Genomic DNA, 144,179 nt, shown 5'->3' with positions numbered 1-144,179 from the left:
GTTCTTCGTGTGTTCTTCGTGTTCTTGATGTGTTCTTCGTCTTTGAAGGTTTGTGGTGGAAGTTCTTCGGGGCTTTAGAGGCTTGAATCCGTAGAGCTTCGCTGATTTGTGGTTTGTGATGTTTCTGGAGGCTTTTGAGCTTGATTCCAGTGAACTTTGAGATTTAGGAATATGATTTGGATGATTCCTCTTCGAATGTTCTTTGTATTCGAAGGTTTGTGGTGGAAGTTCTTCGGGGCTTTAGAGGCTTGATCCGTAGAGCTTCACTGATTTGTGATTTGTTGATGTTTCTGGAGGCTTTTGAGCTTGATTCCAGTAAACTTTTGGATCTAGGCGGATGATTTGGATGATTTTCCTTCGAATGTTCTTCGTATTCGAAGTTGAAGTTCTTGAAGTTCTTGGAGGCTTTAGAGCTTGGTTCCGGCAGAGCTTCTGGACTTCTGAGTGCTTCCAATGGCCTGGTCCTCTCCAGATCTCTTGATCTCCTCCTCCTCAGATCCCTCTGATCTCCTGATCTCCTTTAAATGCCTTAGGAAGGCTTCTATTTATAGGAGTTTAGGAGTAGGTAAGTGACACGTGGCGGAGTTTGATTGGTGACACGTGGCAGAGCTTGATTGGTCCGCTTATGTCATCGCCTGCACGTGCTGGAATGATTGTGTCATCGCTTACACGTGCGAAGCTGATTATGTCATCGCTTACACGTGCGATGATGTGTGATTGGTTTTTGCATGACACTTGGCAAATTTCTGTTGGTTTCTGAATAATGATAGCAAAACCTAGCAGCAATATGTGGCGCTTTGTAATTGGCTGTATTTTGTGGACTTGGTAGTGTGACGTGTCAGCTTGTGATAGGTCGGGAATTTTCCCTGTCTACAAATGCCCCCTCGAGACTCGTTCACACACACAGTTTCAGAGCGTGGTGTGGGAATGAGTTTCGAAAACAGACTTTTACTCCTGGCTCTTCAAATGAAGTGATTGAAGGTGGCAGAGCTTTTAGCAAGATGAGATAATTTCCGAGGAGTAGACCCACCCATATGAAAGGCTTTAATGAGACCGAAAAGGGGTCTGCCTGTATTTGAATGTATTTGCATGACCGAGCCTTCTTAGTAGAGGTTAAGTTGAAGTAACTTCAGAAGTGTGTTTCTGGATCGTTGGCGGCGATCACATGGTGTAGAAGATGGGGAAGACGTGAGGATGATGGATGGGTACAGCACGTAGAGTCATGGGGCTAGCCTCGTGTTTTTAAGAACCGCTGGTAAAGTTATATCAGAAGAGTATACTTCGGATTACGGCGAGGCCATGTGGGAAAGTGATTGAGTGCGCATGCGTCATCGTTTTACTCGGATTGAAGTAATTTCAGAAGCTTATAGATTCTGAAGTGACAGTGGTGGTGGTAAAGAAGACGGGGATGAAGCAAAGCGAATGTATGAAACATACGCCACCATGGTACTGGTCCTGTATGTTGGGGACCCTCTGGTGTAGGTGTTTCTGGGAGATACACCTTCGAATATGGTACTGACTGTATGTTGCATGTGGTCTGACAGTAAGTCGTAGAATGTGCATGCGTGATTGGACCATACTGACAGACGTTAAGTTGAAGTAATTTCAGAAAAGTGCATTCTGAAATACTTCAAGTTGAATTTAAGTTGGAGTAATTCCAGAAAGTGTGTTTTGAGGTACCAGCAACGATGACCTCTGGATCCCACGCTGATGGGAACATGGAATATGGTTTTGGCAACCATTTACCAGCCCCAAAGGTTGAACTCTGATGAGCTGGTGCCCCGGAGGTCGTTTCAAGTGTTGGATGAAAGACAATTTGTAGGATACCCCAACACTTTTTACCATCTTCACCTATTGACACTTGTTGGGAAAGCACAACAAAGTGGAAGATGGAGCTAACTTGTGATTCTGGTCTTAAAAACCAGCCAAGTTGCTGTTTGTTTCGAACCGCTGCTTCTGCTGGAAGGCCAAACAATTGGAAAGAGACTACGGGAGACCTGAGATTAGGAACCGGTGTCTCTGCTGGACTTGGATGTCCTGGCCAACCAAATCTACGGAAGCATGGAAGGTCGATGCAGGCCTTGTTATGAATAACTTTATGGACAAAGGTGGTTGTTAGGTGGAGAAACAAAATCTGTTTGGATCTCAAAACTACAATGATGCTGTGAAGAGGGTTTCTGCCGAACCATGGGAGGGTTGATTTCAAACTGATTATGAAGCAATTTTGGTTGCTAAGTGTTGAGAATGATGAAGCCATAGTGAGAAATGGCTGTGAGAAGGAGGACTTGAAAATTTGAAAGAAGCAAATCTTCATTTCATGACTCAGTGTTTTTCTGGATGAGTTTTTGTTGAATCCGGCCCTTCTATTTATAGCAGAGAGATGAAGAATGATAGATGGAGTAGTCAAGAATGGCGGATGGAAATTTTCGGTGAGAATGGTAGATTCTTGACTGGTAGATGTCGAATGGTAGGTGGGAATGTTTGGCACCGAAAGGGGAATGGTAGGTTGGACGGGTGACCCGATGTGATTTTAAGTTCAAGACACACTTGTGAGAGTTTATTTGTACTTTTGAAAGAGAAGCCTTGATGAAGTCTGGAGAATAACCTTAAGGGGATCCAAACTAAATGGATGAATCTCGAATCTTGATCTTGGGAGCTTAAGTTTTGGGCATTGTCTGTACTTTGGAGATGTGGGTTAGATTGGTGACTTCCAAGTCGTGAAAAACTACGCAAGACAAGTCTGGCTCGAAAATCTTGACTTTGGGTTGAATTCAATCACAAAAAATCAACTAGCTTGGAATTGAGGTATTTGTGCAATTTTCGAGTTTCAAATGATGGAACGGACTCCAAAATTGGAATGTACGCGAAAAATTGAGCAAGATAGGTCCATCTTAAAAATTTTGACTTTCGGTCAACATTTACGCAAAAGTCAACTTTTTAGAAACTGCTCATTTGCACAATTTTCGAGCTTCGAATGAAGAAACGGATTCCAAAATCGGAATGTACTTGAAAAACTGAGTGGGATAGGCCCGTCTTGAAAATTTTGACTTTTTGGTCAAACTCAAAGGTCTAACTTGGTTTTTTTTTTTTTTTTTTTTTTTTACGGTTCGGACCGGGTCGGATTTTCGGGTCGGTCCGGGTCAAACGGGTCAGACCGGGTAGTGGAGGATGACATCATCCATGACGTCATAGAGGCGCGTGTAAGCGCGTGTGGGACTGCCAGCGTGTGAGAGCGCGTGAATAGTGAGGGAGGCGCGTGGGAGCGCGTGCACTTGATGCTGGGATCTCCGAAGAAGCTGGTGGCGCGTGGAGGCGCGTGGCTGGGCTTCTGGAGTTGATTTTCTTGGGTTTTGTAGATCTAGGGCCGCTGGATCTAGTGTAGTTTCTGTTTTCTAAATTGGTGGCCCAATTTTCACAGAAGTGAAAGAGGAGGCCACGATCTTCGAAGCCTACGGTGGCGCGTGGAGGCGCGTGGCTGGGCTTTTGGGCCTGAATGTTTCAGGTTTTGTAGATCGGAGGCCGCTGGACGTAGTGATGATGCCACTTTAACGAAATGAAGTCTGGATTTTTTTTTTTTGTGAATTGGAGGAAGTAGGCTGCGATCCTCAAAGATTGTGGTGGCGCGTGGCAGCGCGTGGTAGTTCCGTTATTGATGGCCTTTCTGGGTTTTGGAGATTGAAGTCCGTTTGAGATGCTTGTGGGGTCAGTTTTGTGAAATGAGATTTGGATTTTCCGCAAATCTGAAGGAGAAGTCTACTAGCATTGTTGGACTCATAGCCTTTGGTCTACTTTGACGGTGGCCGCTCTGACAAGATGATGCCAAGATTTAGACTTGTGAGATAGTGAGCCATCATCTTCTGTCTCTATGGCTAAATATCCTCTTTCATTTCAAAATTTGGTGTAGACTTCCCTTACTTTTAGTGCATTTGAGTCAGCTATCTCAGAAGTTTTCTATATAAAGGCATGTTATTTGCCTTCCTTCATCACTGAGGCACATGCTCAACCTTCAGTTTTCTTCTCCAGCTTTCAAGATTTGATTTTTTTTTTTTTTTTTTTTTTTTGTGCTATGAAACCTTTTCCTGACAAATTTTTTTGTTGCTTGTTTTTGTTTTGCAGCACAGTTTTCTTTGGCAATTAAGCCGCACCAACACTTGTCTTTTCAACGCAGCCATCTCATGAGTTTTTGCAACAATGTTTCTGTGAGGATATTCAGCCAGGCAACAATGCTATCACCAATACTTGTCTTTGAAGTCGTATCGCCTCTGATGTTGGCAATGAAGCAATACTAGTACTGGTCGTTAATGAAACTATGCTAGCACTTATTTTTGCATGAACGTGTTCCACACTTGTCTTTTGTCATGAAGCTGGGCCAACTCTTGCATTTGCATTGAAGCATCACCATTACTTGTCTACTGAAGCAATATTTGCACTCGTCTTTTTTAATGAAGCCTTTTCAACATGAAGCCACGTCAACACTTCACTTGCACCGCAGCCATGCCAATATTTGTCTTTGCCATGACATCTCGTCAACACTTCATCTGCACTGAAGTCGCACCAATATTGGCCTTTGAAGTTGCATTAGCGCCAATTTTTAAAGGCGACAAAGTTCAAACATCAAGGGTACATAGTATTATCGCCAGACAACAAGATTTTAGAGATGTCATCAAGATTTTGAAGATGCAAGGAGCTCATTAAGACTTTGAAGATGCCAACGAACCCTTGAAGTTTCAAGAAGATTGCCACCAAAACTTTGAAGATGAAAGGAGCTCTCATTAAGATTTTGAAGATGCAAGGAGATGCCAATAAAACCTTTAAGTTTCAAGAAGCTCCTACCAAGACTTTGAAGATGCAAAGATGATGCCAACAAAATCTTGAAGTTTCAAGAAGCTCCCATCAAGACTTTGAGGATGCAAAGAGATGCCAATAAAACCTTGAAGATGTGAGAAGAATGCCGCCAAGACTTTGATATTGCACGAACATGCCTTTAGAGGAGAGATGACGCAACACCAACTTCAACACCAACTTTAGATGCTGGAGGAAGGTGACGTTGTCCAAATTTCAGAGACATGATGTGAAACGGCACCACTCAGAAGGGAGATGATGTGGTTCAAATTTCGGAGTTGTGAAGTGGCACAACCTAGAAGAGAGACGATGTAGCTTAGACTTGCAAGGTACAAGAAGATGCCCCCAGAAGATAAGTGATGTAAAACATACTTTAGAGACATGAGAGGATGTCCACAGAAGAGGGGCAATGCCATGAAGACTTCATTCTTTGCAAAAGAGGTTGAAGATTTTATTTTACTCCACAACCAAGAACTAACTTATGTTTATCATTAGTTCAAGGAAAGCCGAGTAACACCAATTCTTTGCAGCTGTCTTTTTCTACCACAATGATCTTTGAGTATCATGTAGTAAGAAATTGACTGATCCTAAGCAACGCCTGCCAATTAAAAGGATCTCAAAAGCATATTGACGACCTTTGAAAAATTCCTTAAGCTAGACTGGCAATCCTTCTTCTTTTTCATGTGACTGAACTTAGTAAATGATACCAAGTTGCCTACGTACCCCGGAAAGGGATCAAGTCATTACGTAGTTCAAATGGGTTTTTTTTTTTTGTTGTTTGTTGTTGTTGGTTTTTTTTTTTTTGCAAAAAGGGGGGCTCAGTGTGTAATAGTGGGTATCACCACTAATCGAACCCGAGACCTCTCAAGGGCGAATTGGGCATCCAACCACTACGCCACACTAGCAATTGGTGACATAGAGTGGGATTAATTTCTCTTTATTGGTATGCTTTCAAAGGTAATGGGAAGACATCATGTACCCTTGCAGCATTACAGTGGGCAGTTTAAGCTCTTGCCAAGGAGCAATCCTCGATGTTCAAGCATAGAAGTGTTTAAGGAACTTCCCATTGATGGGGCCGATCCTTGCATCATCATTGTTGATCAACTTGTAAGTTTCGTTGGTGTTTGCCCCCTGCTTGAGAGTTGGAAGTACATCACAAGCAACGGTCACATGGTTTGACCCGACAACTTCATCAAAGTCTAGATCAATCTTGTTTTCTTTGGCAAGCTTCATGATTTGTTCTTTGAAGACGAAGCATTTTTGGATTGGGTGGCCAATGATGCGATGATATTTGCAGTAGTTAGGGTCATCAACTTTCCCTATGTCTTGTGGTCGCCTGCATTCTGGCAATTCAATCAGCTTCAATTGCAATAATTGTTCTAAGATGTTTGGCACATCTTCATCGGGGAACGGATATGCTTTTTGCTCACGTTCCTTAAAAGTCAGGCGACGCACTTCGTTCTTTTGCCATCCTTCAAGCTGTTTTTCATTTGCCTTCGCTCCTCTTCTTGGAACCTTGACTTCGATAGTGTTAACAACCATTGAGTCTTTGAGGCTGACTTTTGCATTCCTATCATTCCTCCTTACTTCCCTTTTGCTTTCCTCAGGTATGGGAGGGTTTGTACTTCCATGGCTAGCAATACTCAACTCCATGTCGTGTGCACGAGTTGCTAACTCTTCAAATGTTCGAGGCTTTATCCCTTGAAGGATGTAAAGAAGTCCCCAATGCATGCCTTGGATGCACATCTCTATAGCAGAAATTTCAGAAAGTCTATCCTTGCAATCTAGACTCAAAGAACGCCATCGATTGATATAATCGACCACCGGCTCATCTTCCCATTGCTTGGTATTAGTAAGCTCCATCATGCTCACCGTGCGACGTGTGCTATAGAATCGGTCAAGAAATTCTCTTTCGAGTTGTTGCCAACTGTCGATTGACTCGGGTTCTAAGTCTGTATACCAATCAAAGGCATTTCCTTTGAGCGAACGAACAAATTGCTTTACAAGGAGGCCTCCTTGAGTCCCTGCGTTCTCACAAGTTTCTACAAAGTGAGCAATGTGTTGCTTAGGATTTCCGTGGCCATCAAACTGCAAGAACTTGGGGGGTTGATACCCATTTGGCATCCTCATGTTGTCGATGCGCTTTGTGTAGGGTTTTGAATATGTGAGAGAACTTGTAGAAGAACCTCCATATTGTGCTCGGATGGTATTTGTTATCATGTCTTGTAATTGTTGGACTGACAACGAAGCAACCGAAGTAGATTGTTCTCGTCGGGGAGTGTTTTCAATTTCTCTCCCTTCGTCATCCTTTGCAGATGCGAATTTATGACCATGGCTTGATTCACCAAGATCTTGTACTTCGAGTTTGTTCATTAAAGTTGCAATTTGGAGGTCCTTATCTTCAAGTGCTTTTGTGAGAAGGACGACCCTTTGTTCCATTTCAACCATCTTTTCTTCCATTGTAGAGGTGTTAGTCATCATGACTGACACAACTTCCCAAGATGATGGAGAAGGAAGTGAATTGAAGTGAGCACATGAAATCTCATTTTTTGGGTTCCCTTTGATGGGAGAAAGATCGTGTGACCAACTTCTTGTGAAGGAAGAAGGGGATTTGCCCCCATACTTGAGGTGTTCCAAGGTGGAGACGTCCTTGTTGATGACCTTGTTTCTTGCAAGAGGGTCTAAGGAGATGATTGTCTGGACCTTGGCTTCCTTGGTTGATTGAGATTGAAGTTGATTATTTGCTTTGGGTTGGCTACAATTGATTACACCAATGTAGTTGTTGGTGGTAGCCGTACCAAGTTTAGTTGAAGTAGCTGTTGAAGCTTGGATGTTCTTGCTAGAGGCCATTTGAGCTGGTAGCAAGATGATGAAGATTTCTTTCTTTGAAGGAGAATGAGATGAGAGGCAGAGATGTCCCACCGGGCGTGCCAGAATATGTGGACGACTAAATTTCTCGGTTCGAAATAAGTCAAACAAGTAAAATAGTGTCACAAATGCGAATTTGTATTGAATATATGTGTGGTACAATTCTCTGTAATTACAAAAGAGTGATCCTCTGATTCGATCTCCTTGAAAGATTTGTTAATTGGATTTGTGGTAATGTGATTTTCACTTGAACACAAAGTATCCTTCAATTTGGTTGAAGGATGGATCGAAGATTGTTGAAACGGAATTACAATGAATCTCTGGCTATGAGCTTGTTAGAAATCCTTTGTTCTTCACGTTCTTCGTGTTCTTCGTGTGTTCTTCGTGTTCTTGGTGCGTTCTTCGTCTTCGAAGGTTTGTGGTGGAAGTTCTTCGGGGCTTTAGAGGCTTGATCCGTAGAGCTTCGCTGATTTATGATTTGTTGAGGTTTCTGGAGGCTTTTGAGCTTGATTCCAGTGAACTTTGAGATTTAGGAATATGATTTGGATGATTCCTCTTTGAATGTTCTTCGTACTTGAAGGTTTGTGGTGGAAGTTCTTCGGGGCTTTAGAGGCTTGAATCCGTAGAGCTTCGCTAATTTGTGGTTTGTGATGTTTCTGGAGGCTTTTGAGCTTGATTCCAGTGAACTTTGAGATCTAGGAATACGATTTGGATGATTCCTCTTCGAATGTTCTTTGTATTCGAAGGTTTGTGATGGAAGTTCTTCGGGGCTTTAGAGGCTTGAATCCGTAGAGCTTCGCTGATTTGTGGTTTATGATGTTTCTGGAGGCTTTTGAGCTTGATTCCAGTGAACTTTGAGATCTAGGAATATGATTTGAATGATTTCTCTTCGAATGTTCTTTGTATTCGAAGGTTTGTGGTGGAAGTTCTTCGGGGCTTTAGAGGCTTGATCCGTAGAGCTTCACTGATTTGTGATTTGTTGATGTTTCTGGAGGCTTTTGAGCTTGATTCCAGTAAACTTTTGGATCTAGGCAGGTAGTTTGGATAATTTCTCTTCGAATGTTCTTTGTATTTGAAGTTGAAGTTCTTGAAGTTCTTGGAGGCTTTAGAGCTTGGTTCCGGCAGAGCTTCTGGACTTCTGAGTGCACCCAATGGCCTGGTCCTCTCCAAATCTCCTGATCTCCTTGGATCTCTTTCTCAGATCTTCCTCTCAGATCTCTTCGAAATGCCTTAGGAAGGCTTCTATTTATAGGAGTTTAGGGGTAGGTAAGTGACACGTGGCGGAACTTGATTGGTGACACGTGGCAGCGCTTGATTGGTGACACGTGGCAGAGCTTGATTGGTCCGCTTATGTCATCGCCTGCACATGCTGGACTGATTGTGTCATCGCTCACACGTGCGAAGCTGATTATGTCATCGCTTACACGTGCGATGATGTGTGATTGGTTTTTGCATAACACTTGGCAAATTTCTGTTGGTTTCTGAGTAATGATAGCAAAACCTAGCAGCAATACGCGACGCTTTGTAATTGGCTGTATTTTGTGGACTTGGTAGTGTGACGTGTCAGCTTGTGATAGGTCGGGAATTTTCCCTGTCTACATTTTCCCCATGTACTTTCTTACTAAAGGAATACATGACTGTGACTGCTTGGTTGTAGCATTGACTCATGTTGACTTTGAATCTCCCCATTTTGGGTTGATGGAATGGAAGAGTGTGGATTGCTGTTTGGATGGTGATTATTGATGAAAATTTTGTCTTCTTTGGGTTGAATTTTTATGATTTTGGTGTGATTTTTTTTCTTTTCGAAGTTGATTAATTAGAGGAAGCTACTTTGTGGGGTATTGATTGGTGAATGTTTTGTTTGAAGAAGATGAGACACATTATAAGCAATTGGGATGATAACCAACTATGGGATTTTAAATACTATATTTAAACATTTAGAAATGGGCTCCTCCTAATTTAATTATTTGAGGGCGATGCATAATGGTGTAGCCCTAGGCTATTAGCTCCCTTTATTATTATTGTTATTATTGAATAATGGTGATGGATTTCTGGTTTTTGCATTTTGTTCTGCTTTGTTTGTGGTGTGTTTTGTTTCTCTGTCTCATGGGGTTATCTTGATAAGCGTTGCCACTAGTCTTGCAGTTCGTTCAATACTTTGATCTCTAGATTGCGTTTGCATTTGACCTTCGAAGCAACATGTAAGTACACTTGAAACTTCAGGATAAAATAAAATCGTTTTGTTTCTATGATCTTTCTGTCTGAATATAGAATGACTACTATTGTTTATGGTTTATTATAATATCTTATCCTTTCTTTTAAAAAAATTGTTGTTGAAAAGATACACATGTTCTCTAACCTTTTTGATTTTTTCTTTAACGCAGGTGACAATTTTCTTTTAATTTTACTTGAGTATTTGTTTTTCTGGTTCATTTTAAAAGGATGTTTTTTAATGGATTTGTTACTCTATTTGCTTGGCAAGAAAAACCGGCAAAAGTAAAAGGAAAATAAGAAATTAAGTACTTGGAAGATTCATTAGTATCACTTGTTCCCTCTCTCTTTTTCTCTTTAAAAAAAATTGGTTAATTCAGTTTGAATTTTAGATAATTTTTTATGAAAATAGATTGTGCTTAAAATTGCAGAATCTATAGCAATGCTTAGATCCTTTGAAGTTGGATATGCAACTATTATGTACCTCTCTGCAAGGTAATATATAGACTTCATCTAAATTTTACATGATTATTAATGTTTTTTTAATGGATTGTGCATCATGGTTGAGATTTCTATGCGAACTATAGATGGAGTAAATGCTAAGAGAAAGCTAGAGATAATGGATGCAACCAAAGTATTTGGTTTTGTGTTTGTAAAACAAGGAAAAAAGAAACACGATTATTAATGGCATAGTACATGGAGTTAGCTGAACAATAGAAACCTCAGTGCAAGTATATATAATATGTTAGTCATTCATTTGTGCTTCTGGGTTTGTTTCTGTTTCAGTTTCTAGAAATTGGGTTGTGGTGATTTGGTGGATTGTTTTTGTGTTTTTGTGTTTTGGGGGAGTAATGGTGTGAATAGGTAGCTGATGTTTTTTTGGGCTGAAATGCGTTTGTGGATTTGGTTGTGTGAATTTAAGGTAATGGGTTGTTGTTGGTAGTGGCCGTGGTTGAGGCCTTACCCTCCATGGATGTGTTTTTTATTGTGTTTCTGTCATTCTATGAATTGCTGTTGTATTTTAGTAATTAATGTTATTGCCTGAATATTTATAATGGGTTTAATAGCATCACCATCATTGGAAGTATCTCAAATCTTTATAAGATGAGGAGAGGAGTATTGACATATACATTTCAACGAAACCTCGAAAATATTTCTAGAAATCCATCTGGGTTTCACCCTTTTTTTTGTAGATAAGCTTTGGTTTTGGGGAAATTTTTGTCTTTTAATATAGTTGCCCAACCTGGTAAGTGCTATGCTTATATGTCTTTTGGAGATTAATATACGCCTTTTGGGGATATTTAGATTTGCTTAGGAATTCTAAGTCATGGGAACTATTTGCCTATGTCATAACATTCCACCAATTAATTAATTCACAAATTTAGAAGAATAATACTTTATTCACAATGATGTGATCTTTTGTCCTTCTTAGTTAAATAAGTGATTGTGTTCTAATTCTTAACCAAATTATTTAATCCCATGAAAATTAAGGCTATTTTAGTTCTCTGTGTTTTAGATCTACATGAAGCTGAGAAAGTTGACTTCAAAGACATTATATGGCAAGGCATTGCATCTTCGACGTTTATTTATATGGTCTTTTGCATGTTTCAATTTTCTTTGATTGATATAGATTAAAATTCAGATTGAAACTGCTTTAAATAGAACAGCCCCTCAAAGTTGAGTTTTTTTTTTTTTTTTTTTTAATATTTGTTTCATTGTTTGGCTGCTGAGAAAGTGTGAGTTAAAGAAGAGAAATAGACTGTTTTGCTTGTTTTTGTTTCTTTTGTTCTATTTTAAATTGAGTTCATTGTTGTTTTATATGTGATTTTGTTAGAATTGGGATTTTAAACTCAAATATACCTTTCCCCAAATTTATATAGCAATATTTGGAGAATACGGAATGAATTAATTAGCCTTAGCTGGTAACCAAGGTCATTGCTGTGGCAGAGATCATTTGGACCGCTAGGATTTGTGCCTCCTAAAAGCATGCTCAAAAAATTACTCATGCGTAGTTAGTTTGCTTTGCACTTGTGGTAGTGTCAAGTGTGTATGTATATTCATAGTTTTCAGAACTGGACCGGATCGGGAGGTCGGACCGTGAAAACCAAGAACCGGAATGAAAACTGGATTTTTAAGCTTAAAGAACCGTATTTTTAGTTAATTCCGTGAACCCCTAAAACCGGAGTTGGACCACGCGAATCGGGCAAGAACCAGGCAGTCCAATTCCTTAGCAAATTTTTTTTTATTTTTTATTTATAAAAACAACTTAACACATTTTTATTTCACTTAATTGAATCATCAATCTCTTACAAGGAATAAAAAAAATTATAATTAAAATATTTCAAAGATATTCAACTTTACTTTAAAAATTAATCATAAATTTTAATGTTTTCATGGTTATTATTTTATTTTATTAACTTTCTTATTTAATTATTAAATATATGCTTGAAAATCATTAAATTTCCCTCACATATATAGATATATTAGTCAATTTTGCTAGTTTTATAAATTTAATATCTATATTTAGGTTTTAATTAATTATTAAATTAATTATGACGTCATCACGATTCGACCTCAGTTCAACCTCGGTTCGATCTCAAAAACCTTGAACCTCTCTCTTTTATGGTTCAATGAATGGTCCGAGTCTGAAAACCTTGTGTATATTGCATTTTTAGTTTCCTTTGCCCTTATGGTTGTGCATATATATTGCACATTTTTATATGAAATTATTGCTACTTTGCAATCAGCTTTGATTCAAAAATTGTGTATATTTTGGTGAGCCTCTATTGAGTAAATTAAGAATTTTATGAAATGCAAAAGGTACCTATGAACATATCGCTTTGACGCCAATGGCAATGGAAAACTCTCATTCCAATAGTTTGAATCCTCCCCAATCATGTACAGACAGAGTTATATAATCTTGTGCATCGCATAGCTTAGTGATTAGTTTATTTAAAACACTTATATAATCTTGTGCATCGCACGAATTAGCAACTAATTTATTTAAAAAGCGAAGCCGATAAGTCCAGTCAAATAACATAATGAGTCCAAGGGTGGAACCAAGCTTGAAATGAATGGGCATGCGTAGGCTTAATAGTGAACGCAGACCACTCCAACTATTATGTCTTGATATAAAATTTTTGAAGAATATTAATTTAATAACTTTACCTATAATAAAGAGAATATTAATTTGATAAATTGGATTTAAATAATATTTCTAAATTGACTTGATGAAAAACACCATATACGGAGTGATGTAAAGAATAGTCTGATTTTTTTTTTTTTTTTGATTAGATAACATATATCAAAGCATATTACAAACAATATATATATATATAATTTTTTTTTGAATTTAAAAACTTTTAATATATTTAAACTGACAAAGCTTTGCACGGTCAAAACTTCTCTCTCTGGCTCTTCGTGGTCTCAGAGAGTAGAAGCTCTTAACTCACTATTTCTGTGAGATTTAAACCTCTCTTTTCTGATCGTCCTTCAGAATTTTGTAGAGGTCCTTTCTTTCTTCCCTTTTCTTTCTTTTCATTTTGTTTTTTTTCCTATATTGATCCTATCCTACTTTCCTTATTCTGCACTTCGTCCTTTTACTCTTTTCTTTTCCTTACTATGGATGCCTCTTTTGAGGAACTGTGGAAGCATTTCAAATTATCTGATGAGGAGAAAGGGGTTATGACTGTTGAGTCTCATGTGGTTGCGGCGTCCAAAACACAAGCCCAGTTTAGCATTTTATTCAAATTGCAAACAAATAGAGATTTCAACAAGGAAGCGTTCAAAGCTACGTGTGGAAATCTTTGGCGTGGTTCTCAAGGGGTAACCATCAAAGAAGTTGGACAGAATTTATTTTTGGCCATTTTTGGATCGGAGGAGCAGTTGGAAGTCATTTTGAATAAAAGGCCGTGGACGTTTGAAAAGAAACTGATTTTGATGAAACGATTTTCTGGGGATATCAATCCAGCTTTGGTCACTTTTCATTCATCTCCTTTCTGGATTCGTGTTTTTAATATTCCTATTAAAAGCATGACTAAAGAAGTTGGGGCTCGGATAGCTAATGAAGTGGGGGAACTTATTACAGTTGATGCTCCGAAGAGTGGCCTTGCTTGGGGCCCTTTTCTTCGAATTAGAGTGAATATTGACATCACTAAACCCCTTATGCGGGGTAAGATGATACAGATTGAAGGCTTGGAAGCAGGTTGGGTGTATTTTAAATATGAGCGGCTTCCCATGTTTTGTTATCGATGTGGTATTCTTGGCCATCAGGATCGTGAATGTCATCTTTTAAAAACTGGATGTTTTTCGTTGGATGAGGGTGAGCTTCAATTCGGGCCTTGGCTTCGTTCTTTGGCTCCAAGGGTAGTTCACAAAAAAGATGAAGAGCGGTCTAGGAAGGATGTAAGATATGAGGATGGAGCTGATGATATCCAGTCTCTGGCAGAGGAAGCGTTAGAATTTCCAGACCACCACAATCCAGCAGGGCCACCGTCTGCGGTGGTGGATACCTCCATTCAGCCTGTTACGGATCAGAGGGAGAATTCAAAATTATTGGAGCGGGAAACGGAGTTAGAGCATTATCCTAATCCTATTTCAATTTCCCTTAAAGATAAGGTTGTTGCTTTGCCGGGTTCCATAATCCGCTCAAACTCATCAGAGGTTACTCTGGACCAGAACACCATAATGTCTCCGTCCAATTCTGATGTTAACAGGGTAGTTACTATACCAGATTTGACTTTTGAACGAAGAGATAAAGATGAACTTTGCAGTGCGCTGAAACATGGAGTTGAACTGTATCCTGATAAGGTAATGCTATTAGATTCCTACTCAAACTCAACTTCTTCTAGAGTTATCCGGGAATCAGCTGAACAACAATTTGAAATTTGGGAGGATAGGGAGATGGAATTATCGGAGGATAAGTCAGTGGAGAATATAGATTTGGAAAAATCCTCCCTACGTACTTGGAAACGAATAATGCGTAACAAGAAAATTTCTAATTCTGAGAATGTATCTAATCGCAAACTACTTTCATCCAAAAGATTTGCTGTGACCCGTGACCCTAATACTTGCACTGAACTGCACCCTCATCAGAAAAAATTGGCCATTGAGTCTACTATTGATCCTTTTCCTTTGCCCATTACTAGGGGTGGTTCTCTGCCGCCCCTTCATAGTCCATGAAAATCCTCAGTTTCAACTATCGAGGGCTTGGGATCCCTGAGGCAGTTCTGGAACTTTGCTGTCTAACAGTTGAAGAAGGTCCCCAAGTTTTATTTCTCTGTGAAACGAAACTTGTACTGATAGTCTTCCCCTTTGTACCAAGCTTTTTGATCGACATCTCTCTAGTTCCTTCTCTTGCGTAATGTGTTCTGATGCAGCGGAATCTAGCAGTCATCTTTTTTGGGAGTGTTCCTTTGCTCAAGCCGTTCGGCTTCAAGCTCCTTGTTGGAACTCTTTCAATTTTCCCTTACAGATTTAGTTTATGGATATCATAGATGCTGCCATCCACAAGTTGATTTCTCCTGAATTTGATGTTGTCATGCGCAAGGCTCTATTGTTCTGTCAAAGCATTTGCTTCTTCAAGGTCATCGTTGAAAGCAACTTTGCTGAATTGATGGATTTCATTAACTCGAATAGGATCTGCTCTCTAGAAGTGGCTTGGATTTTGGAGGATATTATGCTTATATGTGATCAATTTGTTAGTATATCCATTGTTTTTGTTCCTTTAAAATATAATCGTGTTGCTCTAGCTCTTGCTAGTGCTGCAAAAGGGAATGAGGAGGCTATTGTTTGGCTAGAAGAATGCCCCTATTTTCTCTTTCCCATTGTATAGCATGATATTGATTAAATAAAGCTTACTATCGTTTCATATCAAAAAAAACTTGGTCCTGGAATTAATTTTTAGCTCCATTACATTGCCTATATGAATTTGCGTATATGGGTTCAATCATTTGGGTTTTAATTCTCATACATTTACTATTTTACTTCTTCTTTTTTTTTTTTTTACATTTATTTTTATGTATGTGTTAAAATATTGACATTTTTAAGATATAGACATTTCCATATCAATTGTAAATGTGTAAAAAATAATAGATATGAACTAGTGTAGCATTGTGCCAGTTTGTGCATCATATTTGTCTATAAAACTTAAAAAACTAGCGTCATTATTGCATATCAGGATTTGAGTGACAAACTGACATTATATTGATCACGTAGAGCCTCATCCATGCCATTGGTTTTGCTGATGAATCTGTATATACGGTACAATGACGGCCATTACTGTTGCTTAATTTCCACTAAGCATGCTCTGATTTTTTTTTTTTTTTTGATTAGATAACATATATCAAAGCATATTACAAACAATATATATATATATAATTTTTTTTTGAATTTAAAAACTTTTAATATATTTAAACTGACAAAGCTTTGCACGGTCAAAACTTCTCTCTCTGGCTCTTCGTGGTCTCAGAGAGTAGAAGCTCTTAACTCACTATTTCTGTGAGATTTAAACCTCTCTTTTCTGATCGTCCTTCAGAATTTTGTAGAGGTCCTTTCTTTCTTCCCTTTTCTTTCTTTTCATTTTGTTTTTTTTCCTATATTGATCCTATCCTACTTTCCTTATTCTGCACTTCGTCCTTTTACTCTTTTCTTTTCCTTACTATGGATGCCTCTTTTGAGGAACTGTGGAAGCATTTCAAATTATCTGATGAGGAGAAAGGGGTTATGACTGTTGAGTCTCATGTGGTTGCGGCGTCCAAAACACAAGCCCAGTTTAGCATTTTATTCAAATTGCAAACAAATAGAGATTTCAACAAGGAAGCGTTCAAAGCTACGTGTGGAAATCTTTGGCGTGGTTCTCAAGGGGTAACCATCAAAGAAGTTGGACAGAATTTATTTTTGGCCATTTTTGGATCGGAGGAGCAGTTGGAAGTCATTTTGAATAAAAGGCCGTGGACGTTTGAAAAGAAACTGATTTTGATGAAACGATTTTCTGGGGATATCAATCCAGCTTTGGTCACTTTTCATTCATCTCCTTTCTGGATTCGTGTTTTTAATATTCCTATTAAAAGCATGACTAAAGAAGTTGGGGCTCGGATAGCTAATGAAGTGGGGGAACTTATTACAGTTGATGCTCCGAAGAGTGGCCTTGCTTGGGGCCCTTTTCTTCGAATTAGAGTGAATATTGACATCACTAAACCCCTTATGCGGGGTAAGATGATACAGATTGAAGGCTTGGAAGCAGGTTGGGTGTATTTTAAATATGAGCGGCTTCCCATGTTTTGTTATCGATGTGGTATTCTTGGCCATCAGGATCGTGAATGTCATCTTTTAAAAACTGGATGTTTTTCGTTGGATGAGGGTGAGCTTCAATTCGGGCCTTGGCTTCGTTCTTTGGCTCCAAGGGTAGTTCACAAAAAAGATGAAGAGCGGTCTAGGAAGGATGTAAGATATGAGGATGGAGCTGATGATATCCAGTCTCTGGCAGAGGAAGCGTTAGAATTTCCAGACCACCACAATCCAGCAGGGCCACCGTCTGCGGTGGTGGATACCTCCATTCAGCCTGTTACGGATCAGAGGGAGAATTCAAAATTATTGGAGCGGGAAACGGAGTTAGAGCATTATCCTAATCCTATTTCAATTTCCCTTAAAGATAAGGTTGTTGCTTTGCCGGGTTCCATAATCCGCTCAAACTCATCAGAGGTTACTCTGGACCAGAACACCATAATGTCTCCGTCCAATTCTGATGTTAACAGGGTAGTTACTATACCAGATTTGACTTTTGAACGAAGAGATAAAGATGAACTTTGCAGTGCGCTGAAACATGGAGTTGAACTGTATCCTGATAAGGTAATGCTATTAGATTCCTACTCAAACTCAACTTCTTCTAGAGTTATCCGGGAATCAGCTGAACAACAATTTGAAATTTGGGAGGATAGGGAGATGGAATTATCGGAGGATAAGTCAGTGGAGAATATAGATTTGGAAAAATCCTCCCTACGTACTTGGAAACGAATAATGCGTAACAAGAAAATTTCTAATTCTGAGAATGTATCTAATCCCAAACTACTTTCATCCAAAAGATTTGCTGTGACCCGTGACCCTAATACTTGCACTGAACTGCACCCTCATCAGAAAAAATTGGCCATTGAGTCTACTATTGATCCTTTTCCTTTGCCCATTACTAGGGGTGGTTCTCTGCCGCCCCTTCATAGTCCATGAAAATCCTCAGTTTCAACTATCGAGGGCTTGGGATCCCTGAGGCAGTTCTGGAACTTTGCTGTCTAACAGTTGAAGAAGGTCCCCAAGTTTTATTTCTCTGTGAAACGAAACTTGTACTGATAGTCTTCCCCTTTGTACCAAGCTTTTTGATCGACATCTCTCTAGTTCCTTCTCTTGCGTAATGTGTTCTGATGCAGCGGAATCTAGCAGTCATCTTTTTTGGGAGTGTTCCTTTGCTCAAGCCGTTCGGCTTCAAGCTCCTTGTTGGAACTCTTTCAATTTTCCCTTACAGATTTAGTTTATGGATATCATAGATGCTGCCATCCACAAGTTGATTTCTCCTGAATTTGATGTTGTCATGCGCAAGGCTCTATTGTTCTGTCAAAGCATTTGCTTCTTCAAGGTCATCGTTGAAAGCAACTTTGCTGAATTGATGGATTTCATTAACTCGAATAGGATCTGCTCTCTAGAAGTGGCTTGGATTTTGGAGGATATTATGCTTATATGTGATCAATTTGTTAGTATATCCATTGTTTTTGTTCCTTTAAAATATAATCGTGTTGCTCTAGCTCTTGCTAGTGCTGCAAAAGGGAATGAGGAGGCTATTGTTTGGCTAGAAGAATGCCCCTATTTTCTCTTTCCCATTGTATAGCATGATATTGATTAAATAAAGCTTACTATCGTTTCATATCAAAAAAAACTTGGTCCTGGAATTAATTTTTAGCTCCATTACATTGCCTATATGAATTTGCGTATATGGGTTCAATCATTTGGGTTTTAATTCTCATACATTTACTATTTTACTTCTTCTTTTTTTTTTTTTTACATTTATTTTTATGTATGTGTTAAAATATTGACATTTTTAAGATATAGACATTTCCATATCAATTGTAAATGTGTAAAAAATAATAGATATGAACTAGTGTAGCATTGTGCCAGTTTGTGCATCATATTTGTCTATAAAACTTAAAAAACTAGCGTCATTATTGCATATCAGGATTTGAGTGACAAACTGACATTATATTGATCACGTAGAGCCTCATCCATGCCATTGGTTTTGCTGATGAATCTGTATATACGGTACAATGACGGCCATTACTGTTGCTTAATTTCCACTAAGCATGCTCTGATGTAAAGTATTGCCAGATATTGTTTAGATCTGAAAACATTAATTAGATGCACCCTTTTATAAAGGATTTTGCATTGTCATAAAGAGTATGAGAGCAAAGGACACCCAAAAGCTCCTAAGCCCTGATCGAGGATGATCAAAGGCCCGTACATGTGTTAACTCAAGTTTGGCACGTGAGCCTGGACCGAGGATAGAGGGCATCAAGATCATGTGGAACTGGGCTAAAATTTAAGGTAAGAGGCCTAAAGGAAAAAGATTGGATGACCTGTCGTCTTAGAAGCTCGAGGAGCAAGCGCACCTCGGGAGAACCTTATTTGGTTCCCTGCACTAGAAAATAAAGCACTATAGAAGACATTAGAATCATGCAAGCAACGGAAAAAAGAAATATTTGGGAAGGTGACCATCACCTTCACATTTAATGCTCTGTACCAACTAAGCTTGCCGCATTTATGAGGAAAAGACACCTGAACAGTAACTCAACAGTTCACAAATCTCTCAACTACCTCCAGGATGGTCTTGATGGAACAAGCATCCAAACCATCCTCCTTGAAATGTACAGATGGAGGGCTGAGATGCAATGGGACCAACTATATAAAGAAAAAAAAAATCAGTATAATTAACTTTTAGTGAACAAAAGTTAATGAGAGGGGAAGCACATTCAACACACACAGAGGGGAAAAAAAATAGTATTAAATTTTAGTGAACAACTCCTCCTTGGACTCGCCTGAGGAAGATTTTTATGCTAAATTTGTGTCTCTTGCACTTATAATAATCGCACCAACCCAATTATCTCAAGTTTGGAATTGCACTGCATTGTAGTTGGCTCATAGAACTCATTCTCTTACAAATCTACTGTTTTGGTCTTGTTGTATTGGGTCACATTGCTCTAAGTGGGCCTGGGCCACAATCGTAGTCCTTACAAAGAGCATAAGGTTGATTAGAGATAGATAAGATTACACTTTTTATCCATAGAGTTTGGAATATTTTTTCATTTTAGTCTCTTAAAGATTTTTTTGACTTGTTTTATTAAATTTGATTTTATTTTCAAATGGATAGAGTTTGGTTCCAGCCCACCAATGAAAAGATGACATTTGTACTCAACATGTTGCACATGACCAATTTAACCCAATTAACCAAGTGAGTTATATGTATTGTAAGAGAACACATGTCATCTTTCTATTAGTGGTTGGAGCCAAACATTTTTCCTTTTCAAATGCTCTTTCAATGATTCCTTCTATATCTATGACTAATATGACTGTTAAGAAAGAGGAAAAATAACTAAATGAGATTATGATATTGTTTTGTTGACACTTAATGGCTAGATTAGTCAAGCTGGAGATAGATAAAAGATTCATTTTGAAAACAGAATCAAACTTGGTAGATCAAAATGAAAATTCTTGAACTTAAGAGACCAAAATATAGATTAACCTCAAATAAAAAACACAATTTGGCTATAACTCTTACTAAAAATTAACACGATAACATATTTTGAATATCTGACTGTTAAATTGCATGTTTTTATGTTCTTAACACACATGTCAGATTTCGTGTTAATCAAATGTTATTTACTATTCAATCTGCGAACTAATTTTTTTATGCATAATTTTAGACTACAAAAGCTTTAAATTTAAACAAATATTTGATTGATAATATAGTTATTTATTTTAATTTTCTGGAAATTTTGCAAGTATAAAAGATATAAGAATAAAATGTAATTCAAAGATGAATTGTCAAAATTCACATTCAATAAAAATATATTAAGTAGAGTTTTAGCCATTTGGCTACAAACTATTTTGTAGCCAAACTTTTTGTAGAATTTTTCAAATGGACAGAGTTTCCTGTGTCTTAGCAAGATTGGACACAATGAAAATATAGTTTATACATTTCAATAAGACAAGACAATAAATTATTACTACAAAGCAGAAATTCCAACAAGTGGCTGTTTGCCATCACTACAGAAATATGAGGATTTTTTTTTATCAAGTCACTTGCATCTAATCATTTGTCTTATTACATGTCCTAGCTTTTGAGAAAGGAACTAAATCCTAAAGATTTTTTATTACATCCTTTAGAGAAAAGTATGTGCCTATAACCCCAATCGAAACGGCATTAATCATGATTACCACAATAATCAAAACTTCAAAACCCCACTTTTGATAACCTCCAGAAATCCTCAAGTAACATAAGCATGGAAGAATAATGGAAACGGTGATATTAAGAATTGCCCCAACAAGTGCCATTAGTATCCCAAAAAAGGGAAAAACCAGAGCAACAATGATTGTGCTAACCAGTAACAGTGTTCTTAAGAAGATGCAAATGAGCTTGCTATTGTAGTATCGAGGTAATCGACTTTCAATAGCATTTGCAATAGGCATAACTATTAGAGCATACTTGGCAATTGGACCAACTAAAGTCGTGTATATTGCTATCTTTGAACTCACTTGGCTTGTGGGTAGGTTTAATGTCACTTGAGGCTGTACATCCTGGCCAAACATTAAGTAACCAAGGACTGCCATTAATATGTAGCTGAGAGTACTTAGACTGAAGCTGACGAACAAGACCTATATAATGAATTCAACCATTAGTTACATTTGGTTTGAATTGTAATTGACTAATCAAACTTTTTGTATTTGAAAATTGTAAAGATTTTTATACTCATGTACATGAATTACCTTAGAAAATTGGCTTTTATCTTTCATAGAAGAGTATAAAATGGAAACGGTGATATTAAGAATTGCCCCAACAAGTGCCATTAGTATCCCAAAAAAGGGAAAAACCAGAGCAACAATGATTGTGCTAACCAGTAACAGTGTTCTTAAGAAGATGCAAATGAGCTTGCTATTGTAGTATCGAGGTAATCGACTTTCAATAGCATTTGCAATAGGCATAACTATTAGAGCATACTTGGCAATTGGACCAACTAAAGTCGTGTATATTGCTATCTTTGAACTCACTTGGCTTGTGGGTAGGTTTAATGTCACTTGAGGCTGTACATCCTGGCCAAACATTAAGTAACCAAGGACTGCCATTAATATGTAGCTGAGAGTACTTAGACTGAAGCTGACGAACAAGACCTATATAATGAATTCAACCATTAGTTACATTTGGTTTGAATTGTAATTGACTAATCAAACTTTTTGTATTTGAAAATTGTAAAGATTTTTATACTCATGTACATGAATTACCTTAGAAAATTGGCTTTTATCTTTCATAGAAGAGTATAAGGTTGGGAACACTGGATGAGCACCATAGCAAAAGGCATACAAGCTCATAGCAGTTGGAATTCCAGCCAATTCAAATAGCTTTCCTTTGCTAGAGAACCCAACTCCATCAACAGCCCCAACCCACAAAATGGAGGTGATGACAATAACACACGACAAGATACCACCCGCTGATATAAATGAAAGCAACCGCAAGTCTTTTAACCACATTGTAGGTAAAATCATAAGCCCTGAACCTATTACAAAAATTTCTTTTCCTCCAATGTAAATTCCTGCTACTTCCATGCTAACATTTGGAAATAACTTGAACAAATGATCGCCTTCTAGTATTAAAATTCCTGTTGGGACTAGATAGAGCTCTAGATACGTGAAAATTGAAACAATAATTCTTCCTTTACGTCCAAAAGCATGATAGCCTATGTCAGGGTAGGTTTTAATTGATGGATTTGACTCCAAGCATCGTTGAAGTAGTAAGCCAGTATAGCACGTAGTAAATGCCATTGCAAGAAGAAGGCAGAGGCCTAACCATCCGGCTTGTGAAAGTGTATAAGGAATTGTTATTAGGCCAATCCCTGGAAATTTGAAACCATGTGAGTTATGTTGGAAAAAACTGATTTTGTATCTCATACAAAACCCACAGCAGAAACAACACAAGAATCTACTTCATTCATGATAAATAATATGTAACCTTGAATTCTAGAACAAAAAAAAGAAAGCGTACCTTGTTGTAATAAAATTGAATAAAAAGACTTGAGAATACCTTCAATCTTCATCCCAATTCTCTTGGTGCCCAAGATGAGTGGTCTTTTAATCAGTTCTTACGTACGTTATTTTCCTTTTTGGAAAAGTGTATTTCTAAGATTCTACAAAGAAAAACTATTTTCTCTTTCTTTTAATCATACGTATGTTTTAACTGTCTTGGCAGTTACTTTATTTAATAACTCTTATTAAATAAATAACTGATTATCTAATTGGGTTAGTTTTTTGGGCCAACCCAATTGAATTTAAGTGTGTAGCTTGAGATGTGACCAAATTGACTAATAAGGCTCTAACTCCAATGGGCCTTAGACTTATCTGTTAACTCTTGACAAGTCCAAAGTTACCATTAATTATATAACAAGTATTACTATGGATATATAATTGCACTCTAGGCCTTTTTAATAAATTATATCCCAAAACTCTAATATGATATCATTTGACCCCCTCCATGAAATATCCATAGTAAACAAAGTCATAATAAACTATCATTTTATAAATAACTATTTTATTCTTTGAGCATCCAGTTTAATCTTTTAGTTATTCATATTTATGAAATCTAATTTCATAAATATAAACTTTAGTAACTCTTTACTAAAATGGCTAGCCTTGAATAACCAATTCCCATTAAACTTATCTCAATGGGATATTTCGTGTTTCTATAGAAAGAGATTATAGATTTCATCTTGAGAATATATGTTCCCTCAACACTACGTGTGGTTACCCAACATACTGAGGTTTTAACTGTTAAACTATATCTTACTCCCGATATATCAAAGTATCCTACATTTCATGATCAGATTCACTATCCTCTCAGGATTGAGAGTCAATGAAATTAGAAGTCATGAGATTAATTATTCAAGTGACAGTTGTTAATTGAATAATTAATCTCACAGTGATCTAGTTCAATATGTCTTACACACTTAAGACATATCAACACATCAACTAGAAGTCTCCACTTCCATGATCAAGACAAACCATCTTAGTTGATGAGTTATAGTCTTCATAGATAAAACACCTAATTTCATCACCGACTACAAACTATATTTTGAGTTTACAAGGAACTTGTGATTTATATTTTCTGTACAATGCATCTCAAGGACTATGATAATGTCACATTAGTTCATTTATAAATAGTCTCATATAATTAAAAAATCTAATTATTTATAACATGCCAATAAATTGGATTTTAAGACACAAACCCTAACAAGTTATAAATATGTGTTGTGCATCAACAAGAAAATAGCTTTAGCCCTAAGAAAGAAAGAGAAAATAACAAGAACCTGTCAAAGCATTGATTCCGTTGAAGCAACTTCTTAGGAAGCTTGTTCCTCCAGCATTGATGGGTGCAAGTTCCACATGCTCTGCCATGATTTGCTAGGTGGCCCTTATGTTGCACCTGATAGTATGTGGTAAAAACTTAAAAACTATATCAGCACCCTTTTGGGCCTTGTAAGAGTCTTACGAAAAAGTCTACTGAAAAAACTAAGGTCATAATAAAGCTTTGGCTTTGCTGGCTATACAATACAACTGCCTCCGATCCACACTTCTATAGAAAAATGTAAGGATTAATTTGTGACAACCCATTGTGTACTAGGGGATATTCATAGTATACACACAGAACTACACCTGATTTTACAGCATATAGTTATAATCAAATCAAAATATAGATATTCAAATCCAATTGGCAACCCAATCCTGCCTAAAGTTTACCCATTTAATCACTGAAAACAAAGAAAAGGGTGTTTTAAAGTAAAGCATAAAAGCCAATATAATAGCACTACTAACGTTTATTTTAACACAATGCATGAAATGGTGGAGATCCACCTCTTTTTCCACCAAAGAACAAAGAAACTTTTCTAGATATCGTTTAACAATTTTGAGGAATCAAAATTATAGTGGGATTTCCGAAAATCTAGGCTTCATTTTTAAAAGCTTTCTTTACCTAAAGGATTGCCCCACCTTAGTTATCGGTCTTTTAAGTGCTAAGAAAAGAAGAAAGAAAGTTGTCAATTATTTAGGTCAATCATGCACGAAGAAGCTTTTTGAATGGGAGTGCAGGGAAAGACCACACCTAAACGAGTAAAGTGATATATAGATTAGACAATGAATGAATTGCTCCAAGATGACAATTGGACCATAATGGTACACAATCTTAAATCATGAATTAATCTCTTTGATGATAACATTGCAGCCTCAATTTGTAGGCAATGTGAAATGTACAAAGATTTCTACAAAAACTAATTACTAAGAGAATATACACCACGTCACAAGTAACATATACAATCCCACCCCCCACCCCCCACACACAAACACAATTGGCAAGTGAAAAGCCATTAGCGACGTATCAGGTATAACAATTTGTTAAAGAATGATAGATGTAATTCACAAAAAAGAAGAGAAAACAAAAAATAAAAAAGATTGATGTGGGATTATCACGTAGGCTGTGAGGACCCAAATTTTAAAAGACACCAGAATTTTGTGAAATTGGTGTGTATATATAATCCGATACCACAAGGAAAAGAGATTTGAATCCTTGACAATTATATTACAAGAACTAAGAGGTATCAGTTGTGGTACAAAACTCTTGATACTACTAAACAGCCACTATTAATCAATTTCAATTAGTCAAAAATATAAAATATTTTGGAAGCGATTTGCCGAAACGCTCTTTTATCTAAATTCTAAACTAGTACATTTTAATAGGGATGAATACTCTGCTTTGGGTGACCAATGTGATATTTGTCAATTGTACCGACTACTAAATTCATAACTTTGAAATTATGTATGTGTGATGCATGCGGTTTAATAAAAATAAATATAAAGTTTTTTTTTTGATAAGTAAAAGCAATATATCATACATTAAAAAATAAATGTAATTGAAACATAAAATAAATAGTAATAATAATAGAATAAAAGTGATTTTGACTTATGTGTCAAAGCATACTGTATAAAATAGAGTTTTCATAGAAAAAAAAATTCAAATTAAATTTTGAAATGATTTTAAATAAATAATGAAACATATTTTAACTTTAGCATAATTTAAAATAAATTTACAGAATTTTGAAGTTTTATTTTAAACTTCCTTAAAACTTGGTAATAGAGCTTTACTTGGAGCAAATTATGTTAATGCTTTTAATGTAAGTATGACAAAGGAATAGTATTTAGCAACAAAAAATAATAATAATAATAATAATAGAATAAGAAAAAAAAAAAGATCGAGTTAATGTGAATGAGGGGGGTGTCAAACTTGCGACATATTAGAGGAAGACTTTATTATTAAACACCTAACCACTATGATACTTAAAGTGATTGAGTTAAATTATGCTTACTAAATATATATTTTGCTAGTAACCTAATAATTTTGATTATTCTTTTTGTTAAAAAAAAAAACAGTTTGGAAATTTTTTTATTAATAAAAGATAGAAAAAGAAAAAAAATTAAAACTTCAATAAAAAAATATTAAATAGACTTAGATTAGTCCAAAAACTTTTTGAATTCTTTTATGATTGCTCCATAACAGTTGTATATAATTCATTAATTTGATAGTTAGTCAATGGTTTTTTTTTTAATTATAGTTAATAGTTAATTTTGATAATTTGTGTTTTATGATATAATACAATTATAAATTTTTATAAATTTTATAAGTTCATTGAATGCCTGTTAAGCCTAACCTAGTAGCACAGCCTAATAAAGATATAATGCGCGTTTTCCATGAGTTAGGGTTTTTCCTTCCAATCTAGCCCAACACACAAAAAATTAGGGGGGGAGGGGGGGGCACCAAGCTAAATATGCCAATAATTTTTAAATACGCATGTAATTTATGTTTAAAAGACGTTTTTAACTTACGTAAGCTTTGTTCAAGAAGGTAGCCGCATAGTTGAAAGGGCAGAAGTTCTAGAAGAGCAAGGAATCACAGTTTTGGTGGAGCAACAATAGTTCCCAAGTAGTAGCGATTTTGGCTAGAATAGTAGTGTATCTTTGTATTAGAACTTCATTTCCTCCTTTTTGTGTGTGTATGTGTGTTTATTTAAAAAGAAAAAGAAAAAAGTAGTACTATAATTATCATAACATGTTATTGAAGAACGATATCTCTAATCCAGAGAGTTTGAGCCTTTGGCTGATATGTCACAGCACTAGGTTCTTGGAATGCAAAGTTGGCTTAAGTCACCGTAGACCCATGCAAGGGGTTATGGACATGTCAAGAAATTTATATTTTATAGAACTATAATAAACACACACACACACACATATATATATATATATAGAGAGAGAGAGAGAGAGAGAATTTTCTTGTACACATGTCACACTGTTGTTCTTTTGTTCCTTTCTTTTGTCCTATAGTATACCCGACTTTAAAACTCTATTTAAGGAGGAGGATGGAAAAATTTTGGAGGATAGAAAGTGAGAAAAATAGAAGAAAAAAAAAAGTTTTCCACCATCTGTGTTTAGTGTAGATAATGGGAAATGTATATATATTTTCTTTATTTGGTTGGGGACAAAAATGAAATAATGGAAAGATAGTTTTTTTGGATTTATTTTATTGTCCATAATACATTTAAAAAAAAATGGTCAAATGGTTTTCAAATGGCAAAATAGTAAATGCATTTCTTGTCCACATTTTCATTATACTTTTATCTCCAATTTGGGGGGATTGAAGTTTGTGAGTCTAGTTAGGAAATCACTCACCCATTTTCTTTCTTCTTTTTTTCTCCTCAACCAAAAGAATGGAAACTCATATTTTCCCTCCCAATTTCTTTACCCTTTTCCTTTTTCTCTCTTTTCACCCCAACCAAACACAATGTAAAACTTGGTTTGGCTTATTCGGTTGGTTCCTGACAGACTCAATGGTAATCTTTCCATTTTTTTTTTTTTTTCACTTTTGGGTTGGGCTCAATTTCCTTTGCGCTTGAAACGGCATGAGTAGCTTATTTCTTGGGTAGGCCATTTAATTCTTTGAGTGGCCCATTTTTGAATGAGCTCTCGGTTTAATAACGTGAAACTATTAGTTTTTTTTTTTTCTTTCGGACCCTTCGGCTCCAATTGAGTGCGGCAAGAACATTTGGGCTTTTATGCCCATCCATATCGTGACAAGTTTTGGGTTGTCGAGTCCAACTCTTGTGGTGATCTGGAAACAATGTTGTGGAAAATGGATAAATTTTTCTTGGATAAGGGCCGAACCTGTGTAGGCTTTAAAGTTCTTTTTGGGCCTATAACATATTAGGCCTATGATTCTGCACTTTTATTATGGGATAAAACTTGGATAAAGTAAATTACTTGCACACTTGAAACTAGATTAAATTTATCAATTAAATTCAACATTTGGTTTTCTCAAAAAAAAAAAAAAAATCAACATTTGGTTACATTGACAATAAAATCTAAACACTGTTGTCTTTTCTAATGATAATTTAAATTTAATCCACCCAGGTGTTTGTATTTAATTAGAAAATCTAATATACTACACTCAAGGTATTGTATTTTTTTTTTTATATATAAACTAAGGTATTATTGTATCTAAGTAAAGAAAAAATAATTTATTTAAATGTATAACAAAACTACATATTATATTTGAAGAAAATGTTAACTATGTAATCTTAATATTAAATCATGTCTTTGAGTAGGGTTTAATAATGTCATAATTTCAATTGCTCGCGTGTGTGTAAAGGTGTGTGCATTAAACAAGTTTTTGTCATTATCTTTTACATTTTTGTCTGAGAAAGTACTATTGCTATGTGTAGAGCAAACGCCATGAATGATCACATGGGTTAGGGACGTTATGAAAGAATGGTTAATGTTAATTAACAACTGGATTAAATGTTCTAATTAAGTGGAAAAATTAATATAAATTCCCGAACTAAGAAGGAATAGCATGAGTTAGCAAGTGGATGATGCATAATGCAGTGTTACATAGTTGAATGAGATCGTGATTCTTCTTTGTCAATGGGGACACTTCACCTTTCTTCTCTGCAAATCCTTCCTCACATGTTGTCGCTGCTTCCACAACCAAGCTCAACCACAACTTAGCATTGATATAATGCTCAGACAAAAAGGCTCCAACGGAGTCCACAATAGTCAAGACCGCACCCAAATATAGTTCCATGCAATCCTCTAAGCAGGCGAAGGCAAAAGAATCAAAAGACGTTGTGTTAGTCAACAACTCTTTTATGCTTGATACCGTGTTGGATGCATTTTGTAGAGCTAACTCCATTGCAACTAATGCTAGTCCTTGAAGATTCGTGGCATGGCTGACCGGAACAGTTTGGAGTGAGTTTAAGCAAAAGTTGTAGTTAAAAGATGCAGATTCATCTGCACATGTTTTGCAGGTTTGGTTGATTATATCAACACATACTGCACTAATGCTGGAGCTTTTTCCATGAGGGATGACAAGAAAATAGAAGAGGCAGAAAGAGAGGAAGAAAGAAAGATGCCTCATTTTTCACGTAATTGTTTGTTAATTATCTAGTGGAGTGGCATGAAAAGCTATATGATGCATAATACCTTGTGAGTTGGGAGGTATTTATGAATTATAGGAAGCTTCCTAGATAGCTATAACTTTTTTTTTAACCATAATTTGATAATTAGGGAAGAAATAATTTAACTTTTAATATCTCTATTAGAAATATCAAGATTTTTTTTTTTTTTTTTTACAAGATAGAAATTTTACTCTAGCCTAATCTAAGTATATATGTGTGTGAAGCTCCCTCTCGAAGACTTGAACCCCGACCCTTACCCCCCACACCCCACAAGCACTTATACATGTAAAGTGACCATCGCATCAAAGGTGTGAGGTGGTAACAAATGTGTTAAACTACAAGACATTTAGCTATTACTTATAGGTTCTTTAAATACCAAAAAAACCTTTTCTTTTAAAATGTAATAATAAAAACAAGGTTTAGTGCGCGTTTGGCATTAGCTTAAAAAGCAATTTTTTGTACTATTCAGCTTATTTTTGGTACTATTCATTAGTCATATTACACTTTTTGATACTATTCGCGAATCTCATTGTATTATTTTAACCACTTTTTAATTTTATCTATAGTACTTTCAGCAAAAAAATTTCAGTTTTAACTAATTAAGTTGTTCTCAGACTCTAAGTGCTACTTTGCAGATATTGTTAAGACTCACCACAAATATAAAAAAATAATAATAAAAAGATAAATAGAAGAGGAGAACCATTGCCCGGATAGCCATAATTAAAGGAAAATGCCACTATTTCTTCCTTTTATGGATATTTTGTTGATAGAAAATTATAATTTCCGAATCAAATCCTTCGCTCGGGAACAGGAAGGTGTACTGCGCGATGGTTAGGTAGAAATGGCCTCATGCGCTGTACACGAAAATAGATATATTTTTCCCCTACTTTACAAGAATTCATGCACTACAATTCTGGTCATATTAGGATATTACAAATAACAAATACAGGGGTTTTGACGTTTTGTACTGGATATGTACGTATAAATAGCTAGGTCTTGTAAATGGAAATGAAGCTTCCTAGAAAGTCACCTTCGAGGTGTCAAAAAAACAACAACAAAAATAAAAATATTATTAATAATAATTAGTTAAGAGTTGAAGCCGTTCTCCTCATAAGTCATAATTTTGCGTAGTATATTGGACTTTTCCATTAACAATGTTCAATTATTTATATATATTATATATGCTGATGCAAATAGTGGAAAACATAGAAAATCCTTTGGTTATGGCAGTGGCATGGACTTTGCTAGAATGCTTTATCCTGTTTTGCCAAAAAAAAAACTTGAAAGTGAAAATTTAATATTTAGATTTTGATGTATTATATCTTGAGATAAAAATGAAGAGAAAAATTGAAAGCCATGGCAGTGCTTCCAGCTCTGGTTCAGGTGTTCAAGACCAGAAGATTCAAATCATGAAGAAGAAGTTCCAACGGCTACTTATAATTCCAAACAATGTCATGTATAAGACTGGGAAAACATAAAAGCAAAGTTGAAACAAAACGCCACTGTTTCTCATTAAAGTAAACGGTGTTGTTTTGAGTGTGTTGTAGCCGTTTCTCATTAAAGAAAATGGTACCGTTTTGTGTGTGTTGTAATTTTATTAACTGTGAGTCTGTTGTCCTGGTAGTGCACGTGTGTGAGTTTGTTAGAGCATGTGTGAGGCAGTTATCACTCTCTCCCTCGTGATCTCTCTTACTATGTATGTATATATAGATTGGTACATCCATTGTATCTATATTGAGACAGTTTTCAGTGTATAATACTTGAAGCATTTTTTTTCACTCTCTCTCTCTCTCTCTCTCTCTCTCTCTCACAAAGCTTCTGCTATAGAATTTGTGGTTTTGAGAGAATTTTTCATGGTATCAGAGCTCTGATCCATTTCAATGGCTTCTACTCACTCTGGTTCGTCTTCTTCATCATATGCTTCAACTTCTCTACCTGCTATGGCTACTGCGAGTTTACCAGTGAATTCTTCACTGCTATTGTTGTCAAATATGTCATCCATGATGACTGTGAAGCTCGATTATGGAAATTACATAGTTTGGAAACATTAAATCGAGGTAATTCTTGATACCTATTCAATGATTGATGTTCTTGATGATTCAATCACTGCTCCAGATAGATTTCTTAAGGATTCATCTAATAATTTCACTGCTGAAATTAATCCAGCTTTCATAGCCTGGAAGAATCGTGAACAAGCTATGTTCACCTTCTTGAATTCAACACTTTCCCCTACAATTCTTGCTCTTACAGTTGGGCAGAAATCTGCTAGAGGAGTTTGGAGAGTGTTAGAGGAGATTTGCATCTGTCTCAAGATCTCATATTATGAGTTTGCGTAATGAATTGAATGCAATTAAGAAGGGTGTTGATTCAATTGATGGCTATTTTCAAAAAATTAAGCAAGCTAGAGATAGATTGGCTACTGTTTCTGTGTTTTTAGATGATAAGGAGCTTCTCCATATCATTCTTGATGGTCTTCCCTCTGAATATGATTCTTTTAGTTCAGCAATTAGGACTAGAAGTGATGTATTATTAGTGGAGGAGTTGAATGCTCTGCTCAATGCTAAAGAGAGAGTTATCAAAAAGAGGTCTAATATTGTTGATTCAGCCTATATGGCTATGGCTACAAACTTTCATTCTCAAGGTTTTCAACGAGGAAGAGGAGGTAGAAATCATAATCAGAGAGGAAGAGGTCGTGGTAATAATCATAATTCTGGAGGTTCTCACTATGGTGGTAGTGGTTATTCCAGTCCTAATCAGTTTCAGAATTTTAATCCAAGCGATTTTAGTTCAAGCAATTCAGGGATTTCTCCACATTTTCAAACCTTCAATCAAGCTAAGCAATCATCTAATCAGAATCCAGGTCAATCAAGAAGGCCTACCTGTCAAATCTATGGCAAGAGTGGTCACTCAACTCTTGATTGTTATCATCGTACGGATTCCACATATTAAGGGAGGCATCCAGTTGCCAAGCTTGCCTCTATGGTGGCTAATGCTACTCAAGTTCAAGCTTCTAATGCTTGGCTCACTGACACAAGTTGCTCAGACCATGTGACTCATAACCTATCATAAGTCTCTCTTCCGTAGCAACCAGTTCAAGGATCTGAGACTATCACAGTTGGCAATGGTCAAGAACTACCAGTTACTCACATTGGCAATGGTGAGCTTCGAACCCTAACTCATAACTTTAGACTTGATAACATATTAAGAGTGCCTGACCTTGCTTCAAATCTTTTATCTGTTCATAAACTTTGTCTCCAAAATAATGCTTTTTGTTATTTTGATGCACATAAGTTCTTAATTCAGGATTTACCCACGAGGAAGATCCTCTATGCAGGGTTAAGTAAAGATGAAGTTTATCCTATTCCATCTAACTCTAATCTATCTTCAACCTCTTGCTTCAATCCTGTCCAGACTCCTGTCTTTGTCACTGTCAAACCAAATAACATTCTACTATAGCGTCACAGACTTGGGCATCCAAGTTCTAAAATCTTACTTTTTGCTTTAAAGCCTGTATTTTCTTCTCTTTCTTTGTCTCAAATTGATGAAGTTTGTTCATCTTGTGAATACTATATAAGTGCTAAAATGCACAAATTTCATTTGAATAAAACTCCTCTTATTTCTACTTCACTTCTTGAACTTGTGCAGTGATGTTTGGAGTCCTTCTCCACTTACTTCTTTACTTGGTTTTAATTACTATGTGATTTTTGTTGATGATTACTCTCGTTTCACTTGGTTATTTCTCCTCAAACATAAAAATGAAGTTCTTTCTGTTTTCAAGCACTTCAAATCCATGGTTGAAACACAGTTCAATTCTAAACTTAAGGTTCTAAGGACTGATAATGGATCCGAATACATTAATATTGAGTTTAAGTCTTTTTTTTCTACTTCTAGCATTCTCCACCAATCTTCATGTCCTCATACTCCTGAACAGAATGGTGTTTCAAAGAGAAAACACAGGCATATAATTGAAACTGGTCTTGCTCTTCCGTACCAATCTCATCTTCCTCTCAATTATTGGTCCTTTGCTTTTTCTAGTACCACTTACCTTATCAATAGAATGCCCTCTTCAATCTTAGGTTTTCACTCACCTTGGTAGAAAGTTTATTCCAAACCCCCTTCTCATGCTCTTAAAGCTTTTGGCTGTGCATGCTATCCATATCTTAGGCCTTTTAACCAAAACAAACTTCAGCCTAGATTTAAACCTTGTGTGTTTCTTGGCTATCCTCCCCTTTCTAAAGGATATATATGCCTTGATCCTACTTCCAACAGAATTTACATTTCCTATCATGTTTTATTCAATGAGTCTCTTTTTCCCTTTGCTCATGATTCTAGCTTTACTGATCCTCATATTCCCTTCTCCTCATCTATCTCTACTTGGTTTTCTCAGCCTAAGTCTTCCTTTGATGAGTCTGTTCGTACTTCATCTACAGAGTCTGTCATTGCTACCTCACATCTTCTCTTCTTCCTTCTTTTCTTTCTCCATCACTTCCCATTCCTGTTGTTCCTCCTCCTTTGGATGTTCCTTCATCAGTTTCTAGTCCCTCTTCTACTTCCTTACCTGTTTCTGCTCCTGTCAATCCTCCATCTTCCTCACAGACTGCTCTTATTGTATCTGATTCTACTGCCATTGTTCCTACTTCTATTAATTCTCATCCTACTCTCACAAGGTCAAAGCATGGTATCTATAAGCCTAAGGTTATGCAGGTTCATTCTGATTACATTGTGACAATGGATAGCAATGGGGCAAAGTGGGGCCGAAGGATGGGGTCTTTGTCCTCACCCCGCGTGGTTTTGTCTTACCCCATTCCCATCCCGCCCCGCATGAGGGAAAAACTTTCTCACCCCATCCCCGCCCTTTGGGGCCCTGCGAAGCCCCGCTCTACCCCGTAAAACTCTCCTTTTTGTTAATTTGTCCTACAACTAATACAATTTCTTTAATGAAACCTATTTCATTAATAAAAATATACTTGAAATTACAAATAATTTAATCCCATAAAATCAAGACAATATGCTAATATCCTATAAATTTAACAAGATAATCATATTAAAAAAAAAAAAAAAACTCATAGTATAACGCATAACAAAATAAAGGTAACAAACCACATTGGGTAAAATAAAATAAGTTAATATTGACATATTTGTTTAAATAGTAAGGTTTTAGGGTATGAAAAATTTTCAATTATAACCCTTAGCAACGCGAGGTAGGGCAGGGACAGGGAGGGGCGGGGTGAGGCAGGTCTAAAAAGTTTAAACCCATCCCCACCCCCGCCCCGTGGTGCAGGGCTAAAATCTTGCCCCATCCCCACCCCACCACCTTTGTGGGGTGGGCAAAACCTGCGCAGGGTGAAACAGAAAGGGGCAGGTTAAGCGAAGTGGGGAAAAATTACCATCCCTAACTGTGACAGAACCACCTTCTTTCGCTATTGCCTTTAAACATCCTCAATGGGTGGCTGCTATGGATGTTGAATTCCAGTTATTATAGAAGCAACATACCTGGTCTCTAGTTCCTCTTCCTCCTCATAAAAATGTTGTCACTTGCAAATGGGTTTATAAGTTGAAGAGGCATAGTGATGGCTCTATAGCAAGATATAAAGCCAGGTTAGTTGCAAGGGGTTATCTTCAGCAATATGGCATGGATTATGATGAGACTTTTAGTCACGTGGTTAAGCTTGCTACTGTTAGGATTCTTCTTGCTTTAGCTGTGAAGTTTTGTTGGGAATTAAGGCAGTTAAATGTCAGTAATGCATTTTTGCATGGTGTTCTTAAAGAGGAATTTTATATGGCTCAACCTCAAGGCTATATTGATCCTGCCTTCCCTAAGCATGTCTGTCTTTTTCACAAGGCTCTTTATGGTCTCAAACAAGCACCTCGGGCTTGGTTTGAGAGGTTCACTTCTCAATTGCTTCACATTGGTTTTTGTGCTTCTGCTGCAGATGCCAACCTCTTCATTTTGAGGCATGGTTCTTATATTCTCTTTCTGTTGCTATATGTGGATGATATAATCATCACAAGCAACAAGTCTAGTTTTGTCTCTTCTATTATCAAGCTGTTGGGGGTGGATTTTGATCTCAAGGATCTTCGGTTGCTTCATTACTTTCTTGGACTGCAAATTGATTACACTTCTTTTGGGTTATATGTTCATCAAACTAAGTATGCATCTGATCTTTTTAAGAAGTTTGGTATGACTGACTGTAAACCATGTAAAAGCCCTTCCTTTCCTAACTATCATCTTCTTCCTAATGATAGTCCTTTGCTATCTGATCTTACATCCTATAGGAGTTTGGTTGGTGCCTTATAGTATCTGACATTTACAAGGCCAAATCTCTCATTTGCAGTTCAACAAGCTTGTCAATATATGAGTACCCCTACTCAGAATCATCTTCAGGCAGCCAAACGTAGTCTTAGACATCTTCAAGGCACATTGCATTTTGGTATTGCCTTCACTCCTAGTCCTATTTCTTTATTTGCTTATAGTGATTCTGATTGGGCTGGGGATCCTGTGGATATGCATTCCCTTACTAGTATGGTGCTCTTTTTTGGCAATTGCCCTATCTCCTAATCTGCCAAGAAGCAAGGCACTGTTTCTCGTTCATCCACTAAGGCTGAGTATCATGCTTTGGCTTCAACTACTGCTGAGTTGTATTGGATTAGGATGTTTCTTCGTGATCTTGGTCTTTTCTTTCCTCATCCTCCTCTTCTCTGGTGTGATAATGTTAGTGCTCTAGCTATTGCCACCAACCCTATGTTTTATGCTCGCATCAAACACATTGAGGTTGACTATCATTTCGTTCGTGAGAAAGTGCTTAGGCGTGATTTGTTGATTAAGTTCATTTCTACTCGTGACCAATTAGCTGATCTGTTTACTAAAGGTCTTCCTTCTCCTCGATTAATTGGCTTACCTCCAAACTCATATGGAAATCCCCCATTCGTTTAAGGGGGGATGAAAGCCATGGCAACACTTCCAGCTTTGGTTCAGGTGTTTCAGGACCAGAAGATTCAAATCATGAAGAAGAAGTTCTACTTATAATTCCAAAACGCTGTCGTGTATAAGACTAGGAAAACATAAAGCAAAGTTGAAACAAAGCACCACTATTTCTCATTAAAGTAAACAATGTCATTTTGAGTGTGTTGTAACCGTTTCTCATTAAAGAAAATGGCACCATTTTGCGTGTGTTGTAATTTTATTAACTGTGAGTCTGGTATTCCTGGTAATGCACGTGTGTGAGTTTGTTAGAGCATGTGTGTGGCAGTTATCACTCTCTCCCTCGTGCTCTCTTTTACTCTGTATGTATATATAGATTGGTACATTCATTGTATCTGTATTGAGACAGTTTTCAATATATAATACTTGAAGCTTTTTTTTCAGTCTCTCTCTCTCTCTCTCTCTCTCTCTCTCTCAAAGCTTCTGCTATAGAATTTGTGGTTTTGAGAAAATTTTTCAAAATTGAGTTTCAGTTAGTTCGACTGATAAAGTTTTTTTTTTTTTATTATTATAGTTGAATTAAATATTTAAAATTTGAACTCTATTTAAATTATAAATTGACGGTAGTGATATGCGGCATGTGCCTCTGTACAAGACCTCACGGTTCAACTAATTCCAGTCTATAAGTGACAACTGACAAGGCTTAATAGCCCAAAAAACTTGTGCCATAAATAATACCTATATTTTGTTGGTATAGGACCATATATAACTGTAGTATAGATGGATTCATCTAGACTTTCGCGTTTGTAACTGGAGGAAGCTACCTAGAAGTTTACCATTGGAAGTATTCATTGATTAAAGCAGCACTGCAGAGGAAATCATTGATGGATCACAATAAGGCAGGTAGCAATTATCATAGTTGGATCTATCTACAAAGTTCCGCTGTATTGTAATTTTCCCACTATGCTCATGGTCGGCAACGGGTAGGACCAGTCAAGCCCATTTATACTCAGCCCATGGTCATAACCTATTCATAAGTCAACCAGTTGAGTCAACGAAGATAATGTACATTTTGCCTTTAACAAGTTGGGCTTAATAAGCTATTTATGAGAGCTTGCTTCTTTTTCTTTTTCTTTTTTTTTTGGTAATAGGGAATATATAACAGAAGCAGAACCATTGTTATGAATACCGTTTCGGTGCCTGTTTCGGTTTGTCTATTGGAACGGAATATTTTGGTACCGACCTATTTCGGCGTACTGTTTTAGACCGTTTCGGAATTACCAATTATATATATATATATATATATTAGTAATTAATCAAAAAATGTTATTACTCATTGTTATTCTTAAGCCAAATTTTGTAAATGTAATATCATATTTAATGAATGTAATATAGTGTTTTAAAATAAATATTACTATAATAATAAAGTGATTAAATTGGTTATTTTAAAATTTAAATTTGGGTATTTTTGTAAATAAGCATGAAAGGAAACTCCTAGGAAGCCACTTTTCACCTTTTCACCTAATCCCATTCCATCACCCACGTGCATTTCTTACACCTTCTCCTCCACTCTTTCTTCTTCATTTCTTATTTCCATCTGACTTACACTTACAGAAGTAGTTCTTGGAAAGTTTGAGAGACCCAGACCAAAAGTTTAAGTTCTGGACTAAAGAAGAAAGTTTCCAACGCAGCAAAAATTTGAGCTTCCTCCACAACTGCTCTAAATTTCTATTCTCTTCTTCTTCCTTTGTTTTTTTTTTTTTTTTTTTTTTTTTCCAAATCATTTGGTAGCTTTGTAGTGGATTTGATTTGAAGTTTTGAACTTCTTTAGGCGATCAGTGCTAGGTGGAAAGATGTCGTGTTGATGGGTTTGTGAGCTTAAGTTTTTTTTCTTTTTTCTTTTTTCTTTTTTGGCTAAAAACTGGTACCGGCCGAAATTTACATTTCGGCCGAAATTGACCGGAATCAACCGGAATGGCCGGAATGACCCGAAACTGGCCGGAATTGGACCCGAGGTGAAACGGGTGGTATTACCGTTCCGGATTGCATCCCGGTACGAAATATTCCGGCCATTCCGGCCGGAACGGAACGAATTTAATAACACTGAGCAAAACTACACAGACCAAGGGCCTGAATCAGTATATAGTCTATTACATCTAAGACTAGTAAGAGCCTCCACAGCAATGAAGTTAAAATTTTAGCTATTTAGCTCCACTAAAAGTTACTCTATTTATTTTACCTACACACATGCTGTAGCAGTGGATCTATTTTAGCTTTTTGCACAATAAAATAATATAAACATCACAATAAAATAATATATCTACTACAATAAAATAATCCATCTCACTACAATAAAAACACCACAAACTGATCCACCACCATGGCCAACTAAGAACAACCGCCCACAGCCAACGGAGCTTGGCTCAGCTGGCAAAGTTCGGACGCTTCATGCAACACACCTAGGTTCGAATCCCGCTACCAGCAGGAGTCCGTTGGTGAGCATCCTTAGTGGGGTAACCCCTCACACGGGTGTGTAAAGGGCCGACCGGCTATGAAAGGGCCCACTAACCCAGCTGCCACCTGGCGCCCTACCTAGGGGAATAATATAACTATAAAATCCCCCATTTTAGATTCTCAAAAAAAAAAAAAAAGAACAACTGCCCACAACCACCCAACAACAACTAGCAAGCCAAGAACAACCACTGCCAAAAATCCAAATTAGCCAAAAACCACCACACAAATCACCACCAACACAGCCACACCACCACTGACCCACGAAACTCAGCCACCATGAAACCCAGCCAAACCGGCATCACAAAACCCAGAGAAACCCACGAAAGCCAATCACAGCCACGAAATCCGCAGCGCTCTTAAGTTCAATGAAGGAGGTGCCGGTGGAGCTTGGATTGACAATGAAGCTTAGGTCGGCAATGGAGCTTGGATCGGCAGTGAGATGGAGGACTAGGCAAGATGGGTCAGCAGCGTGGGACAGCGATGAAGATGAAGATCAGCGATGAAGATGAACCCAGAACAAATCGGCGAAGCAGAGAGTAGATGAGGGAGAGAAAAAAAAAATGAGAAGGAAAAAGGAAGAAAGAAAGAAGCCGGAGAGAGAAAAAAGAAAGAAAGAAAATATTTTTTAAATGAAAGAAGAGAGAGAAATTTAATAATTTTTTTTTTTTTAGCTCTCTGCTACAGTGCACATCTATCTATAGATGTGCACTGTAGCAATGAAACTAAAAAAAAAAAAAAAAACAGCTATAGCTCCACTACTGGATGGTGATTTATTGTGTTTTGGTAGAGCTAAAATAGTTATATAGCTATTTAGCTCCACTGCTGCAAGTGCTCTAAGGTCATATAATAAAAGTAAGGACAACTCTACAGGTAGAGTGTCTAAAATAACAAAAGTCTGCTGGAGATAAACTGTCATTCTTGCAAGCTAATCGGCACAGGCATTTACTTCTCTAAAGTAATGCTTCAGCTTCCACCTGGGAAGCTGGTTCATTAAGTTCTTGTAGTCATCAACCGAAGGGGGCATAAACAGCAAGAGAGGCAATGTTGCTGTTCAGGAGTTCCACCACTGATTTAGCATCAAGTTCTATCTAAGAGAGCTTTCAGTACTTATAAAATTTAATAAAAAATTATAATTATATTATATCCTAGAACACAAATTGTCAAACTAAAGTATATTAACTAGAAAAAACCCATTGATTAACTATCAAATTATTTTTAACCGTTGTGGAGCCAACAGTAAAAGAATTCAAAAGGTTTTTCGACCGGTCATAGTCTATTTATTTATTTTTATTAAAGTTTTAATGGTTTATTATTTTTTTTAATAATAAAAAATGTCCAACGTTTTTTTTTAAAAAAAAATTAAAATTATCAGGCTACCAGCAAAATATATATTTAGTAATAATAATTTAACACAACCGTCAACACCTCATTGCCGATTGAATGGAGGACCTTCAACACCACATACTCGAGGGCTTTGGACGATCTCGGGGAAATGCATGTGGTTTGGTTGTGTGGCTTCATTTACTGTATGTTTGGGTGTGACTTCATTTGTTGTGATCTGGATTGCATTTTCTAATTATTTAATTTTATTCTAATTGGGGCCTGAGAAACCGAAGGAAAGTCAAAATTTTGTTACTTACCTTTGCAATTTGGGATTGCTATGTTTGGTTTGATTTTACATTTTATGTGGGCATTTCTTTGATTTTATGATTTTTTTTTTTTTCTTCTTCTTGTGGATGGTGCTTTATTGATGGAGCTTGGATTAGTGTTTTCTTATAGAATTTTAGATTCTATTTTTGTTTAAGTGCAAAATACAGTTAACATCCTTAAGATTTGAGTTAATGACAATCAGGTCTATTACTTGTCAAACTAACAAACTTAGTCCCTAATCACTATGAGAGAAATGAGAAACATGAGTAACGTTTTAGGGTCCAAGTTGGGTTTAAAGATTAAGTTGGTCAATTTTGAAAAGTCTTGAACTTAGTTTGCATTAGTAAAAACCTCAAGAGGTTTTATTATATTTTACCCTTTGTTTAAAATAAAATTTAATAATTTTTGGTATTAAAAAAAATTGGCAACAAATGTGAAATTTATGGACCAAAATGATGAAAATAAAACTTAGAGGACAAAAATGACAATTTACTAAACTTAAAGGGTGTAATTTATATTTTTACATAAAATGAATTATTGTGATACCCAAAAGTTTGTATATTGAATTGGATTGGTGGAAGCTTAGGTTGAGTGACTCATCTGAGTCTCACATTGAATGATTATGAGGTCAAACTATGCTATATTAGATTATAAGAAACCCTACTTGTAACTTTGGCAAATTTTTTTAGTGTATAATGTAAATGTGGTCAACGTTTATAATAAGCCCAAATGCCTAGGATATTCTAATAGAAACATTTCTTACATTTCAGTCATTCACTTGCTGAAATAAATGGTGACCATGCCAAAAAATTCTAGCTCCACAACCCACCAAGCCCACCAATTAAATGAATTTCTCTTATTATCTTGTTATGAACAATATCGTGAAAATTTTCATCAATTTTTACATTTAGTTTTTTTAATTTATTTACTTATGTACACCTTTTAAATCTAGCATGCCACAGACCAAATAAAGCAAGTGATGAGGAATTGAAGATTGACCCACCTCTATCACATCTCTATAAAGACCCATTAGCGGACGCATAAAGTCCATCCTCATCCCAAATAAAGAAGGGAGCCCAAGAACCCTATATAATCACAAGCATTTTGTTGAATATGTCATGAGAAAAGTATGGAAATAGGGGTTTTTTTTTTTTTTTTTTGAGAAGATAGTGTGGAAATAGTTGGAGGTTCATTTATAATTTTATACACACGGTCTTCTATATCCAAAAGATAAACCCTTGTATAGCACGTCTATATGTATATACAGGTTCAAAAGTTGTTTCTGTACACAGTCCCTTGACAAGCCAACAAAAAAAATCAGCTCTTCCGTACCCTTGAAGAGTAACACATGGATCACTTGCAAATTTATTACTATCTGAAACAAAGGAAAAACTTTTAGAAATACATTTCTAATTCATCTTTTACTAAAGCATAAAGACTAAAAATTATAAATTAAATCAATATTGACCGAACTGCAAGTGATTGTACCAAAATAATACATAGTCAGACATGCCTTAATTACCAGGACTGGGCTATCTTTTGCTCATAACGAAGTTCTGTCCTAGACTTCTAGCAACAAATTCATCCAGTATTTTTTTTTTTTTTTTTTTGAGAAGCCGAACTTGTCGGCCAATTTATTAACTAACTGAAATCAGAACATACAAAACGATAAATGTCTTGTGGAACATCCTCCATCCAGACTAGTACAGGAAAGGAAAACTTTGCTCTCTGAGCTAAGGCATGGGCAACTGAGTTACCCTGCCTCCTTACAAAAGAGAAAGACTTGGTTTGTAGCAAATCAGACATAGACCAAATGTCTTTAATAATGTGTCCAACACTAGCTAAAGAAAAATCTTCGGCATTGAGGGCTTTGATTATAACCTCCGAGTCACCTTCAAACATAGATTGATTAAAGCCCAACTCCATGGTAAAACTGACCGCTCTCATTCTTAATATATGGTTTTCTTAGTAAAATTATAAGATATAGAACCTCCTTGAAGGTCTCCCAATCAATTGTAGTGCATTTACTACCGGTCAAGAATTAAACAATGTTATAGAAGTATCATTGACTTGTTCTTCTTCTTGATAGGAAAAACATGCATACTTACGCTTTTGTTAACAGTTTATCCAAAACAGTTTCAAGAATGCGTAAGCAAATAGATCGTATGCTATGAAATGGTTTTATTTGACTTTTTGTAGATTTTTACTTTTGCTGTCACATAAATTTTTAGAATCCATTATTATTATTACTACTACTACTACTATGCCTGTCACTTAAAAAGTTAAAACTATTTCAATAGAACTCATTATTTATATTAGAATATATATAAATAAAAACACTCATCATTAAACAAATTCATATTAAATTACTTTTTATCTTTTTATAATTTATTGCATCTTTTCTTTATAATTATATAGTTTTTTTTTTTTTTTTTGGGGTTGTTGTTGTTGTTGTTGTTGTCAAATTGCATCTTTTCTTTATAATTATATAGTTTTTTTTTTTTTTTTTGGGGTTGTTGTTGTTGTTGTTGTTGTCACACGCTAGTCAAAACCAATTAGGAATTTAGAACTCGTTGTTTTTATTAGAAACTCATCACTAAAAATAAATTATGGTTAAATTACATTTGATTTTGCATATAATTTAAGTTTTTTTTTTTTTTTAATCAGAACTCAGTATTTATAAGAATAAAACAACTCATTACTAAACAAATTCATTGTCACACCACCTGTGTCTTCTACAACGTAGTAATGTTTGTTTGTAATAGCATCGCAAGGGTGGGCAGTTCTAGTCTATAGGGTATCTAGAGGGCGTCCTGAGAACTAAATTCAGAGGATTCAAACTCAAGACATTATCCTCATTCAAACCACATTGGAGTAAGTCTTTGTCACTGAAGTCTGGACCACTCACCTCATTAATCATACCTTGCATCTTTTATACAAGGAGGCCCATGAATCTCTTTTTTACACACACACATGTATATATAAATATTTTTTGATCAAAGTACATATTAGCGACTAGTATATTCTACAACTGCTGGTATAATTTAGTATTCCAGGGTTGATTGATATGTTGAGAAGGAGACTAAAAGTTATGATTTGCTCCCTTGGTAACTGTATTCTGAAAAATGAATGAAAGAACTTGTAATGGTAATTATCAAAGGAATGGTACATTAAGAAACCAAACCTCTCATATCCATTTGTGAGAAACAGCCCAATGATTTCACTTGAGAACCCTGCAAAAAGATCATAATACAAGTGAGCCACATAGTTGACAAGCCAGAAGAAAAAAAAAATCTAGTAAACTGAGTTTGATCAACCACATACGCATCGTGAACAACCATAAGATGGCCATGGTCAAGAAGGATTTCATGTAAAATGGGCATAAACTGAGGCAAGTATCCATTAAGTTCTTCCTCGACTTCTTTTGCAGTTAATTTCTTACTCCCTGGCTATCGCACCAATGAAAAGATTCTTAAAATAAAATAAAAAAAAGTTTAATTCTTTTGCTGAATTTTGTTCGTAAAAGTGTTTGTGAACTTACATCTCGATTAAAATTATTGTCCTTAAGGTGCACCACAACATTTCTGCAAAACCTCATATAAGATATGGCAGACTGCTTATATTGAAAAACTTTCCTCTGTTTGCTGGACAAATTTCGCAGGGTCTTATAACGATTAAGCACCATATGAAATGTCTTGACATTGTGCTTCCATTTACATTTACCAAGCTTTTTATTTAGTGCCAACACAAAGGACTTTTTGGACTTCCCAAAATACAAGATCGTATGAGCAATCACCCTGTAGCTCAATCTTTGTAAAGGGGATAGAAAAATTGGATGATTTTCGATATTAAGCAACCTGGACCAGAATAACAAGAAGTATAAGTGAGATATTTTAAAGTCTGTGTGTGTGTGTGTGTAAAGTTTACTTGCATACCGGCTGGGCTTTTCTGTTGAAATGTAGGTAACAAACAAACTCAAGTTCTGTTGGAATGGCAAGTTGCTTTGTTCCAAAGGATCTTCTAATAATGGTGGCCAAGTGCAAATGATCTGAATAATCATCTAGACTAGTCTTAGAAATATCATTTACCATTCCCGTAACCTTCGCCCGACCATTCACGATCACAATATTTGTCTCACTTAAATTGCTATGACATCTCTTTTTTACATGATGAAGATAACTAATGCCCCTTAAAATATCCCTATCACATAGCCAAGAAACAAGTGACAATCTGAGTTTTGATGAAGATAAAGGAATTAAATATATATTACCTAAGAATTTGAAGAAAATCTGGATTCAGATTTTTGCCTTGTTGATCAGAGAGTGCATTCTCTTGTAACCATTGTTTGAAATTTTGTTCATAGTGCTCCATTACAAAGCAAACTTGGTTACAGTTCTGATTGAAGCAACAAATATTCTTCAACACAAACTCATTAGAGCATGCAACTGCCAAATTGTACGATTCTCTACTTAATGCATCACCTCTGGATGCAACATTATATGTGACATGGCCTATGTTCTCTACATTGACTTGATACACCTCATCATTGATTCTTTTTACCAAATCACGTTTCCGCTTTGGAGGAACCAATAATCCTTTGATGCCAGAATTCTGAATTGTGAATTATGGGGTAAGTAACGAAACAGTTATAAAAGAGCTACTATACCTTTATACTGTAATGATGGATTAGAATTCTAATATCCATCAATGGATTGATGAAGAAAGTGTTAAATGTTAGGCTTAAACTACTACCTTCTCGAATCCTTGATCAATTACGGTTTGTTCCAAAAGTTTAAGTAGCTAAGAATAGTGAATTTAATCATTTAACCATTATTCTAACAAAATCAAAACTATATATATAATTGGATTATGTAGTATCCACATAGGAGAGTTCTCATTAGTGAACTAAGCCTAGCTCACCCAGTTGATACGGGACTGTCATGACAGAACATAATATTCACAGAAATTCGAATCACCTGTATTAAAACCATCAATTAAGCAATCAAGTAAGAATCATAGTTAATATTATAAATTATTTGAGTTGGTTAAATCCTCTATGGGAAATCAAGAAGAAACATGTCATCACAACATAAAATTATTCAATTTACATCATTAACTCGCTACAATTTATTACCATTTAAGGGGAATCGTCAGTCGTCAGTAATAGAAACATTGGGTGAGAAAAAGATTCAAAATATGAATGGCCAATCAAAAGTTAGATAACATAATGTATATGAAGTCTGATTATGTTAGTACTAGTAAGTACTTATCGTATTGCTCAAATAATCTGAAAGATTATAGTGTACTCACAATTCTATGACAAAATTCACGGCTTAAATCCCGAAAAACATCCATTCGTGACTGGAGAACATCCTTCAGAAGCACACTTGCAAGAGCAACCGCACACCAACATAGAATCTTATGGAGCATCTCATTTAGAACCTACAGAGTTCATCATTACATAAGCATTACAAAAAATGCAAGCAGGGCCATTCACATGTACACACTCACAGAGAAAAGATAAAGACACAATACATCAATATCAGAGTAAACATAAACGAAAGTGCAGATCAGTGTCAGAGACACCAGAACATTTACTGCCCCTGCCTCCCTGTCACCCCGCATTCTCTCTGATCAGCCTCTTTTCTTTTAATGTCAAGTCCGAGAAAAGCCTCTCAGCTTCAAGAAAAAAACTCTGCAAGCTTAACCCAAATGGTCAAGAGAAGTAGTTTTCTCTCATTTGCTGTGCGTCTAGGGAAAGTAGTCCAACTCTGAGCTTGGTTCTTAGTGTCAGTGGGGGAGGTGCTGTTGGCTTTGTACCTTATTTTGTTTATTAAAGCAGAATATTTTGTCCTCTCACATACTCAAATATTCAATGAAGTCCATTGGGCATTGAATCCTTTGAGCCACCGCTTAGGTCCACACTCACCTACCTTACATGAGAACATGAGCATGAAATATATTCATTAAAAGATGACTAGTGGGCCAACATCATCATCTTCGTTGTCACTTAATTGACTCACCACCATGCAAGGTTGTACCAAATAATTGTAGCACCCATGATGTTAGAGCTAAAAGGAACGAAGGAAAAGGAAAAAAGCCCCCTCGGATTCCATATTTTTAAGTCATGAAATAACAATAATACAAACCTAATAAATTTTTAAGACTTTTTTCATAACATTTTGGATAACATATTAGAATTAGCTTAATATAAATTGTGAAAATTGATGTCATTCTCATTTATGTTATTATTTATTGATGGAATAATAGCATCATTCTTGTTTATGTTATTATTTTTTTGTTTTTTTTTTTGGGGGGGGGGGGGCGCTAAATGGTATATATTATATATTGTGTGAACATTGTTTGAAACAGTTCAGATTCAAGAATGTGAAATTACTGTTGTCAATTCCATTTTTGTTCCGCTCAAAATTGTCAAAAAATTTCATTTCAATTAATTAATTGATATGAATCACCCCTATTCCATTTCAGCCTTTTTGTTCCGCTCAAAATTGTAAAAAAATTCCATTTCAATTAGTTAATCGATATGAATCACCCCTATTCCATTTCAGCTGGAATGTGAACAAAATGTTTTTTCCCCCTCAACCCATCTTGTCATTTGTTTGGGCTTTAAGCCCATCTTCTTCTTTTTTTGCTTGTGCCTTGTCCTTTGTCTAAGCCTTAGGCCTAACTTGTCCTTCATTGTGGCCTTAGGTTCACCTTTATTTTGTCTAGGGGCCTTAGGCCCACCTTGTCCTTTGTCTAGGCCTTAGACTCATCTCGTTGTTCATATGGACTTTGGGCCTATCATGCCATTTGATTGGGCCTTAGGCACATCTGGTCCTCTATATGGGCCTTGAGGTCATCTCGTCCTTTGCCTAAGCCTTAGGCTTATCTCATTCTGCCTTAAGGACTTAAGCCTTTTTTCCCCTATTCAAGGCATTACTTCTATCTCATTCTTTGAATAGGTCTTTGATTCATTTTAATTTTGTCATATCATGTCTAAGGGCACTTGACCCATTTTGTCGTTTCCTTTAAGCTAAGGTTTTGGGCCCATTTCATCCTTTGTTTGAGCATCGTGCCCACTCTTGTTTCATATAGAGGCTTTGAGTTTTTTATTTTTGGGCCTAATCAAGCCCATAGTCATCTTTCCTTGGACTTTAGGTCCATTCTTTCTAAAAGCATCATGTGTTTATCTCTTTTGGGCCCTTGCACCTATTAACACTTTCCCCTTCATTAGGGCTTTAGGCTTATTGGCGTACCTACTTGTAGTATCTTTAAGTTTTATCCTTTTGGATCTTATCTTTCTTGGACACTTTGTGTTAAGTTCTTATTTTAGGGGAATGGTTAAATGGAAGTCAATGTGAATTTATTATCAATAATCTTCATTAAATGCTTCCCAAAAGGATCAATCTCTCTTGTATTCGTTCCATTGGGCCAATTCTTGGGCCTTGTAAATAGTTTCTAGCAATGAAGAAATTTAATTGTATTGTGATACATCCCACCCACTACAACTGTGACCTACGCAACTGCAACATCATATCACAAGCCATTTACCTCTCCAGAAATATATAAATCATGAGAAGAGGAAGTGGCTGATCCTTGCCAACACCATCTAGTGTAGAAATAGCTGAAAGTTCATTTATACACACAGTCTATATCCAAAAGCAAAACCCTTGAAAGCACGTCTATATATTATATACTAAATGCAGGTTCAAAAGTTGTTGTTGTACAGAGTCCCTTAACGAGCCAGCAGAAAATCAGCTCTCCATACTCTTGAAGAGTAACACAATGATCATTTGCAAATTTACTACCATCTGAAACAAAGGGAAAACTATTAGAAATACATTTCTAATTCATCTTTTACTAAAGCATAAAGATTGTAAATTATAAATTAAATCAATATTGGGCGAATTGCAACAATGTTATAGGACTGGGCTATCTTTTAACGAAGGTCTATCCCAGACTTCTGACAACAAATTCCAGTTCATTCTTATATATGGTTTTCTTAGGAAAATTATAAAATATAGAACCTCCTTGAAGGTCTCCCAATCATTTGTAGTGCATATCATTTACTACAGGTCAATAATTAAAAAATGTTATAGAAGTATCCATGGCTTGTTCTTCTTCTTGATAGGAAAAACATGCATACTTACGCGTTGGTTAACAATTTATCAAGAACAGTTTCAATAATGTGTTAACAAATAGGTCATATGCTATAAGACTAAACTTCTCCACAGTAATTGCTTTGAACATCAAAGGATTAGTACCTATATATATATATATATATGAAATGGTACCATTTGACTTTTTGGTTGATTCTTGCTTTTGCTGTCACATAAATTTATTGAAGCCTACATTTTCTCACATTATATTATTATTATTATTGGTTACATGTCACTTAAAACTCTTTGAAGTAGAACTCATTATTTATATTAGATTTTTTTTTATATTAAAAAAATCATCATTAGACATTGCATCTATTTTTTAAAAAGCATCATTAGAATTATGCAATAAACATTAAATTACATTAGATCTTCTTCAAAATTTAATTACATTGCATCTTTTCTCTATAGATATATAAATTGCTTTGTTACATGCTAGTCAAAACCAATAAGAATTCATTGTTTTTATTAAAATAAAACAGCTCAACACTAAAAATAAATTATGGTTAAATTACAATTGATTTTTTTATAATTTAATTACGTTGCTTCTTGTCTTTAATTTTTATTAGAAATCAGTATTTTTATAAGAATAAAACAACTCCCTACCAAACAAATTCTATTGGGTCTTTGGAGGGCATCTTGTGAGCTAAAATTAGAGGATTCAAACTCAAGACATTAACCTCATTCAAACCATATTGGAGAATATATATCATTTATAAATATTTTTTTGATCAAAGCACATGTTATATTCTACATTTGCTTTGTGATAGAGGTAAAAACAAAAATTCCCCAATGGTTGATTGATATGTCAAGATTTGCATTCCCCAGTAACCGTATTCTGAAAAATAAATGAAAGAACTTGTAATGGTAATAATCAAAGGTATAGTACATAAAAATATCTAACCTGTATCATATCCATTTGTGAGAAACAGCCAAATGGTTTCACTTGAGAACCCTGCAAAAGAATCATGAATACAAGTTAGCCACATAGTTGACAAGACACAAGAAAAAATAATTATTTAGTGAACTGAGTTTGACCAGCCACATACGCATCGTGTGTAACCATAAGATGGCCATGTTCATGATAGATTTGATGTAATTTGGGCATGAAGTCAGGCCAGTATCCATTAAGCTCTTCCTCAACTTCTTCTGCAGTCAATTTTTTACTCACTGCTGACTGTGTCACCAAAGAAAAAATTCTTTAAATATATATATATATATATTTATATATAATTCTTTCAATGAATTTTGTTTGTGAAAGTGTTTAAGAACTTACATCTCGTTTATAATTGTTGTCCTTAAGGTGCACCACAACATTTCTGCAAAACCTTATAAAACCTATGGCAGACTGTTCATATTGAAAGATTTTCCTTTGTTTACTGGACAAATTTTGCAGGTACTTATAACGATTAAGTACCATATCAAATGTACTGACATTGCGCTTCCATTTATATTTACCAATCTTTTTATTTAGTGCCAACGCAAAGGGCTTGTCTGACTGTCCAAAATACAAGAACGTATGAGCAATCACCCTGTAGCTAAATCTTTGTAAAGGGGATAGAAAAATTGGATGATTTTCAATATTGAGCAACCTGGACCAAAATAACAAGAAGTTTTAGCGAGATATATTAAAGTACATGTGTGTGTGTAAAGTTTACTTGCATACCGGCTGGGTTTTGTAACTTTTGTTGTGTAGGTAAGAAACAAATTAAGTTCTGTTGGAATGGCATGTTGCTTGGTTAAAAAGGATCTTCTGATAATGGACTCCAAGTGCAAATAATCATCTCTTTTAGTCTTTGAAATATCATTTACCATTCCTGTAATCTTGGCCCGACCATTCAAGACCACAACATTTGTCTCACTTTACTTGCCATGACATCTCTTTTTCACACGATGGAGATAACCAATGCCCCTTATAACATCCCTGTCACATAGCCAAGAAAAAAAAGTGACAATCTAATAAAAACTGGTTTTGATGAAGACAAATAAATCAAATATATATTACCTAAGAATTTGAAGAAATTCTGGATTCAAATTTTTGCCTTGTTGATCAGAGAGAGCATTCTCTTGCAACCATTGTTTGAAATTTTGTTCGTAGAGCTCCATTACATAGCAAACTTGGTTACAGTCTGGATTGAAACAACAAATATTCTTCAACACAAACTCATTAGAGCATGCTACTGCCAAATTGTACGATTCTCTACTTAATGAATCAACTCCTGGTGCAACATTATAGATGACATGGCCTATGTTTTCTACATTGACTTGGTACACCCCATCATCCATTTTTTTTATCAAATCATGTTTCAGTTTTTGAACCATGAAACCATCAGTTCCTTCCCTTATGATATGACAATGACAAGAAGTCTTCTTGGGCCCAATAATCCACTGATGCCGGAATTCTCAACCTGTGGTGTGAATTGTGAATTATGGGGTAAGTAACTAAACAATTAAAATAGATAGATACCTTTATACAGTAATAATGGCCGTTATTTACTTGATGGATGAACAAAGCTTCGCATGTGATTTACTTAATTATTTAACCATTATTTTAACAAAATCGAAGCTATATATACAAAAAAAAAAATGGAGATACGCAAAAGAGGGTTCTCATTTGAGAACTAAGTCAGCCCTCTTCCCATTTGATACTTGATATGGGACTGTCATAGAACATAATATTCACAAAGAAATTCAAATCACTTGTGTTGACACCAACAATTAAGCAATCAAGTAAAAGTCATAGGTTTTTTTTTTTTTGATAATATAATAGTTGGGGAGGAAATATTTGAATCCTAATGTTTCATTGAATTTAAAATTATATTACTCAAATACTAAAGCTTAGCGTACTCACAATTCAATGAAAAAATTCACGGCTTAAATCACGAAAAACATCCATCTCTGACTGGAGAACAACGATCAGAAGCACAAATACAACAGCAACCGCACGCCAACTTAGAATATTGTGGAGTATCCCATTTAGAACCTACAGATCATCAGTCCATAAGCATTAGAAAAAATGCATGCACACACATTCACATATACATATGTACACACTCAGAGAGAGATAAAGAGACAGTACATTAATATCAAAGTAAACATAAACGAAAGCGCAGATCAGTGTCAGAGACACCAGAATATTTACTGCCTCCCTATCTCCCCGCATTCTTTCAGCTCTTTTTTTTCAGCTTCACGTCCAAGAAAATCCTCTTAGCTGCAAGAAAATTTCTGCAGCATAACCTTAATGGTTGAGAAAAGTGGTTTTCTCTCATTTGCTGTGCGTCGAATGAAAGCACGCCATCTGATTCTCACTCTCAGCTTGGTTCTATATGTTTTAGTATGAGGGGTCATCTCGGCTTTTTACCTATTGTTTATGTAATTAAGCAGTATACTTATTTGTCACAGCTATCAAATGAAGTCCATTGGGCACTAAATCCTTTTAGCCGCCACTTGGGTCCACACTCACTGACCTAACATGAGAACATAAAAGAGAAATTCTATAGAAAAAAAAATGATAATAAGTTTGACACTACTGATAATAAATTTGGCATTAGTTTTTTATTTTTTATTTTTTATTTTTATATACAACTGTGGGTGCTCGAAAACCAAGAATGAAGTTAAAGAGTTGCAGTATAAGTGTGGGGATGCCGCGGCCCACAGGCCCGAGAAGGGAAGGAGAGGAAGGGATGAGTCAAAAGATTCTGAGGCGTTCTAGGTGGAAAGAATAATATGAAAAGAGAGAATCAATGATCATAGGAGAAGTTTCTAATTTGGAGTAGCATGTTGCCTTCGCATTAAATGGTGGGCAACAGTTTTATCATTGATGAGGAAGTGACCTGAACAATGTAAGTCACAGCTAAACAAACTCCTTCTGCCACTTTCTTCAGATGTAGAAAGAGACAAGTGTCATGAGATGAGATTTGTTAGATAAAGATAGATGGTTGAGATATAAGGAAATGAGAAGTATATAAGAAAATGAGGGTTTACAGAAAGAAGGATCCAGACACAAGTACCAAGATATAGAGAAGAAACAAGAAGAACACTAAGTTGTTTGTTTTTCTCTCTTATATATTCATTGTTTTGGGCCATGGTTGGACTAATCCAGCCACTATTTTAAGTGGATTTGGGCTACCAGTTTTTCTGGTCCCTACAGAAACTTTTTAAAATTTCACTTTTTAAAAAAAAAAAAATTAAAATTTTTAAAGGTACAAGTATACTTTAGCATACTTTTGACCAAAAAAAAAAAAAGTCCATAAGCATTAGAAAAAATGCATGCACACACATTCACATATACATATGTACACACTCAGAGAGAGATAAAGAGACAGTACATTAATATCAAAGTAAACATAAACGAAAGCGCAGATCAGTGTCAGAGACACCAGAATATTTACTGCCTCCCTATCTCCCCGCATTCTTTCAGCTCTTTTTTTTCAGCTTCACGTCCAAGAAAATCCTCTTAGCTGCAAGAAAATTTCTGCAGCATAACCTTAATGGTTGAGAAAAGTGGTTTTCTCTCATTTGCTGTGCGTCGAATGAAAGCACGCCATCTGATTCTCACTCTCAGCTTGGTTCTATATGTTTTAGTATGAGGGGTCATCTCGGCTTTTTACCTATTGTTTATGTAATTAAGCAGTATACTTATTTGTCACAGCTATCAAATGAAGTCCATTGGGCACTAAATCCTTTTAGCCGCCACTTGGGTCCACACTCACTGACCTAACATGAGAACATAAAAGAGAAATTCTATAGAAAAAAAAATGATAATAAGTTTGACACTACTGATAATAAATTTGGCATTAGTTTTTTATTTTTTATTTTTTATTTTTATATACAACTGTGGGTGCTCGAAAACCAAGAATGAAGTTAAAGAGTTGCAGTATAAGTGTGGGGATGCCGCGGCCCACAGGCCCGAGAAGGGAAGGAGAGGAAGGGATGAGTCAAAAGATTCTGAGGCGTTCTAGGTGGAAAGAATAATATGAAAAGAGAGAATCAATGATCATAGGAGAAGTTTCTAATTTGGAGTAGCATGTTGCCTTCGCATTAAATGGTGGGCAACAGTTTTATCATTGATGAGGAAGTGACCTGAACAATGTAAGTCACAGCTAAACAAACTCCTTCTGCCACTTTCTTCAGATGTAGAAAGAGACAAGTGTCATGAGATGAGATTTGTTAGATAAAGATAGATGGTTGAGATATAAGGAAATGAGAAGTATATAAGAAAATGAGGGTTTACAGAAAGAAGGATCCAGACACAAGTACCAAGATATAGAGAAGAAACAAGAAGAACACTGAGAGAAAAGAGAGTGAACAATAAAATTTCTTATGTAAATGTGGCCTCCTCGGGCCAACTTGTATGGAGAAAGTGGTTCATCCATTTAATAATTTCTATCTTTTCTTCCTTATTTTCCTCCTCAAGCGGAACCCCCCTTTAGTTGTTTGTTTCTCTCTCTTATATATTCATTGTTTTGGGCCATGGTTGGACTAATCCAGCCACTATTTTAAGTGGGTTTGGGCTACCAGTTTTTCTGGTCCCTACAGAAACTTTTTAAAATTTCACTTTTTAAAAAATAAAAATAAAATTTTTAAAGGTACAAGTATACTTTAGCATACTTTTGACCAAAAAAAAAAAATCAACAAAAATATAAATAAACTATTCCCTAATAAAAAGTAGGACCTAAATAAAAATCAATACAAGCGTACCATATTGTAAAAAATAATAAATTATTGTCAAAAAGATAGCATGGCCAACTCCATCATCTTTGTTGTCACTTATTTGACTCACCACCATGTAAGATTATTCTAAACACTTGTAGCACCGAAGATGCTATCTAAAAAGAATGAAGGAAAAGAGTTTAAATTTGGTCAAGCTATGGCGTAAAACACTGGTTTTACGCCAACCAATAGAACACAACCACGTCATCTTCTTTTAAGTGATAACTTAAATTCCTCTCCAAACACAGAACGAAATAAGAAAACCCATAGAAACCCACAGCCCTGCTTCCTCCCTTTTCCATCTTTGCTTGCCCAAACCTCCACCACACCACACAATTCAATCATCGAAAACAGAGTACTTCCACAGGTCTCGAATGTTTAGGGTGGCTTTGACCTTGTGAACGCCATGGGAGGTGGTGATTTTGATATATGAGGGGTTGAAGGAGAGAGGTATCCCCAACTCAGTGGTTCGGTTGAAGATTCTAACACTGCTAGAGAAAAATGCGAATTAGAAGCTGAGGAAATCGTTGGAGTGGGAGATAGGGACATTGCCAAAAGATAAAGGCTACTTGAGAATGACATCATTGCAATGCTGGGAGTACGAGATTTTGGGTTTCCAAAATGGGTTTCGGAAAAGCTGTTGTGGTGGGGAAGTGGGTTTCGGAAAAGCTGTTGTGGTGGGGAAGTTGAGGAATAAAAATAAGAAGCAAAGGAGAAGACTAAGTGTGAATTTCAATTTCTTAGGATTTGGAGAAGAAGAACAACAACAACATGAATTTGAGCCCATTGATGTGAATTAAAGATTACAAGAATGAAAGAATTACTCTCTGATAAGATTAACAACATGAATTTAAGCCCATTGATGTGAATTAAAGATTACAAGAAAGAAAGAATTACTCTCTGATAAGATTGAATATTACTCTAATGGAAGAGGGAGGAAGCAAGGCTGTGGGTTTCTGTGGGTTTTTTATTTTGTTCTGTGTTTGGAGAGGAATTTAACATATCACTTAAAAGAATATGACATGGCTGTGTTCTATTGGCTGGTGTAAAACTAGTATTTTACGCCACAACCTGACCGAATTTAAACTCAAAAGAAAAACCCTCGGATTCCATACTTTGTGGTTAAGAAATTACATCAATACTACATAGTACATACATGGTTGATTTAACGTTAATTTTTTAACATTTTTTTAATTGATTAAAATATTACTAAATAAATAACTCACCCATCATCCATTTTTTTTTATCAAATCATTTTGCCATGCACTAAGCATGGGCCTTAGGCCTAAGCTCGTTTTGCCTAAGGCTTTAGGCTCATCTTTTCTTTTCTTTTTTGGGTCCAGAGGCATTGCTCCTATCTCATTCTTTGTTTGAGTTTTTATCCATCTTAGTTTGGTCTAGGGGTATTAGAATCGTGTCATCTTTGAGGGTATCTAGCCCACTTTGTTCTTGGTTAAGGTTTTGGGCCCATTTCATCCTTTGTTTGGGCCTAGGGTCCGCTCTTATTTCATATAGAGGCTTTAAGTTCCTCCATCTTTGGGCCTTGTAGGCCCATAGTCCTATTTCCTTAGACATTAGGTCCATTCTTTCTAGAAGCATCATGTACTTCTCTTTTTTGGGCCCTTAAGCCTATTATCATTTCCCCTCTATTAGGGCTTTACGCTTCTAGGCATCTTTACTTGTTGTGTCTTTAAGTTTTACCGTCATGGACCGTAGATTTCGTAGGCGTTATCTACTAGTTAAGTTTTCCTTTTTTTTTTCTTTTTTTTTTTTTGGAAATAGAGTTAAGTTTTCATTTTAGGGGCATGGTTAAATAGGAGTCAAATGTGAATCTATTATTGATAATCTTTATTAAATGACCCTTAAAAGGATCAATCTCTCTTGTAGGCAACCCTCCATAACACCTAAAAAGGATCTTTAATGACATAATTGGTTTTAAACCCAATGGCAGCTCCAGAATTTTTTTTCTAGAGGAGTCAATAAGAAAATGTATCTTAAGTAGGAGATATATCTTGCGGTCTACATGGTTTTTTTATTCAAATTTGTACATAGTACTAGTAAGAGAATAAAAGATAAACTATAAGTTCTTTAGGCATATTGTTTCTTTCTTTTTTCTTCTTTTTTTGAGAGAGAGTTTCAACCTATAATGTCTGCTCTTGATGATAGCTCTTTATTATCAGACCAAGACACCAATAAGCTTTTGGTGTATGTAGGGATTAAACCCCAGATCTCTTATACAACTATCAGAGATTTTACTAGTTGAGCTAATTGGAACTCACTAGGCATATTGTTTCTTAATACAATGAACGTACTAATTATTGCTTCTAAGATTAAATATTGGAAATCATTTATTGTTTCTAAATACAATAGACATGTTAAGTTTTGTTGTCAAGTAAATTTTAATTATTAAAGCTTAGAATTTTTTGTTTATTAGTTTATGTCCTCTATACTCTTACAATTATTTTATATAACAATTCAACTTCACTTTGATAACCATTGGTCTTTGTAATTGTATTAAGAAAATTTTTGTTGTGTTAACATTTGCTTATATTTTCACCCAATCAATCTCCTACCCCACATCCCTAGTCTAATTTATTTATTTAACTTTTTTTTTTTTTAAGAATCACCATCTATGTAATTGTTTGATTCTTTTTTAGTGTTAACATTTGTTACCCACTAAGGCACTAGATTGACCCACACCCCTAGTCCCCACTCAAGAAATAACAAATTAAAAGTACGTTCAAATTCAGCCACTCTAGTCACATATTTGGTCAAAAGTATAAATTACTTGAGAATTGTTATGTCCACAACATTTTCATAATAAATCCTAAGTGCTAAGTTGTTACCGATTATGATTTGAAACCACAACTGAAATTACTTTTTTACCCAATAGTAATAATCAGTAATAACTTGCTACTTAAATTTTTTTGTAAAAGTGCTGTGAAAATATTGTAAATATAGAATTTCTAAAATTAATTGTAATATTATTTGCAAGAATAGATTGTTAATAGGGTCATCTTCAAGCTTATATCAGTTGAGCCTAAAAAAAATTAGAGTCAAGGTGTTCAAAATTTTATTTTAGGAAGTGAAAAGTCACTCAAAACAAAAAAAAAATTAAAATTAAAAAAATTAAAAAAAATTATATAAAAAAAAATGTGGCCATCTTAGGGAAAAGTTGAACCCTCTTTTGTTGACCCAATGGCCTCTAGTGATCAAGATATTCCGAGGGATACCTAGGAGATAGTCGCAAATATTAAAAGAAAAATGAAAGATATTGATTATTGGATTCTTTTTTATGTATTTCTTACGCATAGGATTCAACTGTAAGGTTTTAAATGTATGATTAAGGTGATTAATGTCAAGAATCTCATATTTTAGGCTCTTGCATATGCTATGTTTAATTTGTGTTAATTGTCCCTTTAATAATGTTTTTTCCTACTTTGAAATTTGAATCTTTCCCAAATGTGGCATGATTGGCTTTTACGTTGATTGTTTTCCTAACATTCACAAATGTTTATACATCAAGTGGTGCAACTTTTGGTGATAAAAATTGTAGAAACTGCTATTCTACATATTCTCACTTAGCACTCGCTCGAATTTCAATCGAACGAACTTCAAACATAGAGCTACAGAGAGTCTAACCTCTCTCTCACCTCTCATCTTAGTCAATCTGACTCTCACCTAATCTCTCACCTAATATTCTCACTTTTGTTTTTTTCTACTTGTTTACTATTGTTCGTTCATTATATCTCTACTAAAGAGATAATAACACTTTTTCCACTTCCAAATTGGAATTAAACAACATCCTTCCATTACAAATGTGTGATCAAACCCATATTACAACCTACTTGGATATACAAAACATCCAACAAAACTTTCCATAAATGTGTTCCAATAACTTGAGTGAAGGCCAATCATAAGATTGGGCAGGCTTATAAGGAGCCTAACACTCTCCTAAACCTTTATCCTATAACTCCAAGCTCTATTTAGGCTAGCTAGTCCTTCACAAATGTGGTCAAGGTGGTTCTTGACTTATTTAAAACCTAGAGGGGACTACTTCCCGCTCTAGCCCATAAGACCAGCAAAGTACTCCTAAGCCTATATGCACAATGGCCCCGCACTACTGGACAAGCCGACTTGTTTCACCAGTTTCACCACAATTCATTTAGAGGCCTTATAAAGCCCTGATCAAGATGCTCACAATTATTATTATTATTATATTATTATTATTATTGGTTTACATTGTAAACTTAAACAAATTGTACATAATTGTACACGTTTGCATGAATAATGTACAATGTTGTACACTGTTCATGCAATGTACACATTTGTTTAAGTTTACAATGCAAGTCTTACCTTAAATGTAAACTAATAATTTTCCTATTATTATTATTATTATTATGATTTGAAAGAACTTTGGTGTAGTCATGCTGTATGGACCAGACATCACAAGGGGGAAAGCAATAAACAAAACTGACCATTTTAGATCTTGTAACCACGAAAATAATGTAACACTCAACACTGCATAAGTAACAAGCATGTATGTAACCAAACAAAATACTAGCATGTCATCCATCAATGACATATGTTGATGAAAGCAAGAGAAATTGCACTTAATTGGAAGAAAATGTTGTTGTCCTTTGTCAAAGGAGACACTATTCGTTTCACTTTCATTTCCTTGAACCCATCTTCACATGTACCCGATGCATCCATTGCAGAGCTCACCTCTATATCAGCTGTGTCAAAATTTTTATTTTTTCATGTTCTTGATCTGTTACTGTGTTTGTGTTGATTGTGTTACCGTTTGAGAGGGACACAGATGAACAAAGAAGAGAGGAGGAAAGAGAAAGAATTTTTTTTTATTCAGCCGGATATTTTTTTAGGATAAAATAATGGTTTGAAGTTGCTACAGTGTTCTCTAAATTAAGAGAATTACTGTAGCAACTTCAAAAAATAATTTAGAGAACCTGTGCGTATGGAGAAGCTGCTGGAGAGATGAACAGTGTCATTTGGTGGTCCAAATTTGGCTTTACCGAAACTACTGGAGATGCTCTTAGGGCTTTACGCTTCTAGGCATCTTTACTTGTTGTGTCTTTAAGTTTTACCGTCATGGACCTTAGATTTCGTAGGCGTTATCTACTAGTTAAGTTTTCCTTTTTTTTTCTTTTTTTCTTTTTTTGGAAATAGAGTTAAGTTTTCATTTTAGGGGCATGGTTAAATAGGAGTCAAATGTGAATCTATTATTGATAATCTTTATTAAATGACCCTCAAAAGGATCAATCTCTCTTGTAGGCAACCCTCCATAACACCTAAAAAGGATCTTTAATGACATAATTGGTTTTAAACCCAATGGCGGCTCCATAATTTTTTTTCTAGAGGAGTCAATAAGAAAATGTATCTTAGGTAGGAGATATATCTTGCGGTCTATATGGTTTTTTTATTCAAATTTGTACATAGTACTAGTAAGAGAATAAAAGATAAACTATAAGTTCTTTAGGCATATTGTTTCTTTTTTTTTCTTTTTTTTTTTAGAGAGAGTTTCAACCTATAATGTCTGCTCATGATGATAGCTCTTTATTATCAGACCAAGACACTAATAAGTTTTTGGTGTATGTAGGGATTAAACCCCAGATCTCTTATACAACTATCAGAGATTTTACTAGTTGAACTAATTGGAACTCACTAGGCATATTGTTTCTTAATACAATGAACGTAATAATTATTGCTTCTAAGATTAAATATTGGAAATCATTTATTGTTTCTAAATACAATAGACATGTTAAGTTTTGTTGTCAAGTGAATTTTAATTATTAAAGCTTAGAATTTTTTGTTTATAAGTTTATGTCCTCTGTACTCTTACAATTATTTTATATAACAATTCAACTTCACTTTGATAACCATTGGTCTTTGTAATTGTATTAAGAAAATTTTTGTTGTGTTAACATTTGCTTATATTTTCACCCAATCAATCTCCTACCCCACATCCCTAGTCTAATTTATTTATTTAACCTTTTTTTTTTTTTTTAAGAATCACCATCTATGTAATTGTTTGATTCTTTTTTAGTGTTAACATTTGTTACCCACTAAGGCACTAGATTGACCCACGCCCCTAGTCCCCACTCAAGAAATAACAAATTAAAAGTACATTCAAATTCAGCCACTCTAGTCACATATTTGGTCAAAAGTATAAATTACTTGAGAATTGTTATGTCCACGACATTTTCATAATAAATCCTAAGTGCTAAGTTGTTACCGATTATAATTTGAAACCACAATTTAAATTACTTTTTTACCCAATAGTAATAGTCAGTAATAACTTGCTACTTAAATTTTTTTTTGTAAAAGTGCTGTGAAAATATTGTAAACATAGAATTTCTAAAATTAATTATAACATTATTTACAAGAATAGATTGTTAATGGGGTCATCTTCAAGCTTATATCAGTTGAGCCTAAAAAAAATTAGAGTCAAAGTGTTCAAAATTTTATTTTAGGAAGTGAAAAGTCACTCAAAACAAAAAATTTAAAAAATTTAAAAAATTTAAAAAATTTAAAAAAAAATTATATAAAAAAAAATGTGGCCATCCTAGGGGGTTCATTTGAACCCTCTGAACTAATTAATGTGGCGCTGCCCCTATTTAAACCTCATACAACCACCTTGTAAAAGTTGAACCCTCTTTTGTTGACCCAATGGCCTCTAGTGATTAAGATAGTCCGAGGGATACCTAGGAAATAGTTGCAAATATTAAAAGAAAAATGAAAGATATTGATTATTGGATTCTTTTTTATGTATTTCTTACGCATAGGATTCAACTGTAAGGTTTTAAATGTATGATTAAGGTGATTAATGTCAAGAATCTCATATTTTAGGCTCTTGCATATGCTATGTTTAATTTGTGTTAATTGTCCCTTTAATAATGTTTTTTCCTACTTTGAAATTTGAATCTTTCCCAAATGTGGCATGATTGGCTTTTACGTTGATTGTTTTCCTTTATCGTGTTAACACATGGTGATTTGAATAATATGAATTTCTTGTAATTAATGTGTGATTAGGTTAAGATTTTTATCGTAAAGCTTGTTGGAGAAAAATGGGATAAACAATTAAAGAAACAAGAAAATTTAAAAGAACAAACATAAATTTTAATGGCTTGGTAGCATGATAAAATCACGTTCCTTAAACAATATTTACCCCACATTAAAGTTACTAAATAGTTACTGCAAACCTTTCCTCAATATACACCCAAAAATGTTGGGTTTTACAAATAGAAATTTTAGAGAATACTCATAGGATTTCTAGTGATTCTAAAATTTTTCAATAGGGAGAATAATGAGAGTCTACCAGATATATAATCCATGGGTAGTCATAAATAAAGTGTTATAACTGGTGAAAAATAGTTAGAAATAATTTCCTAACATTCACAAATGTTTATACATCAAGTGGTGCAACTTTTGGTGATAAAAATTGTAGAAACTGCTATTCTACATATTCTCACTTAGCACTCGCTCGAATTTCAATCGAACGAACTTCAAACATAGAGCTACAGAGAGTCTAACCTCTCTCTCGCCTCTCATCTTAGTCGATCTGACTCTCACCTAATCTCTCACCTAATATTCTCACTTTTGTTTTTTTTCTACTTGTTTACTATTGTTCGTTCATTATATCTCTACTAAAGAGATGATAACACTTTTTCCACTTCCAAATTGGAATTAAACAACATCCTTCCATTACAAATGTGTGATCAAACCCATATTACAACCTACTTGGATATACAAAACATCCAACAAAACTTTCCATAAATGTGTTCCAATAACTTGAGTGAAGGCCAATCATAAGATTGGGTAGGCTTATAAGGAGCCTAACACTCTCCTAAACCTTTATCCTATAACTCCAAGCTCTATTTAGGCTAGCTAGTCCTTCACAAATGTGGTCAAGGTGGTTCTTGACTTATTTAAAACCTAGAGGGGACTACTTCCCGCTCTAGCCCATAAGACCAGCAAAGTACTCCTAATCCTATATGCACAATGGCCCCGCACTACTGGACAAGCCGACTTGTTTCACCAGTTTCACCACAATTCATTTAGAGGCCCTATAAAACCCTGATCAAGATGCTCACAATTATTATTATTATTATTATATTATTATTATTATTGGTTTACATTGTAAACTTAAACAAATTGTACATAATTGTACACGTTTGCATGAATAATGTACAATGTTGTACATTGTTCATGCAATGTACACATTTGTTTAAGTTTACAATGCAAGTCTTACCTTAAATGTAAACTAATAATTTTCCTATTATTATTATTATTATTATGATTTGAAAGAACTTTGGTGTAGTCATGCTGTATGGACCAGACATCACAAGGGGGAAAGCAATAAACAAAACTGACCATTTTAGATCTTGTAACCACGAAAATAATGTAACACTCAACACTGCATAAGTAACAAGCATGTATGTAACCAAACAAAATACTAGCATGTCATCCATCAATGACATATGTTGATGAAAGCAAGAGAAATTGCACTTAATTGGAAGAAAATGTTGTTGTCCTTTGTCAAAGGAGACACTATTCGTTTCACTTTCATTTCCTTGAACCCATCTTCACATGTACCCGATGCATCCATTGCAGAGCTCACCTCTATATCAGCTGTGTCAAAACCTTTAGACATAAAAGCATGCATAGCAGCTTTCAGTGCAGGGATGGCATCCATTAAAGTTGTAAGCAGTCTTGTAAGCCAATCCTAACATACTTGTCAAATCCTCTGCCTTTCAAAAGCTTTGAAATTTTGGAAGCAATGTTAGTTGCATTGGACATGGTTAACTCAATTGAAAGAGTACGTAACTAGTTTTTCAAGGCTTGCAATTTTGCTCCTCGGATTGGCCTCAAGGCATGCTATGCAAAAGTTGTCACTCAAATTTGGATCGCTCGTTGCAGCTTTTTTGCAAGAAATGTGGATTAGACTCTTGCCCTCCAAACAATGGAAAAGCAAGAAAAAAGAAATGAACATGAAAATTGAAGACAAGGAATTCATGTGATTTGTTTTCTTCTTATGCTTTTCCTCAATGATCTTTGTTCACTTTTTTTTTTTTTTTTTTAAGCCCTCTCCTCAATGAGATATTGGAGAAATGAGTAAGAATAATTATAAGCCTTTATAGGAAGCCTTTGTTTTTTGAGATAGAAGTCTTTGTTGGTAATAGGAAGAATTGGTGCTATGAGTGGGCATAATTTGGTACATAACATATTTTGTTCCTTCCATTTTTGGTTCTGATCTGGCTTTAGGGTATATAGATAGGTCAATCCAATAGTTGATTTTGTCACGAAAAGGCATGTATGATATTGACTGTGAGCTTCTTCTTTTTTATGAGACTGTGAGCTTATGTGATCATAAAGATAATATGATTTATAATAGTTATTATTAAATTATAATGTGCATTTTGAAGATCTGAGTAGTTGTGAATTTTGATTACTCTGGACCTTAGATTATTGGCCAGTTTTCTCCAGAGTACACGTGTATTACAATTTACATGTTTTTTCTTTTTCTTTTTCTTTTTCCTTTTTCCTTTTTTTCTTGTTCTTCCACTTTTGAAGAAAAATGTAAAATTTAGGTGTGTCCTTTAAAAATATTTTCCAATGGCCATTGAACTGAAATAACATGTACATACAGTAGCATGTCAAGGTCAAGTGGTCAACTTTCACATTCAGCGAAAAAAATAATAATAATAAAAGTGGTCAATGATAATAAAAAATTGCTATACCACAAAATTGTTATGTAGTGTAATAGTCATATGGTTCCCTTTAATGGTTTCTAAAGATCCCAACTTTGTCGTTACTTTTTTTTTATTTTTTTTATTATTGATTATACTTATGAAACAATATGGCATATAAAATGTTCTTATGTGTTAAACATGGGTGGTGGTTCAAAAAATTCAAAGAAGATTTCAGATATGATTTGCATAAATAGTTAAGGAAAAAGTTATCTATCAAGAAAAGTTCAAGCTTGACAAACCCATTATATATACGACTCGGAGATTTTGATTTGGTGACAAATTTTGCTGGCATCTTTAGATCATTAATAAGCTAGGGAAAGAATCTTGATTGGTTAAGTTCTTGCATTTTCCTAATAGATTTTGTTTATTTCTAAGCACGACTTTGAACTTTCTTCTTGAGTGGTGTTTTTGATACTTCAGGATTTGCTTTAGAGAATTTTGTGTTTTTTTTTAATGATACAATAGTCATTGACTCGTTTGATTCTCACTTTTATGAAATGCAGGTAGTGGATCGTACCTACATTAATTAAAGACAAATTACCAAAAATTTATAAGTGGATGATTTATGAGTAAAATATTATTTTGGTTCCTATACTTTATTAAAAGTTTATTTTTTGTTCTTAAACTTTAAAAAGTTCTTTTTTCTTCCTTAAACTTTGTAAAAAAAAAAATTGAATAGTATAGAAATAAAAATAAGGATGAAAAAAGAACTTTTTCAATAGTTTAGAAATGAAAAACAAACTTTTAGTAAAGTTTAAGGACATAAATAAAACATTTTCAATAGTGTAGGGATGATATATGAACTTTTCAATATTTTAGGACTGAAAAAATGAACTTCTTAAAGTTTAGAGATGAAAAAAAAAAACTTTTGGTAAAATTTAGAGAGCAAAATAGTATTTTACGCATGATTTATTGAAACCGCGTATTTGATTATTACTCTTTGGTTTAAATTAGGCTTTGGAAATTCAAGTTTTAGGAACATATTTTAGTGGCTTTTTGAGGCTTACAAATTTATTGTTTCAATCTCTTTCTGTGAAAAGTTATAGTCTTGCCTTGAGGTTCTTCTAAGATGGATTCTAATTGACCAAGTAAATCTCTTTCCTTGTTATTTTGTGACTCTTAAATGTCTTTGTCATTAGATAGACAACGTGGTGACCCAAACCTGGAAACGTTACTACGAGGAATGATGGATTTGGGCTCCCAATTTATTTGTTGGTGGGTTTCCTCACTATCCTACAGGTTGCGCCTCAAACGTAGCCCTTACGGCCCAACACCCTTTTCCCCTAGGCACAACTTCTAGCTACCTCTCTTCACCTTCTCTTGTCCTTCCCTCCAAATTTGTACTCTCTCTCTCTCTCTACACTTTTCCTCTTGCTCTCACTCCCAATAGCACCCACCAACCCTTTTTGTGTGCCTTCAGTCCCTTATGTAGCCTCTTTTTAGTGGGACTGAAATCATTATCTTTCACTGGTTTCCATGCAATCCCACTTTCACCTCTAATCCTTAGAAAAATCATGTCCTCTAAAGATTATCTCGAAACTTGTTCCAGACACCGAATAGTATTCGACAACGGATTTCCCAAAGGCATTAACTATGATCAGTTACTGACCTAGGTCGACCATGTCTTCTTGTTGGATCCCCTTGATTATTAGTTTACACTGGGCCCAACATGGTCTCAAATGTAGCACAATTCTCGAACGTTGCAATTAGATCTTAACACATCTACTAGTGGACTGGTCCTAGTCCAATAATGCTGGGCCTCGGTCACATGAACCGTTTTGGGTCACTTGGGGCTCAAACCCTTACATATGGGCCGTTTTGGTCCACTCAGGCCCAAGCCCCTACGATACCCCCCCCCCCCCCCCCCCCCCCAATTATCTCGAAACTTGTTCCAGACACCGAATAGTATTCGACAACGGATTTCCCAAAGGCATTAACTATGATCAGTTACTGACCTAGGTCGACCATGTCTTCTTGTTGGATCCCCTTGATTATTAGTTTACACTGGGCCCAACATGGTCTCAAACGTAGCACAATTCTCGAACGTTGCAATTAGATCTTAACACATCTACTAGTGGACTGGTCCTAGTCCAATAATGCTGGGCCTCGGTCACATGAACCGTTTTGGGTCACTTAGGGCTCAAACCCTTACATATGGGCCGTTTTGGTCCACTCAGGCCCAAGCCCCTACGATACCCCCCCCCCCCACGATCTTATTTCCGCAAAATGGAGGCAGGATTAGGGTTCTTGGAGATGATGATGCTCTTAAAGGGAGATTAAGGGCTTAAGAACAAAAGAAAGGCAAGATTTTGAACTTAGAAGAAACTAAAGAAAATAAAAATGTAAACCATTTATTATAACTGCCCAAAACCAATTAATGCGTATCATCATGTCTCTTCACGCATGCCTCCGTCAACGAAGCATCAGACCTTTTGGACCGTTTGATGCCTCAAATACTGCCATATGCACAAAAGGAGCAAGCTGTCTTGTCTGCTGCATTAATTGATCAACCGTTGGTCTTCCTATGGCATAACCGTCGTTTTTTTTTTTTTTTTAAAGAAAAGGAAAGCCACCTCGACCACTAGATAGAAGAACCCTGATCCCATCTCCACTTTGTGGAAATAGGATCGTGGAGGGGCTATTATAGGGGCTTGGGCCCGAGTGAACCAGAACAGCCCATATGTAGGGGTTTGAGCCCTAAGTGACCCCAACCAACATTGACTACCAAATCCAAGCTTCGTAGTTCATGATAATTTCGACTATATGTAGGGGTTTAAGCCCCAAGTGACCTCGACCAGCAACGACTACCAAATCCAAGCTTTGTAGTTCATGATAACTTCGACATCACAAGAGAGAGAGAGAGAGAGAGAGAGAGAGAGAGAGAGAGAGAGAGAGAGAGAACTCCGTCAACGAAGCATCAGACCTTTTGGACCGTCTGATGCCTCAAATACTGCCATATGCACAAAAGGAGCAAGTTGTCTTGTCTGCTACATTAATTGATCAACCGTTGGTCTTCCTAAGGCATAACCGTCGTTTTTTAAAAAAAGAAAAAAGAAAAGGAAAGCCACCTCGACCACTAGATAGGAGAACCCTGATCCCATCTCCACTTTGTGGAAATAAGATCGTGGAGGGGCTATTGTAGGGGCTTGGGCCCGAGTGAACCAGAACAACCCATATGTAGGGGTTTGAGCCCCAAGTGACCCCAACCAACAATGACTACCAAATCCAAGCTTCGTAGTTCATGATAATTTCGACTATATGTAGGGGTTTAAGCCCCAAGTGACCTCGACTAGCAACGACTACCAAATCCAAGCTTTGTAGTTCATGATAACTTCGACTATCACGAGAGAGAGAGACAGAGAGAGAGAACTAAGAAGAGAGAATTTTGAGAATTAAAAAAAAAAAAAAAATGGCCTAGCAAGAAGACTATCTCGCTACAAGTGGTGATCAACAGTGATCTCAAAATTTTTTTGGTTAGTTTATTGAGTCTGATGCATGGGGTTTTGTGGGTTTTTTACTATATTTTTAACCTTAGACCAGTTTTTTGAAACCGATGTGAATGCTCTAAGGTGATTGAAGTTAATAATTTCTTGATTTTAGGCTCTTGTATGGTACATTTAATTGCATTGATTGTCTTCTTAAGTACATTTTTATTTGCCGTGAAAGTTGGATCTTTTCCAATTATAGCTTTATAATATGCATTGATTGTCCCATAAATCATGAAAATCAACTTTTTCATTTAGTTTTTGGTTTATTTACTAATGTACAACTTTTTAAAGTATTACTTTTTCTAAGTACAACTATTTAATTAAGTTTTAACCAATACAATTAGAAGGAAAAAGCCAAATAAATTTGTGTCAAATGCTAAACCATCTTAAAGTATAAAGGTTGTCTAACTCTATACAACTCAATTTAACTTGCAGTATGACCACCAAGGGTAGCGGTTCAATGGTCACTAAGCTTACACCCGCGTGGTTTGGCAGGATTAGGTTATATGTTTGACTCACGCAATGGGAATCATATATGGATTATTTGTATGAAATGCTGACTTAGTACTCATTGATGCCCTAGTGAGGCAGGGGTAGCTATGACTCACTATACCCAATGGGTTGAATGCTACTCTCTATTCACACCCAAGTAGGGAAGCCACCTTTGATTGCCCACTCCTATTCTTTTTCAAGTTTTTTTTTTTTTTTTAATTACAAAAACAAAAACAATCTGCAACATGCAAAAGTGATACAAACCAAAAAAGCTATTCAGGGGGGATTGACCAACTCCATCACATCTCCACAAAGTGATATTAATACCACCGCATATCCTTGGTGCGACGGTCACTCCACAAATATAAGTACTCGTGGGGTGTGGGGAGGAGGGGAAGGGTCAGGATTCAAGTCTCCAAGAGGGAGTTTCATACACATATACACTTAAATTATGTTATAGTAGAATTTCTATCTTTTATAAAATTAAAGAAAAAAAAAAGTGATATTAATACTAGTGGGCCTAAATGAAAACCAATAAGAAGTTAGCTACATCAATATTTTGTAAAAATGTTATAAAATAGTTTATGGCTGTAATATTACTATTTATAAAAATATAACAACTCGTTACTAAACAAATTCTATAGGGTCTTTGGAGGGCATCTTGTGACTAAAATTAGAGGATTCAAACTCAAGACATTAACCTCATTCAAACCATATATATTGGAGTAAGTCTTTATCATTGGATCACTCACCTTAGTGATGCCTTGCATCTTTTATACAAATTCTCTTTTTTGGATATTTTTTTGTGAATATATTTACACACATATATATGTATCATTTTTTTTTTTTTTTAATCAAAGCACATGTTAGCAATATTCTACAAGTACTGCATCCACCAGTAACTGTATATTTTTCACAATGGCTGATTGATATGTTAAGATTTGCATCCCCGGTAACTGTATTCTGAAAAATAAACGAAAGAACTTGTAGTGGTAATAATCAAAGGACAATGAATACAAGTTAGCCACATTAAAAAATAATAATAATAATAATTATTTTTTTTTTTTTTTTTTTAAAAAAAACCCTAACCTGTATCATATCCATTTGTGAGAAACAGCCCAATGGTTTCACTTGAGAACCCTACAAAAATACCATGAATACAAGTTAGCCACATAGTTGACAAACCAGAAGGAAAAAAAAAAACAAACAAACAATCAAACAATTTATTAAACTGAGTTTGATCAACCACATACGCATCGTGTACAACCATAAGATGGCCATGTTCAAGAAGGATTTCATGTAAAATGGGCATGAACTCAGGCCAGTATCCATTAAGCTCTTCCTCGACTTCTTTCACAGTCAATTTCTTACGCTGCCCTGGCTATATCACCAAAGAAAAAAAAATTCCTCAAACAAAAATATTTAATTCTTTTAATGAATTTTGTTTGTGAAAGTGTTTATGAACTTACATCTCGTATAACATTATTGTCCTTAAGGTGCGCCACAACATTTCTGCAAAACCTCATAAATGATATGGCAGACTCTTTATATTCAACAATTTTCCTTTTCTTTTCTGACAAATTTCCCAGGTGATTATAACGATCAAGCACCATAACAAATGTACCAGTAGTTCTGACATTGAGCTTCCATTCACATTTACCAAGCTTTTCATTTAGTGCCAACGCAAAGGACCTTTTCGACTTTCCAAAATACAAGAAAGTATGAGCAATCACCCTGTAGCTCAATCTTTGTAAAGGGGATAGAAAAATTGGATGATTTTCAATATTGAGCAACCTGGACAAGAATAAAAAGAAGTTTAAGTGAGATACTGTATTTTACAATAAATGTGTGTGTGTGTAAAGTTTACTTGCATACCGGCTGGGTTCTGTCTTTGAGATGTATGTAAGAAACAACTTAAGTTCTGTTGGAATGTCATGTTGCTCGGTTTCGAAGGATCTTCGAACAATGGTCGCCAAGTGCTTATAATCTGAATAATCATCTAGATAAGTCTTTGAAATGTCATTTACCATTCCTGTAATCTTGGCCCGACCATTCACGATCACAATATTTGTTTCACTTAACTTGCCATGACATCTCTTTTTCACACGATGGAGATAAACAATGCCCCTTAAAACATCCCTATCACATAGCCAAGAAAAGAGTGACAATCTAAAAATTGGTTTTGATGAAGACAAATTAAAGAAATCAAATATATATTACCTAAGAATTTGAAGAAATTCTGGATTCAGATTTTTGCCTTGTTGATCAGAGAGAGAATTCTCTTGCAACCATTGTTTGAAATTTTGTTCGTAGTGCTCCATTACATAGCAAACTTGGTTACAGTTTGGATTGAAACAAAAAATATTCTTCAACACAAACTCATTAGAGCATGCAACTGCCAAATTGTACGACTCTCTACTTAATGAATCAACTCGTGGTGCAACATTATAGATGACACGGCCTATGTTCTCTACATTGACTTGGTACACCCCATCATAGATTTTTTTTATCAAATCATGTTTTAGTTTTTGAACCATGAAACCACTAGTTCCTTCCCTTATGGTATGACAATGACAAGAAGCATGGTGTCTCCTTGGGCCCAATAATCCACTGTTGCCTAAATTCTCAACCTGTGGTATGAATTATGAATTAATATGGGGTAAGTAACTAAACAATGAGAGTAGCTACTATACCTATATATATATAAAGTAATGATGGACTAGAATTGTAATATGCACTAATGGATGAATAAAGTGCTGAATGTTATTAACTTGAAATTAAGGCCTAAATGACTACCTACTTTGATACCACAATCAATTATTATTTGTTACAAATATTTATGCTGTTATGAATAATGAATTAAATAATTTAATTATTATTTTAATAAAATCAAATTATATATACAAAAAATAGAGTTCTCATTTGTGAACTAAATGCCTAGCCCTCCTAGTGGAGAAAATATACTCTGTTTCGGGTGTATGTTTCTCCCCTCTCAGAGTTTGTGAGAGGGAGGAAGCATACACCCAAAACATAGTATATTTACTCATTTCAGTAGGACTGTCATTATAAAGGGTAATATTCAAAGAAATTCGAATCACTTGTATTAAAACCAAAGTAACTAGTAATTTTGAGTTGATTAAATTCTCTAAGGGAAATCAAGAAGAAGCATGTCATTACAGCATAAAATATTCAATTTACAACATTTGCTCGCGACAATTAACTACCATAGTACGTACCATGTATTACCTTCGGTGAGAAAAAGAATCAAGAAATTAAAGCCTAATTAAAAATTAGATAACATAATGAAAGTGAAATCTGATTATGTATTACTTATCATATTGCTCAAATAGTCTGAAAGATTAGCATACTCACAATTCCATCACCTAATTCACGGCTTAACTCACGAAAAACATCCATCCGTGACTGGATAACAACCATCAGAAGCACAATTGCAACACTAACGCGAGCACACCAACTTAGAATCTCATGAAGTATCTCATTTAGAACCTACAGTTCATCATTACAAAAGCATTACATAAAATGCATGCACAACCATTCACATATACATATATGCACACTCAAAGAAATAAAAGAGATAGTACATCGACATCAATATCAGAGTAGACAAAAACGAAAGCGCAGATCAGTGTTAAAGACACCAGAATATTTACTGCCTCCGTCTTTCCCCGCATTCTCTCAGCTTTTTTTTCAGTTTCAGGTACAAGAAAAGAAAATTTCTGGAGCTTAAACCTAATGGTCAGGAAAAGTGGTTTTCTCTCATATGCTGTGCGTCAAAGCAAAGCAGTCTGATTCTCAGCTTGGCTCTATTCTATATATGTTTAAGTGGTGGGTGCTGTCAGCTTTGTACCTCTTGTTTATGAAAGCAGAATGCTTAACCTGTCACAGCTATTCAATGAAGTCCATTGGGCATTGACTCCTTTGAGCCGCCACTTGGGTCCACAGACTCCACCCACACCCAACTTAACATGAGAACATATAACATACCATGAAATAAATTCATAAAAATATAGCCAGTGGGTCCATCATCATCATCCTCGTCGTCACTTAATTGACTCACCACCATGTAAGATTATACTAAACAAATGTAGTACCCAACATGTTATGATGTTAGAGCTAAAAAGAATTAAGGAAAAGAGAAAAAGCCCTCGGATTCCATATTTTTAACCTTTTTAGGCCATGAAAAGAATGATGTTAGACCTACCGACAGGGCTAATTTAAAGTTGTTTTTGGGTAATATTTGAGATAATTGATTATAATTTAATCCAATATCACTTTCATATGTGACCATTCTCTCAGTATTTTAAATTGTTAAGTTAGAAAATATAGAGAGAATTGAAGTGAAGAGGTGATGCTAAAAATTGTTTTGATGCTATTAAAGATGGTTGCTCTTGCTCCAATGTTGCTTGGCCTAACCAATCTATGATTTGTGATGTTTTAGACTTTAGCAAATATTTAGTTAATTGTAATTTTAGTTAGGTTAGGAGAGAGCTTAACTCTACAGTACATTATCTAGCTAAATTTGTTATTCCTCATTACTTTTCTGATTGTTGTAATTTGCATTGTCTTCTTGCTGAAGTTTTGGATGCTTGCAAGAAGGAGATGATGCTTAGTTTATCTTTAATTAAAAATATTCTTGATTATTATCGCACAAAAAAAAAATCACTTTTATACAAGATTTGCAACCTACCTTAATAATTGTAAAAAAGAATTGAAAAATATCCACTTTTTCATATCATGTATAAAATGTGGATATTGTTTGAAACATCTTACATTCAAGAAAGTGAAGCCATTGTTGTCAATTTCATTTTGTTCTACTTGATTAAATTACTGGAAAATTTCATTCGAGTTAGTTCCATCTCAGAAGAAATTCCAACCCATGATCGATGCATTCCAATAAATTCCAGTCAAAATGTAACAATGCTCTTTTTTTTTTTTTCAAAAACTCATTTCTTTCTTTCTTTTTCATTACTTAATTCATCTCTATTATGTTTCACCCTTTTTCCATTAAGAATCTATTTTTCTGATCTCATTTACTTGACTCATATATGACTTTTTTTTTCTTTGTTGAGATTTTTTTTTTCATTTACTTTATCATATATGACATGCTATAATAATAATGTGCATTATATGATTTTAATTTAATAAATAATATGATAAAATATTATGTGATGACTCTCAAAATATATATATATATATATATTATGTGATGAAAAATTAGGTCTATTTATTTTGATTAGGATTGTTGTTGTTAGTGTGCGTACGCACACCTAAGGTACGGTACGTAGACTAAGGAGGTGTACGTACACAACCATCCATGACCCATCCAGGTTTGTTCCCTTTTCCCCCCTATTTTTCAGTCTTGCACTTTAATTTCTTAGAAATAAATATTGCAGAGCCTAAAATTAAGCCTATCCTCCCCTACAGTGTGATCTATATGGCCCATACGCATTATTTAACTTCGATTATGCATTAAGAGGGATCCAACTTAGCTGAACACTGGCTTAGTGATAGAAATGAAAGCCAATCCTTGGATAATGTGTTGTTTTGGGTGTCTAACATTTTCCTAAGGCTCGTACCATAACTTGAGATTCATGCATTGTTACATTAGACCTCTTCACAGCAGTCAAAGATGGTTCTTGGACGTAGAACTAGATGACGATTCTTCTTTTTATCTTAACCTCTAGGCTAGTGATATACTCGTGGTGGCTCCAGAAATTTTTTTTAGGGTGATCATTAAAAAATTTAAATTAAATAAATTAAAATTTAATAATAAAAAAATTGAATATATAGAGTTATCAACAAAAAAAAAAGGAAAAAAATAAATAAATATATAAAGTTTTACAATTTCATTCAACTAGTTTTCAAATTTTGAAATCGTTACATGATAGATGATTATCAGTATCTATTGCCAATGTGAGTAGTTGTGACCATTTGATTTTGTTAAGTTTATGTAACATTTTTACTTTTATACAATTGTCATTATCTACTTGTCATTGTTTTTATAAAAACTAAATGACAAAACTCAACTCATTAACATTGTATTAGTTATTGATCCATACAGTCACACTCATTTCTATATAAAATAATTTACCGCGTGTTTACTTAACTAATCAAATATTTGAACAATTGCTAGCTTTACTCTTTTTTTTCTTGAATCACTAACTTTATAACAAAATTTATTATAGCATGATAACAATACACACACATGTAACAAACCCTCTTATTTCCTAATTATTAAATTATATAAAGTTATATTATATTCATACTATACACGCACACATCCACACACATCACAATTCACACAAATGACATTAAAAAAAAAAGGCACACAATTAATATTAAAACACACACTAACACACATATAATATAAATTTATAATAAAGCGAGAGACACTCACAACTCATAAACATTTACTCTTTATTCTTAAAGTAGAAAATACATGTGATCAGGGTGTGTAATATTTAAGTCAAGGCATGCAAAATATTTTTAAGGATAAATTAAACTAAAAATAATATATATATATATATATTCCAAGTCTAGGGTTCATTTGAGCCCCCTAAATAAACTGTAGCGTCGCCCCTGATGTACTCCCTTACCCATGTTTAAGATTAACCCACGACAAGAACTCAAGAAGCATTCAATCAAGACATTAAATTGGTAAACATGGTGGTATTCATGAGCCACGCCCGGCCTAAAGGCGCCCACAGTTGCAACTCCACTAGAGACCGAGAGTTAAAGTCTAAAATATTAGTATTAAGCCCATTTTCAAATAAGAATCTTGCTAAACACACCCAACATTTTACATAGGGACACAAAGTTTGTCTTTTATATATCCCATATGGTGTTGGGGTAGGGCACCAAACTCCACTAAGTCACAAGTAATTTTTACTTCAGTTTATCACTCCACTTTCTATGTAATAGCCTATAATGAGTTTTAAGCACACTAACAAGTTAGTTTGTCAAGTGTCAACCAACATGGATCCACTTGATTCATGTTGAGATGACTTAATAGGTGTCCTACGTATGGGGAACATTTTGGAGCCATAACCATAAGGATGAAGCCCTATCTGGTTGACTAACATGCGGTAAGCCATAGTGAACTACCTCTAGGGTTAACCAAATTGCAAGTGTTTGTAAATTTGTTTCTTTTCAAAAATTAAAAAATTAAAATTTTCAAAAATACTTTCCTTTCAAGTGAATTCTTCCTTTTTCAAAAAGAAAATGTGCAAAAGTTTCAAAAATATTTTTCTTTCATTTGCCCTTTTCCCCAAAAAACAAAAAAATTCAAAAGTCAAGAATCCAAAAAAAAAATTTATTTTGTTCTTCAAAGTCCTTCCTTTTTTTTCCAAAAAAAAAAAAAAACATATCCAAAAATCTTTTAAAAAAACACAATAACACAAATTTCTTTTGTGTTATCTTTGAATTATTTTAAATATATATAATAAAAGTATAAAATTATTACTTTTTTTTTCCCCTATTAGAAGATCAAATATTGATGACTTCATATAGAGAATGTCTATCTCTCTTTTTCCTTCTTTCCAACTTTTTACACTACCAAATGAGAGAATTTATTCATCCTTTATTTTTTTCTTCCACGTCTTCCATCATTCTCTTGATTCCTTGTTAAACACACAATAACAGACTTTTACTAATGAAGTTAGTTAAAGACATGATTTGTCAAGAATCACACAAATGAATATATCACTTGCACACACTTATATATGCACAAATGAGTGTGTATATTATGGATTTATGGTGACTAATTATGTTGTTAACGAGTAGATAAAGTTGGAACAGCGCCAATTGATGCAAGATTTCCCTTAATGAACCAAACACGACATTGCTACACACGCTACCTTAAGTACCACAAGTGAGTAACTCTTTATTCTTTTCTCTCCATGATTGTCATCTGTATTTCTCATAAACAGTTTCACCGGTTGGTTTGAAATGACACATCATCATCATCTAATCTTAGGCTTCAAAAAGTAGAAATTAAAACATCTCAAACCAAAAAAAAAAAAAAAAAAAAGACAGAAACCCCAACAACTTATTTAATATTGATACAAGCTAAATTAAAAACCAAAAAAAAGAAAAAAATTATTGATGTTCTTTGTTGATTTAGGTGCATTTAGAGGAAAGGTAAACATGCACCTAAGTGTGAGAAGTTTGCAGACTATTATCGATCGATGTGTCTTCTTGAATGGGTAAGAAATAATCAATACATATATAGTTATGGCATTTTTGTTGAATTCTTATGTTATGGTGAATTTTTAATTTCTGCAGATTCAGAGGTGGAATGAACAAAGAGAACAAGGAATATTTTCTAGTCCAATCTAGAAAGAAACCAACATATGGATATTTGGAAGTTATTTGTCTTCCTAATTCCTTTATATACATATATATTAACTACGCAATCATGTATAAGAATAATATGATCTACAACATAATAAATGCATGGTGACCATAAGAAAACTCATCATGCATACTTGAAATTTAACATTAAAGCAATCTAGGAAGTCTTTTTTAAAACATTTAATGAGATCCTTTCAGTGTTATGAAAAGGGGGAAACTAATTGTCTTTCTTTTTCATTTTTATCAAATAACAAGATTAAGTAGTGCATATTTTATTATGGATTAGAATACTATTTATAAACTTTAAGTTTGAGGTTGCTTGTAGATCCTTTTCTTAACATGAAAACTTGTTATTTATCTTTCTTTTCCTTCACATTAGTTAGGATTCTATCATTAACTTACAAAAAGCATTAACTTCATATTGATATTGTGGTTGATACTGTTGATCACAACTTTTTGAAAGTTTACAAGTAACTCATTGCTCTAAGATTATGTGAATCAACATGTAACTCATTGCTCTAAGACTATCATGATGAGAAATAAAAATAAAAATAATAAAATAGAAAGCGGAGATTCTACCCTAATGCGTATATTTGGATTTTTCATGTTATGAAAGCATAGCAAAAATCTAACTAAGCATGATATGATTGAATACTAGGAAAAAAAAAAATCTAACAACAAAGAAGCGAAAAATTACTTTCATTACTTTCCGGTGTGTGAATAGTTGACGATGATGGGAATATACACGAAATTCTCATATCTGTGAAATGCAAAAATAGAGAAAAATTTCAAAGAAAAATAATTACACAAGACAGTATTTGCGTGGTAATTTGCCTACGTCCACAAAGTTGTAGGAATTTCACTATTCTCAGGGAAAAAATACAAGATGCGGCAGTACAATTTTCTCTCTCAAAAGCAACATAAAACTGTAATCTCCAAAATAACAGTTTTTATATTCTGCGCACAGGATTCACAATGAGCTACAAAACGGGCCAAAATTTTTTTTTCCAAGCATCTGCTCTATGGACTAAGCCTCAAAAAATCTCTTATTGAAAGCTGTAACAATATTATTTCAGGTCGAGTCATAATCTGGGTCAAATGCAACTAGATTCCACAAAGCCCAACAGACGAATCCAATGGTGGATTGTTTATCCTCTGTCCTTACTATCACTTTTGTTCTTGGATCATCTCCTCCAAAATTTCACCTTGTTATATGGCTTTCTTAGAAGATGGATGCTTGTTGATGTTAGGACATATGCGATTCAATGTTAGGAACATATGTCAATATTTTATGTAATTGGCTAATCCTTTGACAAAACGCATTTTACTTGTAATTTGGTAGATCTAGGATGTGTTTAATACTTTAAGGAATGAGGTTTCAAGTTCAAGTGTTAAAACTATGCAAGTCTATCCAAAAAACAAGTGAGAAAGTGCTGCATTTTTAAAACTCGACAGCTAGCATCTATCGAGATTTAAAAGCTGTTTCAGCCCGTGGCTCAATAACTAGCTCAATAGATTGCTATCTATCGAGGTTTATGAAAATCAATTTTTCAGAACTAATTTCACTCCAATCCGTGAGTACGTGTTTAGGCTTTCTTTTCTCACAACCCTAAACATATATAAAGTTATTTTAAAGGCTGTCAAAGGTTGCACAATTGCACAAGTGTGAAGCAAAATTATGTTTATGCAAATTGTGACTGAAGACAAAATTTGCCCTAATTCATATTTCTCTTGAAGAAGCTATTGTGTTTGTACACCTTAGGGTTTTGTGATCAAGGAGCTTACTGATTTTCATCGTGTAATGAACTGAAGAATTTTGCAGCCAACATCTTTCTCAAGTTGGTGATCAAGTTGCGTACTGGGATCCACACATCTATTGGTTAGTCACATACTGGGAGCCGTACATTAAAAATGAGAGATTGTCACTACAGAACATGTCCAAATTCTCGAGAGTGGTGACCTTAAAATCACCCGGTAGAGTTTTTGCTGTGTAAGTTTTCTTCATTCGTAAACAAATCACCGTGTCAATTTATTTTCTGCTGTATTTAATTATTTGATGATTTTTTTGTGTTATCATGCATTTTGCATGTTAATTGAATTAATTAATTAACTTGGCTAAATCAATTGATTAATTTATCACAAAGTGTCAATACATTCTTGGCCTATCAGTTGATGAAGCTTTGCTTCCTTTGGTGATGTTGATGAATGCAGTGACCTAAAAAAATTACTTGGATTTTGTCTATATGAATGGTTTATATGGATTCCTAAGGGTGTTTATGTGTTGGGTGTTGGTGTAGAAAAAATATTTTGTACCAAATGATACTATGTTATCCGTATCAAAACCTAATAAATGAGAGACATGTGTGTAAAAATAATTACTCATTAACACATAGCTTTCATTTATTAGTGGAGTAATTATTTTTTGCTAACATATCTCACACTTATTCGATTTTGATACCGCTAACATGATATCATTTGATACCAAATACCTTCTTGCTGGTGTGTAGTGAAAAGTGGGGAAGAAGACCATGAAAATTTGTAGATTTGGGTGTGTTGTCAATTAACTTTGAATTACAAAGGTTTCAAAAATCTCCAATGAGTGAAAATTTGGACCTTCTAACGTACTTATGGTACTTTATATAAAGTTGAAGGAGTGTTGAGGGCCAAAATTTCATAAGAAAACCCATTTCATGAAAAATAAGGAAAAACCATGGGCCTTAACAAAAGTCCCAAAAACAATGAAAAATAAAGAAATAATAATGAAAAAAAGAAGAGAATCTCGGTTTGAGGACATGCAGCAAGGATCTCGGTCAGAGGATATGCAGCAAAAAGAGCATTAAGGCCCTAGGACCTTGATGTGTCATTTTGAACCTTGAGAAGAGGACCTTGGCTAGCACATGGGAAAACCAATATGTATGTTCAGATTTCCAGCAAAAAAAAATCATTAAAAATCTAGCAAAATAGATACTTTTCTTTGTAACTCATGGTCCAAGTCGATGGATCCCAAGTGAATAGTAAGAGAGAAATGGTTTGGTCGGTAGGGGAGTGATTTATGGTGAAATGAGGATCCCAAAAGTTTCCTTTGGTTCATATATTTGCTTAAAATGTGCATGAACCAATGGAAAAACTCAGTTCCCTCATATGCATGACACTTCCACACAATTTCCTCTTAATTGTCACTTTCAACTAAAGCTGTCATCCAGTACATTGAGCCACTCATTTGACTTTCCAAGAAGGAATTTTTCATCTATAGCTAAAGTCAAATGCCCATTTTGAGTTATAATTGTCTAAATAAGCTAAATTTCTGCCAAATGCACATTTTCAAGTTCCGGAGGACATGGTTTTACTTAGCAGAGCTGGGATGTCCTTGCCCGGGGCACCAAACCAGGTACGCTATAAAAGGAACACTCAGGCATAATAGAAAAGGGGGATTTTCGAGGGAGAAAAATTGGGGTTCAGAGGGATAGTTCTGAGGTTCAAAAGATATATTCTTAGAGCTTTAATAGCTCCGCAAGGAAGAGAAAGAAAGAAACAAAATAAGAAAGCCAAGGTGGAGGACCTATAGAGGTAAAGGGAAATGACAAAACTCTATTGCATAATAAGCATGGAGAAAGATCGTATAGTTCAGAGAATCAGCATTCTAGGTTCTTACAGACCTAGTACCCCTGGGAATCACGACATCACGTCTGGGGTACCACGATATTACGCTCAGGGTACCAAGTGAAGAAATTCTTTTAAATGTTCACACAATAAAAGATAAGCGTCAAATACTCTATTTCAATCTCCTTCTCATTGTGAATATTATGAATACTTATTTTACTTATTTCGTAAGAGTAAAGGGTCATTTTATGATACTAATACACTTATAATGGTATTTTTTTTTTTTAGTAATATAATGGTATTTTATTGCTTAGGAGGAATCACATTTTTTCATCTTGAGGAGTTTTATGTGACTTGCACACAACTTGGTTTGTAATCAGCCCCATTTAGCTGCGGAGAACTAAGCTTTGTCCACCAAAACAACAAGTAAAGGGTCCAGAATCCTTGTTTCTACCTAAGCTTGGGTACTGTAAAAAAAAAAAGACCCTCATTAGGAGTATTGCTATATCCACAAACTATTTTACAACATTTATACAAACTATTGATGTGGCCAGCTTCTTATTAGTTTTCATTTATGCCTATCATTAGCATCATTTTTTTTTAACCAATAACCACTCACCATATCAATAGTTTATAAAATTTTTTGTACAAAAATTTGAATCTCTAGCATTATTCAAAGTTGAAGAGTTTTTGTTGCAAACAAAATCTAAAAATTTCCCCAAAAAATTATGAAAATCTTAGAAAATTAGGAAATTTTTTATTATTAAACTTAGTCCAAGTAGGTGATTTAAGTCCAAATGAGATTTTGTCTTTTGTCGGGAAAAAAATAGTCTAAAGTAATTCACATGGAATATCAAGAAGCGCTTTGAAGCTTTGAATTGAAGTTAAAGATCTTTGATTTGAAGCTGAAGCTCGTACGCTTTGCTTCTTCTTGTTTTTTGGAGAAGAAAATTTGGGGAGTTTCACTGCCTTTTATTTTTTTGAACCGTGATTTGTGTTGGTTGAATTGGGTTTGATGTGGTTGTGTTTAGATGTTTCCAGTGTGGTTGTGTTTGGGTGTTCGTGATTTCTAATGATGGGGATTCCAAAGAGAGAGTGAAATTGAGGAAATATGAGGGAAGAAAATTGATTTTTGGAGAGAAAGAAAATGATATTTAAATAAAATTGTAATAGAATATTGAGACGGTTGTGAATAATAGATTAGTTAAACTAACAAAAATGACTAAATTTGACTAAAACATATTCAGATTCACATGATTGATGGGAATATTTTTATGGATGTTTTTATTAATAATTTTCTAATTACATCAAATATGATATTTTCAAAAATCTATTGTATATAAATAGTTCATTAACTGTTTTTTTTTAAATTATTTATTTATTTTTTATCTTTTTTTTTGAGAAACTATTTATTTTTTATCTAGTTCATTAACTATTCTTAGTTATCAATTATTCATATATATTAGATCAAAGTTTGGCTCTATATCGGTTTGGAGCTATCTTTTTAACTCATTATATGACGGATAAAGTTTGGCTATAAATTTAGTTATAGCTTAAGGTTACAACTTTACTCAATATTTTTTTATTGAATGTGAATTTTGTCAAATCTATTATTAGATTACATTTTCTACTTATATCTTATGTACTTGCAAAATTTTCAAAAAATAAAACATCAATAGCTATATTATCAATTAACTGTTTAAATTGTAAGTTTTTATAATAAAAAATTATGTTTAAAAAATAAGTTTATGGATCATATAGTAAATAAAATTCAATTGAAACAAAATTTGACCCGTGTTTTAAGAGTATAAAGAATATGCAATTCAACGATTCGATTTTTAAAATATATAGAAATGTTAGTTTTATTTAGTGAAGTTGCAATCCTAAGTGATAATCAAGTTTATAACTAAATTTTATCCTTATATAAGGATCTATAAGACTATTTATTTATGTTATTTAAATAAATCACACTATTCATTAAAAAAGAAAAGGAAAAAAAAAAAAAAAACCTACACATGAATGTGTTTTTCAAATGCCATCGAGTAGTAGGTTAGCTAAACTTTTTCCTATATTATGCTTTATTAAAAAAAAAAAAATTCCTCTATATTATCAGTAGCACGGTAAAATAAAAAAGAAAAAAAAGAAAGAAAGAACAGAAAAACGTAATACAAGGAGTAATCTAATGGGAAAGACACGAATGAATGACAACACGAGGAAGGACACTCTAAAGTCACAACCATCTTTCAATCAATGCCATCTCGAGTGCCATCTACCGTATATCAGTTCCAAATGTCACACCACGCGCCTCACGCTCCCGTAAGCTCGACCTTCTTACTTACGTGCTAAAGTTGTAAACGGTGAAAATGTGAATTCATATGGAATTATTATTTTTCCTTCTCCGCTCATGATTTGTCATATGGTTAGTTATAACAAAAATTGTGTAAAATATTATAATATTAGCATTGCTAAAAAGATAATACCTCCTATAATGTGACTTACATCATTGGTTCTCTTAATGTACATAAAGCTCTACAATTTTTGTCAAGTTACTTTTATATGGATTTGGTTTAGGTTTAGTGTATTTAGTGTATTAGACCCGATCAGATAGTGACATGCTTTTAAAAGTAGATACATGTCATCCTCTTAATGGATTTAATATTATTAGACACTGGTCTTAAGCCTGATTTCTTTTACATAGACTAATTATTTTTTCTTTACCACTCATGGGTTGACACATGTAACTAAAGTTGAGGTGGTTTATGTGGTCTTAAAATTTTTGCCCAATTAAACCCGCGCGTCCCCAACTTCGCAAACAATTTCCCCATTTCTCACGTACCCTCCTTCTCCCTGACTTAGCGCACACGAGACACGCACAAACCCGAAAACACACACAAACACAAATACTCTCCCTTCCTCGTTTCTCACTCTCTCATTCTCTTTCTCTTTATTCCCCAAAGCTCTTATTTCTTCTCTCTCGCCAAACCCTAACCCTAACCCCCTAACATCTACCAATCTCTCTAAAACCCTAACCCTAATTTCACCTCCAAATCGCCTTCTCTCTTTTGGCTGAGGATGGATTCTCAGCCAAACAATCTCTTCGAAACGGCGTCGCAGCCAGACACGGCCAACGACGCCTACACCTTCCTCGAATTCAACACGCAGGGCGAGGATTTCGACTACCCTGAGTTCCGCGACCCGATTCGCTCTCCAGTCTCATGGCCCACGCCTTCCGATTCGTTATCCGATCCGAATGACAGAGGTCCCGGGTCGGACCACCAGTCCGAGACCTCGCCTGTATCGGCTGCCCCCGGAAGCGTCACGAAAGCTCGGGCAGTCGGCTCGGGAAGCAGCAGTGGTGGTGGGAACAGTAATAGCAACACTAATATCATCAGCAACAACAACAATAGCAGTAGTAATAATCAGGTGGTGGAAGCCCTAGCGGCCGGGATGGGAGGGTTGAACTTTGAGGAGACCGGGGACGACGAGAGCTACGAGTACGGCAAAGGGGATTTCACTGAACACGCGTGTCGGTACTGTGGCGTGTCGAACCCGGCATGTGTCGTGCGTTGCAACGTGCCCTCGTGTCGTAAGTGGTTCTGCAATTCCAGAGGGAACACGTCTGGCTCGCATATCGTCAATCACCTGGTTAGTGCTTTTGTCTTATATTTCGTTTGATTTGTGGAATGTGAGTATAGAAGGGTTGACTGGGAATTTGTGGTAAATAGGTTAAAGTTTTGTTGGTTTGTATTGGTAATTAAAGTATTTAGTTTGGATGTTAGCCTTGGAATTGCCGGAGTAACTTAGTTTTGGTTAGTGCTAATGTGGGTATTATTCTTTTAGCCTCACAGATATTATGAAATGCATACATTTGATTTCGAAATTTTGATTTGGAAATTAAGGGTTACTTAGGAATTAGCAGACAAGGTAAAACAATATCATTTTGAAGTGTGGGTTCCAGTTAGCTAACTTGTAAAGTCTCTTTTCGTGAAAAAGAGATTTGGGTTTGAACCCTGCCTACGCCAAAAACCTTAGATGCACGGGTACTCTATTTTTGATCATCGTACTTACTGCCAAGTCCAACAGGCATTAGTAGCATGACTAGGAAATTGAGATTGCGATCCCATTGATCCAGCGGTATCGTACTGATATCAATTGTATACCTCTAAGATGCATGCCTGGTAAATTTTGTTTTTTTTGTTTTTATTAAAGTGCCAATACATCTAGGATACACAACCCAACTCCAATAGTGAGAGATAGCCCAAACTTGTAAGAATTTTTATTTATATGTTTTATATATAGGTTCCAATGTTGAACACTTACCTAATTATCTTTTATTTACTCTTTTGGATCTTGATTTGTATTCTAAACATCATTTGATGGCCATGGATTCACTTGTTATCCATTATTGCTTTTAATTTGATATATGCTTAAAAATATATAAAATAAATGCTTAACTATATAAAAAAAATATAAATAGAATATATTTCATGAGTAATTAATGCACTTATTCCCAATGTATCGTACCCTAAGTTTTAAAAAAAATGTTGTATCCCCGTACTAGTATCATTTAAAAAAAATGTTGTATCCCCGTACTAGTATCTGATCCATACCTGTATCAGTACCTATGCATCATAGCCAAAACCAATTGGTGTCTATCATCATGGAGCAAACACTATAGGTTGAATTCTATTGTATCTATCAAAAAATATTATTTTGAGGTGGTTTTCTGAACAATGAAGGCTCTTCAAGAAGTAATTAGAAATATTTGATTTATTTCATTGTGCTTTGTGCTTAAGTAAAAAAAGGGATATTTTGATGACTAGCTTTTCTTCAGATTGTTCTTAGAGACAGAACAATCAGGAACATGTCTAATAATCTTCTACTACTTTGTGGAAATATGTTTTGTTAGCATTCCTTCTGAACTAACTTATTTGGTCATAACTTCCATTTGTGTGTTTATGACACTTCGATTAGGACATTAAGAGAGTAATTTTAGAATGTTCTCAGATGTACCTTGTACTAGAATTGTATCCTTCTGTGGTTGTTAAATTGTGTGGGCTTGTAATATAGCCTGTCCTTTCTTCACATATAGGGTAGACCTAGGCTATGAAGATTCAGCTTGCATATGAATATATGTTATGTACTTTTTTGAGGAGAGATTGATAAAAATATCTATTTTTAGGGCTAAAATGGGAGATCACAGATTTGCACAAATTTAGTTAAATTGGAACTCTGGAAAACTATGATTCATTTAACCTTTGGATTTTAAATTGGATTCAATGTTTACTCTTTAATGATGTTACTATATTGAAAAAAAGAAAAAGCTTTCTCATTCTTTCTGATGGTGATTTTACCTATATGTTCCTCTGGTCCTGAAGGAAAGAAACTTTTGGTGACTTAGTAATGTTATGGAATTATGTATAAACCTCCACATTGAGCCATTTGAAGTAAGAGTTTTGAGTGTATGGTTTATATTTTGCAGTTTGCTTTCCAATTTGCATCCTTTTACCTTTGTACTGGTACTGCTTGAATTTTATTTATTTATTTATTTTTGGAATAGTATTAGTGTAATCTTTTAGTCATATTTACCTACTGATATGAATAATTTATATGGATGTTTTTCCTTAATTATTAGTTATAGGTTTTGTTAGTGATTATTCAATTTCTTTAGTGCTTTTAAATGCTAAAGTTTATTCATTCAATTTGGCTGAAAATTGATGAATTTTTCTTGAACCAATAGTTTGCTCCATTTGATATAGGATAAATCATATGCCATTTTGCAATTGAACATGAATCTTTGATATTAATTCTTATTACATTATAATGTTGGTTCTATAGGTTCGAGCAAAACACAAGGAAGTATGTCTTCATAAAGACAGTCCTTTAGGAGAAACAATCCTTGAATGCTACAATTGTGGATGTCGTAATGTGTTCTTGCTTGGCTTTATTTCGGCAAAGACAGAGAGTGTGGTTGTTCTTCTTTGTAGGGAACCTTGCTTAAGTGTTAATGCATTGAAGGACATGAATTGGGACCTGAGCCAGTGGTGTCCCCTGATTGATGACCGGTGTTTTTTGCAGTGGCTTGTCAAGGTTAGTTTTCTTTTATGCATTGTTTCCTGTTTCACATATGAGGTGTTTTTTGTTAGACTTTTATAAACTGTTGCATTTTTGCAGATCCCATCTGAACAGGAGCAGTTGAGGGCACGCCAGATCAGTGCTCAACAGATAAACAAGGTTGAAGAACTTTGGAAAACAAATCCTGATGCTTCCCTGGAAGATCTTGAGAAGCCTGGTGTGGACGATGAACCTCAGCCTGTAGCCTTGAAGTATGAAGATGCATATCAGGTGACTGAGTTTGAATGATTGCCAACAACATGATTGCTTTACTACCAGAGAAGACTGGTGGAAGTTATAGTTTATGTGGCTGTTGACTAATACGTTGATGGTATTACCTTTCTTTTGCAGTATCAAAATGTATTTGCTCCACTAATTAAGCTTGAGGCTGACTATGATAAAGTATGATTCATATCTCTCTATGTCTTCTACTCTTTTTTTTTCTGTGCTTATATGGTTACGTTATTCTGTCCGAGTAGAGTGCTAAAGAAGATAATATTTAGCTTAATGATGCCTTTATGCTCCTCGAATGATTTATTCTGATTTCCTGAACAAAACATTGCTTTATGCAAAACATTGTGTGGCATCTTATGATATCTTATTTGTTGTAGATGATGAAAGAATCTCAAAGCAAAGACAATGTCACAATTCGGTGGGATATCGGTCTTAACAAGAAGCGTATTGCATATTTTGTTTTTCCAAAGGTGCTTCACTATCTCAGTTTTTCCATTTTAATTGTGAATATCTTCTCATTACTGGTATTTTAATTTTTCCTGTTCTGCTCGGCCTTTTACGAGCATTTGTTGTACTTTATTTCTATTTTGAAAATTATTTACTTAAAAAAGTACATTTGTTTTTCCTTTTTCGAAAATTAAACTGCCTGTTCTGTTGTTGTAGGAAGACAATGAGTTGCGCCTTGTACCTGGAGATGAGTTGCGGCTGCGTTATTCTGGAGATGCAGCACACCCAGCATGGCAGTCAGTGGGGCATGTGGTATGCCTCTTCTTTTGAGAGACATCTAAATGTTGTTTAGTATTTCCTTTCTACCGCACTGGCAAATAGCCACATTTTATGGGCGTATTACATGCTTTTTATATTGTTCCAGATCAAGCTAACTGCACAAGAGGAGGTTGCACTGGAACTTCGTGCTAGTCAGGTAAATAAAGTATTATTGCAGTTGGCTTGTTTCTTCAAGTTTTTATTTAGTTGTCATTATTAGTGCATATTTTAATATTCTATGCAGGGAGTTCCAGTTGATGTAAACCATGGTTTCAGTGTTGATTTTGTGTGGAAAAGTACAAGCTTTGATCGCATGCAGGGAGCAATGAAAACGTTTGCAGTGGATGAGACTAGTGTTAGCGGGTAGGTTGGCTGGTATTTCAGCTGTCTGCATTTGTTTGTACGTAAAAAGGTTTTAGGGAGTCTTTAATCTTGGCTATAATATCTTGATTTTTCTAATTTATTTTTTCCAGAAATTTGTTATAGAATATTGTGGAGAGGTAATTTGAATATCAATGGTAATGCATATAATTCTGTTACATTTTCTATAGATATGTTGGACTTTTCCATACTTTTTTTCTACTCTATTAAGGTTTTGTGTTTGGTGTTATTATATCCTAGTTTGATTTGTTTACTCGTGTATCAGTCTGTCAGTATTCTGGGTGCAGTGTTCAAATATTAGATCAGTCATTTATAGGGATCATGCATATTTTGTATCTGAGTTATTTGCTCTTTGAATTTAAATGCCACCATCCATGCAGGTACATTTACCACCACTTGTTGGGCCATGAAGTTGAAGTTCAAATGGTTCGCAATACACTGCCTCGTCGTTTTGGCGCACCTGGTCTTCCGGAGCTCAATGCATCTCAAGTATGCTGTCCTGATCGTCTACTTAATTCTGTCTTGATTGTTATGCTTCCTCTACAGATATATGTTTTTAATGTTATTGGTTGAATATTTTAGTTATGGTAAAAGTTGGAAATTCTAAGTCTACAGTTAGGCGCTTAGATTGTGAATAGAACCCTATGACCATGTACATCTCGTTTAAGTGCAAAATGGGCATTATGCTACATCAATAAGCCTTTTCAAGAGGCCTAATGATGTACATGTAATGATCAAGAAATCTGCCAAGCTTTTCGAATATGTAATGATCAGAATTCTGCATTTTCATTCTGGATGACACCTTGCATTTATGCAAGATATTGTAACCGGATTGCTCAGAGCGGTTTGTACTTGTTTGATAGGTGTTTGCTGTAAAGAGTGTCCTTCAGAAACCTATAAGTTTGATTCAAGGTCCACCTGGCACGGGGAAAACAGTAACCTCTGCAGCGATTGTATATCACATGGCCAAACAAGGCCAGGGGCAAGTAGGTTTAATTTCATGTTTCCTAGCATTTGTATTTATTTGTTTGGTTATTACACTAGATAATATTATTCTTTTGTCAGGTTTTGGTTTGTGCCCCTAGTAATGTGGCTGTAGACCAACTAGCGGAAAAGATAAGTGCTACTGGGTTAAAGGTAATTCAGCAAAGCTTTGCTTGCATTTTTGCCAACTCTATAATATATATATATATATATATTTTGGCATTCTGTTCTATTTTTTATTGCCATTTCTGGCCATGTAGTTCCTTTTCCTTATTTTGTCTGTGCATAAACATCTACTGTTAAATGGATTATTTTTTGCAAAGGAAAATATTGTGTAAGATCTTCATCAGCTCTGAGAAAAATATTGAGATTGGATAGTACATAATTATGTATGGGGATCTATCATGAACTCTATTGAACGTAAGGCAATTGAATTTACAAAACTGGATCCCCACATCATCATTTACCACCTACCTTGTCCAAATTTTGTGTGTCATTGTTCCTGTCTTTCTTTCAAGCAAACCTTGTCATAATGTCAAGTGCCACTCTTTATTTTCTGAGCTGCCATGGCCTGCCCTGGTAAATCACTTTTAAGGACCTGGATATTAACTAGGCACAACTGCGATCAATAAAGAACCATAAATGTTCAGACTTTTGAGATGTTTTCTTAGCAGTGGACTACAGGATTTGTAAATAATGCTTATGCACTTGTCTGTTTACTTTCCACTGTAGTGATGTTTCTCTAAAATGCTTAATTCTGCTGCCTTCTTATTTTTCAATTATATGATGCATTGTATTAGAGTCATTTTCTATGCAATGTTGATAATTGAAACCATATTACCATTATATTTTCTCAAAAAGAAGAAATAAAATAATTTACATCTACTTTTTTTGATAAGTAAGAAGAAAATATTATTAAAAAAAGAAAAGCAAGAGAAATACAAAGAGTTCACGGTAGTGAACAATGGAAAAAAGAAACAACAAGACACAAACAGCCCCTAATCTATTCTAATAGAAGAAATAAAATCCGTAAGGGAAGAACAATCCGAGAAACCCCAACAACAAGACCAATCAAAGAGGGTCCTCTGGCAAAACTCTAATAACTGAATCACAGTTTTCCCCTCATACTCAAAAGCCTGTTGATTCCGTTCAGACCAAATAGTCCACATTAAACAGCCTGGGACCAAATCCCAAATATCAGAACTATGCTTCCCAAGCCAATGAAACCAACAGAATAATAAGTCCTCGACTGAACCTGGCATGACCCAAATGATCCCAAACAACCGAAGCATATAAATCCACAAAGAATGAGCTATCGGACAAAAAAGTAATAAGTGATCCACAGATTCCACATTACATCAGCACAAATAACATTGATTCGCCAATGGGCGACCACGAAGCATAAGATTATCCAAGGTTAGAATCTGACCATGAGCTGCTGTCCACATAAAGAAAACCACCCTTTTAGGAACCTTAACTTTCTAAATACCCTTCCAAGGGAAGGTAGAGGGAGCTGCATTACGAATCTTATGAAGCGCACTACTTATATTTGGTCATTAACATATTACAATTTTATTCAGAGTATCTTCTACATGTCTGAAAGATTCTTCAAATGATCTGAATTTTTTAAATGACATTATCAATATATAATTGTGTAGAGGCATCTTTGAAAGATGTTTTTGGTTAATTAAATTTTGCGTGATGGAGCTTTCTATGCTTGTCTTGAAAATTGTTGTCTGAAATTGTTGAATTGAATAAAGTTTTGGAACTGTTAGCAGTCAAAATGTCTGTTAGGATTGTTGTTGTCAGAATTAGATGGTGGTAGGGGCTCAATTTTAATTCATAATGATGCTTCATTTAAAATCAGGGCTTGCTATTTTACTGTTTGCTTTTATTTGTCTTTTTAAATTTATTTTACCTTACATTTTATTCTTTTTTTTTTTTGTGGTTTTTTTTGGTTGTGGGGGTTAGGGGATTTCAGGTTGTTAGGCTTTGTGCAAAATCAAGGGAAGCTGTGAGTTCTCCGGTTGAGCATCTGACCCTTCACTATCAGGTGTGTGTGGGCATCATTACTGTATTCTGTCTGATACTGCTAGTATGTTCTCTGTTCTTAGCCTGTTTTACATTCTTGCAGGTTCGACATCTTGACACATCTGAAAAGAGTGAGCTTCACAAGTTACAACAACTGAAAGATGAACAAGGTCAGGCTTATTCTCATTTTTTTTTTCCTTTTCCCTTTTAAATTTTTATTATTAATGGATAGAGTATTCAATCTGTACTGTACTATTGGTGTTCCGTTTTTGCTGTGTTGTAATTGGAGCAGTTGATTTGAGGATTGGCTAGCTTGGTTTGATTCTGCTTTGGGTTTTGTAAGCTTAGAGGCGTTAGGATTATTCAGGTTTCAATTTCAGGAACAAAGGGGTACTAGTCAGAATATATGCAAGGTGTTCTGATTCTTGGAGACCTGCAATTGGGTGAAGCCTACTGAAATTTTCATTTTATGTTGTGTTGACAGCGTGTTTGGTGAACAAACTCCTCCCCCCCACCCACCAAAAAAAAAACCCCTAAAGAAGAGGAACCCTCTCATGTGCATGTGAACATATGAAATGCCCTTATATAATGACAAAAAAGAGAGAATTAAAATCGGGAAGTAGGTGAAGAATCAATAAAATTAACAATAGGATGAAAGTCTCTATGGCCATCAAACAGTGAGATTTCCACATCTTTAAACATAACGATGGATCTCTCTTCATAATGTCCACAATAGGCACAAAGGAGCTAGATTTCAAACAAGGGAGGAATGATTTAAAAAAAAAAAACCGATTCCTTTATCCACTTGGTAGATCAATAGCACTTTTAGGCATTACCTGAGCTACTTCAAACATGGAAAAATAAAGCTCCCTAATTTATAGGCAGTATCACAATGCTTCAACAAATGGTCCATAGTCTGTCCATTACTTCACATGCAGCACCCTTTTATGAAGGAATTCCTCTCATGAGATTATAAAATGTTAAAATCTTCCCCCAGAGCATTGTCCACAAAAATAAAAAGCCCTTTTTGGAGCCTTAACACGAAATCCTTTTCAAGGGGAAAGTCACATCACTAGTCTCTCAAAGCCTCATTAGATGATCAAACATCAAATTTTCCATTGCCAGTGTACAATCTGAGCGGCTTGTTGGATTGCTAGGATACAAAATATTGAAGAATAAATCAACTGACGCAATCTCAATTGTGAAAGTCTAGAATGAATCTAATATTTGAAGAGCATATCCTCCTCTCATTTTGGCCATCTAAATAAGAAATAGTTGAGCCAAGAGCCTTGTCATGATTGGCATGTCCTAGTGTTTCCAATGGAGGCATCCAGGGTTCAAATCCCCCCACCCCCAACTATTGAATCATTAAGTAAGGTATAGCTGAGTCATCCTTATCTGATGCAGTTGCATATAGCTTCAGGTATTACTCTTCAAAGAATGATCCCCACATATGGTGAATACTTTGCATATCAGAATTGTGATTCAATTGTTTTATTTAATATTTTGATAGGTAATTCAACTGTGCAGTTAGATTGCTTTAGGTAGGAAACAAGCGACTGGGGGATTAGTTTACTATGGCTTCTCTGTGGAAGTTAAAATAATAGTTTGTTTGTGTTTGTGTTGTTTATTTATTCATTTTTTCTTATTTTTAAAGGAGAGTTCCTCTGCTTGAATAGTGTGTCCAACTTTAATAAAGCTTGTTGAGTGTGCTTTGATATCTGGACATTTCTGCATAATCACTTTCTTTGGATATCAATTTTTTTTTTTAATATTTTACCTAGTAACTAAGATCCTTCTTGAATTTCCTGTGCCTAATAAAAACTGCATCTTTGAGTTTGAAGTTGGTTTTTTCTTATTTCTTTCTCCTAATGTATACAGGAGAATTGTCTAGCAGTGATGAGAAAAAATATAAAGCGCTGAAGCGGGCAACTGAAAGGGAGATTTCTCAAAGTGCTGATGTCATCTGTTGCACATGTGTTGGTGCTGGAGATCCTCGATTGGCAAATTTTAGGTTCCGCCAATTGCCAAAAAAAAAAAAAAAAATTAATAATAATGATAATAATAATAATAAGCACAAAAAAAAAAAAAAAAAAAAAATGTGATAAAACCCCTAGCTTTTGGATTGCTACGCCCAACCTAACCAAAGAAACTGCCTTCCAATACCTCTGGAGTCAAGATTCTGATTTTGGGAAATGTTTGGATTACCCTAACAGGAATAATTCTTGTGACCTATAGTTTGGTTTTTATCAGTTTAAAATATAGCAGATGACCTTTAATCACATGCAAAATGCAGCTTTGAAAAGTGTAGTTGAAACCAATACAGAAATTCATTCTCTTGAGATGCTATTTACGTATCAGCCATAAACTCTTGGCTGCTTTAGCAGATTGAAACCTGAAGGATCATGCATGCTGCATGTTTAGGGATGGTAAAAAAAAAAAAAATCTGCAGATGTTATTGTAAGCATGTTAACAGCTGCTAATATCAGGAGGTGTAAAGTAGTGCCTTGTGTTGTCAGATTTGTTTCTGAGGCAATTTGACTTGGACAACTTGCAGGGTTTAAATGAGTTCATTCAAAAAAAGAAAGAGGAACAATGAATAAAAGATCCTAACCACAAAAAGAAGACTTGAAAGAAAAAGAAGAATGAGTAGAATAGGATGATTTTACTCATCTTCCCCCACCCCAATGGCTGAATACCGTTTAATATCACAAACCTATAATAACTATAAGATAAAGAATATTTGTTTAGAGAGAAGCGAAGGAAAGAGGTTGAAGATGGAAGGGTAAAGTACCAAAATGATAATTGAAATTTTATGGGAAGTTTATGCATCTGCATAGCATAAATTCCCTAACTAGTTCATTTCCTAAAGAAAATGATTTGGTTAGGTTTTGAGATTTTAGATTGACAAACCATGAACAAAAATGTTTTAGTTATTACTTTAGAATGTCAAAGTGCTATTAAGATTGCTGCCTAGGTGCTGGAAGTTACTATGCTAAACAAACCCCAATACACATCCAAGAGACTTTTGGAGCTGCTCTATTATAGATCCGAAGGTTTTGTGCCTCTTGCTCACAAAAGTTGCTACTGGATCATTCTACATACAATCTAAACCAGCGAATATTGAAGTTGTGCAAACCATTCATCTCATGTACTGGATCTAAACCTTCAAGTGGAGTTTTGAAGGTATTTTTTTTTTTTTTAAATCAAATGTGATTGTACCAAAATTAGTTAACACAAACAAATCTAAATAGGGTGTCATTGTTTTGTCTGTCTAGCCATCAAGGTATTGGTTTGTTTGTTAGTATGAGTATGGAAAGCTGTGGGTTGTTGAGAAAGTAGACTTTATCTAACAGATACTGGGCATTTCTTTCCTTCTTTCAGTGCTGGACAGTTATAAACTCTTACAATATGATGCTTCACGAACATTTTCTTGCAAGGCTGTACATCAACTATTACAATTTCAATTTATAGGTTCTCCACGTGGCCAATATTGGAGACTCAGGATTTATAGCAATAAGAAATGGTGCTGTCTTTAACAGATCATCTGCGATGGTTCACGGATTCAATTTTCCATTACAGATTGAGAGAGATGACGATCCCACAGAATACATAGAGGTACATTGGATCAAAGTCATTAGTTTTCCAACTAAGTCTTCTAAATTGTATAGGCACAATGTTTTTAGAAATCTGTTACTAGTTAAAATGATAAGAACACTATTTCTTCACTTTTTATCCCAACTCTTCTTGAAAATTGGTCTGTTGTACTTGTCCATGTTCAAGCACAAGATGAAGGGCACAAAATTCTGCTAAATATTGTTTATGTTTCAGGGATACACAGTTGATTTTTGTGAAGGAGTTTTAGTATAAACGTGTCTGTTTCAGGGTTACAAAATATATCTGGATGAAGGAGATGTAATTGTCACTGCAACTGATGGCCTTTTTGACAACTTATATGAGAAAGAGATAGCTTCAGCTGTATCCAACTCATTGCAAGCCAGTTTGAAACCTCAGGTCTGCATTTTCAACAATATCCAATGCTGATTTAAAATTCTTTTAAAGTGAGAGAGAGAGAATTGATTGACATTAGTTTCATCAAGCCATAGATAACATGTTATTGCAAATGGCCTGTAGTGCATGTAACAATCAAATATGAATGAAAGCACACCATTGCTGTTCCCTTTTTGGTTCTTATACTGGATGTGTCCCTATTTGCAGCAATTCATTTTATAGATGTCAAAGTAACAGCACCCTCCTTGACCATTGGCCATCCAAAATTATCTCTTAAGTGGAAACTAAGATTCAGCTAACTTGAAGATATTTGAGGCCTTAATTATTAACAACTTTGCAGCGGTTTCTAAGATGCCTGTTTTTGTGGCTCAGGATATAGCAGAGTACTTGGCCATGAGAGCTCAAGAAGTAGGACAGTCAGCATGTGTAAGGACTCCCTTTGCAGATGCAGCCCATGCAGCAGGGTATGTGGGATATACTGGTGGTAAGCTCGACGATGTAACTGTCATTGTGTCATTCGTACAAAAGAGATCCGGCTCTAACTCATAGTAAGTTTGACCTTCTTTATATCATTTTTCCATTTGTAAATACCAAAATTCCAGTCTTTTTATTTTTTTGGAATGTAAAATATGGTGATATTCTTTCTTAATTATTGGATGAATGCTAGTAAGGTCATATTTTGCTCTTTGATTTTAGGCTTTATTGCTTTAGACACCTATAATGGAAGTACTTATTGAGGCTTAGATTTCTTTAAAATCAAAGGTCTATATGTGGCACCATAGTTGGTTGAAAGCACAATGTGCTTGCATGGCTTTTTTTGTATTCCATAGGTCTTTTTAACTGTGTCCAAGGCTCTTATCCCCATTTAAGAGGAAGTTCTCTTGGTTTACATGTTAACATTCAAGTACTCTGGCCATGGAAACTCAAGAAACAGTGTAGAAATTGTGTTGCGTTACAGACATTGAACTTCACATCAAATCAGATATCTGTTTAACTTTTGTTCCCTTCAAATCTAATTTTTTGTGTTACATCTGACACTGGATTCTTAAACCAACTGTTACCAAAGGCAAATAAGCCTGACAGAACACACACACACACACACACACACACTCTCTCTCTCTCTCTCTCTCTCTCTTAAATACTTTGACACACCAAATAGAAATGAAATTGTGCAGAACAATGCACTGGCAGGGATGACCACAATGCTAAAATTTAGGCAAAAACTGGAACCTTTCCCAGTCTCCTAACCCAGTTAAGGTGAATTTGTTATCAACTCACATTAGCTTGACAACTAATCAAATCACTTTGCATATAGCTAACATCGTCCTCGGATGTTTGGTCAAGTATGATCATGGGTTTTTTCTCTTTCATAGTTTCCTCTGATTCTTGTAATTAATATTAGGAGTTCTCTATTTGGCCTTTCTTTTGTAATTGATACTCAAGGAACTGCAGCACACTTGATTTGACATCTATAATGTAGTCTAAAGTTGAATAAAATTCTATCGAAAAGATTGTTGTTGAGTACACTTATCAGTTAGTTGAGCTAGTAATAAGGTCTCTAAACTCTAATTATGGTATAAGAGGCTTAGATTTCCGCCGTACACCAGAAGATGAGGTTTAAGGGATGGCTAAGGTGTTATATCCTGTTGTGCAACGCATTTGTATTAATATTTTCTAATTTGTTATATTTGTACAAGAGAATCTTGATGATCTTTCTCTATCATTTCTGGTTAAGTACAGTTTGATTACATCCATTTCTGTTGGGTAAGTGTGTTTCTAATACTTTAGACCATGAAAGTGAGTTTGTGAGGATACTAGCCATTCCTTAAAGCAAGGTGCTCATTGACTGCCAGTTGCAAGTTGGTCAGTAACTTACTTCATAATATAGGGTTCCATATGAAATTTAGCTCTTTGGAAAATGCAAAATTTCTTCAATGATCGGGTCAGTAACAGTTTTTAGTTAATAAGCTGGTGTGCTGCCTCCTTCTTGTATCATTTTTGTTATTGATTTCCTTTGATCTTAATATTTGATAATAACATTCATGTATATGCTTGTAAACGTTTGATGTGTGGATAATTAGGTTGTTGCCCTGCTTTCCCGATAAATTTTACTTTTTTAATTATCTTTTTGGCCTTTTAATTTAGGAGGGAGACATCACACAAATGATCAGATTGAAGATATTATAGAGAAATATTTTGTGGGGTGGATTCAAAACTTCAAATACCATTTGGTTGGTCGATCAGATAAATGGGAAGGCATGGAGCTGGGATCTTTAATTTTATAGAGACTTTAATGATTGGGAATTAAAGTAAACAACTTCTTTTTCTAAATTTTCTTTACTCAAATATACCTTGGAGAGAGGATTGTGATAGGCTGTGTTGGAGATTGAACAGGAGCAGAAAGTTTGATGCTTGTTCATTCTATATTGTCCTTCATGGTATTAGTGCAGCTTCGTTTCCTTGAAAGAGTATTTAGAACTCTTTTCCTTCTCCCTTTTGTATGTGTTTGTTTCTCAAGAAAAAAAAAGGTTTGAAAGAGGGTTTCTTTTTTTTCTTTTTTCTTTTTAATTTTTGTATGGAGAACAGCTTGGAATAAAACCCTTACTTGTGACATTCTCAAGAAGAGAGGTTTTTACTTTAGTGTAATATTGTGTTTTGTGTGCTAGTGCAGTGCAGTGCAGCAGTGAGACAGTAGATCATCTCTTGGTACATTGCTTTGTAGCTAGTAATTTGTGGAGTCATGTTTTTAGATCTTTCGGGATTTAGTGGGTGTTATTGAAGATAGTCACGGATCTCTTGTTTGGTTGGTGGATTGGTTTGGATATTTGGAATTTATTCCCTTTATGTTTGTTGTGGATTTTGTGGAGAGAATGAAATCCCACTTTGAAAATGTAGAAGTTTGATGACTCAATTGCAAGCATTATTAATTGGAGCTTTGTTCGATTGTTCTGTTAGTTTGGTATTCATTTTATACATATACTTGAGGTATTGAAAATGATTAGAAATGTAATAATATATATGTAAATACAAAAATTAAAAATTCATATTTGGCTCTTAAAGTTCAAAGTTATTTAATTTTGGCCCAAGTTTCAAATTTTTCATTTTGGTATTTCATTTTTTATTTCGTTTTCATAAAATTGAAGTAATCAATAAATTTCAAATTGATCAAAGTTATCAACTGTTAGAAGGTTAACTTAAAAATATATACAAGGATAAATGCAAAATAGAATAATAAAATGTAAAGATGTACCAACTCAAAACTCTTTCCAATTTATAATTAGACTGAAGGCAGTTGTTCAGGTTCTAGCAACAGAGAAATTATAAGGTCCTCATGATGGATAAGTGACGTGATTTACCATTCTATTAAAAAATTTTTATCTGTTTAAAATTACTGAGTTAAAAAAAATTTAAAACAAAAATTATTTACTAACTAACAATTTTAAACAAATAATAATTTTTTAATAAAATAATAAACAAGTGATATGGCGGTATAATTTCTCCTAAGAGCATCAAACAAATAGCACTTTTATTGCGAAAAGCAAGTGGTTCTTATGTTTTAGAGATAAAGTGAAAGAGTACACTATCTTTAATTTAATTGGTTTGGGCCCCTTGACATAACATAACATGCTCCACTGTCTGATGGAATCATTATCGTGTTGCAATGCCAAAGACACAGGGCAATTGCTTCGATTCGTGAAGGAGTCCACATCATTGACAAACGAGAGAGAAAGAGAGAGAGAAGCATGTTTTATTACAAAAATATTAATTTCACACTCGTTCACACTTACTATTTTAGAGTTTTTTTGACTAAATATTGTAAAAAAATAAAGTTTATTTGTGGTACAGTTACTGTTCAAACTTATTTAGAAAAATGATGAGAGAAGTGAATTTTGGCAACACCAATGTCGAAATTTTGAGAAAAAGTAAAAGAGAGGAGAGAGAAATAATGTGACAGATGGGGAGAGAGAAAAAGAAATTTCGGCAATGATATTACTGAAATTGAAAAATTAAAAAAAAAAAAAAAAAAACTGAATTGTGGAAAGAGTAATGCTGAGGCCAACTGACTTGTTTGCAGGGCTTGATGAATTCTCTCTACTCTCAGCCCTTTGCCCACTACAACACGCAACCACCGCTGAACTTGCAGGCTCCGCAACAGCAGCCTCAGCAGGGTCAGAGCTCTCAAAATCAGAAAATCCATTTTAATGGTTGAGAGAGGAAACTGTTTCTCTGATGGGTTATAGTCCTTGCATTCAGCACCTTTTGTGGGGGTCAGTTTGATTATCTCCACAACCTGTGGTAGATTATTTTGGGGGTTGGGAATAAGATAATTGGCAAGATGAATGGGCCTTTGAGAAAAACACTGGCGGCACATCCAGGGCTGAGAAAGAAAAGGATAACCATAACCCCTAGTACCTGCTTGGAGTTTTGTGTTGTTTTTGAGAGAAGGTAAATTATTCCTGAGGGAGAGCATTACCTGACATGGTTTGGTCGAAAGGGTGTGGACCATTAAGAAAACCTGAAGAAGCAGGGCCATTTACAACGTACAGGGAAAACCATTTATACAGAAGCAGTAACCACTGAAATTTTTGTACAGCCAGCTGTGGAAAGTCAGCCTAACCCTTTCAGCTCTTCCTGACGTGTAATTACACTCCAAATTATTGTTGAATAGACGATGACGATATGTTAGGATTGTTTGCGAGTGCAAAGTATTGCTACCAGATTGAACTGTGGTGGTATATAAAAAGTTATGATAATGGTTTTCATGTGTAATTTAGTTTGTCTTATCCTATGTTTGGATGGAGAGAGGAGATTGAAAGATTGACTAGAATGTGCTGAATTTTAGTATGTTTTGGCCGCCTTTCCTTCACTTTTTCTTATTTCCCTTCATCTCCCTCCGTGCCACATACCTTCAATTTTTACGTGAATTGACAGTCACAATTGATGAGCTCTACTTTCCCACCCAATACAATCTCCGAATTGATTTGTTAATGATTTTGAGCCATAGATTTCTCACTATTTACTTCAATATTTGAACATAATCTGTTGATACTTATGTATGGCATGAAAGATTTATCCTGATCGAGGCATATATCAAAAGAGATTCTCAAGTGATTGTCAACTGTGTGTGAGAGAATTTGCTTTGAGCTGTAGGAACTAGTGACTATCAAGCGTCAATAACACTAGTTGGATGGTTTTTATTTTATATTATAGGGCATCTACTTTATTTTTTGGGGCATCTATGGTACTTACTGTGAAATGGCCAAAATGTAATGTAACCATTATCTATTTATGGTTCTTTCTGTTAGAACACTTGTTGGTGTTTCTAACTAGGATATCCAGGCCTTCTAAAAGGCTTCAAGCATCCAATGTCTCCTAATTATTGCTTTATAAAAATTTTTTGGTACATATCGCCCTTTGTGCATGCATGTATGTATATGTGTAAACCTATTTGAGCCAATACAGTAAATTGCCAACAAAAATTTGTGAGCTTATCAAAAACCCATTCGACTCTATCCACATTAATCTACCAAAAAAACTAAAACAAAAACAAAAACAAAGAAACAGCCTTTTGGGTTTCATTGTTTAGGGTTAGGGATTTTGTTTTTGCTTTTTTGTTTAATTTTGTGATTGATCTTCCAAACACAAACTCTAAAAAAAATTTAAAAAAAAAAAAAAAACATGGAAGGAGAGCTTCAAACAAGTGATTGTCAACTGTGTGTGAGAGAATTTGCTTTGAGCTGTAGGAACTAGTGACTATCAAGCGTCAATAACACTAGTTGGATGGTTTTTATTTTATATTATAGGGCATCTACTTTATTTTTTGGGGCATCTATGGTACTTACTGTTAAATGGCCAAAATGTAATGTAACCATTATCTATTTATGGTTCTTTCTGTTAGAACACTTGTTGGTGTTTCTAAGTAGGATATCCAGGCCTTCTAAAAGGGTTCAAGCTCCTTTCCTCTCCTAATTATTGCTTTATAAAAAAATTTTGGTACATATCGCCCATTGAAACGTCTATGAAAATTTAGGACAAAGTTTAGCTACAAAATTGGTTGTAATTTTAAGCTACAAACTCATTCAATAAAATAAATATTACTACATATTTTGAAAATTTAACCGTTGAATTATATGTTATTTACATTCTTAATACACATGACAATTTTTGTGTCAATCGGATATTATTTACTATATAATCTATAATCTTATATTTTATGCATAATTTTAAATTATAAAAACTTGTAATTTAAAAATTTATTGATGACATAGCTATTGATATTTAATTTTCTTGAAATTTGCAAATATGGAGGATATAATAAGAAGGTGTAATCTAATGGTGGATTTGTCAAAATTCACCTCCAATAAAAAGATATTGAGTGAGTTTGTAGCCTAAGGTTACAATCGATTTTGTAGCTAAATTTTGTCCTAAAATTTATCTATTGAATTGGTGAATATTTGACATTACATGCGCTAATATTTTAGGACGGCATTAAAATTAACTCTTCCTAGAAAATTTTCATAATATTAAGAGGAGAGATGCACTAATATTTTGGGATGGTATTAAAATTAACCTTTCCTAGAAAATAATCTTTCTCTCTCTCTCTCTCTCTCTCTCTCTTTCTCTCTCCATATATATATATATATATATTAGAGAGTATGAAGTTGTGCCGTGTGACGCATTCTTTGAAGTTTTCTTTATTTAGTTTTCTACTTTAAGAAAGTTTACATTTATATTAAAGTTTTAGTTCATCGAATTAGCTAATAGAGTAAATGCATATATTAATTATCTATTATTGTGCATTAATTATTTATATTAAATGAATTTATATGATTATTTTTATAAACTTTATATAGAAAATAATTTTTAGTTGGAATAATAATAATAAATTTAGAATATGACATTCTTACTCATGTTTAGTTGCTTTGACAATAATTGTCACAAAAGCTATAATTTTTTTTAAAAAAAATTAAATATTTGTGAATTCACTAAAATTAATCTTAATCCTTTAAATTTCCTAACTCCTTTGTGCATGCGTGTATGTATATGTGTGGAGCTAACACTATAATATGTATTCTATATAATTAGAATGATTACTAACGTAATAAATATGTTTATTTTGTTATATTAATTATTTTAAGTATAATGAAATTTTAATATCATTTTTTTAAGATTTATATAAGAAACAATTAGTTTTTTTTTATGTGAGAAACAATTGATTTGAAATATAGCATTTTTACTCAAATTTAGTTGTTTTTGCAACAATTGAAACCATGTTCAATAGAAAGGGGGAATTTTTTTTAGTAACACACATATATATATAATATGCATTTTAATATCCAAAAATCTTGAAAAATATATGCATCTTTTAGTAGGCATGAAAACATGCTTATCTATATTAACTACTATAATATGCATTTCAATTTGTAAACACACACACACACAATATGATCAAATCACTATACTACTCTTAGTGTATTTCTATTTTGTCTATATATAAAATAACTAAAGATTACATTTTTTTACAATTTTATTGAAATATCTTTTTTATACATTGATAATTAGGTGTGGGGATATGAATCTAAATATTTCTATTGGAAATTGAGATGCCAATCAATTTAAGTTACAAAAATTTTGGTAAAACTTATAAAAATATTGGAAAAAACTAATAATAAGTTGCACCGCATATTGTGCTAGAACGCAATTAATTTTCATACCTTTGTGCATGCGTGTATGTATATGTGTGGAGCTAACACTATAATATGTATTCTATATAATTAGAATGATTACTAATGTAATAAATATGTTTATTTTGTTATATTAATTATTTTAAGTATAATGAAATTTTAATATCATTTTTCCAAGATTTATATAAGAAACAATTAGTTTTTTTTTTTTTTATGTGAGAAACAATTGATTTGAAATATAGCATTTTTACTCAAATTTAGTTGTTTTTGCAACAATTGAAACCATGTCCAATAGAAAGGGGGAATTTTTTTTAGTAACACACATATATATATAATATGCATTTTAATATCCAAAAATCTTGAAAAATATATGCATCTTTTAGTAGGCATGAAAACATGCTTATCTATATTAACTACTATAATATGCATTTCAATTTGTAAACACACACACACACACAATATGATCAAATCACTATACTACTCTTAGTGTATTTCTATTTTGTCTATATATAAAATAACTAAAGATTACATTTTTTTTCCAATTTTATTGAAATATCTTTTTTATACATTGATAATTAGGTGTGGGGATATGAATCTAAATATTTCTATTGGAAATTGAGATGCCAATCAATTTAAGTTACAAAAATTTTGGTAAAACTTATAAAAATATTGGAAAAAACTAATAATAAGTTGCATCGCATATTGTGCTAAAACGCAATTAATTTTCATAATATTAAGAGGAGAGCAATTGTAGGGGCTCATTTTGAGGAGGGGAACAAGATTTTTGAGGCGTAACCATTTGCAATAAAGGTTTTGAGAAATAGCTACTATTTAGGTGAAAATATCATTTTGGTCCCTATATTTTAGGGTCACGATCAATTAGGTCTATACATTTTTGTAACAGTCAATTTGGTCTCTGTTATTTTCAATTTGTAGTCAATTTGATTTCTATTATTAATTCACTAACGGAAAATACCTACATAGTAAACGGTTTGTCCAGTTAGCATGTTTAGTGTTAAAATATTAAATCAGATGCTGATGTGTCTAAGTTTTAGTTGCCACATCATCAATTACATGGCAAAAAATGCCATATCTTCTTTTAAAAATATTTATTTTTGTACCAATTTTTTTTCCTTTCCTAAATAAAATACTAGACCACAAATATACATTTGATTTCTAAAAAAAAAAAAAAAAAACACCACAACCCAACCTTCAAGTACCACAGAACCACCATGGTGCCTAGTCTGTGGCCATAGATCCGCCCCACTGGCAGCCGTGCCGCCACCACGAAATGCCTCAAGAGTCAAGACACCATTGCCGATCTTGTGTATTTAAAAATACACGTAACATCGCTGATCTCCTTGCTCTATGATGCGATGTTGGACGGTTGTGTTGTAGTGAATTTGGGTTTGGGGTTCAGTCTGAATTTGAGGATTTTGGTTGAAACTTAAAGCACTCGCAGCAATGGTGCTATATTGCTATATTTTTACCTCCTCATACACCAAAAGCTTGATGCATTACGTTTTTATTTTTTATTCCTTCTGCCTTTCATTCTCCGTGTCTCTCTCCTCACTGTCTCTTCATCTCTTCTTTCTTCCTCCACAGACCATTCTCTCCATCGCCGATCTCACAAGCCCAGCCGCCACAGACCCTTTTCTCCATTGCCGATCTCGCCGATCTCACAAGCCCAGTCGCCACAAACCTTCCGTTTTGCTTTGCACTCATTCCGTTTTGATTGAGAAGGACCAAGCCACGCCGTTGGTGGTGAAATCGGGCAGTTAGTATCAGTTAGGCCTCAACTCTTCGGTGAAGACCGTGAAACCGTGCCCCTTGGCGCAGGTCTCGTCGGCCGGTATCGAAACGGACAGGGTATCAAGCATGGGTTTCGGTTTGGCTGTGTTGATTTTTCTGGGTTTTTGTTTTGTTCTTCTTCACTGGTTTTGATGGGCACGACGGGGACGTGGTTGTGCAGTATTTTTTATGGGTTTGACGGTGGTTGTGATTGTGTGTTGGTGATAAAATTAAATATTATTTTATTGTAGTGTTTATATTATTTTATTGCGTTAAAAGCTAAAAATAGATCCATTGCTATAGCATGTGTGTAGGTAAAATAGATAAAGTAATTTTTTTGTGTAACTAAATAGCTAAAATTTTAGATTCACTGCTACAAATGCTCTTATGAAGTTAAAATGTAGGGATCAAATTGACTGCAAATTAAAAATAACTGGGACCAAATTAACTGCTACCAAAATTTAGTGACCAAATTGACCATGACCTCAAAATATAGGGACCAAAATGGTGTTTTTGTCTACTATTTATGCCATGGTATTTACTATTTACGGTATCTACTATTTATGCCATGGTGGCAAAGAATAGTGACTCAAGAATTATATTGAGAGATGGAGAAACATAAAGAGAGTGGCATTTTTAGAATTTGAATAAGGATTGAATAAAACAATGGAGTAACATAAGGGTTGAATAAGAATTTACAAAGATGATGTTGTGACTGGTAAGGAGAATGGTATTTTTAGGTTTTGGTTTATTAATAAACTGAAATGGTACCTATATAAATTTAATTAAAATACTTGAAATTTACCATGGTTAGAAATTATGTAAAATTGAAAAATGTGCTAACCGAAATATACTGCAACATACTTCCACAGTTTTCTCATATTTTCGGTTCTTTGTTTTACGTCTGCTTAATTCTCATCCAAAATAAATCAATCCCTTCAAACTATTCCTAATCTTCAATCGATCAGGTAGTGCTATATAAATAGAGTTTTAGTTGCAAAAAATTGAAACACTTTGTGTCACATAGATTACCACTTGTATTTTGGTAATAATTTGATGACCACTTAAATATCAAGTTCTATCTACAATCATTCTTAGTTTTCTTTGTTTTGATTACTGCATTTTATTTTATATCAACCATAAAATTTTCCCATCAACACCTAAAAATAAAATAAAAAAGAAAAAAAAATTGTTTTTTTCTTCTTCTTGAGTAATAGAAAGAAAGAAATTGTTTTAAATCTCAGAAATTAAAATAAAAAGTGAAAAAGATTAGTGGGAAGACTACAAAAATAGAGTGGGACACTCCTGTTGAGAAGAGTGATCTTCACTCTTCAATGCCCGCTCAATTACAACTGGCAGCCACTTTGCTATTTTCAATGAGTTTCATTGCTGAATGCAATGTGTTAAAAAATATTCGGCATCCAAACTTGTTAAATCCTTAACACGTTGCTCTAGCCTGGACTACAATGGTAATGAATTCAAAGCTCTAGTGTTTGAGTTCATGGTGAATGGAAGTTTAGAGAAGTGGCTGCATCCATATATAGACAATGAAAATCAATCAAGACATTTGAATCTCCTTCAAAGACTAAAATATTGCAATTGATATTGCTTCTGCATTACATTATCTTCATGAACACTGTAAAAGACCAATCATTCATTGTGTTTGGCAAGGCTCCTTTCCTCAATCAATGATGTTTCTGAAAATCAAACTAGCACAGTTGGACTAAAAGGTTCAATTGGTTATGCTGCTCCAAGTAAATAACTACTTTTAACTCTCAAATATTCTAAATCATGATTATGATCAAGTTGACCAGCATCTCTAACAGTCTTCTGACTAAGATTTATTCATTTTAGCATTGTCGATTTATTTCTTCAGGCTTCTCTATGATTATGCTGATAGCATGCCAATCAGGTTTATCAAATATGTAGAAAACCAATAAATAGAATTATGCAGGCCCTGCATAAAAATGGCGAGGACAAATTTTTAGTTGAGAGAATTGGTCTCTTTGTAGCCTGGGAATATTTGGTTTCCCCTAGAATTTTAAGGCTTGGGTACAGATTAGTAGGAATTGCATGGGAGGATTTGACCACTTTTTGTTTCCTAGGTGAAGAGTGAACCAGTAGTTTACCCACCTTAGGGTAGACGTGCCAGTGCCACTAGGGCGACAGGCCATTGGCGATTTGATCATTATTAAAGAAGTCACAAATCATTCATAAATTACAACCAATAGAAATGCGAAAAGGCAATGGCATGTCTCTTTCGTTTGGGAGTAGTACATTAAGATTAGAATCTAAAGCTGAAAATGCAAACCGAAAAAAGAGTTTAAGATCAAAGAATAGCCTTTAGTTACACAAGAAAATTAATATTGGTCAAGAGGTGACAAACAAGTAGAGATGAAAGATTCACACCAATAATCCCAAAATACAAGAATGCTTGGATTGGAGACAGCCATTGAAGTTGTAAACTTTTTTGACCAAATGCAGGACGGACTGACAATTAAAATCCTGCATGGTTCAACAAGAAATTTTTATTTCAGCTTATTAAAAGTTTGGCTCCTTCTTCCTTTTTCTCTGGTAGCTTTTGGTGCCTTTCCTTTTTTAAATTTGTATTTAATTTCAAAATTTTCATTTTAGCTATTTTCAAGCAACTTTATTGATGTATTTGTATGTGACTTGGAAAAGAAAGGAACATACAAATAGACATGGTATAGCTGGTATTTAACAGATTCCTAAATAGCTAAATAATTTGGCTGTCATCCAATAATATCAGGGCCTATTACTCTCTGTAGCCATACATGCAGCCATGGCTTGTTGAGAGCCCTTTATCTACTACTTAATTACAAACAAGTAAAGGAAATATGATGATCAAATGATCCTAATCATTAACTTACATTTTCCAATGTAAGATGCAAGTATGAATGCTGCTCCCTTCTATCATGCAATTTGTCAAAGTTTTTACAAGTTCTAACTTTAGAATGCAGATTCTCCATCACATAATTTCAAAATAATATTAAACAAAACATTTAGGGCTTGTTTGGTAGGGAAGCTCAAACTCACATTTTCAGTTTTTAAACAACCTTACACACATTTCCACACTTTTTCACCCACACTTATTTCAAAAAATTACAAACAACATTACTCAAACTCCTCTACCAAATGGGCCCTTAATCTCTACATATTGTAGCTCAGATCACAAAAAGAAAGTATTAAGCTGCTATATGAAATTTCCCTCACATTAACTAAGCATGCGAAACATACAAATTGCAGAATACGGAATGGGGGGTGAGGCGTCAAGGCAGGGCGATGTCTACAGCAATGGAACACTAGCGTTGGAGGTGTTCACGGGACGAAGACCCACTGACAAAATGTTTAAAGATAGTTTTAACCTCCACAACTTTGTTAGGATGGCACTGCCAGAAAGACTCGTGCAGATTGTGGATCCAAACCTTTCCACAAGAAAAGTAGATGAAACAGAAATACAAACAGAAGAAGACAACCATGACAATTATGATCACAAGGATCCAGAGGCAGAGGAAGGAAGACACCACGTTAAGAACCTACAACAGATGAATGCTAATATGCACAAGTGCTTACTTTCAGTTTTCAAGATTGGACTTGCTTGTTCACTGCAATTACCACAAGAAAGAATGAATATGGAGAATGTCACGAGGGAGCTACATCATATCAAAAATGCTTTTCTTGGTATAGGGATTTATGGATAATAACCAAGGCACTATAGCATAATTCTTTCAAACCACAAACAAAAAACTTTTTTAGATACCTGATCTGCTAGTACAAGTAAATTTTTCCAGTGCTTTTATTAGGATGGAAATATTAAACCAAGTCTAAGTAACTTTGGATTTTTTTTTCCTAAAGTTGTTTTTGTTTCTTGTGTCATGAAATATTCTTATAATCTCAACATGGAAAACATAACTAACTACTATTTTTGCAGGATCATGGAACTTTGTGAAGAAATCAGATTGCAGGAAACCCCCCTTAAATATCTGTGTTTAGCATAACCTTTGCTGTTTTTATGTGTATATTCTTTAATGAGAATAAAGTCAGGAGTTATTTGATAAATTTCCAACCTTGAATCAGAACACATTCTGTAATATAAATGAACTAACAGCATTTGAACATAAAGCAATAAGGTGAAAAGAAGTAAGACATTCACTCTTCAGTCTTCAATGCCCTGAACCAGTGTTTGTGCAACTTCAAAAAACTTAACCAGGCCTGATATTACCTTTACAGTGCACAAGCTAAGCCAGTTTATGTCAAAACCAAGAAAGTCTAACTTAAATGCAGCTTTCAGAATATTGCAGTACTAAAATAGTGATCCTGGAAAGGGAGTTTTCTTCTCTTCTACTGCAGAATTACATGTGCAAGGGCTTTGCTGACTCAGATTGGGCCTCATGTCCAGATACAAGAAGGTCTATCACAGGTTATTGTATCTTCATTGGAGATTCCTTGGTGTCTTGGAAGTCTAAGAAGCAGCAAATAGTTTCTAGATTTTCAGCTGAGGTTGAATACAGGTCCATGGCAGTGGAAACTTGTGAGATAGTTTGGATTTTGTATTTCTTAGGGGATATTCAGGTTGATCACAAGAGAGAAGCATTACTGTTTTGTGATAGTCAGTCAGCTCTTTATATAGGATCAAATCCAGTGTTTCATGAAAGAACAAAACATATAGAGATTGACTGTCACATGGTTAGGGATAAGGTTTTGGCTAAGGTGATCAAATTGATTCATGTTACAACCCACTATCAATTGGCTAACTTGTTAAAAAAAAGCTTTTAGGCTTGTTCCAGGTTTCTAATCATTCACCCTCTGCTCATCTTGAGGGGGAGTATCAGAGTGATGAAAGAAAAGGAAGCAAAGAGAGCTGCTTGATCAAAGAAGACAAAGCTCAGAAGGTTGAAGAAGAGCTGGTTTGAAAATAAAGAGATGGCTAAACAACAGAACAGTTCTTGTAGCATAGTTTTGTATAGTCCTGTATGACTTGCAGTTTTTGTTAATATTTTCATGTACAACTTAATAAACGCGTGATTAGCACGTGACATATTAAAAGTTCGTTAGTTAGTTTTTAGGCGGTTAAGCTTTGTTAGTCAGACTTTCTTCTTCCCCTGTTATATATAAACAGGTTTTGTACTCTTTTCTAACTTAATGAAAATCATTCTCACAAATCTTGTTTAGTTTCTAGTAAGTATTGTATCTTTTCTTTTTCTATGGGAATCCTTCAGTTCTCAAATGGCCTTCAATTTTTTTGGATGATGGATACTAGAGCTCATACTGGTGAGAGGGGTTTTTCTCGAGAGGCTGTTTGATTCTTTTAATTTTATATATTGTGTTTTAAAATATGTTCTAAGGGGAGAGGGGGGTTACAGTGGTCCAACAAAGACCACATCACGTGAGTAAAGTGTCAATTTTCAAACTACAGGTGACTTGGAGGTTTCTAGCCTAACCACAAGTGGGTAAACTGCACAATTCGAACTCAAAACCAGTCACCTAACTAAATGCTGTAATAAATTACCAATTGTCCAAAAAATTTATGTAAAGTCTATATTTTTAGGTTGGCAACCAGGAACAAATTGTAACCTTTAGAACTTAGTTTTTCTAGTTGTTTAATATAAAAATATTCAGTTAACAAAGACAAATGAAGTTCAGCACAATTGAAGACTCAAGAAATCAGAAAAATTAAAGTGCAGAAAAGTTTCACTTATCTCGACCGATCGAGATTCGTGCCAGATTTCAGATCTTGCTTTTCTCTCAGCCATTGGATCTAGGTTTTTGATGAAACTTAAGGATATTTAAATGTAAACCCTAGAGCACATTTTTACATATGCAAGAGGGGAGTGTTAGTTGCTTATTTAATAAGAGTTATTAAATGATTGGGAGTTCGTTTACTCAGGGAACCAAATGATTGGGAGTCGGGAGAGGTGGAGGATTTCCTCCGTACCTTAGGCTCAAATTTACCTCAATCTGAGCACGGAGACCGTATGAGGTGGAAGTTGTCAAAGAAGGGGAATTTTAACACTCGCTCTTTCTATAATAAGCTTCGTTGTCCCTCATCTATTATCTTTCCTTGGAAAGGTGTTTGGAAGGTTAGGGCTCCTCCGCGCGTCTCTTTCTTCGTTTGGAGTGCTGCTTGGGAGAAGATTCTTACTGGGGATAATCTGCAGGGTAGAGGCTTTGATTTTGTTGACTGGTGCATTATGTGTCGTTGTAATGGGGAGACGGTAAACCATTTACTACTCCATTGCGACAAAGCTTATCAGCTGTGGAGCTGGGTTTTCAGATCTTTTGGGATCAACTGGGTTTTGCCAAGCTCGGTTGCAGATACGCTTTTTGGTTGGTGGAACTGGCTGGGAAAGCACTCTTCTAGTGTTTGGAATTTAGTTCCTCCGTGCCTAATGTGGTGTATTTGGAGGGAACGAAACTGGCGCACTTTTGAGGACTTGGACAAATCCGATGACCAGCTGCTCGCTTTCTTTATTGGCTCCCTTTTGATTGGTCTAGGGCCTGGGGACTCACCTCTAGTGATTCTCTCCCTATGTTCCTAAATTCCCTTCTTTGTACTTAGTTTTCTGTTGATTGTTGTTTGTTTTGTTGTTTTTTTCTTGTTTGTTTCCCTCTCTGTATTCTTTGTTCTGCCTTATGTTGTTTGCATGAGGTAGCCTCTTGAATATACTTCTCTCTTACTTATCAAAAAAAAAAAAGTTATTAAATAAAATGATTGCCTAGCCAATTAAAATGTACGTACAATTAAAAGGAAAATAAAGATAACGTACATAGATCTGATTGAGAGACCACTCCTTTTCGCACCATGTGAAATTGGGGTGAAGATTGAAGGTCTCCTAAGATCGATCTTCTACTTTGTTTTCAAGAATCAGTAATAAATATGACCAAAAAATACTATATGCTAAACGGTAAAGCTACAAATTAGGCCAAATGGGTTTGTAAATTGGAACCTGGTCTCCCCCCCCCCCCCCTCTCTTCCACACACACACTATGCACTTGGCTATGTTTCAATAAGAATTTAGGTACAGTGGATGTCTGCATTGGCCAAAGTTAACTCAACAAAGCTGCCACTGTTTAGAGTCTTCTGACTCAGTAACCAAGAGAAAGAGCATTGATCAACCATAAAAGATGGAATTTAACTACGTTTAAAACTACCGCATGGGTGATTTGTCTTCTAACTAGCAAAGAATCAAACAATTATTCTTATTAATGTTACAACAAACAATAGCTCCAGGATTGAATGAGCTCATGGAAAGCGATCACCTTAAAGTTGAACAAGAAGCCTCGAAACAATCACCTTTGTTCTTTCCTTCATCTACAGTTAAGCCACTCTAAAAACCAAAAAAGCCAGGACCAGCCCGTGAAAGAAGCTCCTTGCCAGCATCCTTTCCCATCGTAACCATATCTTCATGAGCATATAGGCCTTTTCTAGAAGTTTCGAGTACTAAAGTACACAAAGGAATTTTTGGGGGGGGGGGGGTGGGGAATGAAGCAATGTTAGAGACTATTACACCTGAAATGGAGACACATCTGAATAAAAATATGTAAATGAGTAAAGATGTCCATACCACGGATTCCATCTGGGGAAGCTACCAACCCCTTAAATATGCAATTTCCATCATCATCTTTGTAAGCATATCCAGCAATAGGAGTGCGGCAAGACCCATCCAAGGTCAAAAGAAAGGCCCTTTCACAAGCAACTGCTAGTCTTGTTTCCTCATGATTCAATGAGGCTATGTAATTAGCCTGAAAAGAAAGAAGATAAGTTCCCAGAGGCAGAATCAGATTTTTTTTTTCAAGGGAATCCCAACCAGACAATGTTTTGCAGGTTCAAATCTTTATATTGAGTTAACTATATTTTACAAGAAGAAAAATTGGCAGCATTGTTGTTGATATAACATAAAAGTATCCAAAGCATATCATAAATACGGGTAATTCAAATGTTCAAATTAGTCCTTCATAAGAAGTTCTGTTGATGAACTTTGGTTAATGAATCTCATTTATTTCCAAAGAAACCATGCCCATTAATTATATATAGACAAACAAGGCTAAGCACTTATGACTCTGACACATCTTTTTTTACTTTCCAGGTCAACAACATTATTTAAGTATAAAAGAATACCAAGAGGTAAACCAATTATATAGACAACTAACACAAGTCCAAAGAGCACAAGATGGGAATTCTTGAAATATTTTTAATAGGGAAAAAAAAATCCTCTTTCAAAGAAAATAATCTCATCATTTTCCAACCATTGCAGCTGCAAAGAGGAATTCCAATATCCCTTTCAAGAATTCCAATATCGCAGTTTAATTTATAATATTATTGTAGAAGGGCTATTATTGACCTCAATAGCAAAACAGGACCTTTAGGCTTTAAAAATAATAATAATAATAATAAAATAATTAATAAAAAAAAAACACCCTCACATCACCTCCAAAAATGCTCTCAAATTCAACACAAAAAGTAGATTTATGCAAATCAAACTAACATATCATTTGGTTTCGGTCATGCACATCACACATGCTAAGAATTGTACTAAGATTTGGAAGCATAGTCAATCAACAAGAACAACATTTTCAGGAGATGATGCCACTATTCTTCTATGGAGCAATGATATGCATTTCTGCATGTAGGACATTGTATTTAATATGATGCTTAACTTGAGAAACAGTAACATTAAAAACTTTAGAAATATGTGTTAATTATATTTGTGTGGAACAAAAGCAAATTTTTGGCTCCCCTAAAATGTAGGCACTTGAAGGGGAGGAAGAAAGACAAACAAAGAAAGTTCTATTGCACAACTGATTTTTGCATTTAAATTCTGTGTTGTACCAGTAATATACCTCTCATGTTTCCAATTTCTCTGAATATATTTTTACATTACTCAGATGTGTTGTACTTCTGCCACTGCTTATGGTATAAAAGATCCACAATTTCTATTTCAAATCCAATATTCCAAAAACTAAAAAGACATCCAACATGACCCACTCTTCAAGAATTGTATCCCTCCACACCACTGACTCAAACCAGGTTGTTTTATTTTATTTGCTTACAGATTTATTAATCTGGCAGTTGCTTGTTAGACTTATTACTAATTTACTGTGCACATGCAGTAATAAAGACTTTTTTTAAGCCAATAAGTAACTATTCTTGGGCAAAAGTCACATGTTATGGACATTAGATATGATTTACTTAGTGATGGAAATAGCTTGGTCAACCATTACACATACAACAACAACAATAAAACCCAAGTCCCAAAATTTCTTGAGCAACAATTACATGATCAATGAAATTATTAAAACCAGCAACTTAGGCAAAAGAATAAATAAACTCACCATTGTATCATCATTGCTTCTACAGGCAATTCCAATTGCCCCTTGAGCAACGGCTGGAAGCATTTCATCAATTGAAAGAATTGAAGTCACATGTTCTGTCATATTTAAGCGTTTAAGACCAGCTAATGCCAATAATGTTGCTTGAACTACACCCTCATTTAGTTTTCTCAAGCGTGTCTGGACATTACCACGAAAATTTTCCAGCACCTACAATGAAGATAACCCAAAGCAGATAAGAGAAATAGACAGAATTGATCCCAAAATGCTGAAACATCTTGAGAAAACTAAAAACCAAAGATACTATTTTTCCATTAGAGGGGAAAAAAAGGCATATACAAAACAGTATAAAAAGAAATCTATGGACTAACTGCTGAAGCACAGTGAAAAAGTAAAGACTAAAACAGCACTGCCATTGAGAGAAAAAGGGGCTTGTGAAAAGAAATCTTGTTAAAAAATTATGAATGCTTTAATAAAATTTTTTGTTACCTATCCAAAAAAAATGATGAATGCTAACAGGTAACCTCATATCATCCAAAACATTCTTGCACTAAGAATGTCCATCTTCATAGATTCCATCTCAAAGAGCTTTTATTAGAATTCTAGAATTCTATTGCCATTCACTTTGGATCCAAGCAATTTCATATCAAATCTACTAATGTCATCAAAATGTCTATCAATATAGCCCTCATATAACACTAATAACACTCATCATGGTATAAGCTCCCTCCTAATTCTTAATCAAAATCTGCTAGTCCATGGATAGTTATCCTTGGGAACCAAAGTCATCATATAGATTTTGCAACAAAAGAACCAGAATACTGTAGAACTACCTTTTTTTTTCAACTGATATGTAACATTATATTAAAGCAAAGACATAATTAATAGATGGTTAGCCATCATATCAACACATACACTATAAAGGAACACAATGCCCATTCTTCTACAACCAACAGACGGTTATACAAACAACTTTTAGTCAAACTAATATTCAAACAACCCCACCATTAAATTACATGTTCTTTATGTGCTTAAGTGACATGCACCAAATTTTCCTACCAATCAAATGTCACTCTGTTTGTTTCAGTGATAATGTTTTCTAGAAAATGAGTCATTTTCCAAAAAACATTTTTTGTAAAACTATCTCATTTTCCTATGTTTGGTAATAACCTTAAATGAGTTGAAAAAAAAATCATAACTTCCCTTACTTAGCTTGCTGTGAGATAAAGTTGTTCTCCAAAAAAAATCTAGTGGAAAACAATCTCTAAAAATAAGCCACACTTTTTATGTTAACCAAATATAGTTTTTCCTTTGACTCATTTTTCTTATGTTACCAAACACTGGAAAACACGTAAAACTATCTTTACACAAGGTTTTCCATCAAAAGAATGAACCGTTACTATCAAATCCATAAACTACTGGAAATTTTTTTTTATATATATATATATATATATATTTTTTTTAAACACTAAAATTTGGACATTTTATAGTAGAAAGAGTCCTTAATCAATTATTATCATTTGGCACACACAGATCATAAGTAGAGTATGCAATCCAACAATGGATCTGTCAAAATAGACGCCCAATGAAAAGTTTTTTAGGGCTGTAATATTGACAAGTATTACACTAGGTATAACTAGAACCTATATCCAAATAATCATCTAATAATAACACAAATGAAATGCTAAATCTGAAAAAGTACAAGGAATTGTAGTATGAAGTTTAAGTAATATGCATCTCTTCAAAGGCTAACACTAGGTGTAACTAGAACCTACATCCAAATAATCATCTAATAATAACATAAATGAAATGTTAAATCTGAAAAAGTATATGGAATTGTAGCATGAAGTTTAAGTAATATGCATCTCTTCAAAGGCTAATTCTGGGTGGTTTGCCTATCAACCCAGGCATAAAACAGAAGCAACAGTGCAATAAGGCCTACTTCTACAAACTAGATAGCCCACTTCAAATTACAAGTCATTAGCAAATGCAATGACATGTAAATTGACTTTATAGTTCAATCAAAAAATCTTTAGCTCAATTGATACAAGATACTAACTTACATTAAGAGATGCATATTTATGGAGTAATTGTGACTTTCTTCTGAGTGATGCAGTACCAACAGTGCTACCAGCTGGAAGCTCTGCAAGCGAGGCTGCACTCAAGGAAATAAATGCATCTCGAACATCCTCACGAGGAAGGTTACAAGGTAGAATTGTCTTCTCAGGTAAGTAAGTCGGGACATCTTTCATTGAGTGGACGGCAATATCAATTTCACCATTTATGAGTGCCTCATCTATTTCCTTAGTGAACAAGCCCTTCCCACCTATGTCTGCAAGTGGCTGACTTAGTATTTTATCACCCGTTGTTTTTATTATAACAATTTGTATAGCCCCCTCTTCAGCAAGCTCTGAATGTGTGGCCATGAGTTTATCTCTTGTCTCATGAGCCTGAGCAAGTGCTAGTGGGCTGTCCTGCATATAGAATGACTATAAATAATGCCCCCCAAACAAATCCAAAACAACTGATACCAGAATTAGAAATAATTACATAGGCAACTAGCAAGTACACAAACAAAGCAAATTTAAATCGTAGGCTTTGTTATTAAAAAGAGAGATGATCAGTTGGTTGCTCCAAGCATTATATACGTCCATAAAACCTTTGTGTTTCATAGAGTGAATATAATATCTAAACACAAGAAAATGTAAAGTAAGTCAAAAAGTTGTACAATCTATGCAAACCAACAGTGAAACAATCATCTACTGAAAAGAAAAATGAAATGACTATTGGACATTCAAACTAAACTCCTGTCTTTCACAGAGAGTTCTCTTCCTGGCTGCCGCAGTGATATAGAACCAAACCCGAAAAGAATAAACCAATAACAAATGTAATTAGTGAAAAGCAAAGGCACATTTCACTAAAATAAAAATAAAGTTTGACCCTTTACACATTCACAGTAAGTCAAAAACATCAAAGTAAGAAAGGAACAAACAAAGAGAAAGCAACAATTAAATCCATTTATCAGCATAAGAACTTAAAACTATAAAATTCAAACAACAAAATCACCCCAATGGTGAATGCAATCGAGCAAAAATCTGAGCAACATAACAGGATAAGTTACAGCAAACACCAAAAAGAAAGCATCAATTTTGGAAAATTAAAGAGGACCCATTATGATTCAACCCAACCCAACCCAAGTGAGCAAAATTAAAGGCACATTATGAGAGTTGAAGAAGAGAAGAGAAGTGAAAAAGAGTACCTTCCTCTGGTGCCAATCCTGATGAGTGCAGTTATGTTCTTCTGGGTCTGCTGCTCAACAGCCACAGAAGCCTTTATGATCCCCATATTATTATGCTTAGCTGGAGTCTTTAGGCACGGTGGAAATAGTAAGACCGACCCACTACTGCACCATTTGACTGGACAAGAATGGCGTGGGCGGAGAGTGAGATGGAGAGGGGATGAGAGGGCCTCCATAGAAAGAGAGATAGAGACACAGAGTTTGAAGAAGAAGAAGAAGAAGAAGAGGCAGATGGAGATGGAGATGGAGATGGAGATGGTGCGTGCTGTGCTGTTGGCTGATGCCTGATGAGATAAATAAACCCGATTTGGTGGTTCCCCACTACTCTTATCCTCTGGGATTGGGGTATTGCACTGTGTGCAATAGCACAAATCTCAGCCGTTTAAGCCATCCAATGGCTCTGTGAAATGCCAGGTCATCAGTCCGGGTGAAAGATAAAAAAAAAAAATAACATCATATGAACACATTCCATTGCTTTGCACATTTCTTTTATTCGGACTAGTATGTAACCCCGTGCTACCGTACGAGAATAGATATATTATTAATTATGAGTTTATTCATGTTTAAAAGACTCGGTTAAGTCTAAATTCATATTATTAACTAAAAAATTTCATTAACAAAACTTAGCAGTATATATATTTTACACAGAAAGATGAACCTTGGTGACAATGTTTATCTAAAGATCCATTCACGCTTTTGAATCTTCAATTAAATTTACATTGTTCATAACCTTTACCTTCACTGAAAATTTTAAAAACATAATGACTCACATCTGCCATCCAGACATCTACAGCCGGGTCCTCTCCAATTCGCGTGAGATTCCATTGATCACTAAGTTCCTTTGCAACCTCCAAAAAGTATCATCCATTGGTCCACATCAGTGCATTCTTCATTGTTATAGGTGCCAAACCTGAACAAAAAGCCAAATATAAGGATAGTGAATTTTAGGCATAATGTGCATCTAATCACATATTAGCAATTTATAACAAATGTAAAAGATGCAAACTTTGTAAGTGAATAGTAAACAAAACTCAGTGTCAGAACCAATAAGAAAGCACTTTAATCCAAAACTCAGTGCAAATGTAAAGATGCAAACTTTGTAAGCAATTTATGACAAAGATGCAAACTTTGGCTTTGCTATCTTTTTGGAAATTATGCAATGTACCCAAACCAAGTTCTTATTGCCGATATTAATCCCTTTGGTTTTCACGTTTGACTGCAAAATCAAGAAAAAACTTAATTAGTACAGTAACTCACTTAACCCGATACATAGAAGTGGTTTTAATGAGAATGAACTCACATACATTTATCTTTTTGGAAATTATGCAATGTACCCAAACCAAGTTCTTACCACCGATATTAATCTCTTTGGTTTTCACGTTTGACTGCAAAATCAAGAAAAAATTTAATTAGCACAGTAACTCACTTGACCCGATACATAGAAGTGGTTTTAATGCGAATGAGTTTATATACATTTAGCCACATGATGCAAAATTCAACTTCAATTTCAGATTCTAGGCACATGACACAAATTTAGAACTCTAATTTGATGTGTACACGTGGCACACAATTAGAGTTCTAATTTAATTTGAAATTCAATTTTACATTCTCTCTGCTTCACTTATTATTTAGCACAGTAACTCACTTGACCCAATACATAAAAGTGGTTTTAATAAGAATGAGCTCACATACATTTATCTTTTTGAAAATTATGCAATGTACCCAAATCAAGTTCTTATTACCGATATTAATCTCTTTGGTTTTCACATTTGACTGCAAAATCAAGAAAAAACTTAATTAGCACAGTAACTCACTTGACCCGATATATAGAAGTTGTTTTAATGAGAATGAGCTCACATACATTTAGCCATATGATGCAAAATTCAACTTCAATTTCAGATTCTAGACACATGGCACAAAATTAGAACTCTAATTTGATGTGTACACGTGGCACACAATTAGAGTTCTAATTTGAAATTTAATTTCACACTCTCTCTGCTTTACCTATTAATATATATATATATATATATATATATAGATTTGGATTGTTGAGTTTTAAAACAACATAAGAACACATTCCATTGTTAGAGGAATGATCAAGCGCATAGACATGCAAAATCTGAAATAATTCTTGATGAAATGTCATATTGATTATGTAGTCGAAGTTCAAAGTGCTAATGCTAGGACAGTCCAACAAATAATGATCATTCCAAAAACACAAGGCTGCAAAGCAGCCTTAGTCAAAGATGAAACAAAAGGGTGAAGGAAAGTTGTTTTGAACATTTAGTAACAGGGGAATTGGTAAGGTCATTGGATAAGGCTTTACATTTTGGTGATGGAAGTAGTTTAGTTGAATGGTTTGTGGTGTCTTGGATAACAACAAACTGAAAAAAAAATAAATAAATAAATAATCTTTCTTCCTTCATATTTTCTGGTTCTCTCAAGCCCAGTAGGACTAATCTCTTCATCGTTGCTAGAGTTGCTTATCACTGGTGTCAGTCTGACAACCTTCCAATCTCTACCCTGACCGTGCTCCAACAGATCAGCCACACCTTTATTCTAAAGCCAACCCCAAAAAAAAAAAATTAATAACAATTAACATGATTAGATCTAGTTAGGATATTTTGATATCAGTTTTTTTCTCTCTTTTCTTTGATTTCTTTGCCAAATATTTCCCCCTTCTTTAATTAACTTTTATTTTTTGCTATAAATAATTTCTTGTGTAATGTTGTGAATTTTTTTTCTTTCCTTGATCTCTTGTTTTTGTCCACCCCTTTTTTTTTTTTTTCAGCACAGAAGCTTTAAACAATTAAGCATACTGTGAATTTAATTGGTTTGTCTTGAAATGAAATTCATGCCAAAAAAATTTCACTTGCATTTGCCATTAAATACTTTGGAGCTTGCCTTGGACCCCTTTTCAGTTATTAGAGAGTAATTTTGCTAAATTTGGATTGACTTTGCAGATGGGTATTTGTTGGTGGATAATATATTTTGTTTCTTGTAGTTAATTTTAAAGATATAAACTGTGGCTCTTGATAGGTGAACTTGAGGAGAAAATATTTGCATTTTTGCATATTATAAGTTAAGGCCTTCCAAAATATTCTGGTGATGTTATTTTGGTTCAAAAGAATTTTTGAAGTTTTGGTGATGCTATTTTTCTTTTAATACAAAATTGTCAAATATTTCTAGTTGAACTTTAATTCTTTTTGGGCATTTCTATGTTATACAGATATGGTATTTATTTATTTACTTTAATTCTACTTGAGCATTTCTATGTTATACAAATATGGTACTAATTTATAAAATAAAGCAGAAACTGTAGTTGGATTTGGGCACAATTGAGCTTATGAACAAGAGTTTGTTTTATGCACTTTCTTTATTTTCCATTTATTGTCGCAAAAAGTTATATAGAGTAATAACTAATAACTATGTCTCATGTTTTCTTGTTAACAGGATAAAATATTAGCCTTGGCTGCCATAAAGTTCAAAGTAGCTTGCCAAAAATGCTTTGAAGCATTCCATGAAGCATTGAAGTCGTGCATTATCTTACTGTCAATAGGCTAATTTTCAGTATCAATGAAACATTGAATGTATTCTTTAGTTTTGATACTTGAGTAGTTTAATGTTCATTTACAACAACTTTTACAAGGATTTAGACTACAAACCAAGAAAAATGTAATAAAATATAGTTATTCTTTTATTGATATTGGTTTGAGAATGTAATTAAATGTAATTGATTGTGTGCCTTTTATTTCTAATTTCTTGTAATGCTTCAAATTGAATAATTTTGATGATGCCCACACGGTCACAAACTGACGCAAGAGTTTGATCCAAAAATAAACAAAGCTTTATTGAAATGTACACTTTGATTACAAGGTTATTATTTCACTCAAAAACAACTTGAAAATATACACATTCATGGAACCAAAAAATTATTCACAAATTCTATAAGGATGCAAGTCGAAGCCAAAGTGTAATGAATAATAATTCCTAAGCAAAATACTTCCATTCAAAACAATTTTTGAATCATCCATATGGCTACAAAAGGTAAATGCTGAAGTTTCTACGAATATCCAAAACATATATTTTTCTACAACATTTCATCAGAATGGTAGAACTTATACAAGTGTGAGAACATGTGGTCTACACTATCATATAAAACAATCTAAAATTTAGCACTAATCCCCCTCCAGCAGCTGCCTTTTCTTGCTCTCGGTGATCAAACAAAGAATAGCATTCATTTAATTTAATCATGCCATTCAACCTAACAAAAGAAGAAAGAGTGATTTCAATGATAAACATATATCAAAATTTCAAACTAACAGTAGCCATAAGTGAAGCTATAAGATCATTATCTGATAAATATGTAAGTTTGTTGAGGCCTTGAGTGTTTAGCTTAGGAACTTCCATCTTAAGAACTCAGCTAAAGGACCAACATTAAAAGTGAAATACAAAGTAGATCATATAGTATGAATGTTCAAGAGATACATTTAATTTCTTCATAATCAACAACAAAATATAATAACTGCATAGTCCAAATTTAAATGAGGGCAATCAGAAAATAACAAATGTATTTTGCATTAAGGAGAAGCAAAGATGAGATATTCACCAACTAAAAAAAAAGCGCCGAAGAAAAATTACGTACACTCCAAGGCAAGCTCAAAGTGGCAAATGCAAGTGCAAATTTTTTGGCATGAAGAACCAAAAAGATATTAAGGAAGAGAGGGATTTTTTTTTTCAAGACACCATAAATCCATTTTGCTAAACTACTTCCATCACCAACATGTAAAGTCTTATCCAATGACCTTACTTATTCCTCTGTTACTAAATGTTACTAAATGTCCCAGCACAACCCTTTGAACTTAGGCCACACAATTTCATCAAGAATTATTTCATATTTTGCGGGTCTATGCACTTGATCATTCCTCTAGCAATGGAATTTGTGTGCAAAGATAGTAATCATTGGTGCATTTTATCAAACAGATGGAGTGTAGAAGGAATGAACATAATAGGACATAAAATTCCTAAATACCATATACAAAAATCATTCAACATACATCATTCCATCAAAGACTAACCATAATCATCAAAGATATCAACATGAGAATCAAAAGAAAAAAAAATCATCAAGAACACGTATGACAGAAAATTTCATGGGCAAGAGATCAATTTGATTGAGTGACTAAGCTTAGCAATTTAATTTTCCATTTATAATTTTACATAGATTCAGTGAAGTATCAACATCAAATTCATGAAAATACATAATTACACAAGTCATGTGAAAAAAAAAAAACTTGAGAATAAAGAAGAGAAATAGAGATAATAAAAAACTTGTATTAGCATAGGTATAAAATAAAAACTTGTATCTCCAGTTCCCACTCAGTCCTTAATTTTTTTTTTTTTTTTTTTTTTTTCCTACAATCAACCTTTCAAGAGTTATTGTAGAAGAATGATGAAAAAAAAGTTTAAAAGTTGGGATATCTTGGAGAAAAAAATAACTTTCAGGTTTAGAAGAAGAAGAGGACGAAGATTCGCAAAGCCCATGAAATGATTGAAGCAGAAACTGAGGGTGGCAGTGACAGCAAAGGGGAGGAGGAGGACTGGAGAAGTGTGAGGTTTTTTTTTCTATTTGAAATAATGAGATGTAGATTGTAAAAATTATTGGCAGGTTATGTTTTTTTTTTCAACTTTCATGCGGATTGATGACTTGGCATTTTATAGGAGCCATTGGATAGCTTAAACGGCTGAGATTTATGCTATTGCACACCGTGCAATATCTAGGGTATTGCACAATGGGCCGGCCTAACCCATTTTTACTTGGCCCATGGGCTGGTTATAGATTTTGAATAGAAACTCTGTGAACATATACATCTCGTTTAAGTGCAAAATGGGCGTTACGCTACATCAATAAGCATTTTTAAGAGGCCTTAATGTAATGATCAAGAAGTCTGCCAAGCTTTTCTAACTATGTAATGACTAGAAGAAGTCTGCATTTTCATCCTGCAAGACAGGGACAAGCCTATGATTTTAAGCTGGGGGGGGAGCCGGAGATAAGAAAAAAAAATTTCAAATACGTATCCATATAGTATTAATAAACTATCAACCAAGATAAATACAAAAAAATCATTGTTTCTTAATATATTAAGATACAATCATCTAGCAACAAAAACAAAAAACACGAAACACGATTGTTTCTTAATACAATCATCTATGAAAAAGAAACTCGATACTCTTTCAAATTTTCAAAATCATCTACGATTGAATCCAAACTAAATGTCGAAGGTATATCCTTTTCAATGTATAATATCAAAAAGTCCATCAAAAAATTATTTTCCATTTTATTTTGAAGGTTATTTTTGACAACTTTCATAACTGAAAATGCGCGCTTTGTAGTAGCAATAGAAACTAAAAGAGTAGGCACAAGTCTCACCATTCTATAAACAAATTTGTAGTGTTCTGAATTTCTAGTTCTCATTAACCATTGACACAACTCAGATAAACTTTTCAATATTTTGAACTCTGGATCCTAGACCACATTATGCTCAAAATGATAAAACTCTTTCTCCAACATTTGTTTGTCATAATTTGTGAAATCTTGTGGATAGAAATTCTTTACCAACAAACAAAGATCACTACTTTTAAAAGATTTTAATGTCTCTCGAGGTTCTAAAACTAAGTTAAGCCTAAGTAACTCTATTGCATCTTCATTAAACCAATGATTTAGTTCCTATAGTTGAAAATCTATTGTAGCATAAAAAATATTTACTCGATTATGATGCTCGATTGTAATGTTATCTTGCTGATTACAAGCTCGACCTCGCCTCGTGACATAACAAGCATTCATATCTAGGACATCAATGCAATGCTTCTCACAAAATGATGTCACAGTGGTAAGTAAGCCATCCCATCCATCATCTCTAAATTTTTGGATAAGTGCTTTAGTAGATGAAACTAAATGCATGACATTTAAAATGTCTTAAGATTAGCTTTGCAAAGCTTGACAAAGTTTATCAGTGATCTCTATAGTTTCCTTCTCAAGATGCAAGATGAAGACAAATTCAAATGAAGTTAAACCATCATAAACTGACTCTACTTCTGCCCAATGTTCTCCATCACTTGCATCATCAATTATATTTAGTAAAACTTCAACAGTTGAAGTAAATATCCTGAATAAGCTAGAAACTAATCTAAAATGTGAACTCCAACGTGTTTCTACAAGTCGTTGTAAAGTGACAATTTGATTAAGTTCACTTCCGGTCTCAAGTTCTTCAAGATCAATCAAACGTGCTATTTCATTAGCATTGGAAACTTTCAATTGCTCATTATGCTTGCATGAAGCATTAACAATTTTGATCAAAAAAAGCAATTTAAGAAAAAACCCACTAATGGGGACAACTTGTTTTGATGCTTTTACTAATGCCAATTGTAAGCGATGTGCAAAACACAATGGATATAGTAAGCATACGGGCAATCATTCAAAATCAAAACTTGTAATCCATTCCACATATCTTGCATGTTGCTTGCTCCATCATATCCTTGCCCTCGAATATTTTGTATATCTAAGCAATGTTGAGATAACGAAGAATATATCCCCTTCTTTAGAGTCAAATCCATAGTGTCAACAACATGAATAAGCCTAAAAAAAATTTCTTTCACAAAGCTTTCTGCATCAACATATTTAAAAACCACAGTCATTTGTTCTTTCATGAACTCGTCACGAGCTTCATCAACCATTATGCAAAACTTTGCATCACCAATTTCTTCCAGCATAGCCTTCTTCACTTTGGCAGAGAAAGCATGTATAATTTCCTTTTGAATCCTAGGTGATGTGTAAGTTGCATTTTTGGGAGCTTTTTCTATTATTTTAGAACCTTCTCAATCCAAAAAGTCACAATACCCAATGATTCAAGAAAGTTCCCACGATTTAATGAACTAAAACTTTCATTTCGACCTCTAAAAGGTATAGTTTGAAAGGCAAGATGTCGGACAATAAAAACTGAGACCTTCAGTTGCAACCAATTATTTGCAATTTGTTCTGTAGTGAAATGGTCAACTACCCTTTGTAAATGTTGCCATTGGTTCACCAAATCCTTACACATTTGCTCGGCAACTCTATGAGCTGAGTTAGGATTTTTTCCTATATGACCTTGAAAATAACAATTGTTGCCCTCAACTTTTTTCCAATTTCTAAATCCATCAATAGTGAATGTATTTTGTCCCACAAGCCCATTTGGATTATGAAAGACAAAGTAGGGTAGACAATAAGCTGCATCTGTCGTAGGAGAATATTCAAGCCATGTTGAATTATATTCAAACCAAGAAACTTGAAAGCTACAATTGTGTTTTCCACTTTTTTTGTGTGTCTTTAGAGGAGGTTGGTGCGGACCATTTTTAATGTAAACCTGTCAAATTTCATCATGTTGATCAACATGATATTCTCATATTTGTTTGCGTGTTCCGGGACCATAATCCAAAGAATCAAGAACAAATTTTTGAAATTGTGTTTGAGAGATATAGTTATTTTTCGAAATTGGGATATCGACATTTTTTGGAATTGGGGAATGAATATTTCTTGAGATTGGAACATTGACATTTTCCGGAATTGGGGAATGACTATTTTCTAGAATTGGAACATCCACATTTTCTAGAATTTGAATAGCAACATTAGTTGTTGGCAATCCCACGTTGACTTTGGAAGAATTTGAATCTTTTATTTTGAAAAAATCAAGCATTGTAGTTGATTTTTTCCATGATCTACAAATAAAATAAGAATCATATATATTATTGCACAAACGATTGTTGTTACTAACTAAAGCCAATACTACAATCTAGGTAATACGCATGATGCATTTAATTATAAATTTAGTATTTCTCACTTCTTTTCAATTTATAAATTTATCTAATTTAACATTATGAGTTAACAATAGATGCAATGTGAATTACTGTTATTTTCTTAAATTTGCGTTACAATTTTCTATATTATATAATTTGTTTTTTTCTTTTTGTCTTTGGTCTGCCTTTGATGATATTGTAACTGTAGTTGGATTGCCCAGAGTGGTTTGTGCTTGTTTGATAGATAGGTGTTTGCTATAAAGAGTGATTGTCCGGGGAAAACAGTAACCTCTGCTTTACAGCGATTGTATATCACATTGACATGGCCAAACAAGGCCAGGGGCAAGTAAGTAGGTCTAATTTCATGTTTCCTAGCATTTGTATTTGCATTTATTTGTTTGGTTAATTATTACACTAGATTAGATAATATTTTTCTTAGGGTTTTAGAGGAAACTCTTAGCGGTAACCCAATCTTCCAAATCGTGTGATGTTAAAAAAGCAGTGAGAAATTGCATTTTTGGAATCGAGAAAATTCTACGGAATTGAAAACGCAATCCCGCAAATATTGCCTAGCCCAAAGTATGCCTAGAATTGCGATTTGCTAAACTGCCATTTTGAGCAATCTAAACACCTAAACAAATGAGTTCTTTGTATAACATAGATTACTACTTGTATTTTGGTAATATGGTAGCATTCAAAGATTGGCTGACTACTTAAATATCAAGTTCTATATGGTAGACCCTTAGTTTTCTTTGTTTTGTCTATCACTTCCTTTTATTTTATATCAACAATAAAATTTTCCCATCAACACCCAAAATAATATTTTTTTAAAGAAATTTTTTATATTTTATTTCTTGAGAAACAGAAAGAAAGAAATTGTTTTATATCTTAGAAATTAGAATTAAAAATGAGAAAGATTAGCGAGAAGGCTACAAAAATTAAGTGGGACCCTACTGTTGAGATTAGTGGCCTTCACTATTTAATGCCCCTTCAATTACATACGGCAGCCACGTGGCTATCTTCGTTCGGTGGCAGTAGAAGGAAAACGGCGAACGTATCTAAACTGTCTTCTTCCATGAAAGGATTACCAGAACCAATAGAACCACCGAGTTGACTCGGAAACTCAACCACTCCAAACCCCTCGCTCACCAACACGTTAAGACACTCACCTGTCCATGGCCGAACCTCACTCGCTGCCCAAACAACTGTCTCTTTCCTACACACCTTCTTCAGCGTTTTCGCCAGCGCTGCCATTTCCTCCATGTCAAAGAACACGTCGGACATCAAAACCAGGTCGAAGTCGAACCCATAAAACTCGCTGGAAGACTCGTCCGATCCCCAAACGAGTTGCCTCACTTCGACTCGGTCTCCAAGCCCATTTACTTCAATGTTGTTTATGAGCTGGAAAGCACGGGTGCGGCCCCAGAGGCGCCGCACCCGCGTCCGATACGCACGGACGCGGCGACGCGCCGCGGACACCGTTGGCCGCGTGTCCGTGCCGCGTCGGGCCGCGTCGGCCACGTGGCGAAGCCGACTCGAGCCGACGCGGCTCAAATCGGGCCGACTCGGCTCGATTCGGGCCGTTTCGGCCGTTTCGGCCATTTCGGCCGTATCGGCCGAAACCGCCGATACGGCCGGTTCAGGCCGAAATTTAAAAAAAAAAAAAAAAAAAAAAAAGGTGCAAAACGCACCGTTTGACTTAACCTAAAACCTAAAACACTCTCACACACTCTCACTTTGTCCAGAAACTCCAAAACCCTCCGTCCCTCCATTGCTCTCCATCGCTCGGCTCTCTCTTCTCTCTGTGCTCTCTGGTTGCTGCCTTGCTGGGCTGTTCGAACATCATGGAATGTTTTAGACTTTTAGTTTTAATCTTGTGGGTTGTATTTTATTTATGAACATCATGTTTTAGTTATTAAATTTGGTATATGTTTATATAATGTGAAAAGTTATGCTTAGCAATATATTAAAAATATAAATAAAAATATTTTTAATAATTTTTTAATCGCCGTGTCCCGCCGCACCCGCACCCAATTTTTTCAAAAATTGCCGAGTCCCGCACCCGCACCCGCACCCGCACCCGAATCTCGAAACACACCCGTGCTTCCTAGTTTATGAGCCCGTGTCAATGTCAGTGAGCACGACTCGGCTAGCACCCAGCAGAGCCGCGGTCAAGCCTGGAAGTCCAGCTCCTGCGCCGAGCTCGAGGACGGTTTTGTCGTGGAAGTCGAAGGTGAGTCGGCCCTGAGTGGCTATCCACTCTGACAAAACCAGGGACGAGTTCCAAAGCCATGACCCGGTGAGAACTCGGCCAGTGACTGAGTCGCATACATCTTCGAGTTCGTGGATTACTAGGGTCGTGTCTGCTACTTGGATTTCTCGAACACCCATTGTCTCCGACCTTCACTCTACTATTGTCTCTGTGTGTGTGTGTGTGTGTTTTTTTTTATGGGACTATTGTCTGTGTGTTTGAAACTGATTAAAGAGTCTCTTTTTAGTCATGTTAACATGCTTGCCTTTTATAGTAAAATATTTATGATTTACTATACTTAGACTTAACGAGTTAATGTAGCATGTGGTAGTTGTCGACCTTGTGGTTAAGCGAAGAAATTTTAGGGTTTTGGCTTGGTGTGGAGAGCTCCAGTACGTGCTGGGAGAAAAGATATGATATATATATATATATATATATGTCCTAAAATAATGTTCACGTGTAAGTTTAGTATTTCGCAAAAGTACTAAGCCTTACCCATAATTTTAATTTTATTTGTTATAAATTTAGAGTAAATTATTAACCTTAAATGATTAGTCTTTATGCATACTTTGTGGATTTTTGTAACATATAATTTAAGACAGTAAAAAATATAAATGTTTAGACTCAACATAGCATATAAGTTCCAGTTAACTCAATTAGTAAAGTCTCTAATGGTTGAATAAGAGATCTGGTGTTCAATTTCTGCCTACACCAAAAATTGATTGATATCTTAGTCTGATAATAAGAGCTATCATCAGGAGCGAACACTATAAATTGAAACTCTTATCGTATCATGCCAATTAATTTTTAGATGCTTTCTCTTTCTCTTTTTCTTTTTCTCTTGTCACATTCACTCTTTTAGTCTCAACAGAAATTTTAACTAGGTATATATGAGAGAATGCTATTTATTTTTCTGTATTTTAAAATTAAAATACCCTGCAAAAAGGGTGAAAAAAAAAATACCATATTTAAAAAACCATAAAATAGACAAGTTGCTGGGAATATTTTGCATGCTAATTTGTGCTTAGATTCTGGAGCTCAATAGTCAATACCGCCTTCTACTTCATCAAAATGGCATATGCGTTGCCCACTAAACGCAATATGTTACCAATGTCTCACTAAAGTCAAGCAAAGAGGATAAACATAGAAAAGAGAATATTTAAAGGTATAGGTAAACGGTAAACCGTTACCAATTAATTTACTACAACGTCCATATATAGTTACTTTTTTATGTGCTCTCAAAGCAAGAACCCAATGCTCCTGAATTCGAATCTTAGTAGGAGTCATTATGTTGCTAGTTAATTTGGCTAAAATACTTATGCCTTCTATCGTTTGAAAACATTATTATACACTTTGATCAATAGGGTTGATGTTAGGTTATGAATCACCTCACATGTGGAAGAATCTACAACCCTTTTAATTACTATCTAGTGTGGGTTTGGATCCATGTTTCCTGCGTTGCGTCTTGCGTTTACGTTTCTTTTTCTTTTTCTTCATTTTTTTTTTTTTTGCTACTATGCATGCGTTTAAGGGACAAACGGCTACTATTCATGAATAGTAGCCGTATATTGTTGACTTTTCAGCCTTTTTTATCAGACTCGTGGGTCCCGTAAATAGTGCATGAAACTCACAAATCTCATTTTTCAGCAACTTTTTCATTAAAACTGGGTCTCACAGTACTATTCATACATTTAAAAACTATTTTGCTATAGTGTTTTCAGTTTTCAGTTTCAGCAAAATAAGTTATATTTAAACGGAACTCTAGTAACTCTAGTCCCCTCAAAGTTCTAACATTAGATTCTCCACAAGCAGTGATGCTATAATGATTACCTATAAATAAGATGAACTTATTTGTGGATCCCGCATAACTGTGTGGAGTAAATATTATAAGAGAGATTATTGACTTATGAGATAAATGTTGCATATGAGGTGGAGAGTACCCACCAAGCCAAAATAGTCATAAGTTTCGACATTTGGCTTATTAAATCTATGAACCATAGTTTGTTCTTTTTCTTTCTTTCTTTTTATCTGTTTGTGAGTTTTTTAATTTTTTTACTTGTTTGAAGTGATTGCAATTTACAGGTGGTCCGATAAAATTTGTCAAATTTCAAATTGATTGATTATGGAATATGGATTAGGATCGATTATTTGACTTCATGTTTAAAAAGATGTGATTCGGCATTGCCTCAATTAAGATGACTTTTTATGCTAGAAGGAGGAAATGCAAGTAACAACAATTTATGAAAAGTAATTAAATTAAATTCTACGTTACCAAGTATGAGAACTAAAACTACTAAGTAAAATCATATGTCATTGTGTTCCAAGCAGCTAAGTTATCCATAGTCATGCTAAGTTATCCATAGAGTTGTTCGAAGTCTAATAAATCTAAATAGTTAATAATTCAAAGGTAAAAAATGCAAAACAATAAACAAATCATAGCCTAATTAATAGCATTCTGAATTAAAATTGTATAAACGAGATTAAAGTGAATAACAAGATTACAAGCAAGGACTTACAAGCACGAATACATTCTAATGTCCTATGAAGTATGAACTACAAGCGAATCTCCTAAGGAACTCAATATTACAAGAAAATGATATGCTTTCTGTATAGGCAAGTTTGTCATTGGAGAGTTTTGTTCTTTTTTCCTTTTTCTTTTTTAAATGACTCTATTTATATTTAAACCTCGACAGTTACCAACAGTTGTTCCTTACATGTGTCTTTTCTGCATGTCTCTTTCTCCTTCAACTTAAACGACACTTATCTTGTTGTTGAATGGTGCTTTGTAACTTCTAAAAACTACTTCAATGCCACTTGTCTCTTCCGCATACATGGGTTGGTAACTCCCATGGGAACTGCCCTTTCTACTCCAACATCACTTTTCCTGTTTCCGTGATTTTACAAGTGTAATTTTCTTGTTATACCACTTTTCATGTTCTTCGCAATTCTAGTACCAACACCCTCTCTCTTTGGCCATTGGAAGAACTAATTACTAACGCTGACACTGACCTTCACTGCTTTCTCTCATGGATGATTGCAAACGCTGATATAAAAATTGGGGTTCAAATGTATTGTATCAATATAGATCTGTATGAGAAGTGTTACGTCTATAATATTTTCACAATACTTTTACAACAAATTATAAGTGGTAAATTTTTATTCGTTCTAATTGGAATTTATAACTTAAATTATTTTTTTGCCGCCCAGTGACAACAAATAATAACCTTCTAATTTCATGGATATTCTCACAAATGAGGATTGCTTCCTTCAAGAATTTTTTGTTTGAACCATACAAGGTTTTTTATAAAATTAAAGGTGAGTTGCTGGTGATCTAGGACAAGATATCATGGTAGTTAAAGGTTGATTATTTTTTCTCTTTGGCCACGTGGCAGCATCCCATTCACTCATTAATAACCATTTTGAGCTACGTGACATTATTTCAAGGTTGGGCCAAGGCATGCAAGAAAAGCCAATAGTAGAAACTCCCTACATATCTAAACGGATTGGGTTCTTGCTTACTTAGGGCATTTGGACTGGGTCTCAAGCCGATAACTTGACTTCACAAAAAAAAAGTCAAATCTATTGTCATTATTCATTTTTCCAAGGTAGATCCACCGAAAGCAGTTTGAATATCGTAGATAAATAGTGTCATATTTGGTGACAACAGTAATGACTTCAGCAATTTTTTAGTATATGTCGATAGTAGCAAACTTGAGATCATAGGGTTGAAACAAGGAATCAGACCTCAAATAAATCCGAACTAACAATTGGGCCATGCCCAAACAAAGATCCATCATAAGGATAGTAAGGATTTTCATCATTAGCAACAGAGGCTTCAGAGGATGTCTTGGACTCATTATCTAAATCATCTTCATCGTCTTGGAGGGGCTATCAAATCTTTTTTCTTGATTCCATGGAGAACAGACTTCTTTTTGGACTTATCAAACTTACTGGAAGAGGAAGCAGGTTGAGGTAGAGTAGCTTGAGTAATTTGATAAACGGAAGCTATATATTATCAAAATAAATGTAAATAATGTAAATATAAATATCGAATATTATTATCAAAATAATGTAAATGTAAATACTGAATATTATTATCAAAATAAACACTAATAGGAAATAGTGGTAGAAACGATTATTTCCAAGTAGGAAAGAAATAAGATTACAAGAGTAGATAGCTAGAGAAGTAAGAGGAAGTAAATGAGAATATGAAGCCAAAAATTAAGTTCTGATTACAAATGAAGAGAAGCATGTCTTTTATAGGTAGAAAGCTATTTGAATATTGGGGAGCAGAAGGAATCACGGATAAATAGTTAACAGTAAATTTGACTTTCATACTATTTATTTTACTAGGGTAAGGGCTCGTTTGGATACAGCTGAAAACTGAAAATTGAAAACTGAAAAACACTGTAACAAAATAATTTTTAAATATGTAAATAGTATCGTGTGACCCATTTTTAATGAAAAAGTTACTAAAAAGTGAGGTTTGTGGATTCCGTGAACAGTGTACAAGACCCACTGATTTGCTGAAAATGATGAGAAAAGTCCAAATTTGCGGCTACTGTTCATAAACAGTGCATGAACAGTAGCCGTAAGTCTCACAAAAGTGTGCCAAAAAAAAAAAATCGCCAGACGCAGATGCGCTGGGTTTTTCAGCCCAATCCAAACATAACCTAAATCTAACTAGTATATAATAATAATAATTAATTAGTATATAATGATAAAATTGAGTCTTCACATTAAGGATGGGTGATAGGCCAGTGTTGCATCGTATATTAATATTAATCCATCTATAAGTATATGAAAATCTTAAAATAACTTTTTTTTTTTTTGGTAAGAAAAGCAATTCCTCATATGAATTGGATTTAATAAACACATGAATAAATTAATTGAGACTATTGCCAGAGTTTTTTTTTTTTTTTGATAGGACTATTGGCAGAGTTGTTTCTAAAGGAATGCAAAGGATGTTATATATATATATATATATATATCGTATGAGTTTTTAAATTATCATCAATAAGAGTATTGTTTTGGGATGTATAAAGTTGAATTATAAAGTTCTTGATAATACAAATTACTTTCAATTACATATGATTACAATCACACAACAAATACACACTCCAAACATAGTCTATGATTATTATACCATAGAAACATACGTACGCTACACCATGCAGACTAATAGGTAACAATTATAGGTTAAAAACCCAAACCGCATACAACTTATGCCATGCATCTATAGCATGACTTTACGTTTTTCTTTCCTTTTTTGCTTGGTCTAGCTCAAGGATTATTTAACCAATATATTATATACATAGCAAGCATCATCATTGAACTAGTTACACTACGGTTTAACAGGCCCACCGCCACTATAGCCTTCGAATTCCTGTCTAGGAATGGTATGGTGATTCATATCGTTTACTTGGCCTTCAACTTCGCCATTCTGGCCCTTTTCTGGCTGCTGCTGCTGCACTTCAGCCATCAACGTTCTCTGAGTTGTGGCCATACAAGTGCCCACCATCAACAAGACTAGAGCCAGTGCTATAAACCTCATGATTCTTCAGCTTTTACTGTTCACTGCCATCCAGAAACCAAAATAGCAAAAACAAAACAAAAGTTTAGAATAATTAAAGAATATTGAGTTATTCTTAAGGGAACTGGATTAATAATCAGTTAGCATACAAAAGATTATCATGAATATTAACTAAATATCTATATTTTCTTAAGGTAAAATAGAGAATATTTTACTTACCAAACTAGAGAGTAAAAACTTATCTAGATTTAGGAATTTATGGGGAGGAAGAAGAAGTTTAAGCAATTTATAAGCCATTCTAGGATTAATAGGGGTTGACTGTAAACATTTAACAATATGATTCAGTGATGGAGTCTCCACCACCAAAAGAGGCAAGATTGAGTGGGATGCCCATATAATTGAATTTAAATGGTTTTTAAAACGATTACATGATGAAGTTGAAAGAATTTCTGGTCCGCATTAATTTGGCACTATAAATAGTAAGATTCCACATTTCCAACCTTCAGGTAAAAAAACAAAAACTGAAAAACGTCAATCAAGCAATCAACCAAGTCGGTAAATTTCCTGTAGCAATATTGCCGTGTGATGTAAAACCATGTTACACCTGTCCCAAAACTTATGTCTATCAGTCTATGAAACAATTTTTCTATTACTGTACACACTTTTGTCGCAACTTGAGAATATCCAAAATTAAAAATTAAAAAATATTTTGTCACAACTTGATGATATTTGCAATAATAATTGATAAACCATTATTTTTATATAATTCATTACTCTTTTCACTATTCAAGTGGTAAGAATTATGAAATACAAAGTTGCGTCTATAAATTCTGTTTATGAAAAGATTTAATTAAATTTCTCTCAAAAAAAAAAAAAACTGTTTAAGTCAAGGTGCGAGATTTCAAAATGCTTTTGGCTTCAACAATCACATTGCTGACATCATGTTTTCTAGAAATTAGCCCCACCTTAGTCATAAGACTCATAAGGAAGATATACAGTCAAGAATTAGAAATAAGGGCTGCTAGATGTGTAATCAAAGATGCTAGAATTAATGTTTTCTTAGAGAGAGAGAGAGCCTGGTTTGATAACTCGGAAAATTTAAGTGATCGCTACATCTTTACTATATTGAATTTTACATTAAATTGAACCCAATATAAGGTATATATAGAAAAATATTAAGTCTAGAATGATAACCCTAAAACCATATTGTAGTCGGTTGTATTGCAAAACCATGGTCTATATATTTGTAGTATAATTTATTGTATACTAATAAACTTTTGTTTGGAATGCGAGACCGTTAAGTATAATGTGACGTGGCTAGACATGGAATGGAACACATGCGACAAGCAACAACAATATTTGGCAAAAGGAGTGAAGGCTGGAGATAGCTACTATAGTTAGTAGATGGCTACAGTACTGGTGGCCAAAGGACTTCAATAAAGCAACAGTGATTGGAAGAGGGCATACTTGAGGTATATGTTGGCAGTAACGAAAGTCAATTATGAACGATGAGGATGGCAACTCTGATAAGCATATGTATATATAGGAGAGTGGAATTGTCCACAGGAAGATACATATATTGGTAGAGGAAAACATCATAAGAACAAAAAGACATTGTGTGGTGAGGTGCATGAGTAATTCGTCAGCCTTTAGAGAACCAAATAGGGGCATAAGAGCATCCACATTGGTTCCATATTAGAATTTGGGTAAATTGTACTAACTTAGCTCCCTTAAGGTTTTTGCTATTTCTCGCACAACTTTTATACTTTGAAATAAGACACTTATGTCATTTTTAATGTTGAGAGAGAGAGAGAGAGATTAAAGTGGTTTATGTTGATGATTTATGCTCACAATGAAAAATTCTTAACGACTACATTTTGCCATATTGAATTGTGTATTACATTGAACCTAATATAAGGTATATATGAAAAAAATTATTAATCTTAATAAGATAAGCTTAAAATCACGATAAACTGCTATCTAAGATATTTTATAAAATTTTGATCTACATATGTATGATAAAATTTATTATATTCTAACGGTAGGCTTGATGAAAGCGTATAATTCACTTGACTGACTTGAGTCAGTGGGACATTGTGAATTGTGATGGGTATCTTAGCTGCTATTGGAATTATTGGTAGATTTTTAAATTAGGTTAATGTTCATATTATTTCTCCAGTAATGTATTATGTGGTTGTAAATGGTAGTTTGGTGGAGCATTCTAAATATAAGAAATGATTGAGACAAGGACACCCAATATTTCATTATCTTTTTGTGATATGTGTGGTAGTTTTGACTGGATTAATTGCTAGATGCTCCAATTTTTAACTTTAAAAAGTTTTCATTTTTGAGCAGAATTGAGCTTTAGGCAAATTGTCATTTCTCATAAATATAAAAATTTCATAATATATTGACCTAGGGTTGAATTCTAGATCATAATGAACCATCATGGAATTAAGGGCCTAGTATTCTTTTTTTTTTTTAAATGTTAATCAAGGGTTTTTGTTAAATTAAGTGGTTCAAAAAAATAATTTGCACTCGTTCAAATATGGTTTTAATGCATGCAATTAAAGTTGGTTAATGTAAGACTCCAGTTAGCTCAACTGATATTGAAATTCTCCCAAAAGAAAGTTGGTTAATTTTTCATTTTAAAAAAAAAACTTGGTTAATTTTTATTGGTCCTTAAGAAGACTAATAAAAAGTTAACCCTTAGATTCTTATCGGTCTAAATGGAAAACAATCATTGGACATACAAGTATAAGATAATCCTATAGGATAATTAGGAATTTATAAATTGTTAAAATCAATTATTTATTTTATTATGAACAAATAATAATTTAAATAATTTAGAGAGGCTAATCATGCTTAAGGTTAATTCAATCAGAAGAAGAGTCCATTATAATCAAAAACCTTGAATTTATTTTTAAAATACCAAAAATCATAATAAAACCAGGGAAAAAGGAAAATAAAATGTAAAAATATAAAAATTCTGAAAATTATTGCCAAAGTGCCGATAAACACTATTTTCAAATGGAAGAGACATAGAATGCAGATTTGGCCATTTTGAGTTTCGATCAACACTTTACCATCAGAACTTTCAGATTTTCATTTTCTTCCTATTTTTCTCATAGAACTTTCTCTAGAGCCCTTTCAGAGTTAAAAATAAAGTAATATCATTTGAAAACCATGCCTCATAATAAGTTGTTAGAACTTAGAACTCTTAAAAACTTTGTCTATAAATAGGAGAGCAATTAAAAAATAAGGGATCCTTTTTGTTTATATTACTATATCAAAAATTTGTTTGATCATCATTTAAAGCATCCAAAACCAATGAAATTTTCATAGATAAACACATATTTTCTCACTCATCAACAACACACTTCATCAACAAGAACTCAGCGAAATCATCATAATTTAGTAATATTTACCCACACAATCAAAGCTGTAGGCAACCTAAGCATTTTCTTTTCATTAAATAAGCATTTTAGCATCAAACACCACAGCAATACACAATCATTCAGTAGAAATTATACGGAGGGTTCATGAGTTAGTTGTTTGAGAGGAGAGAACATAGTCACTGTAGCGGTATTCTGGTATGACTTATGAGGTAATAATCCTATAGCTAATCTCTAAATATTGCTGTTAGAGTAAACGTTGGCATTATAATTTGTGTTTGCAAAAGAAATATTTATATATATATATATATGTGTGTGTGTGTGTGTGTGTGTATTATATTTAGGTTGCAAACTTGCAATTTTATCAATAGATTATTAATGATGGTCGTAGTTAATTTATTTTAACGTAGATTTGTGAAATCATTTCTTGCACGTTCTTTCTTGTATCTTTGTATCATGCATGATATTAAGCTCTTTAATATGTTTTTATTGTGTGTTTTAATCAAATGTGTGATAGATGTGTAAGCTTGTTTATATTATTATCCATTAACCGGTTCTAGGATCGAGAGTGGTAGGTACACTTTTTCACTTCTTAAATTAACCTCCAAATTTATGGTTCGTTTGGATGAGGAGGAATGAGAAAGAGTAGAGTAAAAAAAAAAAGCTCATTGGAATTTGTCAGTTGTCTTGATATAATTGAGAGATTGATATTTGCTATCATCATTTGAAAACAGACTTCTTAATTACCACTCATCTTTTTGTGCCATTTATCCACATTCAATCTTTAATTTTTGTGGCTCAAGCTATATTTGGAAAAGGAAATGAAGTACTACACCTTTTATTTTTTGTTAATAACGAACAAAATCCAAAATTGTTGGGTTCGTTTATTAATGAAACAGGCTTGGGCCTCAAAATGTGGACACATGTTTAATATTTACAATGCGTTCACATTTTATTGAGGTTAAATATGTGGAGGTATATCATGCGTAGGATGCATGAGTCTTCCCCTCTTACATAAACTTTTAGTAACAATTGGGTTCTCTTTCAAATAGCCCTTATTTATACAAACTAATTAGGGTTAATTGCACTTTTTTTCCTATAACTATTTGGTACTTCAATCCCTCGTCAACTTTACAACTAACCAATATTCCTTTTTCTTTTCTTTTTTTTTTTTTTTAATTTTTGAGAGACCAGCATCTTCTTTTAACTATGGTTTGGTTAAGGGTGCCCTTAGGACATATATTAATAGACCATTATAAGAAAGTTTTGATTGCACTTTCATATAAAAAGTAAAAAAAACTATCACAAAATTCAATTGCTTTTTTATTTCCCATAAAAATTTTAAAAAATATTTCTTAAATCAATACTCTTAGAGCATTCATTAACTTTTTCCTTTAATTAATATTAATAAGCAAATCCGCACACCCCCTTCCCAAAAAAAAAAAAAAAAAAAAAAATACAATTGTCAAGCCACCAAGTCAGGGTCTTCTCAATGCCTTTTTGGGGCCATAAGCAATAATTTCAAATGTAGCATTTCCTTATATTTAAATATTAATTAGATAATATATATTTTTAATTTTAATATCTTTTTCATCCAAATTTTCCACTATATTTTGTTTATTACTAGTAACAAAATTATTGAAATAACCTTTCGATATTCAATTTGTTTTTCAATTTTTTCTCTTTAAAAATAAATCACTTATTAGTGAATATTTTCTAGTGGGCATTTATAATTAAAAAATTACAAATAAAAGAAACACATTCTATAATAGAGAACTATAATTTACGAGTAAAACCAAGATTATTAGAATTGGGATCCTAAGCAAGGCTGGTGAGGGGCGCTCATGGCTCAAATTGAGGATCATAAAATTCTACTTTATGTGAAAAATGGTAGAGAGTATGATATAGAATAGGATATGACAATAGAAAAAAATTCATGTGGTCAAAAAAAATTACTATGTTGAAAGTCCATATCCAACTACAAATTTTTGGCACTAGGCTTTATTGTTGTTGTTATATAATTTGTAGGTTAAAATATATTGTTACTCCCTAATTTTTAGTCCATAAGTGATTTTAAAATTTGTTGTACTACAAGCCTCTTGACAACATAAAGTCATAAACTATTTTTTCATTACATATGAATATTTGAATACAGCCACAAAACAATTACACACAGCCCAAACATAGTCTATGATTTTTTATGAACTTACAAACATAGTCTTCTACAAGCCTAAGGACGACTTGATTTGCCTACATACTACTAGATCTCCTAAAAATTTTAGTACAATTGATCTCAAAAGTGTTCTGGTTGTGCGTGTGTACCTTTTCTTGTAGAGTTAACCCTATTTATATTTAAAACTTTGACAGTAATCCTTGGTTCTTTCTGCTATTTGTCGATTCTTCACCATCCATCCACTACCAAGTGACTTGTTAATAGCCTTTCTTAACCATTTCAAGGCTCTTGGCAATAGAGTCTACCCACAATCCCAAATTGGATTAATGCCACTTGTCATTGCATTAGACCTTAATTTCTGGTATGGCTATATTCCATGTGGCCATTTATTTATTATTCACTTTTCCACATGATTACTCTATGACTTGCCATGTGTCTTGCCAATAGCTTAACTATTTTACCCAACAGATACATCTTTACTATTTTACATAAATTTTTTAATTAATGAGATGATATAGAGTATGATGTTGAATAGGATATGATGATACCCCAAAATGCATATGGTCAATCCCAATTAACCGTAAAGAATCCATATCCAAAACCAAAATTTTTGGACTAGACTTTATTGTTGTTGTTATATAATTTTTTAAGAAAAATATATTGTTACTCCCTGAGCTTTAGTCCATGCATGGGTTTAAATTTTTTGGACTAGAATTTAAAGTGATTATTTTATATAGTAAACTTAAAGTGATCAATTTTGGTCCTTTAGTCAATATCCATTAAACCTGTCTAACAGAATGATGATGAGGCCAAATTACTTGACACATAACTACACCATTAAAAATGCACGCTAGGGACTAGGACTAACCACTTTAAGTTTTCTAGGGACTAAAGCCATCACTTTGAATTTTAGGAACTAAGAGTGATCATTTTATATTTAAATGACTAATACCGTGCAAGAGCTAAAGTTTAAGGATGAGCAATATATATTGACCTAGTTTATTTTAATTAATTCATTTTTGCATCCTAGTTTATATTGATAATTGAGTATTAAACACCTATGTTATCCAGTTACTCAGGCAATTGTACCTCAACTTATTTCCTCTTCCACTGAGTATGCTAAGTCCAAAAAGAAGTCTAATCTCCACGGACTCAAGAAAAAAGATTTGATTTCCCTATTAAAGCAATCCCTCCAGGATGATGAAGATCATTCAAATAATGAGTCCAATGCATCCTCTGAAGCCTCTATTGCTAATGATAATAATCTTTACTATTCTTATGATGGATCTCTATTTGGACATGACCCAATTTTTAGTTCGGATTTAGTTGAGGTTTGATTCCCTGTTTCAACCTCATGATCTCAAGTTTGCTACTATCGACATATACCAACAAAATTGCTGAAGCCATTACTGCTGTCACCAAACATGACACTATTTATCTACGGTATTCACACTACTTTAGGTGGATCTACCTTGGTGAAATGAATAGTAAAAAAGTCAAATCTATTGTTCACTATTCATTTCACCAAGATAGATCCACCGGAAGCTGTGTGAATACTGTATATAAAAAATGTCATGTCTAGTGACAGCAGTAATGATTTTAGCAATTTTGTTGGTATATGTCGATAGTAGCAAGCATGAGACCATGAGGTTGAAACAGGGAATCAAACCTCAAATAAATCCGAACAAAAAATTGGGACGTGTCCAAACAGAGATCCATCATAAGGATACTAAGGATTATCATCATTAGCAATAGAAGTTTTAGAGGATGTCTTGGACTCATTATCTAAATCATCTTCGTCGTCTTGGAGGGGCTCCTTTAACAGGGAAATCAAATCTCTTTTCTTGAGTCCAAGGAAAACAGACTTCTTTTTGGACTTGTAGTGGTAGAAACGATTATTTCCAAGTAGGAAAGAAACAAGATTACAAGAGTAGATAACTAGGGAAGTAAGGGGAAGTAAATGAGAATATGAAAACCAAAAATTAAGTTCTGATTACAAATGAAGAGAAGCATGTCTTTTATAGGCAGAAACATACACTATTTGAATATTGGGGAGTAGTAAGAATCACGGGTAAATAGTTAACAATAAATTTGACTTTTATACTATTTATTTTACCAGGGTAAATCCAACTAGCACATAATAATAATTAATTAGTATATAATGATAAAATTGAGTCTCCACATTAAGGATGGGTGATCATAGGCCAATGTTGCAGCGTATATTATAAAGTAACTTTTTTGGTAAGAAAAGAAATTCCTCATATGAATTGGATTTAATAAACACATGAATCAATTAATTGAGACTATTGCCAGAGTTTTTTTTTTTAGGACTATTGCCAGAGTTGTTTCTAAAGGAATGCAAAGGATGTTATATACATATCGTATGAGTTTTTAAATTATCATCAATAAGAGTATTGTTTTGGGATATATAAAGTTGAATTAAAAGCTGTTCACAGTACAAATTACTTTCAATTACATTTTACATATATATGATTACGATCACACAAAAAATACACAAACTCCAAACATAGTCTATGATTATTATACCACAGAAACATACGTACGCTACACCATGCAGACTAATAGGTAACAGTTATGGGTTAAAAACCCAAACCGCATACAACTTATGCCATGCATCTATAGCATGACTTTACGTCTTTCTTTCCTTTTTTGCTTGGTCTAGCTCAAGGATTATTTAACCTATATATTATATACATAGCAAGCATCATCATTGAACTAGTTACACTACGGTTTAGCGCCTTTAGTCCCACCTTCTACTTCTGGGCCTTCATATTTAGGATTGTGAAGTTGATTCGTATTGGTTACTTGGCTTTCAACTTCAGCATTCTGGCCCTTTTCTGGCTGCTGCTGCTGCTTCACTTCAGCAATCAACGTTCTCTGAGTTGTGGCCATACAAGTGCTCACCATCAACAAGACTAGAGCAAGTGCTATATGCCTCATGATTCTTCAGTTTTTACTGTTCACTGTCATCCAAAAACCAAAATAGCAAAAACAAAACAAAAGTTTAGAATAATTAAAGAATATTGTGTTATTCTTAAAGGGAACTAGAATAATCAGTTAGCATACAAAAGATTATCATGAATATTATCTGAATATCTATATTTTCTTAAGGAAAAATAAAGAATATTTTACTTACCCAACTAGAGAGCAAAAACTTATCTAGATTTAGGTATTTGTGGGGGAGGAAGAAGAAGTTTAAGCAATTTATAAGCCATTCTAGGATTAATAGGAATTGACTGTAAACATTTAACAATATGATTTAGTGATGGAGTCTCCACCACCAAAAGAGGCAAGATTGAGTGGGATGCTCATATAATTGAATTTAAATGGTTTTTTAAAACAATTACATGATGAAGTTGAAAGAATTTCTGGTCCGCATGAATTTGGCATTATAAATAGTAAGATTCCACATTTCCAACCTTCAGGTAAAAAACAAAAACTGAAAAACGTCAATCAAGTAATCAACAAAGTCGGTAAATTTCCTGTTGCAATATTGCCGTGTGATGTAAAACCATGTTACAGCTGTCACCAAAACTTATGTTTATGAATCACTATACACACTTTTGTCGCAATTTGAGATTATCAGGAAAAATTTAAAAAAAAAAAAAAAAAAAAACCTAAAACTTTTGTCACAACTTAATAACACATGTGATTGTAATTGATAAATCATTACTTTTACATATGTTAAATACTTTTTTCACCATTCACGTGGTAAGAATTATAAAACACAAAAGTTGTGTCTATAAACTCTCTTTATGTAAAGGTTTAATTCAATTTCTCTCTCCCCCCTCTCCAAAAAAAAAAACCAGTTTAAGTCAAGATGAGAGATTTCACAATGCTTTTGGCTTCAACAATCACATTTTTAGAAAACGAATGATATCAGATATCATTTGTTTTCTAGAAATTAGCCCCACCATAGTAATAACTCAAAAGGAAGATAGTCAAGAACTAGAAATAAGGCCGCTAGATGTGCAATCAAAGTTGATGTTAGAATTAATGTTTTCTTTGAGAGAGGGAGAGAGAGAGAGAGAGCTTGGTCTGATAACTCGGAAAAAATTTAAGTGATTATTACATTTTTACTATATTGAATTATACATTAAACTGGACCCAATATAAGTTATATATAGAAAAATATTATGTCTAGTATGATAACCCTAAAACCATAGTAGATGGTTGTATTGCAAAACCATGGTCTATATATTTGTAGTATATTTATTATATTCTAATAAACTTGTGACTGGGCTAGACATGGAATGGAACACATGCGACAAGCAACATCAATATTTGGCCATAGGAGTGAAGGTTGGAGATAACTACTATAGTTAGTAGATGGCTACAGTACTGGTGGCCCCAAAGGACTTCAATAAAGCAAACAGTGATTGGAAGATGCATGGCATACTTGAGTTATATGCTGGCAGTAATGAAAGTTAATTATGAACGATGAGGATGGCAATTCTGATATATATATATATATATATAGGAGAGTGAAATTGTTCAGAGGAAGATAATTGGTAGAGGAAAGCATCTCGTAAGAACAAAGAGACATTGTGGTAATCAGGTGCATGAGTGATTTGTCAGCCTTTAGAGAACCAAATAGGGGCATAACTCTGATTCCATATTAGCATTTGGGTAAATTGTACTAACTTAGCTCCCTTAAGGTTTTCGCTATTACACGCACATCTTTTATACTTTGAAATAACACACTTATGGCTTTTTTAATGTTGAGAGAGAGAGAGATTGACGTGGTTCATGTTGACGATTTATGCTCACAAGGGAAATTTTTTAATGACTACATTTTGTTATATTGAATTGTGTATTACATTGAACCTAACATAAGGTACATATGAAAAAATATGAGCCTTAGTATGGTATGTAAAAATTTTAGCCTTAGTATGATAAGCTTAAAATCATGGTAAATTGTGATCC

General features: G+C 34.3%; 8 protein-coding genes, 5 long non-coding RNA genes and 1 pseudogene across 21 annotated transcripts; 2 read left to right on the top strand and 12 right to left on the bottom strand.

The window, feature by feature from the left end:
- Positions 1 to 20,967: 20,967 nt before the first annotated feature.
- On the bottom strand, positions 20,968 to 21,980 carry LOC136069019 (uncharacterized). Its single transcript, XR_010630304.1, has 2 exons — positions 21,943 to 21,980; positions 20,968 to 21,831 (listed from the first exon to the last, which is right to left on the bottom strand). It is a non-coding gene; the product is annotated as an uncharacterized LOC136069019 (long non-coding RNA).
- A 1-nt stretch (position 21,981) lies between these two features.
- LOC112029012 (amino acid transporter AVT1I) lies at positions 21,982 to 25,050 on the bottom strand (the record flags this gene model as incomplete). The annotated part of the gene is made up of 3 exons (XM_065777028.1): positions 24,531 to 25,050; positions 22,456 to 23,063; positions 21,982 to 22,344 (listed from the first exon to the last, which is right to left on the bottom strand). Coding segments are annotated over exons 1-3 (1,059 nt in total), but the record flags the coding sequence as incomplete, so codon positions are not given.
- A 4,005-nt stretch (positions 25,051 to 29,055) lies between these two features.
- LOC112029011 (putative invertase inhibitor) lies at positions 29,056 to 29,732 on the bottom strand. Its single transcript, XM_024061695.2, has one exon. It carries the CDS (start codon positions 29,678 to 29,680, stop codon positions 29,102 to 29,104), a length of 579 nt encoding a protein of 192 aa, XP_023917463.1. The 5' UTR covers positions 29,681 to 29,732; the 3' UTR covers positions 29,056 to 29,101.
- Positions 29,733 to 41,977: 12,245 nt separating this feature from the next.
- On the bottom strand, positions 41,978 to 46,728 carry LOC112028988 (uncharacterized). Of its 4 annotated transcripts, XM_065777071.1 has the most exons (8): positions 46,342 to 46,728; positions 46,117 to 46,248; positions 45,077 to 45,417; positions 44,742 to 45,006; positions 44,348 to 44,663; positions 44,131 to 44,255; positions 43,991 to 44,039; positions 41,978 to 42,181 (listed from the first exon to the last, which is right to left on the bottom strand). In XM_065777071.1, the coding sequence occupies exons 1-5, from the start codon at positions 46,429 to 46,431 to the stop codon at positions 44,655 to 44,657; spliced, it is 837 nt and encodes a 278-aa protein (XP_065633143.1). In that variant the 5' UTR covers positions 46,432 to 46,728; the 3' UTR covers positions 41,978 to 42,181; positions 43,991 to 44,039; positions 44,131 to 44,255; positions 44,348 to 44,654. The 4 variants fall into 4 exon arrangements, with proteins under 4 accessions (XP_065633143.1, XP_065633142.1, XP_065633144.1 ...); XM_065777070.1 differs by lacking the exon at positions 41,978 to 42,181 and having other exon boundaries at positions 43,931 to 44,039; XM_065777072.1 differs by lacking the exon at positions 41,978 to 42,181 and having other exon boundaries at positions 43,931 to 44,039; positions 44,131 to 44,251.
- Positions 43,913 to 72,371, bottom strand: LOC112028981 (uncharacterized). 3 transcript variants are annotated; one of them, XM_065777067.1, is made up of 8 exons: positions 72,033 to 72,371; positions 71,803 to 71,937; positions 70,651 to 71,060; positions 70,306 to 70,569; positions 69,900 to 70,224; positions 69,684 to 69,811; positions 69,520 to 69,570; positions 43,913 to 43,924 (listed from the first exon to the last, which is right to left on the bottom strand). In XM_065777067.1, exons 1-7 carry the CDS (start codon positions 72,120 to 72,122, stop codon positions 69,558 to 69,560), a joined length of 1,365 nt encoding a protein of 454 aa, XP_065633139.1. In that variant the 5' UTR covers positions 72,123 to 72,371; the 3' UTR covers positions 43,913 to 43,924; positions 69,520 to 69,557. The 3 variants fall into 3 exon arrangements, with proteins under 3 accessions (XP_065633139.1, XP_065633140.1, XP_023917438.2); XM_065777068.1 differs by lacking the exon at positions 43,913 to 43,924 and adding an exon at positions 69,092 to 69,413; XM_024061670.2 differs by lacking the exon at positions 43,913 to 43,924 and adding an exon at positions 69,092 to 69,393 and having other exon boundaries at positions 72,033 to 72,370.
- LOC136069007 (uncharacterized) lies at positions 50,024 to 50,868 on the bottom strand. Its single transcript, XR_010630295.1, has 3 exons — positions 50,635 to 50,868; positions 50,245 to 50,560; positions 50,024 to 50,145 (listed from the first exon to the last, which is right to left on the bottom strand). It is a non-coding gene; the product is annotated as an uncharacterized LOC136069007 (long non-coding RNA).
- LOC112029010 (putative invertase inhibitor) lies at positions 63,169 to 63,714 on the bottom strand (annotated as a pseudogene).
- Positions 72,372 to 83,256: 10,885 nt separating the features above from the next.
- LOC112029015 (regulator of nonsense transcripts 1 homolog) lies at positions 83,257 to 93,476 on the top strand. The gene is made up of 15 exons (XM_065777027.1): positions 83,257 to 84,048; positions 86,242 to 86,493; positions 86,578 to 86,748; positions 86,869 to 86,919; positions 87,129 to 87,221; positions 87,415 to 87,510; positions 87,623 to 87,673; positions 87,761 to 87,879; positions 88,278 to 88,386; positions 88,761 to 88,883; positions 88,963 to 89,034; positions 90,863 to 90,934; positions 91,016 to 91,082; positions 92,794 to 92,938; positions 93,470 to 93,476. The coding sequence occupies exons 1-15, from the start codon at positions 83,476 to 83,478 to the stop codon at positions 93,474 to 93,476; spliced, it is 2,001 nt and encodes a 666-aa protein (XP_065633099.1). The 5' UTR covers positions 83,257 to 83,475.
- Positions 93,477 to 93,775: 299 nt separating this feature from the next.
- Positions 93,776 to 97,877, top strand: LOC136069018 (probable protein phosphatase 2C 71). Its single transcript, XM_065777066.1, has 5 exons — positions 93,776 to 94,098; positions 94,387 to 94,530; positions 94,798 to 94,926; positions 95,296 to 95,471; positions 97,069 to 97,877. Coding segments are annotated over exons 2-5 (372 nt in total). The 5' UTR covers positions 93,776 to 94,098; positions 94,387 to 94,464; the 3' UTR covers positions 97,070 to 97,877.
- An 8,732-nt stretch (positions 97,878 to 106,609) lies between these two features.
- LOC112029019 (porphobilinogen deaminase, chloroplastic) lies at positions 106,610 to 117,351 on the bottom strand. 4 transcript variants are annotated; one of them, XM_065777064.1, is made up of 6 exons: positions 117,010 to 117,351; positions 115,814 to 116,219; positions 113,754 to 113,960; positions 111,986 to 112,163; positions 111,715 to 111,861; positions 106,610 to 106,904 (listed from the first exon to the last, which is right to left on the bottom strand). In XM_065777064.1, the coding sequence occupies exons 1-5, from the start codon at positions 117,222 to 117,224 to the stop codon at positions 111,749 to 111,751; spliced, it is 1,119 nt and encodes a 372-aa protein (XP_065633136.1). In that variant the 5' UTR covers positions 117,225 to 117,351; the 3' UTR covers positions 106,610 to 106,904; positions 111,715 to 111,748. The 4 variants fall into 4 exon arrangements, with proteins under 4 accessions (XP_065633136.1, XP_065633135.1, XP_065633134.1 ...); XM_065777063.1 differs by lacking the exon at positions 106,610 to 106,904 and adding an exon at positions 107,394 to 108,025; XM_065777062.1 differs by lacking the exon at positions 106,610 to 106,904 and having other exon boundaries at positions 111,529 to 111,861.
- A 3,669-nt stretch (positions 117,352 to 121,020) lies between these two features.
- Positions 121,021 to 122,716, bottom strand: LOC136069017 (uncharacterized). Its single transcript, XR_010630303.1, has 2 exons — positions 122,475 to 122,716; positions 121,021 to 121,312 (listed from the first exon to the last, which is right to left on the bottom strand). It is a non-coding gene; the product is annotated as an uncharacterized LOC136069017 (long non-coding RNA).
- Positions 122,717 to 126,748: 4,032 nt separating this feature from the next.
- LOC136069006 (uncharacterized) lies at positions 126,749 to 128,293 on the bottom strand. Its single transcript, XM_065777021.1, has 2 exons — positions 128,007 to 128,293; positions 126,749 to 127,298 (listed from the first exon to the last, which is right to left on the bottom strand). Exons 1-2 carry the CDS (start codon positions 128,269 to 128,271, stop codon positions 126,871 to 126,873), a joined length of 693 nt encoding a protein of 230 aa, XP_065633093.1. The 5' UTR covers positions 128,272 to 128,293; the 3' UTR covers positions 126,749 to 126,870.
- Positions 128,294 to 133,243: 4,950 nt separating this feature from the next.
- On the bottom strand, positions 133,244 to 134,115 carry LOC112028984 (uncharacterized). The gene is made up of 2 exons (XR_002884704.2): positions 133,884 to 134,115; positions 133,244 to 133,708 (listed from the first exon to the last, which is right to left on the bottom strand). It is a non-coding gene; the product is annotated as an uncharacterized LOC112028984 (long non-coding RNA).
- Positions 134,116 to 141,743: 7,628 nt separating this feature from the next.
- On the bottom strand, positions 141,744 to 142,658 carry LOC136069005 (uncharacterized). Its single transcript, XR_010630294.1, has 2 exons — positions 142,390 to 142,658; positions 141,744 to 142,216 (listed from the first exon to the last, which is right to left on the bottom strand). It is a non-coding gene; the product is annotated as an uncharacterized LOC136069005 (long non-coding RNA).
- Positions 142,659 to 144,179: the final 1,521 nt, after the last annotated feature.

The sequence above is a fragment of the Quercus suber genome, unplaced genomic scaffold (genome assembly GCF_002906115.3).
Source record: "Quercus suber isolate HL8 unplaced genomic scaffold, Cork oak 2.0 scaffold_147, whole genome shotgun sequence".
Classification (NCBI taxonomy): Eukaryota; Viridiplantae; Streptophyta; class Magnoliopsida; order Fagales; family Fagaceae; genus Quercus; species Quercus suber.
This window is presented reverse-complemented; position numbering and strand designations above follow the sequence as displayed.

Excerpts from the sequence above, each read along its gene's own strand:
- LOC112029011 (XM_024061695.2), bottom strand. The coding sequence starts at position 29,680 with ATGAGGCATCTTTCTTTCTTCCTCTCTTTCTGCCTCTTCTATTTTCTT.
- LOC112028988 (XM_065777069.1), bottom strand. The coding sequence starts at position 46,431 with ATGCGGGGTGACAGGGAGGCAGGGGCAGTAAATGTTCTGGTGTCTCTG. Across the intron at positions 45,418-46,116 it reads GTGAATTTTGTCATAGAATT|AATTCTGGCATCAAAGGATT; the intron begins GTGAGTACACTA and ends TTCACAATTCAG. Across the intron at positions 45,007-45,076 it reads GATTTTCTTCAAATTCTTAG|GGATATTTTAAGGGGCATTA; the intron begins GTAATATATATT and ends GCTATGTGATAG.
- LOC112028981 (XM_065777067.1), bottom strand. The coding sequence starts at position 72,122 with ATGCGGGGAAAGACGGAGGCAGTAAATATTCTGGTGTCTTTAACACTG. Across the intron at positions 71,938-72,032 it reads ACTCTGATATTGATGTCGAT|GTTCTAAATGAGATACTTCA; the intron begins GTACTATCTCTT and ends GATGAACTGTAG. Across the intron at positions 70,225-70,305 it reads TCAAAGACAGAACCCAGCCG|GTTGCTCAATATTGAAAATC; the intron begins GTATGCAAGTAA and ends ATTCTTGTCCAG.
- LOC112029015 (XM_065777027.1), top strand. The coding sequence starts at position 83,476 with ATGGATTCTCAGCCAAACAATCTCTTCGAAACGGCGTCGCAGCCAGAC. Across the intron at positions 86,494-86,577 it reads TTTTGCAGTGGCTTGTCAAG|ATCCCATCTGAACAGGAGCA; the intron begins GTTAGTTTTCTT and ends GCATTTTTGCAG. Across the intron at positions 86,749-86,868 it reads AGTATGAAGATGCATATCAG|TATCAAAATGTATTTGCTCC; the intron begins GTGACTGAGTTT and ends TTTCTTTTGCAG.
- LOC136069018 (XM_065777066.1), top strand. The coding sequence starts at position 94,465 with ATGGTTCACGGATTCAATTTTCCATTACAGATTGAGAGAGATGACGAT. Across the intron at positions 94,531-94,797 it reads ATCCCACAGAATACATAGAG|GGTTACAAAATATATCTGGA; the intron begins GTACATTGGATC and ends TGTCTGTTTCAG. Across the intron at positions 94,927-95,295 it reads AAGCCAGTTTGAAACCTCAG|GATATAGCAGAGTACTTGGC; the intron begins GTCTGCATTTTC and ends TTTGTGGCTCAG.
- LOC112029019 (XM_065777064.1), bottom strand. The coding sequence starts at position 117,224 with ATGGAGGCCCTCTCATCCCCTCTCCATCTCACTCTCCGCCCACGCCAT. Across the intron at positions 116,220-117,009 it reads AGGATTGGCACCAGAGGAAG|CCCACTAGCACTTGCTCAGG; the intron begins GTACTCTTTTTC and ends TATGCAGGACAG. Across the intron at positions 111,862-111,985 it reads TTCCCCAGATGGAATCCGTG|TACTCGAAACTTCTAGAAAA; the intron begins GTATGGACATCT and ends TGTGTACTTTAG.
- LOC136069006 (XM_065777021.1), bottom strand. The coding sequence starts at position 128,271 with ATGGGTGTTCGAGAAATCCAAGTAGCAGACACGACCCTAGTAATCCAC. Across the intron at positions 127,299-128,006 it reads AGTCGTGCTCACTGACATTG|GCACCCGTGCTTTCCAGCTC; the intron begins ACACGGGCTCAT and ends GCCTCTGGGGCC.